We start from the raw sequence: 121,896 nt of genomic DNA on the forward strand, positions 1-121,896 counted from the left end.
TCTGCTCTGAAGCTTGGCCCTGGGGCGAAGGTCCTTGCTTCTCAGCCTTCAGCAGGGCCTCCTGCCCATCAGGCACTGCTCCTGTGATGCCTGCAACTGCTTGCTGAAGAAAACCTAAAATAAAGTCGAGGCTAAGTGGGGAGCCATCCTCGTACCTGCTCTTGGCTTCTACTGAGGGTCAAGTACAGTTAACGCTAGAAGGACCTTAGTTCTCTAATCTTACCCAAATCCGGCTGGCCCATTCTCACACAATGGCTGTTACTTGGGTCAAACATCTGATATCATTCCTTTTTCCCATCCGAAAGCCCTATTAGCTCTACCTACAAATTATACCCCAAATATAATGACTTCTTGCAAATGCCATTGCTGCCTTCCAGCTCAGGTCAAGCCACCATCGTGCTTGGGCTGTTGCAATGCCCGCCTCACTAGCCTCTCTGATGTTATGTTTGCCCACCACACCCCACAATCTATTTTCCAGCAGAAGCTCTCTGGTCTTCTTAACACAGAACCAGCTCAGGGTGCCTTCTGCTTAGAACTCTGCAATGACATTCAATTGTAATTAGATTAAAATCTACAATTCTTACCATGGTGGCCCCTGCCTCCCTCTCTGGTATCTCTAGCTCCCCATCTTCCAAACACATTTCCTCCTTTCTCTCCCTCAAATAGGCCAAGCTCATTACAAACTCGGGCACTTGGAGTTTTTTTGTCGTGCCAGCTAGCCTAGGGTAAATACTCAGGGAGGGTGTGATGGATGGACGGATGGCTGGATGGGTGATGGATATATGGATGAATAAGTGGATGAATGCACAGATAGACAGAAAATAAAGTGACCTTCTATGACCTCCATATTTTTTAAACAAATATCACTATCTATGGACTAAATCTTTGAGGCATTTGGCTCAGTAAAAGCAAAGGAAATCAGAGGTTTGGAGAATCCAGTTTTGTGATAGTGCCAAGAACAAGGGGCCATACATCAAGCAGCCCCTTGGTTGACCTGATAGTTAGGAAGGAGGTACTAAGACCTTGCCAAGCAGAAGCAGAGCCTGCCTTGGAGGAAAGAGATTGTTAAAGCCAAGGTACGTCAAGACAGGCTCAGGGACATGGACTTGCTCCCCAAACAGCACTCTGTTCCCGCTTAATAAACCATTAGATGGTAGCCCTGACAATGACAGAGCATCGGAGCCCCTAGGAAGCCATTAGTCACTTCCCAATGAAGTAAGTGGGAGGCACTGACCGCATTCTGAATTTGCAGTAAGCAGCTCAACATGAAAGATCATCTGGAGTTGGGCTTCTACCCTGTGTCCTCTCTTTCTCTTTCCTTATGTTGAACTTGTTTCAAATTGGAACTTTTGGTTGCCTTTTTGCAATGCCTTGACTCGGCTCATGGATTGGTGTGTATAGTCCAGGATCTTAGCAATGATTGGTTTCTGCAAAAGCTAGCTATGATTTCCTAAGCTGCTCCACCCCCAGGGCTTCTCCCTGCTCCTTCCCAAGTCCTAGGAGATGATGCTAGATCTCCAGGATTGAACTTGAGGGGAGTCCTTCAGGTGGCAAAGCACCAGAGCTCCAACTCCCTCCCTAGTGTTCCCACCACCAGCCGTGTGCTCTTGGGCAGGACGGGCTTCTGTTTGGGTCCTCAGTTTCTCCCTCTGCATCACAGGATACCAAGCTTCTTGGGAGCTCCGAGACCCCTTGGTTTATTGTCACCCATTCAGCCTCACCTTCTCCTCACTGCCTTCCCGTCTCCTCTCCCACGGACTCCCGCTTGTGAGTGAAGCTTGGGCTGAGTGACCCAGGGTTCATTCCTGACAAGACATCATGCCAAGCTAGCCTCAGGAGGAGAGGTGCTGCTGGCTCTGCCGCCTCCCTCTGTCTCCTCGCGCCATTCGGCAGCAGCTGCGGCCTTTGCAGGGGACATTTTTAGAATGAGCCCTGGGCAGGAGAGGATTGCGTAATCACTGCTTTAATGAAGGGGAGAGGAGGAAAGGAAGCAAAGGAGATCTTGGCCCAGATGCGGAGGTTTTTAATGACTTGTTGAAGGAAGAACTCCCAGTGTGGAGGCCGGAGGCAAGAGCCTGGGCTTGGCTAATTTCTCCTTTGCCAGGGCAGCATCGGTACCCAAACAAGATCGGTTCTTTGATTGAATCAATGACTCCTAAGTTAGATAGTTGGTCAATTCAGTTGATCCTTTACCTTTATGATATTTTTTTCAAAAAAATCCCAACTCATTTATCAATAGAGTAGCTGGTTATTTTCCTAAATGGACTGAGTAAGTAAATGTAGTATCCGCCAAGGGTCTGTGCAAAGGTCATTGCCACCCTGGTTCCCCCGGCCAGAAGTGATGTCCCCCTCTTTAAGTCCTGTAATGTTGTCTGGCCACCTCCCTGGTCACGTGTCATTTCTCTTTTGGAGTTTATCTCCCTTCACAGCAGGATCTGTGTCCAATGTGTATGCCCCCTCGACAGTCATGTGCTCCGATGCCCAGAACATGGCACACATTTAATAACTGCTTATGAGTGAGTGAATGGATCAAAAGTGCCAGAAATGGGTGAGTGCCTATTTGCTCATTCATTTATTCACCAATAAATCCTGAAGAATGACCGCGTGCCAGTTTCTCCTCCAGGTTCTGGGAATAAAGCAAGGAATCGGAGAGACAAGAGCCCTGGCAGTGGCGCTCACGTGGTGGGCAAATAATTATTTTTAAATCCCCCAAACCTCCGAATAGGAAGTCAGTGGGTCTCTGGAAAGAAAAGTCATGTGATGTCAGTTTATGATTCTGGCAAACACAGTGGCTCTCTCCAACCTTCTCGCGAACTGCAGAGGTAGTCCAAACTGGATTCCAAACCTCTTTCAGTGTCACGTGTGAGCCATTCACTTTTAACTCTGTTCAACTAACAATGCCCGCCATCAACTAGGTGCAGCTCCCTAAACTCGGATGGCAGTGTTCTGGCCTCTGTGTGTTAAAGCCCAGTTCTGCACCAAGCGCTGTGGCGGACAGTCTTCAGGTAGAATTTCATCTCATCTTCATGCCAACCACGGGAGCAGCAGGAAACTGAGGCTTGGCGAACTTACATAATTTGGTCTTGGACAGGCTTATAGATGAAGAAGTCAGGGTTTGAATGTCTTGGTTCAGAATGTTTTTTTCTGTTTCCTTTAATATATTTTTATTGGTTTCAGAGAGGAAAGGAGAGGGAGAGGGAGAGAAATATCAACGACAAGAGAGAACCATTGATAGACTCCCTCCTCCACACTTCAGTGGGACTGAGTCCACAACTCGAAAATGTGCTGACCGGGAATGGAACTGTGACCTCCTGGTCCATAGGTCGATGCTCAGCCACTGAGCAACACTGGCCGGGCTCAAAATGTTTTTTTGTGATTAAATGGCTAGATCATTATTGTGGTGCTTAGTAGACATTGAAGAATTTTTATTTTCCCATTTTTTGCTTTTTAAAATTATCTTTGAGGAGCGCATATGAACTTGGAAGTTTAAATATACACATTAAAGAGAGGTTTGGGTTATCCTGTAGTGATGCTTCCAGTGTGGCTCATACACTAACAGCAATTTCTCATGAAAAGTACTACAGATGTTGTAACAGTGCCATAGATAAAAAACAACAACAGAAAAACAACTTGACACTTATTTGGGAGTTTGTGGGTCCATGGGGGCTCAGATCATGAAGGTTATAATTTCTCAGAATGCCATAGATGTGGGAGTTAGAACTTGCCATGGGATACACCAACCCTTGGGATGTTGGACAAATGATGCCTGACAGATATGCCCTGTCTTTGACCATCCCTCTCACTGTTTTTAAAGTCTCACCTTGATTATTTCCCCCAGCTATGCCAAGGACAAGGAAAAGTGCTAGCCATTGGCTCTGAGTGACAGAAGACATGCAGAAACTGAGTGTAGGAAGGAAAAAAAATAAGATTGGACCTGATTTCTGGTTCAGTGTTCAGAACAAGTATGGTCCCTTTGGGAGAGCACAGATCTTGGCATCATGAACTGAACAGTCCTGGGGCTCAGTTATCTCATCTGTGTAATGGGAATAACTATACCCTATTTCTTAGGGTTCCAAAAAGTGCCTTGAGTGCCTGATACCACACCTGGCACATTTGGGGGAACTTCTGGTATTATTTTCCTCCTTGTCAGCATGGCCGCAGCAGCAGTCAAGAACAGACTCATGCCCAGCCTACGTCTCACGCCTTCCTTGATCTTCTGTGGACATTTCTATCTCCCACAGCCTCTGAAAATAAAGGAGGTGCTTTTTGAGAGAAAAAATGGCCTAGCACTGCTCTCACAACAGCAGAGAAACCTCATTCCTTAAAACAAAAGCGAAGTGAGGAGTCCTTTTTCTTCCAAGGCTAAAACACAAGTGCCCTCAATGTGACGCACCCAGCACTTCAGGCGTTGCAAAGTGGCTTTCGTGATGAATTTCTGGGAACAAAAATAAGGCCACTCTCTCCTTGGACCTTAGAAGATGAAACCTAACCGTGTCTTCCAGCTTCAAAGGATCCTATTTCTGCTCTGGCGTTTTGCCCATCTCTTTAGAAAACATAAGGGCCGGTGAAGAGTTTGAAGTAACACCTCTCTCCATCCTCTCTGTGACTTGCCATGAGATTCTTTAAAAGAACCAGGCTCTCCTGTACCAAGTGATGGGAGCCAGGGCTATAACAGCCACAGTGCTGGCAGGACAGCCAGGGAGACTAGTCCCTAACCAACAAGAACACTTTCCCCAAAGACCCACATTCTTGCTCCTGCCTCAGTGATGCCTGTGAGATATGCCCTGTCCTGGACCATCCTTCCTCCCAAACTTATTTTCTCTTTGCCCTTTGTATATTAAGAACCTCTCCCTTCACTCCCAAGTTCCTCCACATACCCCACGTTCAAGATGCTGGACATTACCCTAACCAGTCTGGCTCAGTGGATAGAGCGTCGGCTTGCAGACTGAAGGGTCCCAAGTTTGATTCTGGTCAAGGGCATGTACCTTGGTTGTGGGCACATCCCCAGTAAGGGTTGTGCAGGAGGCAACACAACTCTCTATCTCAATGTTTCTAACTCTCTATCCCTCTCCCTTCCTTTCTGTAAAAAAATCAATAAAATATATATATTTTTAAAGATGCTGGACATTTTGATATTCCCCAAACAAGGTGAACTGTTCTACACCACATTTCCACACCAGCCATCCCTCTGCCAAGAACGCTTCCTTTCCCTTCCTCGTAAACACCAGCTCATCTTCCAAGACCCACCTCATCCGTCATCTCTCCTGGGAAACTTTTCTGCAAACTGTCAAGTCAAATTAATTATCCCCACTCTGGGCTCCCACAACTGTTTGTTCTCTCAGTTGAATTCTCAGCCTCATTATGCACCATTCAGTTTAGAGAAGAGAAGATGAAGGGGGTTAAGTAAGTATTAAGCAAGGTTGCTATTGTGCAAAATCTTCTCGTTTCTTAAAACGTTCTTCGATATGCAAGATGATTCCTAAATGGCCTTGGCCTTCTGCCTCTGCTCCTCCCACCATGGTGGAGTGGTTGGAGGACAAGCTCCGTGTCTAAAGAGGCTGGGGGTAGTCTATCCAAGGCCATGAACATCAGTTCTTTAGTCTCTCCTTCCTTTTCCCCTTGGACCCGTGGGAAGTGGAGATTTGGGTGTCTCCTTTGAACATTCAAATTTCCCCTCAGATGGGCTCTTCCAGGAACTAGCTGGCTCATTTTGGCTCTCAACCTAAACAACACCTTCCAACCTAACCTTTATCATTAATTAAGGGATGTTCCATGCCTCCATATGCTGCCTACTCTCCAACCCACGTGGGGAAAGGGGAGCACCATGTTTTGGGCTACCTAAAAGAGCTCTAACAGTTCAGTAGATAATCCGAGTCTCTGTTTTGTTGACCTGGCTAGCATGTGCTCCATTGTGTTGTATCTGCTTGTGATAGGAAACACAGAAGCGGTGATGAGGAGTAAAGTGGATGAGCCCAGATTGCATGTAACAGGATGTGCGTGAGCAAGCAGCTCGTGAGCTCGGTTTGTGCTGTGGCGGGAGGAGACGTTGGTACCGAGGTGGTGGCTGAGGCCATGAGAGGTGGTGGCTGAGGCCATGAGTAGAAAATAGAACTCCTGGTACAAAAGGTGACAAAGGCCTTTCCTCCCGTCTGGCAGTTTGGCCTCACCAGGCAGGCTTCCTGGGGCATCTGCCGCTTTCCTGGGACGTGGCATGCAGTCCGACCTGGCTTCCAGAGGGCTGCAGGTGGTGAGCCTGCTTCTGTGTCCTCACCCGTACATGCATTTCCCCCGTGCTCCTTTCTCACCGAGTCCCATGACAGCCCCCTGATGAGATTCAAGGCCACACCCTGGACACCGTAGCTGACCTCTTCAGCAAGTTGCTGATTCATTTTCAAGGTCATGGCTGGCCTGTGCATGCAGCCACCATCTTCTCTTAATTGCTCTTCCCGAGCACAGACGTCCCTGTGTTCCTGCAGCAGGAATTGGCCAAAGGTCTGTAAGCCTCTGTGGGTAACAGTTGCCTGGCATAAGGACAATGGTTTAGGAGAAAGAACGTCAGGAAACAAAGGGAGAGAAAGAGAGGAATGTCAGGAAGGAAGAAAAATGGAAAGAATGCAGTTAGTGGGGAACAATCCAATCACATGAACTAAAACAGAGTGTCACCTCTGGGGGCCCAGAAGGTTGCCGACCTCGCTCCCGCCTCAAACACCTGCCCCAGCCTCACCCTGTAGTGTCGTCTCTTTCCCCTTTTTAGGGAGTCATAAACCTCAGCCCCACCCCTTATTCCCATAGAGAGACATCTCCCCCCTCCTCCAGCGAAGGAGAGGAAGCCCAAGACTCTCCCATATGTTCCACGCCTCCCCCCCTCCCCTGGAAGCAATGGCTCTTCTAACTGTTGAGAATCTAAGTCCCAGCCATGTCTCACTGAAGGATGTTCTGTGTTAGAGTTGTCCTTTCATCACGGCACAGCCTGCCTCTGCTGCTCTTCCACTGCCCGACTCAGGCTTGTAAGTAAGGTGCCCCCTCTACTCTCTCTCTCCTGGGGTGAGCCCAGCCGCTCAGGTCATCCTTCCTTGGACAGTGATGGCTTGCAATTTCCTGTGCTGCTGAGTGTGGAAGGCAGGCGGGCCATGCTGCCTGGGCCCCTGCTGGCTGGCGTCGCCTTCCCCTACACCTACAGGTAGGCTCCAAAGCCTGGATGCGGGCAGAAGTTCGCCTCCTCTGGCCTCAAGACCACATTCTCCACCACGGTCTGCCCTGAAGCCTGTGCTGTAGGGCTGACTAAGCATTTGCTTGGCTCTATCACAATGTTTCTTTGACCTTTACAGCTACCACGGGTTTATTTCTAGCTGACTGAGTTAAATCAAGCATCAGACCACCAGGAGGGCTGGTCACGACACCAACTGAGGGGCTCTACCCCCAGAGTGTCTGAGTCAGCAGGTCATGAGCAGGATCTGGGAATGTGCATTCCTATTAAGTTCTCAGGTGAGACTCTGGCTGGTCTGGAGACCACACTGTGAGAGCCATTGGATTCAACACAGGAAGGGGGAAAGGGTGAGCCATGCTCTTCATACTCCTTACTGCATTCGTGTTCCTTATTGAATGGTGTTTTCCCCAAATTCCAGGAGGACAGTGACCTGGTCTGTCTTGTTAACAGTTAGGTCCTCAGTGCCTAGCGCCATTGAGAAGTGCAATGATCATTTGTTGATGAGTTAGATTGAGCACCTGTCCTTGCTAATGGGGCTTCTCTGTCACACAAGGACATCTGGCCCTGCCACATGGCCGTGAGGTCTCATTACAGGGTGTATGCTACTGGGAGGAGCACAGGTTATGGATTAAACATCTTCAGAGAGCCTCCTCCCCAAGTCTGCTACCATGTTCATGGGCACTGTTACCCAGTGTGTTCATTTCCATTAAGACCCGCCCTTGATAGAAAAAGGTCTCCACTTGCTTAAACAGTCATGTAGGAGGGTCTGAGCAGTGCTTCTTGCTCCCAGCGCTCGGTGAATAGACAGAGCTGTGCACTCATTGTTCTTAAAGCCGAGGGCAGTACCATGCCTGATGAATGGTCCGCGGGGTTGCTAACAGCCAGGAATGCCCTGATTGCTCCTCGGCCTGCTCTGGGATCCTCGGGAATGCAGCTCCAGCTGTGATGAAGGAGCGATCACAGGAATAAATTAGATGGGTGCAGGAAGCCACATCTATATTTCATGGGCCCGCTTCGGCAGGAATGCCTCGGTAATTGGTTTAAAAATATCCATGACATCTGTTGATTCTTCTACTTTCAAGAGTGACTTTTTATCTTTGTCTTTTTTTTGCAGAAGATTCTGCTGCGAAGTGGACGCAGGGGAGAGGATGTTGCAGCCGCCATGTTTAAAAAGTCTTCATCTCTCTCAGAACTCAAGGCTGAGATCAATCTGTGGGGCAGTTTGCTCTCAGACAGGATCACAGCTCCCTCAGACCTCTGCGGGGATGTGCAGCCTGCAAATGCATACCAGGTACACATGCGTGTGAGCGCTCACTCAGTGTCTGTGTCAGTAGGTGGGTGTTGGGGTTTACTCATTGTTACATCCCAGCAATTATGCCTCCCCTCCCCCAGAAACACAACAAGCCACATCTCCATGTAGACTTAGCAGCTGGGAAGTCTTCCTGACAAGCTTGCCATTGCTCTCTGGCCTCCATTGAGCCAGATGCAAAAGAGAAATAATAACAGAACTGGCCCCACAAATTTAACTATGAGAATTAAGGGGGAAATGTGAAAAATATTAGATAGATAAATAAGGACTTTGTGCCAGTTCAGCGAGATTCCATTTCCCCTAGAAATTGACTGAATATCCAAAAACATTTTAGTTAATGGCTACATGTCTATTGCTTATCTTCCCCCTCCTTCCCTCCCACCGCCCGCCAAGTGAATGCAAATCACTTTCCCTGGACTTGCTCTTACTAGTTACCTGCTCTGGGAGGATCTGTGCAGGACCAGGAAAACTGTGCATTGCGAATATTTTTCTTCTTCTTCTTCTTTTTTTTTTTTTAATATATTTTATTGATTTTTTACAGAGAGGAAGAGAGAGGGATAGAGAGTTAGAAACATTGGTGAGAGAGAATCATCGATCAGCTGTCTCCTGCACCACCCTAATGGGGATGTGCCTGCAACCAAGGTACATGCCCTTGACCGGAATCGAACCCAGGACCTTTCAGTCCGCAAGCCGACGCTCTATCCACTGAGCCAAACCGGTTTTCAGCGTGAATATTTCTTACTTTGCTGCTGGCAGAATGCAAAGGGAACAGTCTGAGGCCTCCCTGAAGTAGCTTTGAGTCCTATTGTATGAGCCTACTCAAGCTGCTGTAACAAATACCATGTTCCAGTCCCAGCTGCAACCCAGAACCCAATGCACAACAGCATGCGTGTATTTATTAAATGTAAGAGGAAGTCATGAGGGGTCTATGAATTTGGGACTGGGTAATTTGATAAACTCACTGAGTTTCCTTGATAACAGCCTCCTTGCCCTGCTTTTATGGCGGTAAACACAGTTGTGCAGGGAAGGGATTAATTCGTCATTCAGACTGAGGGACAGCCTGTTGTGGGAGGAGGGCGTGTACTTTTAAGATAAATAGGTCTGGTTTTTCTTCCAAGTGCCCCACTGAAACAGCAGGTGACTTCACTGAGGTCACTTCACACCTCTGAGGTGTTATTTGTTACATAAAGTGGGAATATTAGTGCTTAACTCAATGAGCTAATGTCAAAATTAAAGGCTTAGCATCTCTGAGGTGTTATTTGTTACATAAAGTGGGAGTGTCAGTGCTGAATTCATTGGGCTAATGTCAAAATGAAAAGCAATACCTCGGACAGTGCCTGGTTCACAGATGTGCACGGGGAAACATTGCTCATTCCAGTAGAGGCAAGCCCAGCGGGTTTGCAGGCAGCCATCTTAGAAGGAAGCTCAGAAGTCTCCTGAGGTCCCGGTGGCTCAGCTTGGCTTTCTGCCTCAGTGGAAATATCCACCAGCATCCCAGTTGCCCCTATTTTCTGGCAATGTTCTGGCTGCATGAAGAAAATGAAAACAAGGCCTCATTGCCTCCATCAATCCACTGCACCCCAGGACCAGCGAGAGGCTCATATGCAGCACCAGTCACTGGATCAAACCCACAGTAATAAAAACGTGCTCTCACGCCTGCAGCAAGGGCTGCTCAGAAACAAAACTGCTACGTGTTTTCCTGAGCTGCGGGTGCTACTCTTTCCTCACTGATGTGACAAACAGAAAGGCTCTCACACAGAGGAAGAAAGGAATGTTTTGGGACTTCAAGATTTCCTCATGTGACCGCAAAGGACTCCTCAATCATGAAGTCATCTGAAAGCCCACTCCCGGTGCAGGTAGCTCTCTGGCCCATTTCTTGCTCTCGCTGCCTCCAGCTCTTCTGGTACATTCCCCTACAAGGGAAATCCTCGTGTTCAAGAACCCAGCGTCCACTTATAGATTTAATGTTGAACTCATGGTATTGCTTTTCTTTTATTTTTTTAAAAAATATTTTTATTGGCTTTCAGAGAGGAAGAGAGAGGGAGAGAGAGAGATAGAAACATCAATGATGAGAGAGAACTATCAATCGGCTGCCTCCTGCACACCCCCTCTGGGGATCAAACCCACAACCTGGGCATGTACCCTGATCGGGAATTGAACTATGACCTCCTGGTTCATACGTCAATGCTCAACCACTGAGCCATGCTGACCTGGCAATATTGCTTTTCTTTATGACATTCTGGATTGTGTTCACTGTACAAATTAAGCTGCATGCACCTGGAGAGGAGAGAGCCTACCAGGACTTACAGATGTGAAGGAGGGCTGGGAGGCCCACACTCCTATAGATGCCATCCTAATCCCTCTAGCAGGTGACCCAGCAGAGCAAGGTGCACAGTAACGGAAGGAGAATGGAGCAATGCCAAGGAAATAAACCAAAATGTGTAGCCACGTGACCTGGGAAGATGCAGAAATCTAAGCATCTCATTTCCAGTCTATGTGGCCCAACAGTATACATTGTTTCCTACCTACCTTTCACATCCATGAAAGGCCCGGTGCATGAATTCATGCATGGCCAGGGGTAGGGGACATGGATGGTTGGCTGGCCTGCCTGCTGGTCGAACTCCTGGTGGAGGGAAACAATTCGCATATTAGCCTTTTATTATATAGGACATACACTGAGTGGTCAAGTTATTATGTGTTCAGAGATCATACTAATCTGGCCACTCAGTGTAGTTCCCAGCAAAGAATCTGGACACGTGGGAGAACAGATAAAAGCAATCAGGCCGGGAAGGTGAAGACTCGGAAAGGAAAGAAGAGGGAAAGATGGGCTGGAACGGAAGAAAGGATGCCAGGACAAAAGGACTAGCAAGCCCATCTCCACCTCCCAGATCTCCCTCAAGTTCATGTGGACGGATGAGTCTATGTTACCTGCAGGGTCATCTGAAACCGGAGCTTTTCCGCTTCAGAGCCTCAGCAGGGGAGCGAGGCCTCCTAGTAGGAGGCAAGTAAAATGCCTCGGAGCCCAACACAGGAGACAATAAAATGTTACCCTCTCCTTCCCTTTATCCTTGTGTGTCCTCTCTTCCCTTGACTCCTGATTTCCATATTCGATCTTTTAAAATATACTGATTGAGCACCTTTTTCTGCCTGGAGCTGTTATGTACCAAAGATGCCAAGATAAATAGATTAGTGTTCACGCATCAGAGGAGTCTAGAGGGAGAAGCTGATACGTAATGTTAACAAATAAATCCCAGCCACTCCGCTCCAGTGATGATTGAGGTCTTGGGGTTTGGGACACACACCTTCTTGATTTAAAACCCAGTGTGCGGTGTGGATGTAGAATCTAAAATAATCAAACGCCTGGAAGCAGAGAGTAGACAGGAGGGTGCCTGGGGAGGGGAGACAGGAGGAGTGGGAAGGCGAAGGTTGAGGGGTACAAAGTTGCAGTCGATGCAAGATAAATGGGTTCTGAGATCTCTGCCATAAAGTGCATAGAGACAGCGATACTGAATTGCAGGCTTAAAATTTGCTGAGAGGATAGCTCTTGTGTTAACTGTTCCTACAATGATACGAAGATGATGATGATGATGATGATGATGATGATGATGATGATGAAGAGGAAGAGGAAAAGAGGGTGGGAGGAAACTTTGGGAAGTGATGCATGTTTATGGTGGTGATGGTTTCATGGGTATATACTTATCCCCAAGCTCATTACATTACATACATTAAATATGTAGGGCTTTTCACATGTCAGTTATAACTCAATAAAATTGGGTTTTGTCATTGTTAAAAACCAACTCTGTCTTTTGGTCCTTGGGCCAGTCATAAGACCTTCCAGACCTGAGTCGTATTTCTTGCCCACTGCCACAACAGGTGGCCACTCTCCCCACCATTATCAGCGCAGACTTTTGTCTTTTTGTTTCCATATCTTTATTGTTGAAAGTAATACGGATGTCCCCTTTTATGGCGTCTCTATTCCGACTCCTAATCCTATAAAGTGCAACAGGACTAGGCAATAATCTTAAACCGCACCACATGGCTTAGCGCGCACCACATAGAGCACATGCTCAGAGACACGTTTAGCTGTAAAACCAATCAAGGTAGGATTTAACCAAGGACCCCCCAACCTCCTGACCCGGAAGTGATTTAGTTAGCCCTCTACACTCAGGATGATGAAGGAACAGGCCACCTCCCTCCCTCGTCAGACAAGTCGGGAGGGCCGTGAGTGTCTATGGAACTGCTCCGGTGGGAGCTCAGCTATAGTTTCAGTTCCTCTAAAGACAAACACCCACCAAGCCCATCCCCCTGCCTCTCATGCTAACATATTAGGACACATAAACGCATTGGCACCTTTCATGGTGTGAGCACAGCGCTGGGTATGCAGTTCTGTAACGACAAAAAAACTAATCTCTTGATTCCATTTTCAGGTCAGCACACTGAGCCTTCGACAGGCCAAGGGCTTTGGGTGGCACGCAGCGACACAGAGCGACGGACAGAGGTACGTGCATTGATTGAGACGCGGGTTCACTCTTGGGGACAGGCTGTCTCATCCTTCCCCAGCCCCCACCGCCTATCAGGGCTTCCAGCAGGTGCTCTCTCCTTGTGTGCCCTGGTGAAATCTGGCACCTCTCTCCTGTAAAGACTGCCTTCACTTCACTTCCTTTAGGCAGAGCAGGGAAGGCACGGGTTTCATGTACATCGTCTCAAAGATGGACCGTTATTTGTTCTTCCTGCGGCACAATGCGGTAGCCATTCATCACGTGGGCCAGTGCAGTTATTAAGCAGCAGGCTCGAGGAGGGCGAGTTATTTCGGTGCCTGAGATTTATGGGGTGTGCTCACAAATGCGCACAGTGGAAGAAGGGCACCCCGTTAAACTGTTCTGAGGCTGATTCGGGGATGGAGAGGGCAGAGCTCAGGACTTGACAGAGCTCACTCCGAAAATTCAAGGCCACCTCCACATTCTTCCAGCAGCTAGGATGGATCCAGAGTGAGTGCCACACCTGGTTGAATGGAACCAAGGCACAATCCTTATCTAGGCAGCAGAACAGATGCTCAAACTTTGCACTGGGCAAATCTGAGTTTAAATCCCACCTCTGCTAGGCATCCTCAGGCAAGTCATTGGCCCAGTCTGAGCCTCAGTTTTTTCAGCCATAAAATGGGGATAATAATCCCATACCATAATGAAGATCAAGCTTGTCCCATTTACATTCGGTAAGTACTAGTTCATGTCCATCATTTAGCCCATAATAGCCTTTAAGGTTCTAGACCTACATTGCTTTTTGTCTCCATCAAGCATCTCACAGAATGGCAGTCACCTCTCTACAAGGTACACCCAATACCATGGATCTTCCCAGTCTCAGCCCCCGGAGGGCAGGACTCCTGCTGGCAGGGCCAGCATCAGGGGACGAGGCAGAAGAGTCGCTCTTACATAATCACCGAGGGGCAGCCCTCTTCTGCGGCAGCAGGACTCTCTTGTCTGACAAGCAATTTGAACTTGAAAGCGATCATTCGTCAATGACGTCAGCAGGCACCTATTTCAGTGCCTCCCCTGTAAGGGTTGCTTTCTGCTTCTCTGACAGGTAACCTTTAAGCCAAGGCCGTGCCGCCAAAGTGAGGGGGCTCCCTCCTCGCAGGGACAGTGAGGGAGGTGACAAAGCCCCCACCCTGTGTGCCAGCACAGACCCCGTCACGGCTGAGGGATAAACAGACATCCCTTTATATCATACATGTGACCTCGGCTTGTCAGGCAATTTTTCAGTTTGATTGTGTTTTCAATTAAGTTTTATTCAGGACAATATTTGGAAGCGATACCTGAGTCCCTATAAATGAAAAGCCAAATTGTTTTTGGTGGATTCAAATATTTCCTGTGCTGACAAAGTAAAAACTGAAAACAGAGGCAGCATTCATGTGCTGGGTGGCCGAGCCATTGTACCTTTGGGCAAAGACGTTTTGGTTTTTCCCACACTTTTCCAACCCTCTTACTTCCAATAGACACGGACACATGCAGACTTTCCGTGAACTTAAATCACCTTTTCTGATTGTGGCAAACAACTCTATAGTTGCTTTCTTTCTTTCTTGAAAACTTGCTCCAGTCCTTAGATTGAGAAAGGGGCCAGAGTAGACCAGTCCATCTCAAAGACAACATGTGGGCTTTTACTAGAAATATTAGAAAAAAGAGTAGCTTGGAGAGCTATTCTTCAACTCTCTTTATGCACTGCATCCTCCCGACCAACCCCCATAAAAGCATGACAGTTAATCACTTCACAAGAAGTACAGATTAAATGATTTATAATTTAATGAGCACTTACTATGTGCCACCATAGCACTAAATTATTTAAAATGCTTTCGCATTCGACTTTCACACATCTATGATGATAGTGCTATTGTTTGCCTCATTTTTCAAATAAGAAAACTGAAACTTAGCAACTTTCTCAAGGGATATAGGTGATGATTACACCTGTGGTGGACAGAGTAATAGGGTTCCAAAGGTAAGCACGTTTTAATCCTCCGAACGTGTAGTATGTTACTCGCAGGGCAAAGGGGACTTTGCAGATGAGATTAAGTTAAGGGCCTGCCCAGCTCTCTCCTCTCATGTCTAAATATTGGGGGGGAAAAGAAAAAAAAGAATAACCTCTAGACTTGCTTAAGGTGTTGGGTCTTGAAGGGTTTCCACTTGCTTTATCTAATTTTTAATTTTTTTAGAGTATCTTTATTTTTCCCTAAAAGACAATGCCATCTTCATCCCTCAGGTGCCCACCTACTGCCCCAGAACCCTCTCCCCATTAATAATATTTACTTGCTTACATTTTCTGCCTCCAGAGGGTAGAGGCCACAGTTTATTCAGTCACCAAACTGGCACCTGGCAGAATGCTTCTCTCCTCTCCCCTTACCATGAACCATTGAGTACCTACCATGTGCCAAGTCAAGTTCATACACTTTAACTCATCTGGTCTTCACAGCAACTATGTGGGTCCCCAGAAAGCTTTATCTGACCCGAGGCTGGGTTCATTCTTACAATCATGTGACACTGGGTTGAACACAAAAGAGGTGTCCCCACGTGGGGGTTCCCTCAGCACTACCTGATGCCCTGTTATATGAAGCAGTTACCGTACTGTGATATAATGGTGTACGGACTGGTCTGTCTCTTCTACCAGACTGTGAGCAGCTTGAGATCAGATAATCTATTTTATTAAGCCACTAGAGGTTTAGTGCACGAAATTCATGCGTGGATAAGGTTCCCTAGGCCTGGCAGATAATCAGGGCCAATCTGTGGAGTGACCAGTGGGGTGATCGGGTTCCCCAACCCCCGTTGGCACCCACCTTGGCTGGCTTGGGGCCTATAGGCTGGAAGCAGCTCCTGTGTTGAGCGTCTGCCCCCTGGAGGTCAGTGCACATCATAGTGACTAGTTGTTCCACCGGTCATTCTGTGGTTCAGTATATTTGCATATTTGGCTTTTATTATATAGGATGGCATTGCATGTCATGGCAGCTCCTGCATTGAGTATCTGCTCCCTAGTAATCAGTGCGCATCATAGCTACCAGTCGAACAGACAGACACTTAGCCTTTTATATATATATGCCTTTCTAGAACATTATCTGGCACATAGTAGGTATTCATTAAATGTTAGCTGAAATGACGAATGAATGAGGAAGTGAATTAAAAAACAAATAACAGTCAAGTATGCAATCTACCAAAAACAACATGGAGGTGCACAGCTAACACCAGGATTGACTAAAGTGGGAGAAGGACAGGAGCAGAGCCAGACATGCTGTCTCCTCGTCTCAGGACTCCAGATTTGAATGTGTGTGAGGTGTGGAGGGGCCGTTTGACTTTCTTTGGATTACTTTGAAGATGCACATAAGCCTGAGTTTCAATGTAATGCAGTTTTCAATCCGTGGTGTGGAGCAAAGGACTAAAGTAGCAGGGGAGAGATTATGTTTGTAAATCTGAACTTTAAAAAAAAACAAACAAAAAAAAAACACGAATAAAGAACATGATGTAACAGAAAAATAAGGAGCCCTACTGTTGAGGAAGGCTGAATGAGGCTCAAATCTTTTGCTCTACCATTTATGATTTGTGTGATTTTGAAAAATTACTTATCTCTCTGCAGCTCAACTCCCTTATTTGCAAAAAGGGGACAATGATGGAACCTACCAGAGAAGTTTGGCATGGAGATTAAATGAGATCATGCAGGATAGGGCTCGGCTTGGTTTCTGGCTCCCAGTAAGTCCCCAGTAGATGGCGGCTGCAATGGTGATGATAAAAATTAAGATGGAAAGGGAAGAATGAGGAGAGAGGACAGAAAAAAAATAAGGAAGGGAGGAATAAGAATGGAGTGGGAGGAGGGTCATAGTTATTGTTCTGACTGCAGAAGGTTCTGTGTTTCAATGTGTCTAGCACATGCCTGGCACATAAAAGCACCTGAATATCTGTTAGGCACCGTTTCCTTCCTTCCTCCTTCAATAGGTTACAAAACATCCCTCCTGAGACTGAGATCCCCAGAGCAAAGAATAAACAAATTTGACAAATGGTTCAACCAAGAAAGTACTGAGACACAGACAACAGCGCCACCTACTGCATGGAGGGGGCACTTCCTCTGCTCCTCCTAGGGCCATTTCTGAACAAATCTTGTCTCCTTTATCCATTTGGCACAATTTACCCCCTCTTAACCCAGGAGGCTCAAGGGTGGGAGTGGGGTTGCAGATGGGAAGAAGTCACACAAAATATCACCAGCAGATGTTCTGTCATTTCTCGGTCTCCCTATCTCTCCTCTCTCCTAAAACATAAGTGAAACTGCTCTGCAAATTCAATTCTCTCCACAGAACCCCACTTTCCAGGGCCATTTCTGCCGGGGCGGGGGGGGGGGGGGGGGGGGAGGGGGGAAAGGAGGGACACCATGCCCAAAGGATCCTGAGCTGGGTTCTCAGTTCTGTCTCCTTGTTAATAACCCACGGTCAGTCTAACCACATACAGCATCTGGCTTTTAGGGGTGGCTGGGCTGTTCTCTTTTCCAGAAACCCCCCCTCACTGCCTTCCCCCATCTTTACATGTTGAAATTCTATTCATCTTTCCAGCCCTCATTGGCTCCCCTTTGCTTTGAAGACAAGGAGTGCCTCAGTGTCCTACTATAATCCAGGAGGCCCTTGGAGAACTTGGTTTTGATGCTTTCTGAGCCCCTTCTTTTCCTCACTGACTGGCCCACTCACTCCCACTCACTTTGCGGGGGTTCATTGTAGATGTCACAGCCGAAAAGCCTTTCCTGGACCACCCCCCTTTGACAGGTTTAGTAGCTCTCCTCCCACAATCAATCACCATGTTTTGGAGTTGTTTCTGCTTACTCCCGCCCATTAGACTATGAGCCTGAGCTGTGTGTCATGGGTCCTCGCTCCCTCCCTTGTCTACGCCACACAGAGTATAGAGGCCCTTCAGTTTATAGTCATTGAAAGAGCAGAATGTATCTACCAATCCGTGCGTCAGTAGAATACCCTTTCTAGTGACATCTCTGGCACTGACCAGTGCCTGACTTTTGACCAGTCTCTTCATACCTCTTGCCTGAGTTTTCTCATCTGTGATATGGACAATCAGAGATACAGCAATAAACAAAGCGAAGTTCCTGCCCCCAAGAGCGTACACCCTAGGACACTGGGGAGGGACAGAAAATTAACAAGCCATTTCAGTACAAGATATAGCTTTCAAGCCCATGGGAGGGGTTTGTAGACTTCTCTGAGATTAGGAAGAACTTTCCAGAAGACATGACAAGGAATTATATAGAACGACAGTGAATGCAGAAAACAGAGCAGGACCAGAGGCCTGGTGACTGCCCGTGGGAAGGCTGTCATGCCATGAAATCCACTCTAAGTTTCACACCCCTGTCAGGAGGCGTCTGGTTGGCTCAGCTTTGGTTTGTCTCTTTCCCTGAACCAATCGGCCGTGGCCCAGGACAGTAGGTTGGGGAGGGAAAGGTTAAGGAGCCACCCACTGTTGACCGAGACAAGACTGTGGGTGCAGATGAAATGACAGAAAGCTGTTTGCTCACTCCCTGACACATATTAGCACTTAATAAATTATCATTGCAGGACAATGTTTCCCAGAGGTGCAAAATGGAGCTCAGTTTTCTGTGCGCCTATTCTGTCGTCTCCACAGAGGAGAGAGAAGTACATGAGATGGCTGCCTTCAGGGATCTTACAGACTGGATGAGAAACATGTCCACATGGAATCAAGGGCTTGATTTTATGACAAGGATTGCAAGTGTCAGAAGAGAAAGGGAGCTTTAGCCAGTTTGGGCTCAATAGAGAGATTGTGGGCCCCGGAACTAAAGGATCCTGGATTTGATTCCAGTCAAGGGCATGTACCGGTTGTGGCTGCATGTGGGAAGCAACGAATCTATGTGTCTCTCTCACATCGATGCTTCTCTCCATCTCTCCCCATCCTTTCCACTCTCTCTAAAAATCAACAGAAAAATATCCTTAGGTGAGGATTAACAGAACAAAGACAGGGAGAGAGAGAGAAAAAGGGAAATGCCTTAAAAGGGAGAGGCAGGGGTGCTGGTAAATGAAAGACAATTCCAAGAGAGCCAAATAAAGGTTTTGTAAGGAAAATAATTTGGGGGAAATTGATTTTGAGGCTAGACTGGAAAGTGATTTTCTGTTCCATTCCCTGAGCAGCCTCATGCCTGTAACAATACGAGACTTATTTATAAAACCATTGATTGCCTTGCGTATAGGGCTGAGAACATAAAACAGGAAGGGGTGTGTTCCATTTTGACAAATAATAAGGAAAACGTACTAATCATTCCTCCACCGCTCCCTCCGGATCGCCTGTGTTCTCTCTGCCTCGCTGCCTCGCCAGGCGATTTGGTTTTATTTATCCCCACGAAGGAAGCAATTTGAATGATTTAAGCCTGGCTTTGTGTGTGTTTTACTGAGCAATGTCCTGGACCTCCACCATCAATTACTTTGAACAATATCATGAGGATATTTAAAAATACATTGTGGAAAAATGTATCACACACACACACAAACACACACACACACAAACACACACCCCTCCACAGTCAGACTGTAGCACCAGGAGATAAATGAACGTTCCCACTAACCTAATTTAGGCTCTTCGCCTGTTTATGGAAGGTAATAGAAACATCTCCTGGCTTGATGAAAGGGCTGCACTCACATTGAGCACCAGCTTGTCGGTTTTCGCTAGAGCTCTGCCTCTCACCTCCACTTTATTTTATGTATTTATTTATTGATTGTTTATTAATCCTCACCTGAAGGTATTTTCCCATTGAATTTTTAAGGGAGAGTGGAAGAGAGAGGAAAAAGACTGAGAGAAACATTGACGTGAGAGAAACACATCGATTGGTTGCCTCCTGCACAAGCCCAGGCTAGGGAGGAGCCTGCAACTAAGGTATGTGCCCTTGACTGGAATCGAACCTGGGACCCTTTGGTCTGAAGGTCGACACTCTGTCCATTGAGCCACACTGGCTAGGGCTCACCTCCGCTTTAGGTTCTTTCTCGTGGAGGCATTTCAATATCGCCACATCCCGATTTCTCGCAGTGAGAGGCAATTTCCTATCAAATGCCGTGCAGTGCAGAGAGACCAAGGATAGCTTAGACTGGACCGCATCCAAGGGGTGGCTGGTCTATGGCTCAGGAGGCTGGAGGGGTGTGTGTGTGTGTGTGTGTGTGTGTGTGTGTGTGTGAGTGTGACACTGAGGCTGATTGAATGCTCTTCACTCAAAGAGCTAGTTGGTCCATGGAGAATAATTCTGACCCTGGCTTTCCTTTATTCTACCAAAAGAAAAAAATAGGCAACATTCCTTCTAGCAAAATTAAACAAAACAACCAAAAATATGAATTGAACAAATAAAATTTGTTTATTAAAGAAACTTAGAAAATATAAGGAAAGGGAGAAAATGCAATTCACCCCAAATTCCTATTAATATGTTGAGGCCTATGTTACCAGACCTTTTTTTTCTAAACCCTTGCCATTTAAAATGTGATTTCTTGAAATGCAGACGTGGCTCTAAATATAGGAATATTCTGCAGAGTGATGGGCTGGAAATTTACATCTTTTCACTGCAGCACACCAGCAACGGAACCATTAATTCTGTCTGAAGCACTGTATTAGTTATTAACAGTGCACAACCACACAAGTCAAGACCCGCCCTTGCAAGATGCTCACCTTCTAGCACAGGAGACCAAGGAAACAGAGCCTAATAAATGTGCGCTTACAATAAAGGCTGTGGTGACAATAAGCACAGTTAGGCTTATTCGGGCTGCTAAAATAAAAATGACCTTGCCGACTTGGCTCCATGGATAGAGTGTCAGCCTGTGAACTCAAGGGTCCTTGGTTTGATTCCAGTCAAGGGTACATACCTGAGTTGTAGGCTTGATTCCCAGTTGAGGGCAAGCAGGAGGCAGCCAATCAATGTTCTCATCATTGATGTTTCTCTCTTTCTCTCTCCTTCTCCCTTCTCTGAAATCAATAAGAAAATATATTTTTTTAAAAATGACAATGATCATATAAATAATGGTCATCATCAGTAACCAACAGCATTCAGATTTTTACATTTACTTAAGCTGATTTCAACCTTAAAACAACCTTGGGAATTGGGAAGGATTTTTATTTTTAGCTTCATTTGATAAAGGAAACAGAGCAACGTACTGGGAAGACTGTGGGCTTTTGAGCCAACTAGACTTACCTTCAGTCTAGACCTGGCTCTGAGAGCACTGCTGCCCTAAGCTGGCCACTTAATGGATTCAATTCCTTTCAGGGTTGGTCTCAGGTTTACAACTAATATCTATAATGTGCCTGGTGCATGGTGAGTACCCCCTAAAATGCAGTTTTTATTACCAACCAAAGCTCAGAATAAGTCAGAGACTTGCCCAAGGTCATGTAATTAGTGAACAGACTCCACAGTCTCTGATGCCAATCCTGTCTTCCTCTGAGCCATGCCAATTAGGCAGTCATCTATTGTGGCAATGGACCAGTGAGCAGTGCCAACAATAGAACAGCTATATCTACCTAGATATAGATGCAATCTACATGTTTTCTTTGTGTTTCTTTCTCTTTAAGTGTCCATGGGAGAGAAGGGGGTTAAAGTAAATTTGTCTGAGATTTTTCCCAGTCAAACTCTGCTACCCAAATCCCCAGTCCATGATGTCAACACTAGAGCCTACAATTAGGAGAAGGAATTCAAGGGTAACATAAACCTTTAGAGAAATCCATCCTAAACTATACAAAATCACGCTGGTCCTAGGACACGGCCATTTACCTTCCAAGCAGTGACTCCATCCTCCTGTGGACCATACTGAAGAGCCCTCCTGAGACCTCTAAGACACTAGCTTAGCCTCCCTTTCAGTCTGATGGGCAATGAGTCCCTTCTGCAGAAGATGCTCACCTTCCTTGGCCCATTTTAAAACACAAAACAGAGCTGATAAAGAAGACAAAGGGCTGTGGTGAAGAGGAAGCTCTCAGCCACCGGGGAACTGCCTGCTGACATGAGTTAGCAGGGTAACCGTGTTGTGTGAGGTGCAGGCAAAATGCTGAAATGAGCCCAAACATCTGAGAATAGCCACAGAATCTGGAGCTACATGAGGCTTTGGAGCAGTCTTCTCCAAAAAAAAAAAAAAAAGAGAGAGAGAGAGAGAGAAAGAGAGAGAGAGAGAGAGAGAGAGAGAGAGAGAGAGAGAGAGAGAGAGAGAGAAAAGCACGTGTGTGGGAGAGAAACGATTAGAAATACATTCTACATTAGGCTGTCAATAAATATCTGCAACTAAATGAATAAATAAATGAATTCGTGGATGGATAAAGGTAGTCACCATCATGATAATATTTTCCTTCTGCGTTATCCTCTGTTAAGGAAAACTGGATCTATTGACTTTATAGTATTTAATTGATATATATTGTACAATATATTACTGGCTTCATGTCAGCTGTGAACCCATATGTACTGTTTAAAGTTACACTTCTAGACTTAACTGATTTAGCATCGGCCTACGGACTCAAGGGTCCCAGGTTTGATTTCGGTCAAGGGCATGTACCTTGGTTGCTGGTACATCCCCAGTAGCGGGTATGCAAGAGGCAGCTGATTGATGTTTCTCTTTCATCCATGTTTCTAATTCTCCCTTCCTCTCTATAAAAAATCAATAAAATATATTTTAAAAATAAATAAATAAAATGAAGTTATACCTCCAATGCACAGCATAGTGGTGACATAATAGGTGCAAATAGATAGTGGCTGAATAAATGAGTAGTCAAAGAAGAATTGAAGGTAATTCCCTTTACCTGTTTCACTGAATTCATTTATTCAACCATTATTTATTGAGCTCTGCTATGTCCTGGCTCTGTCCTAGGTTGGTGTGTGGGTTTTTTAATTTATTTTTTCCTTCTCACCCTCCATCGCATCCCTTTCCCATCCCCCAAGAGTAGGTTTTGCATGTTAACACAAAATTTTATGCCACTCTCAGTTTTTCCACAAATGGGAAAAAATCAATAAAGCAAACCCCAGCAGCAAAGTACAGCCCTGCTTGCTGAACACTGACAAGTAGCATGCATTTTTATAGACAGAAATATTATGTGGAGATAATTATACTGAAGGAGCTGAGGCAGGAAATGCAAGAATGGCTGCCGAACATGTCAATACACAAAACCAGAGCATTCCCCTGAGCTCCAGGCAGCAAAGGTGACTTCGACCCCCCAGGGGATGAAATGAGTGTTGTCAGTTGATGGAGGAAGCGGTTACTACTGAAGGTTTTTGCTACCTCTTTTGTGTTTTTGTTTTTGTTTTAAGTCCCGTTGCCCTAATGGAAGAGACATTTAGAGAATAATCAGTTCTCAGATTTCCCGTCTTGGAGATTCTATCTTCCCCAGGAAATATGAACCTTGGATTTATTAACCCTTGGATGCCTGCAGATGTAAATCCATAAATCCTCAGAGGTTTATATAAGATTATTTCTCAGGTCTCTGTTTTCCTATGGATATCTGTGATCAGATTTATAATTGCCCTGAAATAGTTAGCGACCGCTTAACCACTGCTCTAGAGCCCTGTAATTATATAAAAACATTACTGTTTTTGGCTACTTATTACATACCAAAAATTGTTATAAATATTTGTATAAATATTTTCTTTTTTAATTGCAGAAATAGCCCTGCGAGGTAGGTGCTTTTGTTGACCCCATCTTCTAGGCGAGAGAGCTGATGCATAAGGAGAATATTGGACTTGACTGAGTATGGAGGGCAAATTCCAGTCTTAGCAGTTCTAACTCCCACATCCGCTCTTCATCACAGCCCAATGGTACCACGGTTGACATGGGGAATTCCACCCCAATGGCTCTCTGTATGGCCTTGGGCAAGTTATCTTTCTCCTCTGGTCACCTAGAAAACAGAGTTAATAACCATCTCATCAGGTTACCATGAGAATTATATATATATAAGCCTCACACAGTGTGTGACACATATAAAACAGGCAAGATATAGTCATTACAATGATATAATCTCAGTACTTTTTTTTTTCCCTATGACTTTATACATATAGAAACCAAAGTCCAAAGAGAGCATGTGACTTCCCCAAGTTCATAAGGCTAAATGATGACCATTCAAGGATAATATCTCAAGTCTTTTACCTAATAATAATTAGGGGTGATTTCTGCCCCATGTCATCTCATCTAATAGCAGGGAGAGATCCCTAGACTCAACCATGAGAGGGGCCATGGAGTAATAAGTAGATCCCATGGTGACAGGAAAAGGTGATCCTTAGCCCAAACATCAATACAGGCATTTAAGAATCTTTTAGAGTGTCAATGAGCAGCTACATCCCTGTTGTTGTTTTTTTAATTCATTCACTGAATGTTGATTCGAGTGAGAGCAGGCGAAGTTGTTAAAGACCAGAGTGAATTGGTGTTCAGTTGCTTTATCAGGAAAATGCCAACAAACTCACTTCTTAAGGCATTCTCTCAGCAGAATAGCATGAAAGGATCAAGCAGCCCCAGGCTTTGACACTGAACAAATGCTAGCTTCCCAACCGAGCAAGGTGTGTGACCTTGAGCAAGTGTTTTAGCTTCGCTGACTCTCGCTGCACTCAAGTGGAAAATGAGGTGAAAGGCCCGCCTGACAGTGTTTGCGGGAGAGTCAGATGAGATCATGAGACATTTTGAAAACAGGTAAAGATGGGCTCTGGAGTTCAACAGGCATGAGTTCCAATCCTGACTCTACCACTTATTAGCTTTGTGACTGAGCAAGGTACTTCGCCTCTGCAAACCTCATAATCCTCATCTCTGAAATAGAAATAATATTAGGATCTACATCGCAGAGTTGTTATGAGGATGAATTGTGCTAATATGCATGTACAGAACTTGATAAATTGCCTGGCAGAAGTGTAGGTGTTCAATAAATGCTAACTAATCAGTATAATCAATTACTGTCCTTCATGATTTTTTACTGAGCCGAGACTACTGCTGTCTACCTCTGAATTGATCTGCACATTCATTCATCAAACATATATTGAGTAACTACTCTGTGCCAGGTTTTGTGCAAGATTGTACACACCACTTTTAAAAGATTGAAACTAATGCTTGAAAAAGAAAACAATACAGAAGTTATAGGGACATAGAAAGTATCTTAAATATTTGAAGAAATGGCCATAGCTGGTTTGACTCAGTGGATAGAGTGTCAGCCTGTGAACTGAGCGGTCCCAGGTTTGATTCCGGTCAAGGGCATGTACCTTGGTTGTGGGCACATCCCCAGTAGGGGGTATGCAGGAGGCAGCTGGTCGATGTTTCTCTCTCATTAATGTTTCTAGCTCTCTATCCCTCTCCCTTTCTCTTTATAAAAAAAAAAGAAATGACATATAAAAATAACTTGTTTTTCATCTTAACATCTCCAGAGAGGAAAATGAGGGCCAAGTCAAGAAAAATTGAAAAGTGGGGCATTTTCATTTTGCATAAGAAAGATTTTTCTCCTGATTGGATCCATTTAACAATGAGAGTTAATCTTGAAAATGCATTTCCCATTGTTAGAGACAATATAGTTTCGTTGCCTTCTCTTCCCTGCCCATGGATCTATTGGGTTTCCGAGTATGCTATGCATTTCAGGTCTCTGTGGCTTGTAAATGCTGTTCCCACTCCCTAGAATGACCTTCCCCCACCACGTGTACTCATGGTCATTTCCTTGTTAAGGTTAGAAGTTCTCAGGATCCTTCCCCCAAATTGATCCCATTTCTCTATGATTCTGTAAAAAGTTTTTCATCCTCTATGACAGCACTTCCTTGTTTTAAATGGTATAATATTATATACTAGAGGCCCAGTGCATGAATTCATGCATGGGTGGGGTCCGCCGGCCTGGCCCCAATTGAGGTGGATCTGGGTCAGGCCTGTCAGAAGGAGGAGACAGCGGGAGGTTGGCTGGCCAGCCCCACCCCCAATCGGGCCGTTTCGCTGGCCCCAGTGGGTGAGATAGCAACTGATCGTTTTGGCATACCGTTCGCTGGCTGTCCTCCTTTAATTACTTTGGGAGCCAGATTGTGTCTCTTTCTATCTTGTGTTCTTTGGGGGCCAACATTCTGCCTGCATGTACAATCCTCAGTCAGTAAGTGCTAAATGATAATCAGTAATTGCTTTATCCTGAGAATATCAGGGAAGAAATACTCGTAATCATATTAAATCCTTTCATTTATGGTCTGTCCCAGTCAGGTAGACTAGTCCTCTGCTGAGGAACATACAGTTCACAATCTTGGGTGTCAAACCCTCTGAGTTTATTTCTCGCTCTTCCAGAGTGATCTATAGGCCGGCATCTCTCCTGAGCACCTGTGCTCTACGCTGTGACTCAGGGACCAGGGATGCTTCATGCTGTGACTTCGCCATCCCAAATCAAGGCTTCCATGACGTCCATGGCAGCAAAAGAAAGATTGGACAATCTCAATGATGCTTTTCTCTCCTCCTTCCTCCCCCTCATTTAGAAGCAACACGCTTCACTTTCACTCACGTTTATGGCCAAAACTGGCTCCGGGGCCTCCTCTAACCTCAAGGGGGAACCGGTTTGGATCATTCGAAACCATTTTAGATCAGTGGATAGAGCATCAGCCTGTGGACTGAAGGGTCCCAGGTTCGATTCTGGTCAAGGGCATGTACCTTGGTTGCAGGCACATCCCCAGTAGGGGGTGTGCAGGAGGCAGCTGATCGATGTTTCTCTCTCATCGATCTTTCTAGCTCTCTATTCCTCTCCTTCCTCTCTGTAAAAAAAATCAGTAAAATATATATATTTTTTAAAATAGAGTCCCCATAGGTCCAGATGGGAGGAATAAGGAACAGGATTTGTCTTAAGTATTATCTCTGCCAATGGTCACTGGGAGAGAGTACAAAATATTTTTAGAGTGCTGTTAATGTTGGCCACTCCTCATAAATAATGTCTCTGAGTCTTTTAAAGTGTGTACTACATTTTATCCAAATTGTATATCGATATCCCTAAATATTATGTAGCAATTAATAGTTATATTAGAGGAAAGGTCTATAAAATATTAATACAAAAGTCTTATAAACTAATATATCCAGCATGCCTTCAGTTTTGTCAGAGTAACAAATGTGTACAAATACATAAAAAATACTGCAAGGATAGACACCAATGAGGTCAGCCTGGTTGTCTCCAGAAGGAAGTATCATATAGGTTTCCATTTTCTTCCTTGTTGTTGTTGTTATTAAATAATTTTTTTTTATTGATTTGAGAGAGAGAGGAAAGCAGAGGGATAAGGAGATAAAAACATCCATCGATGAGAGAGAGAAATATTGATTGGCTGCCTCCCTCACACCCACTACTGGGGATCGAGCCCACAACCCAGTGACCTCTTGATTCGTGGGTCAACACTCAACCACTGAACCACACTGGCCGGGCTTCCTCATTTTGTTGTTGTTTGTATTTTTTTTTTAATGAGAAAGAATGATTGGTTTTGTTATAATAATAAAAAAAGAAGTTTTTCATCATAACTTACCAAAATAATGTACCTGCTGAGCCAAGAAACTATTAAATCACTCAAGAGTGGAATTATCCTTCCATTGTTTTCATCTGGATGCTCCTGGAGATCTATGAAACCCGCCCAGAGGGAGCTGTGCGTTTGCCTCCTCCTAGCGTGATGGTTCTGAAAATAACGCCCTGCAGAGTTCAGACCTCACCTGTGAGAAATGCCAAGCCTAAGCGTCAGAAGCAGAGCCGCCCGTTATGAAAATGGCGCCAGCACAGGCTGGACGAGGGGCTGGGGGAGGGGGAGGGACCCAGAAGAGACCCCGAAATCCAGGAGGGCCTGTTGAGAGCCCTGGAGGTCAGGAGCGCGGGGGCACTTCAGACAAGGGAGCAGAATACGGGAGGAGGTGGAAGAGAAAGTAGGCAAAGAGGAGGGAGGAACTAGGAATGAATAGGAGAGAGAATAAAGTGAGTGACAGAACATGGCACCGGGATGAGGGGAGGGGAGCCAAGAGCGAGGGATACTAAGGAGAAGGGCAGCTAACAGGCAGGGTTATTCAAATCAGCTCCACCTCAATTCAGACCTTGTCCTGCCTCTGTAATTGTGACCTTCATTTTAACATTGAACCTCACTGCTCCTCCTGTTTATTTGATCCACTTGTTTTTATTTTTTTTAAATATATTTTATTGATTTTTTTACAGAGAGGAAGGGAGAGGGATAAAGAGTTAGAAACATCGATGAGAGAGAAACATCAATCAGCTGCCTCCTCCACACCTCCTACTGGGGATGTGCCCACAACCAAGGTACATGCCCTTGACCGGAATCGAACCTGGGACCTTTCAGTCCGCAGGCCGATGCTTTATCCACTGAGCCAAACCAGTTTCAGTTTGATCCGCTTGTTTTTAATCCAAGTAATGCCTGGACATAAAATGTCGAAGAGTTCCACACAGCTAACACCCGTACAGCTTCTCCAGGCTGTGCCCAAAGTTCTGGACCTTTGAGGTCAGACGTCCAGATTCCATTTCCACTATTTTCTGGCCACGGCTGGATTCCGTGAGCTCCTGGAGCTTCGGTTTTCTTACCTGCACAATGAGGAGATTAAACCCATCTCCTAGCACCAGCCGGTGTAGAGTAAATCTTCCATGAAGAGTGGAGAGGATGAACTCAAGTTCAGTGAACCCTCCCCCGGAGACAGGCTGTGTCTGTCCTCCATGGATGGCTCTTTAGAACCCAGGGAGGGAGGTGGCTCGCCGTTCATCGGGTGCAGCTCCCTCCAAACGCAGGTGCAAAAGTGCAGACGCCAGAGGTGACTTAACGCACAGCCACACCGCCTGTTAGCTCCCAGCCACAGCTAACAATCTCCGTTTCTTGGCTCCCGTTGGCTGTTTGCTCTTTTGTGCGTGTTTTCCTGTCACAGTTTACGACTTTAAATGCCAGTCAAAAGTTAGATAGCCTCTTCCTTATCCAGACTGTCGCCAGTCACTGTGTGACATAAGACAAGACAGCCCATGAATTAAAACACTCGCCCTACTGCCTTGGATTTGATGATACAATGGACCAGAAAGTACTGCTAAAAGTTGAAAGAGATAAAAAGAGAGAGAGAGGCCAGGAGGGAGGGAGGAAAGGTGGGAGGAAGAGAGGGGAAAAAAGAGGGAGGAAGGGAAGGAAGGAAGGAACGGAAGGATGGAAAAGGAGGAGAGAGAGCACAGGTTATTATTACCACAAATATACCTATGTTCCTTTTTCATTAGCTTAATGCCAGTCTGGTCAGGGGATGATGGAGCCTGAAATGACCAGATCAACAGCACTGTGGCCAGGAGATGCTGATACACCAGAGGCCAATGTACAGAATTCTGCAAAATGGTGAGTTGCTGCTTAATTGAAACGCTTCTTCACTGTTCCAGACTTGGATCCTCATAACTTCTCGCCATCCCTGTGGCACTGAGCCGTGCCGCACCTCTCAGTGCTGGAAGCAAAGGCTGGCGGGCCATGTGCACTCCCCCTTCATGGGTGTGGTTGCCCTGCTCACGCTCCTCAGGGGCCGTGGTGAAGGTCACATTCCTTCGCTGGAGCTCCGCTAAATGAGGGTCAGAAAGGAGAGTAGTGGTTCTTCCTGGGCATCGTTTTGACAGATACTTAGGGTTGTGTAACTCTTAGGAGTTATTTTCTATTTATGGTTTCTCTTCTGAATTCCAGCCTCAAATAGTGTTCCATGAACTCTCTCTCTAATTTAATTTCCATGTGCGTGCTCCATCCCATCTGTCCTTGGCAGGCAGGAGACATGGAGGCTCATGTGATGTAGGTTTAAATGGAGTTCTTGCAGAAGGTACGAGAAAGAAGGGAGGGAAAAGGAGGGAGAGAGCAATGCAATAAAGGCCCGCACATCTGCCTTCCGAGCAGGCAGTGCAGCGGACAGTCCTATTAGGGCCAGCGTGCTTTTTCTCTGGAACAAAAAAGTAAATCCCTGACCGCCAGCCCCGGGAAGTCTTATTACTTTCATAAAATATTTTTTCTTTATTTCCAATGCTTGGTAAAGATTAAAAACAGGAGACAAATGGCACTTCATCGCTTGTTTTTTATGTGTGTGAACCAAGAAATTCTATAAAAATTCAATTTAAAAAATCAATGAAGTTTCTGAAAGTGCTATGTAATCCAAAGTTCCCCCATCTAGAATCGGAATGGGGGTGGGGGTGGGGGAAGATACACAGAAGGCCTGCAGGGTTGCTAATTAAAGAAATCGGCTAAAATGAAATCATATTTCCCTGAAATGGTTTTGAATCATCAAGTCTGGGGACTGGAGAAGGGACACAAGAGATCAGTTTGTTATCTCTCAGCTCAAACACTAAACTAAACCGGATAAATCCTGTCTGTTCTTTTCCATGAGCCTCCAGAAAAGAAACGAATTTTCACTCTCCCTCGATATGGCCTCCAGTTGCTGAGTCACTGAGTCAATAGGCACAGGGCATTTTGTTGTTTTTGTTGTTGTTTAGCTCCCAGTTCAATATTAATTGGAAAGAATAAAATTATTCTTGGCATAAGGTGGGCAGGTGGGAGAGATGAGGCATTCTGGGACTTCAGCCTAGTAGGTTCTCAAGCCTTAGTCCTTATTATTCTCATATGGAATCATTGTATTAGCCTCCCATCCTTCATCAGAAAAATGGGAATAGCCAAAACCGGTTTGGCTCAGTGGTAGAGCGTTGGTCTGTGGACTGAAAGGTCCCAGGTTCGATTCCGGTCAGGGGCATGTACATTGGTTGCGGGCACATCCCCAGTAGGGGGTGTGCAAGAGGCAGCTGGTCGATGTTTCTCTCTCATCGACGTTTCTAGCTCTCTATCTCTCTCTCCTTTCCTCTCTGTAAAAAATCAATAAAAAAATATTTTTAAAAAAAGAAAAGAAAAGAAAAATGGGGATAAAATGTTGCCTACCTTACATGATTGATGAAAGGATTACTAGAAAGAACATGGTCTTTGAAGTCAGCCTTGACCAGGATTGAGATCCTAGCTTTGCTCTTTTGCTATCAGGGTGATATGCTCAAGGCTTTTCATAGATCTCAGCTCAGTTTCCTCATCTGGAAGATTAACGAGGAAAAATACCAGGTGGGGCTGCTGTGAAAATCAAAGATAATTCACACAATGTAATGGGCACACATCTAATGAATGAGTGACCGTTGTTGTTGAAAGCATTTCATTGACTGTGATGTATAATAACAACTGTATGTTTGTGGTCTCATCTCTGGCACAAAGACCCTAAAACCCTTGGAATTTCCTAAGGGCTGAAATCCATGTTAATGAGGTGACTCTTGGAAGGCACCTCAACATGGGAGTGGTTGCCAGGAGAACCAACCACGTGATTAGAGGGGTTGCCTGTCCATAGATTTGGAAGACATTTTATTATTTTTTAAAATATATTTTTGTTGATTGCAGAGAGGAAGAGAGAGGGAGAGAGAGAAACATGGATGATGAGAGTGAATCATTGATTGGCTGCCTCTTGCATGCTCCCTACTGGAGATCTGCCGGGAATCCAACTGTGGCATCCTGGTTCATAGGTCAACGCTCAACCATTGAGCCGTGCTGGCTGGGCAATTCTAGATGACATTCTAAATTGTTCTGTTTCTGATACTTTTGTTGCATGGTCAGCTCAATCTAATTCAATATGAACTTACTGAGCCCGTCCAATATGTGAAGCATTTGCCAGCCCTAGGGGGTGCAGAGATAAACAAAAGGCAACCCTATACTCCAGGATTCTTAGCCTACTGGTGAGGCATAAATCAATATTTACCAGGCAGACTGATAATTTTTGAGGTAAGGATGAAGTACTGTGCCATGAGAGCACCAAGGAGAAGAGCTTTTATTAGCTCAGGGGTCAGAGGAGACTTTCTGAAGGGGATAATGCCCTTCAGTGCTGAAGGACCCATAAGTACCACCTGTGTCAGGATGGAGGCTGTGGGGGTGGGGAGTACATCCTGAACCAAGACTTGGGGCAGGCAGCCCATTTTTTCATGGTATTCTTGGGAAAGCTCCAAGTAACTGGGTATGGCTGAATCATAGGTGAAGGATTAGGGAGAGCTGGTGGTGGGAGGTTGTATCTATTTGTGGCTGCTAAGTCTTATGACCGTATCTTTAAATTTAGTTTCGTCCCCAGCTTTTGCATCTTCTCCAGGGGGTTTGCTGAAGAAAAAAATAACAATCCTAACCACCTGTCACTTAGACAAAAGAAGAGGTATTTCTTTCTACCAGGAAAACACTTATAACCAACGAAAACGAAACATTTGGCAAAGATAGCTTCTGCTATCACTGGTGACTCACCTGTGCTACTTCTGAAGGCCTTTGCTGGTTGAGCACCTATGTAGCCAAGAACTCAAAGGCTGGTACCGTCTTTGGTGAGGTGACATGTCAATCTCCCATCTTTGACCCATGTGACTCCGATAGCTTTCATGTTTGGTCAGATTTTTCATGTGTTTAAATTGGAAGCTGGGTAGCTCATCTGGTTAGACCATCACCCCCATACACCAAGGTTGCAGGTTCAATCTTCAGTCAGGGCACATATAGGAGTCAACCAATGGCTGATGCATCAATAAGTGGAACAATAAACTTCTCTCTCTCTCTCTCTCTCTCTCTCTCTCTCTCTCTCTCTCTCTCAAAATCAATTTTAATTTTTAGAAAGACTAGCATTGGAGGGACCACTTACTAATTTGTTAATCCAAATGTATAATACAATGTTCCTCCAAACAATTCAAACAAGAGGAGTGGAAACACTAAATATTTTAGGGTTGACCAGACATGATAACAAACAGCAAGTCAGTGGATTAATACAATAATTATGTTTGCTTGCTCGCTTCATAGTCCAATACAGTAGGCAGAGAGCTTTGTTCCATGCAGTCATTTATGCATCCATCTTGTGGCACAACCATCTTCAACAATCAGTCTTTAAAATTTTCATGGAAGAGAAAGCAAGCATAGAAGTTTCCATGCACAGGGAGGTATTTGGTTAGGTATGGCACGCTTTTGCACACATTGCCCTGTGCAAACTCAGTCACGTTGCTTTCATCTAATTGTCAGGGAATCTTGGAAATACGTATGCCCAAGAAGAAAACGAAATGGGTTAGGCTGACAACATAGCATTTTTTTCAGACACATTAAGGAAGAAGGAAAGCTAGAGTTGACCCCTGCCGTTTGTAGAATTGATTACTGACACAAAGAGAAAATAGGGAGCCATTACTCCATTATACCTCTGTATTGAACTCTTCCGTGTTCACATGAAAGCCACTTTTATGTGATAAATTCAGGATGGACATACATGGAGAATGGCAGGCGGCAAACTTCTATACTTTTGTGCCCAGATATTTATGTGTGTGAGCTGGACATTGGTACCAGGCCTTGAAAACTGGAGAATGAGTAGAACTTTTCTAAGCTCTAAGAGTCTATGAGTTAACTAACAAATCCTCTACCTAGTCTGAGAAATGGCCTTTAATATTTTCCCTCAGGGGCTATACTTCTCAGATTGTTGGCAATTTTTTTTCATGTAACAAGATGTCACAAGAACATTTGGCAACATTCATCCCCAAAGACCGTTCCCCATTGGCCAAAGTGGCAGTAGAATGAAATTAAATTTGGGAAGGAAAAATGTACCGTTTTCTCATCCAGGAGCAAATATCTACCTAATGATAGAGCCCTTATAACATTTACACATAGATCTAAAATATTAACATCTTGGGGAAAATGATTGAAAATGAAAAAGGACATTTTGGTTCATTGCATCAGATTCTTGCAAAGCTTCACAGAATTTTGAGCTAATCCTACATTCTTTATGTTTACCATTTCACTGCCTAGCTATAAAAAGAAAAGAAATACTTTTTTAAAGGACCCATTAAAATAGCAAAGCATCTTAGTATGAAACATCAGGTATTATACGATTATATAAAGCAATGGAATAGTTTGGGGCCATAAATTATATCTCAAGAAATACCTTTTTAATGCTGGTTTGGGAGTGGTTTTAAAACTCACCTTACAGCCCTAGCCAGTTTGGCTCAGTGGATAGAGCGTTGGCCTGTGGATTTGAGGGTTCTGGGTTTGATTCTCATCAAGGGCACATTCCTCAGTTGCAGGATACCCATTGGCCCCCTCGCCGGGTCTGGGCCCTGGTCAGGGTGCATGCAGGAGGCAACCAATCAATATGTCTCTCTCACATTGATATGTCTCTCTGTCTTCCCCTCTCTCTAAAAATCAATGGAAAAATGTCCTCGGGTGAGGATTAATAAGAGGAAAAAAAACAAAACAACTCAACTTATGGTCCTCACTTTGTGTAGGATTTTTGGGTGTCAACATACTTTCTTTTTCTGTCCCCCTTCCACCATTTGACAATTATAATCATTAATGTCTTCATTTTGACAAAAAGATAATACAAGTCATTTTCTTTAAGTGTGGTATAGGGATCGAATGAGATAACATATACATAATTGTTTTAAAATCATAAAATGCTCCAGCTGTTCTATCCCTTGGGCTTGTGCCAGCAGAAGTGTCCTGCTCTCCACTGCCCTGTGTGCTTTCCTCCATGACAGTTTTATCCCCTGTCATTGTCTACCAAGTAGTCAGGCCTCTGCAATAGAAATGGATCTGTTGTAGATTACTGTAATGACACAGAGTAACACAGTACACATGCATGATAGATGGGCCAGGCACAAGTATGGCAGCAGGACCAACCCATACCCCTGAAGATACAGAGGGTGCTCTCAGACAGGAACACATTGACTACCTCTCAGCCCACTTTCCTACCCAGGTCCACAGGCTGCCAAGGGACTGCCACTCTGTCCCAGCTCCAGAATGCATCTGGTCTGGTCTGTGTCTACCTTTCACCCATAGGAAGTCATGAGATTGGGAAGAGCATGATAAATTTTGCATCATAGCTGCCTGCCGATTCTCTAACTTTTTCTTTCGCCCTCTTTGTTCTTTGTTTTGCCTAAAATTGGTTCGTGAGACAAACTTAACTATTTTTTTTATAGTTAAGTTTGTCTCCTGCACGCCCCCTACTGGGGATCCATTCTGCAACCTGTGCATGTGCCCTGACCTGGAATCGAACAGTGACCTCCGGGTTCCTAGATTGACACTCAACCACTGACCCATGCCAGTGGGGCTGCATCTCTTTCTTGTGTGAGACCATAGATGGACTTTCCATGATCCAGTCCAAAGCAAATTCTCCCTTGTATGCTCTAGACATCATCCCTCTTACCTGCTCAACAACACTGATCCAATCTCTCTCCTTCACTTTTTCCCTCTGTCCTAGACCACTCCCGTCAGTGAATATAAGGACTGACTCTCTCCTATCTTCATTTAATAAGCCTCCTCTAGCCCCTGAGAGCCAGTGCAGTATCTCCTTGCTCTCTTTTATATCAAATCTCTTGTTCTCTCTACTTGCTGGGTCTCAGTGTTCTCATCTGTTTAAAAAAAAAAAAACGCACATTTTAAAATAAAAATATGTTACAGAAGAAAGAATTTTCTCTACTCACCTCCACTCCATCATCTCTGTGGACCCCGTGCTTTTCCCTCCAATCAGCCTCTGACGATCTAGTTTCCCTCTGTACTTGCTTTGTGTTGTTATTACAAACTAGAGACCCAGTGCATGAAATCTGTGCATGGGGTTGGGTGTGAGCAAGTCCCTCAGCCTGGCCTGAACCCTCTCGCAATTTGGGACCCATTGGGGTATCCGGCTCACAATTCAGGACTGCTGGCTCCTAACTGCTGGCCTGCCTGCCTGTCTGATCATCCCTAACTGCACGCCTGCCTGCCTGCCTGATCACCCCTAACTGCCTCTGCCTGCCTGCTTGATCACCCCTAACTACTCTGCCTGCCTACCTGATTTTTCCTAACTGCCACAGCCTTGTCCAGAAGGTTGTCCAGAAGGATGTCCGGCTGTGTGGTCTAATTATTAATAGCATATTATGCTTTTATTATTAAAGATAATCACTGAGGTCCATAAATGAGCTTTGGAAAAGGACAGAGTGTAAAGACTGACAGAGACACTCCTGGAAGACTAATGGGGGTGAGGGAAGAAAGCTAGAAAAAACATCAATAAGCATTGGGGCTCCTTGACAAAATTAAGAGAATTCACAGGAAGGAAGGAAACTGGAGAAGGAAGTAAAGAGAGCAAGTTGGTAGGTGAGTGCAGCCCCAACCTTCATGGAATTAGAAAATTGTCGGCATGGATTTGGTGGCTTTTTTAGGGCAAGGACTATATGTACTGAGGATAGCTGAACGCTCCATGAACATCACTTCTCCATAGAAAGGATTCGGGGGCCATAGGGCCATCACTCATTACCTCAAGGGCACCAGAGGGGGTGCCTCTATGCCAGCCATTGTCTTGCATCCCAGTAGAAGTATCTGCATTTAGAGGCCAACAAAATAGGCATGGCTTTGGAGGTGGGTCTGAGGACTGAGCAGTGTTGAAGCAGAGGGACACCCCACATGGTCACCGATGTGGCTGAAGAGAAACAGTGCCACCCAGTGTCCTGAAACCAGCACCTGTCTGGCTGTTAGCATTTTCCACCGCTGAAAGAATATGAGACTCTCTCTCAGCTCAAACACATTTTGATTCATTACCAAGTTAAATGATGCAGTCATTCATTATATGTGTTGAAAGAGAGAGGGTGGATTCTGAAAAAAATAAGGAAGAGGGTAAGAGAGTGTTAAGGGTTCCTCCTCTGCCGTGTCAGGATCCAGCCCTGCAGAGACCATAAAGAGGCAATCAACAGAGGGCAGGTCCCAAGGGATCCTAATGCTGAGGAGGGCCATCACTGATGTGGACAAGGATCAGCAGAAGGTATGTGCTAAGCTAGCAGTTTTACTAAGGCATAGGGGGCCAGGGGATTTATGAAACAATACCCCCCCCCATAAAAGTCAAGGTCTGTGGGAACACAGAAGGAGCAATGAACTTGACATGTTCAATGTATCAATGATCTCAATACCAAAATAAGGTGCCAGCCAACCAGGGACCTAGTGGCAGCTCTAACATTTCCTCACTGTGCGTTCTAAGACATGCACCCTTAGACCTGAGTCTGTTTCTTCTGTGAAAAAGGCCACATCGTGTTGCAAGGATTATATAACTTCTCTGTGAAAGAGCTGAGTGCAAGGCCTAACATCTGCAATATTCACCGGGGCCTATTTCCTACCACAGGAGCAAGGCGGGGAAGGCTGCATTGGAAAGGTGACTTGAGAGCTAGATCCCTAAAAATAAGGGTCCCACTTTCTTGGCTGAAGAGTTTCCTCCTTAATTGAAGGACTAGCTCAAGATGGATGTGCATGGGGCAGTGAGGACCTGAGGCCGCTCCCCCTCCAGCCAGCCAGATAAATGGCTCTTTGCAAGAGGTCAGTGGGCAATGGCTGTCACAGGCAGATCACCCAGACACCCCGAAGAAGGTGCAGGTCACCCCCAGGTGGAGACAGCGAGCTCCCTCTTCTCAAACAGAGGATCGGAGCCTCCTGCAGAGGCTGTTTACCCTAGCCTGTTTCCTGGGCTTGTGGCTGGAAAACTGGGGATCAGGGGGTATTTGTTACAGGCAGCAAGAAAGGCTACTCTTGTACTTTACGAGGGTGACCTGTGCTTCTCACAGGACGCAGGAGGCACTGTTCCTGGGGATTAGGCTCATGCCATTCCCAGGATACTGCTTCTCCATAGCACCTGCTTTCCTCGCTGGTGAACAACACAGAACCTGCGGATCCTCCCAAGTCCCGATCAACAATCACAGCAACGCCTCCGGTGAGCGGAACTAGCTATTTGTTGTGAAAACAGAAAGGCCTCTTTCCCTACACTGCTGGATAACCAGTCTGCACATCTTTCTGCCTCCCCTACAGCGCCATCTACCGTTAGGATTTGCTCAAATAGCAAGTTTTTAGCAAGGCCTTTCCTGATTGCCCAGTTAAAAATGAAAATGCTCTCTCTCTAACGTCCCCTATCCCCTGGCCCTTCTTTCTCTTCTCCATGGAGAGTATCCCCGTCTGACACACTGCACGTTTTCATTATTTCTTTTGCTTATTGTCTGGCTTTGACCCCACCACCATCACTGGGATGGGAAAGAGATTGTAATAAGTTAATTAGCTAATTAAGTAACTAGCTATTCCATTGGTGGGCCACTGATTCACCTGGTCAGAGTCCCAGGTCTCCTGTAATGGATGCCTTTGGCTCTGCCATGCCATTGGCCCAGCAAAGCACTAACCCTTGAAGCTAAGCCTAACTGGGAGCTGGGCCCACACCTGCCATTCACTATCCACGTGCGAACAATCTGTCAGCCCTCTGAGCCTCAGGGTTCCCATCTGTAAGGAGGTTCAGGTTCCATACCTCGGGGTTCTCTCCGGGATGAGCTGCAAGAATGCACATGAAGGGCCTCGCACAGGCCTGGTGCTTCGCGATAACGTGTGATGCATGGTCCCTGCCTTATACAGGTGGTGGTGGTGGGCAGTAGCAGCAGGGGTTTCCGTGGTCAGGGGCCGCTGTCCACAGTCTGCTGTGAGTAAGGATGTGATGAGGATGGCATTCTTATGCAGGTGGGCAATGGCCATTTGGCAGCATCTTGATGAATCTGTATCTTGCCAGAAAAAAATGGAATTGCACAAATTTGATATTTTGCGCACTCTTTGCTAAAGTTGTGTGTGTGTGTGTGTGTGTTTATTCTTGTATATGTCCAAGTTTACATACATTACCTCACTGAAGTGCAAAGTGAAATCCTCATTTTATAAAGGATACAATGTTACAGTGTGGGAAATGCACTCCTCTCTCTCTCTCTCTCTCTCTCTCTCTCTCTCTCTCTCCCTCTCCCTCTCTCCCCCTGCTCTAGCACTCATCAGTATCTGAAAATGTCCTATTCCCTTTCATGCTTCATTAGTACCTTTCTCTCACACTAGACTGTGATCTCCCTGAGGGTAGGGAGCACATGATTTTCGCTCCTGCATTTCCAGAACCTAGAACATAATTGGTGTTTCATAAACACTTGTCAAAAGGATATTGCATATTTTGAAAAGATTTAACCAGCCTGAATCATAGGGAGCCATCATGAGGCCCCAGTAATATGCTTCTTTGGAAAATGATTAAATTATGGGACATCTATTAAAATCCTGAATATACGCTTTTCTGGAAAATTATTCGACTACTGAGAATATAGTAAATTGATGGGGACAACTTTCTTCCATTCATTTCACCCCCATCACCAGGTCTCCCTCTAGAGAACAGAAAGAAACATTCTTAAAAGCACCCCCGAACCCCGATATACTCAGCAAATTCTCTTCTAAAGTCTTAGAGATTTCCTTTGTCAAAGCACTGTCACATTGCATTTCTGTGGTGTATGGTTCAATAATACCGGAACTAAATCTATGAATGTGCAGATAAATCTATGAATACACACACCTTCGTACATGGTTCTGAGTGGCACCTTCAGGAGCATCCTTGCGGGCAGCCTTAAGAGGGAAAATGCCGTGGGGCTGTGCTCTCTCTGCGGTGGTTTTATTCCTTATTCTCATCAGCAAAAAGAACAGACTGATGGCAAAGCTGTCCTTAGGCTTCTCTGCTTTGACAAAGATGTTCCCCTTGAGTTCAAGAGCTCTCGGTGAATCATTACAAGACATTTTGCTGTTTAACTTCCTGCAAGCAAGCCAGGGCAATAAAGGATTTTGAACATCTTTTTAACATTCTAACCGTCTCTCCCCACACATGCCAGCTGCATTTTAAGAAATGCAGAAAGAAATATCTCTGCGATGTACAAAAAAAATTAAAATTAAAAAAAATAAGAAGAAAAGCATAGTCAATGCAGGAGGAGATACAAATTGCTGAAGACGCCCTATAAAGTTTTCATCAGACGCCCTTTTGTTGAGAAGGCATAATGAGCTTCTATTGTGAGAGGTTATGATAACCCGAATCCTGCTGCCACGGATTTACCGCAAAGCGCCAGGAAGGCATGGCCTCTGGTGGAGGCATGGGAGAGCAGCCAGTGACCATCTCGATGGAAAAGGGATTCGTGCTTGACTAATACACGAAATCTTTGCATGGAGAGCTCATGATCATCCAGGTTATTGAGAGACTCAGACGCAGGTTATTGCTTATTTCCCCCACATTCTTTGGTCTTTCAAAAAAAATCTGCTCATTGATGCAGTGGGGGAGACTCTCAGAGGACATGCCAACCATATCCTTCCTCCAACCAATGCGGATATTGAGGCAAAGAAGGTGTTTTTTTTTTCAAGTTCAATAAACAGGATGGACCCACAAGATGGCAAGGAGCTTCCTTTATTGTAATTGTTAAGATAATAGAATAAATTAGCAAATTGTAAAAAAAAAAAAAAAAAAGACAATTTAAAAAATAAAATTCTGTCCCCCTCATCGGTAGTTTCCTCCATACAAGCATAAAGATTTTTGCAAATAGCATGAGAGGAAAGGTTCTTTTCAATAGAATTGATATGAGATTGGATGTGGGGGGCAGAGGGGACAAAGGAAGATTGAAGTTGCAGACTTCCTGGACTCTGAGTCAGTGACCACTTTACGAATTCCATCAGGCCAAGAGAAGAGGCAGGAGCCTCCGCTGCAGGTAGACTCGGTCAGTCACACACCCTGTGCTCCACCAATCAGATGTGCCTGCACACGATGTCCACTCCAGTGAGCGTGGGATTTGTTTTCTCAGAGAGATTTGGAAGTGAAGTGGCAGAAGTTCAGGCTCACGGAGGCTCACACCCTACATCTGTGCCCAGGCCTGACTTCCTCTGTTCATTGAACACGACGAGACGGCAGATGACCTCTGACGGTGACTGTCCTGTGAGCCTCCCCTCCTGGTGGTGCCCGCTCCCCTCCCCGCCTTGAATCTGGGCCAGCCGTGCGACTTGCTCACGACAGAATGTGAAAGAGTGACTCTGTGCGCCTTCCAACGCTAAGTCATACGGATCCTGGCAGCTTCTGCCCGCGCCTCGGGGAAGGCTGGCTCTTGGGAAGCTGCCTGCGTGGAACCCAGCTGCCATCCTGCGAGAAGCTCCAGCCTCGTGGAGAGGCTGAGCCGTGTGAGGACAAATTTGATCAAAAGGAAGAGACCTTGCGTTGCGTGCTCGCCACCCAAAGTCGCATGTCCTCCCCTCCCCACACACGTGTCCCCTCCACCCTCCCTCCTCTCCCACCGCCTTGTCCTCTCTGAAACCACCCTACTGTGTCTGTGTCTATGAGTGTTTTGTTTGTGGTTTGTCTTGTTTGTTCATTGGTTGCTTTCAGTTTTATGTCCCACATAGGAATGAAGCCATATGGTACAGGTGACTATAGAAAACTTGTAAGTTCCTCTCTTTGAAATGTATAGAAGCCCTTTTGAAAACTAGGTAGGTCTCTTGTCAGCTTTATGATCCAGGGATGTCTTCCTCAAGGAGCCATTTCTTTAAAAATATAAACATCCTCTCCCCCTCTCTCTCTCTCTCTCTCTCTCTCTCTCTCTCTCTCTCTCTCTCTCTCTCTCATATAAACACACACTCACAGTTTCTCTGAGAGGGTAGAAGCCTAGCCTGAGTGGGTGCCTTGGTCCACATTGAGAAGCCATCTTGTCACAAAGATAATAAGTGTGTCATGTAGAGGAATAAAGCCAATTAGCGGACCCAGATGGCTGGCGGGTAAAGTTAGAACGAACTACACGTGACAAATGGTGCCATCAAGTCCCCTCAGCTGAGGACTGGCCATCGCTTGTCTTGGGAGCATGTCGGCAATAGGCTGCCTCTGCTTGGCTAGAGAACAGGGTGAGATTTCCTTCTCTGCGATCTCCTAGCAGATTGCCCTGGCATGCGTTGCATTCTGGTTGGGTGTTCATGCCATAATAAAACTGCTTTCTTTCTCCGGTCTTTGGGGACAGGGTTTTTTGGGTTGGGAGTAGATTTCATTTTTAATTTTTCTTCCCAGGAGTAGGCACTCTGGTTGTAGCCCAGCTGAGGTCGCTGTTGACGGACAGCACCAACTGCCAGGCATGAGAGTGGGTCATCCGGGATATCTAGCCCACTGAGCCCTCAGCTGACCACGGCCACGGCCACTGACTGGTCACACCGTGTGAGGGACTCCAAGCCAGAGCCTCCTGGCTGAGTCCATGCAAGCACAGAATCACGACAGCCAATGAGTGATTGTTCTTTTTTAAAAATATATGTTTATTGATTTCAGAGGGGAAGGGAGAGGGTGAAAGAGAAACATCAATGATGAGAGAGAATTATCGATCCGCTGCCTCCTGCACACTCTACACTGGGGATGGAGCCCGCAACGTGGGCATAGACCCTGACTGGGAATCAAACAGTGACCTCCTGGTTCACAGGTCATCACTCAACCACTGAGCCATGCCAGCCAGGCTGAATTATTGTTCTAAGCCACTAAGTTTTGGGGTCGTTTGCCAAACACCAAGAGAAAAACAAAACAAGTGACTTTTGTTCTTGCACCTAAGATTTTGATGGATGCATGTAACCTCTCCCCTTCTGCGTGCTGAGTATCTCGGAGAGGGGCGTCCGCACCATCTCTGAACCCCTCTCTTGAAGCTGGTGCTCTTCTTTCGCACAAAGTAGTTCCGAATACGTTTTCCTGCTCCAATTGCTTTGTGGACAGATTGGCGTTTAAGGAAAATAAAAACAACAAATTGGATGCAATTCACATCAGCCGAACGGAGTTGAATATTTTTCTGGAACAACTGCTTCTGAAAAGCCTTCGCTTCTGTTTGTTTGCACACTCCACAGATCATTTCCCTCCCGGCTACAGCCAGTGCGCGCACAATTGTGTTTGGGGAGCACCCAGGCTGTCCTCCTTCCCCCACCGTGTCTAAGCTCTGCCCGCGGTTCACTGGGCACTTCCATTGATGTCTACTTCAGGTGACATCCTGTGGGGTCTGTGACTGCGTCGCCCCACCCCCATTTTAATGGTGTGATTAAACGCTCTCTATTAACAGAGCACAGGGACCTCTTTCACAAACATCACAGACTATTGTCAAGACTTTAAACCAAATGATGAGGCACAAAAACTGCTCTCCGCAGGGACCCACCGCTCCATCCCTCAGGGGCGCCAGCCTGCGCAGCAGTGATTGCATTGTGTTCTGCAGAGACACAGTCTCTTGTGATTTGACTTCCTCCTTCTCCTGACAGATCACTGACTCACAGGTTTCAAGACAAAAGAGATCCAGACTGTGTCTTCCTGCGTTCTCCAGGACCGGCAAATGCCTTTCAGTTGCAATAGGAATGGAACCTAGAAATGTCAAGACACTTCCCTCAGTTGACCTGAATCCTTGGGAGGGATGAGTTTTCCAAGGAGAAGCTCCGGACGCGTGGGCTGGCAGCACCAGCGTCCGGTTGTTCCCCTCCCATGTCTGAAAGCCTCACACGGGAGGGTCCGCAGGCCGCACATGTACAGAAAGGAAAGATAGTCGTAAAGGAGATGTCATGCGTGGAAACCAGACAACAAAGTCTGCTCCAGGCAATCCCTGCGTGTCAGGGCAGGGCGTGCTGGAATCCCCATCTTCCTCTGTTTTCTATGGATCCAGGGTAAAGAACTGATGAGGAAGAGTGAAAGTACTGGAGCAATTTGGAAGAGTGCCAGGAGAGGGGAAGGTCAGGGAGGCCTCACTCACAGTCTCAGCACCTTCAACTATAAAAAGACAAAATAGCCCAGCCGGTGTGGTTCAGTGGTTGAACGTTGACCTATGAACTAAGAGGTTGTGGTTCAATTCCCAGTCAGGAAATTGATCGTGACCTCCTGGTTCATAGGTTGATGCTCAACCACTGAGCCACACTAGCCGGGCAGCTCAGTCTTTCTTGATTATCCTGTGAGTTACCCAATTATCTTAAACCAGACAGATGGTTTCTATTGATTCAGACTTTGAACCCTGACTGGTACATGTCATTCATTCAATGAATACTAATTGGAGTCTTATTATGTAAAAAAAACAGTGAACTAGTGCTGTTAGACACCATCCACACAGCAGGGAGCAAATGCAGATATGGCTCCTGCCAGGTGGAGCTTACAGTTTATAGAGAGGAAGGTGTTAATAAAAATAATGGAAACATGTTTGATAGTGACTCAGTTGCCCTTTCCCCATGTATAGTTCCCTGAAGTCCCTGACATGATTTTTTTTCTCCAGATACTGAAGCAAAATGTTGTTTCAGAGCAAGAGAATACCATACCTGGTATATTCTTCAGATTCTCTCTAATTGGCATGTATGGCTTTTAAGAACATGCATTTTCCACTGGACAATTGTATTTTATTCTTCAACTGGAATCATTGGAATCTGCAAAGATCTTTTGTTAATGTGATAAAAAAAAAAATAATATACCAGTATTTTCCATTATTCTGCATCATTATACCAGCCTTTGGAAACTGTATTTGGTTTATGTGAGGTTGCACCAAATTTATTAACATAATATGTCTTCATCTGCTTGGGAAGATGGGCCTTATTTTAGTCTCAGTGCAGTTACAAAACAAGAAAAGCAGGGCACGTTACGTTAATAACCATTTTATTTAATATCGGAAGAAATGGCAATGGGCGGAAGTTTACCTTAAAAGTTTTTCAATTAAATTAGGCAGCTTTACAATTGGCTTATTAAATGCCTTCCTCTGGCACCTGCCTAATTACGTAAAATGATATTACTTTACGTCGATGGTGAATGAGCAGTCATATCAACAGAAACCGGTGACATTTTCTCTCTCTCCTTTCCCCCCACAGCTCATTCTCCTGCTGTGTTTGTTTATCTGAGTCATCTGACAGTCCCTTATGTTCAGAATTCAACATCCCACCAACCTTGCTTTTCTGGTACCATTTCAAAGGGTGCACACTTCACTGTGGTTTTGGACAATTCGTTTGAAACTAAGTTTAATAGCTAAGTGGGGGATTCTGATCGCCATATTTCATGAATCACTGGGGTTTCCATTGGCCAACCAATCCCTTCTTTGGGAGACTAGATTCCCCTTCATTTTGCTGCCAAGCATCTATTTCTGTATCCTTCTTTCCTCCCCAGTTTCTTCTTCATTGCTGCATAGACCACGTACTCTGTTAAAGATGCTCTCTTCGCTGCTCCTGGTTATCCTTTGTCACCAAACTCAAGGACCTGTCCCTGTCCCCATTGAAGACTTCTGTAACCTAGTCAGATCACCTTCTTCCTTAAAAAGCCAAATTCCAAATCCTCTGAGGTTGACAACTGGAGGGGAAAAGTTCCCAGGGAGAGGGAGGGGGAAGCCCCCGCCTTTGACCTCCCTGAAGTTCACTGTCCTCTTTAACGGGCTCTTGTTCAGGACTCCTTGTCAGGAACAGCACAGAGCTGGCAGAGTTGAGGGTCCAATAACAGTGCGGGGGCGTTACTCAGCTCTAAGCTTTCATATGTCATCCTTTCCTTTCCCTCCCATCACCCCTCACATAGGCTGCTCATTTCTGCTCTAACTCTTGGCTTTCTTTGTGTCTCCAGCCCAAATGCTGAAGAGGCGCACTGACCTGGGATAGGGTGTCCCAGTGGGACACCTTTTTAGAGGTGTTGGAGTGCCCACAGGGAGACTGCTGTGCGTTGACAATCTGGGCTAGTCTCAGCTGGGTTCCATGCTGGTCTTGGCTAGACTGACTTGTGAATACCTGCAGAGTGAGTCAGCTGGGGCCGGCCGGGCTATGGTGAGATCATCAGGATGGCTGGGACCTATATTAGAATGCCACTGTATCTAAAAGAGTTTTACCTTTACCAGCTGGTGTTGCTCAGTGGTTGAGCATCAACCCAGAAACCAGTAAGTCACAATTCGATTCTCAGTCAGGGCACATGCCCAGGTTTTTTCAGTCTCGATCCCCAGTAGGGGGTGTGCAGGAGGCAGCTGATCAATGATTCTCTCTCATCACTGATGTTTCTGTTCCTCTCCCTCTCCCTTCCTCTCTCTGAAATGAAATCAATAACCATATTTTTTTTTTTTAAAAAAAGAGCTCATCCTCCTCCTTTGAGCAGTGTTGCTATATACCCTGTGCTAAATGCTAAAGCTAGCTAGCGCTCTAGTAAATGAGAGATAACATGTTCCCCTAATTGTTTAAAATGACAGTGTTTCTAAAGATAGCTGTTTTGTCTGATTTAATCAAGAACTCATAGCCTGATTATCTCAGGATCTTGGTCCCTATCCGTGAGCAATTCTCTTTATAAAGCACAGGTGCCTGTGACATTGGCTCCTGGGAAGATGAGGAACGTGTGCCTTGTACAGTATCCTAGTTGGCACAGAAAGGGCTGGGTACTGACCTTTTGAATTAGAAGCTTAGCCTTCTAATTTTTTTTTTTTCTAAATAAATGTTTCCAACTCCTTTGGCTGGCTTGTGAGTGGAAGTGATTATTCTCATTTAGAGTGCAGTACTGTCAAAACACATGAGCTCAACTGGCAACAGAAATGACCTCAGGAGACCCTGAACTAGAGCCTCCTCTTCCTTCAGTTCTTCTCTAAAGCCATGAAGTAGACTTTGGCTACACACAGACACACCTGACAGGCTTTGAAATCAAGTCCAAGCCCAGGCCATGCTGCAACCAATCACTCCAGGATCTTCGGAATGGGGGTCCCGGTGTTTTGTTGTTGTTGTTTTTTAAGCTTCCCTGGTAACTTCAAAGGCCGGTCTTGTTTGATAACTACTGCCTTGCACAGACTCAGAGAACATCACTTAGAGAACAGCACTCAGAGAACATCGCAAGGGGATGGCTCTTGGCTTTGAAATTGAGGAGAATTAAGTGCAGAGAGGTCAAAGATGGTCAAAAGGCCAGGTAAGGGGGGAAGCAGGATTCAAACCCAGGTTTTCTACGTTCAAAGTCTGTTTTTTATGCCTCATGAGAACTGGAAAGCCCCGAGTCCCTAGTAAGCAATGGCAGAAATAAAACGGACGAAAATGAAACAAAAAGGGCATATCACTGATATATTTAGGGAGAAAGAAAACTAAGCAACCAGAGCATCAAATTGCATCATTATGTCCTCTGGGGAATGCACTTTGGGGAGAAGTGATTATTCTTAGTTATTTCCTATCAACTGTACATCTGCTGGCAGTTACCTTTGAACAGTAAATTTTGTGCTAATTAAAAGTGAGCCATCTCAGTGTCTGATGTATAAATTGGAACATATACTGGACCAAATGGGAAGCAGAGCTATTTGGGGCAATTTGGGCTAAAAGCTAATGCTTTAATAGGATGTTGACAAGGATCTAATGTCGTTTTAATGGATATTTTCAGGCAGGCAGCCTTTCTAGAGAAGGAATCGGGTGTCCCATCACTGTGTGGCCACACACACTATGCAAGGACAAGGGCTGGGCAGTGTGAGGACGGAGGGAGATGGAGAAAGCCCTGTTCCTGCCAGTTCCAGGTAAGCCTCAAATGAGGAGCACTGGCCCAGAGCAGATGTGTTTGCAAGAGCAGAAGTGGTCCAGGAGAGGCGAACTCTCGAGGATCAGGCACTAACCAAGGTGCTGAAACAGTCCTCTCAGAAGCTGGCGGGGTCGGGCAGACCCACAGGCAGAACTTGATCCGGGGGATTTGGATCAAGGCGGTCTGCATGGTCACAGTGTTACCAGTAGCCTATGTGTCCAGACTAGAAAAACACTTACGTGAGGTATGGATGACCCAACAATCATGGTGTTATCCTTCCTGCTTTTCAGCAGTCCTTCCTCACCGTCGTCAGCTGCTGGTGTTTATTTCTGGCAACAATACGAAGGCAAGAGGCCAAGGGGATGAAAAAAATAAGAAGAACCAAATCCATTCTGGGCAGGACTGTATTATGGCCTCTGGGATTTGTGTCTTCTCTGACTAATGCCATATCCTCCTTTGGCTTCCGGGCACCGTGCCCTCTGGATCTCCTCTGTTTCTGACCGTCTCTTTAGCTCCATACCCTTCCTCCCTCCCTCCTTGGCTTTCTCTGACTCCTGGCTTCAGACTCTGTCCCTGAGCCCAAGACTCCCAAATCTCCCACCTTGAGGTTTCTCTGTCTGCCTTCAGAATTGTATGCCCAGCTCTGGTCACTGGAATGTCTAACCTTAATGCCATCTCAAGCTTAACTCTCATCCTCTCTTCACGCCCCCTTCCGAAAGCAAGGTTCCTCCCAACCTGTCTGTGGTTCTCCTAGGTTTCCTTATCCCAACCCTGGAGTTATACAACCAACAGATGCCTCGCTTTTGCTCCCAAGTAGCAGCCAGCAAATCCCAGGGATTCTTTTGCAGTAAAATGCAGCTCTTCCCTTTTCTATAGCCACCACCAAGACTAGGCACCTAACGCTCCCCTCTGTGTAAATATTGAGGCCTTCCCTCCACGCTGACCACTCTGTGGAGCCCTGCCTCTGGTGATGTAATGCTAGATTCACAACTGTCCGCATACAGAACCTAGAATGACCTCTTCAAGGACAAATTCCAAGCTTGTTTGTAAAATCATTAACTATTTCTATTTTACCTGTTTTGTTTTTTTGTTTCCCTATTCATTGAGTGAATATGTACTTATATTTATATAGTTATTAAATTAACACATTGTGAACCAGTAGTTTTATTGTTAGCTTTACCTAGTGGCCAGATAAGTTTCTATTGAACAAGTACAACAAACGTTTTACATAAATATTAAAGGCACGCTTTAAAACTAAATACCCATTGCATTTTGAAATTATTTATTACATGTTCTTACAAGCTAATATCTTTTTAAAGTGTGATACTTTGTAAAACACTGTGTACTACGAAGCGAGAATTCTCCTGACCATGTGATAATATGTGTCAGCCCCTTACTGTGGGCCAGGAAGAAATACATAAATATGAACAGAAAATGGGTTTTTGCCATTTTCTGAAAAGGGTATAGTCCAGTGGTAGAATGCCAACCCTTAGGACAGTTTAGTTAGGATTCAAATGGAAAATTGCTCCAGTGGAGGCAAATGGAGGTCCTGAGAAAGTCCTGGGGAGAGACTGGGAGCGGTAAGGACTTGAGAGATAATGAAAACATGCAGGTGTGTTGGCCAAGTACTTTGTAGTTTGGCCTTTACCTTCAGCAAAACACTCCCCTCTGACCAGCTTCGATGACTCACTCTAACTTCCTCCACCCTCCTCCAGCCTCTGGAAGGACTTGCCAGGTCCTTGCTAATTCAAATTCTGCTTCTCAAGAAATTCAAAGTGAATCTCCCCCAAGCTCCTGGTGCTTTCTTTTTTAATTTTTTATTTATTTATTGGTGAGACAGTGAGAGAGAGAGAGAGAGAGAGAGAGAGAGAGAGAGAGAGAGAGAGAGAGAGAGACTTGTTGTTGCACTTATGCACTCATTTGTTGATTCTTGTACGTGTTCCTCACGTGGGATCAACCCACAATCTTGACTTATCAGGGAGTTATCTCCTCTTCTTTCAATGCTGCACAGGATCATTTCTTGACCAGAAGGTGGGCACTGCCTCCTAGGACAAAGGCTCTTAGATTTACATGTGCATTTGAATCATCCTCCAGTGGGATTCAGCAGGTATAGCTCTGACTTAGAGATCTGGTTCAAACAGGTTCCCAGGTGATTCGTGCACACAAAGGATCCCGAAGCACTGAGAGAGTTTCAGACTTCTGTGGCCTCCTTCTCCTTCTCCCCGCAGGCTGCCCACAGCCCTCAGTGCCTAGCACAGTGCGGGGCATTGCTGAAGGCTCGGGCTCCCAGGGCCGAATCAGTTACCAATGACAGACACTTGGCGTGCCAAGAAAACCGGCTCAGGCTCAGCCGAGTGGAGTGCAGGAACTCCTGAGGCATGAAAACCTCTCTGCCAGTCCCCAGCAGGGCAGGAGGAAATGACCTTTTCTGTGCTCTGCAAAAAGGCGCGGCCACCACCCTACATGACCTCTCAAAAGAAAAATGCCATCAGAGACTGCAGAAGGCCTGGCAAACTCAACAGCTCATAAAAGAAAAAACCGACAGGTAGGTATATAGGTAGGTAGGTAGGGATTCGTGCACCGAAAGCAACCATGCTTTTCCTCCCAAACATCTTAAACTGCAAGAAACAATATTGCTAATGCCCCTCGAATAAGGAGGATCCGTGAAAACGAATATCACCCAAACCCGCTAGGGTTTGACAACACACGAAGCTTCGCGAGGCTGCTCTGGGCGCTCCCCTCCCCACGTGCCGCCTCCCCCAGGCCCAGAGGCAATCGCTCGCGTGGGCGGGGCTCGGCCGAGCGGCGGGGGCGGGGCCTGGGCGTCGGCGGCGACGTGCTGACGTCAGCGCGTGCGGACGCCCAACGCGTCGTCCGGCGTGGAGCTGGGCCGGCCCAGGCAGCCGCGGCCGGCATCGCTGCGTGAGCTGCGGGTCGGCGTCCGTTGCCCCCGCCCTCCGGCCTCCGCCCCGGCCCGGCCCGGCCCCCGCGGCGCGGCGTCGGCGCGTCATGGTGCCAACGGCGTGACCTGCGCGGCCCCGCGGAGCCTGGGAGCGAGCGCCGCCAGCGAGCGCGGCTCGGGTCACCATGCCTACCCGTGAGTGGCCCGCCGGGGCCGGGCCGGGGCCGGGGCCGGGGCCGGACCGGGGCCGGACCGGGGTCGGACCGGGGTCGGCGGGGGCCGAAAGGCTGCGGCCTGCGGGGGGCGCCCTCCGCGGGGCCCGGGCAGCGGGGCGGGGCGGGGCGGGGCGGGGCTGGGAGAGCCAGGAAGTGCCCCTGCCACCTGCCCAGTTAGTTTCGCTTCGGTTTCGGCTTCCGGGGGCGGCGCGAGCCAGTTGCACAGATGGGGAAACTGAGGCCGGGCGTTAAGGACGCAGGGCTGCTAAGATAAGGTGATCAGACGTCTCGCTTTTGGCGGGACAGTTCCGCTTTTGAACAATGTTGTCCCGCGTCCCTTTAAAAAAAAAAAAAGTCCCGATTTTTGAAATCGGGACTTTTTTTTTTTTTTAAAAAGGGACGCGGGACAACATTGTTCAAAATCGGGACGTCTGGTCACCTTCTACCAAGAGGCAGGACGCGTGGTCACCTAGTCCTAGACCTCCGGACGTCCAAGGCTAAGCCCTGGCCCCAGCCCTCTCCACAGCCGAGTGGAACTGGGTGGACAAATGGGAGGGACCGCCGCCCCATCGCCTCCCCACTTCCTGGGGGTCCAGGCGCCGCCTGGTGCTGGGATGCTTCGCCCCAGGTGGTCCGGGCGGGGCCCAGGGTTCTGCCCCGTGGCACCCCAAGTCTTCGCCACACGTTGGGGTGGTTGATGTAGGTGTTCTTTGGGGGAACCTGTTAGGGTCAGGTGTCCCACATTGTGGCAGCGGGTCCACCTGATTGGATTCACCTGGCAGGTCATTAAAAACACTGTTGGGCCGAAACCGGTGTGGCTCAGTGGATAGAGCGTCGGCCTGCGGACTGAAGGGTCCCAGGTTTGATTCCGGTCAAGGGCATGTACCTTGGTTGCAGGCACAGCCCCGGTAGGGGGTGTGCAGGAGGCAGCTGGTCAATGTATCTCCTCGATGTTTCTAGCTCTCTATCCCTCTTCCTTCCTCTCTGTGAAAAATCAATAAAATATATTAAAAACAAACAAACAAACAAACAAAAAACAAAAAAACACCGTTGGTTGTAGGGGCTCCTCACCTGCCACTTGGAATAATGAGATTCCAGAGTTTGGGCCCCGGAATCGCAAAGTCTGAAAATCACCGAATGGCGGACGCATTTTGGACGGTACTACCCGTGACCCATTTGAAAACGACCCCGTGGCCCAGTGTGGTCTGGGATGGAGAGGAAGCAGGGTTAGAACTGGAGTCTTTTCGAGTAGGGCTCCTTGGAGTGAGAGTTCTGCTCTGCAGAACCTTCCAGATGCTTGTCGGCTCATGCTCCTTGGCATTTGTAACCCCCACCCGTCCTTATTTGGGTGGACATATGGGATACCGGGTTTCCACGCCGACTTCCGATGCGTGGTTTGTCTAGTGGTGGGTAAGGAGGAGTTATTGTTCCCTGACACGAGAAAGGTCTGTGTGATTCTGTGGCAAACCTTTAAATAATGTTGGTGTAAACTTTACATCAAAGGCTGCTGCAACTCCTCACAGGTGTGTGGGGAAGGTGGGTTTTGTTTTCGTAATACAGTGCTGTGTGGCCTTCACTCTTGTTCTTGGGTTTTATGTGTTTATTCCCCTGGATTGGAGGGTTATCGTCATCATTGTTGTCACTTTGTTATTTCTGAGTTCATGTCACTCAGTGTGAGAAAGGTCGAGTTCATGTCACTCAGTGTGAGAAAGGCCAGCTGTGCTGATCTTTCGCTTTCGGAGGAAGCAAAAGGAAGAGGGTGAACGCCTGTGCTCTGACAGAGGCTGCCGGTGGGATTCAGTGGTACACACTGTGAGAACCCTGTGAGATGAAGCACAGTGCTGCTAATTATGTCCTAAGGTTATGTAGCTTCATAGAGTGGATATGGAAAACACGCTTCTCTTATTTTTATTTTTTTAAATATATTTTATTGATTTTTTTACAGAGAGGAAGGGAGAGGGATAGAGAGTCAGAAACATCTATGAGAGAGAAACATGGATCAGCTGCCTCCTGCACACCCCCTACTGGGGATGTGCCCGCAACCAAGGTACATGCCCTTGACCGGAATCGAACCTGGGACCCTTCAGTCTGATGCTCTATTCACTGAGCCTAACCAGTTAGGGCAACATGTTTCTTTTAAAAGCATGCAGAATGACACACAGTTAAAACGCAGACTCCATGATCTGACTGGAAGACACGTAAAATGTTTATCATTGTTCTTATTAATATGTATTATGGTACAGTTTCTATAATTGCGCAAGAATGTGGTACCAAGTGCCGGTACCCCTATGAAGTCAATAGTGTTCATCTTTTTCTTTCTGTGGCCAGCACCTCCCAAATTTCTGGGGTAGTGCAGTGGACAGGAGTGTGGTAAGGAATTCCGTGTAGAATACATTTCCAGCATGTTAAGTGCGTAAGCAGAGGTAGTGAAATGATTACTTCTTTAGGGATGCCTTTAGGAAGAAAACGCTCTCCAAATAAGCTAACTTTTGCCAAAAGGAGTTAGGAGCCTCTTTTACAAACCTAACCAGCTCATCCTCAAGGGTTTCGTGAAATAAAGGCGATCTTTTATGTCGAGTGCAGGTGTTGGAGATGATTAGTATGGTCTCCCAGACTGTAATTCTGAAGGTGACATCTGCTCCATGTCAGAGGATTATTCTGCTCTCGCTCTTCGGTTACTTGTGTGGAATATGGATGCTCTCAGTGATGAGTAGAATCCAAAGGAGCACGGAATAATGCCCTTGAAGGCTGAGCACTTGCATATCTCATGAGTGTTCACAGGAGCGCGATTGCAGGTAGTTGGAGAGCTGTAGACCAGCGGTTGCCAACCGGTGGTCCGCGGACCACTGGGGTCCCTGAGGTCTGAAAGGTTGGCGACCGCTGCTCTAGACTCTCCTTCAGAAAGCACTCCCTGCGAGGATGTCTGACAGAAGCTGCTGTGCACAAGAGCATTAACAGTCACTGAGCACAGATTTCAAGACTGTTCCATGAGCCATTTTCTCAGACCTTAATTTGACACGTCATTTCTCTAAAACCTTTTATTTCATCCTCCCCGCTTCAGAGGATCATTAGGAAACATTTTGATCTTTAAGATTTTCAAAGCTTGACTCAGAATTTGAGTGGGAGAAAGGTTAAAGCTTATTAACTCATCCGTTTTATTTTTATTTTGCTTATCAGGGCACTGAGCCTCAGTAAGTTTCAGTAACCTGACTGAGGTCACAGGTGCAGGAGAAGCAGGACTTGAGCACAAATCTGGGCCCTGTAATTCATAACCACAAGGAGCACATATTACTGGTGTGGAACCTTCTGTGTGTGTTCATCGCCTCTCCCTCTCTCCACCCTTCCTACCCACTATCTGTGTGTGCTGCCAGAGTTATGTTTCGCACAGTGACCTTGGCTTAACACTACTGTGGTTACTGTCAGATTTCATCTCAATCTGCCCCCGCTTACGGGGACCATTTCTGATGATGTGGATGGTGGGAGATAAGTCTGGAGATGGAGATGGGAGCCAGAATTTGAAGGACTTTATATGCATGCAATGAATTTGACTAATGTTGGGTTTATGTTGTCACAATCACAGTTAAAGGATCTGTTTTTGTTCATCAGTTTATATTCATTACATTCCCAAATGAGTGAGAGCATGTGATATTTATCTTTCCCTGACTGGCTTATTTCGAGTAGCATAATGTTCTCCAGTTCCATCCATGCTGTTGCAAATGGTAAGAATTCCTCCTTTTTTACCGCAGCGTAGTATTCCTTGTGTAGATGTACCACAGTTTTTTAATCCACTCATCTGCTGATGGGCACTTAGGCTCTTTCCAAATCTGATCTATGATAAATTGTGCTGCTATGAACATAGGGGTGTATATATCCTTTCTGATGGGTGTTTCTTGTTTCTTGGGATACATTCCTAGGAGTAGGATCACTGGATTAATGGGAGTTCCATTTTTTGAGAAGAGGCCAAGGCAGGAGAGATGGCAGAAGGTTAAGTTGGCACAACCATTTTGGGTGTCACTTGGCAGTATTTTATCCAGTGCTCTGATGATGCTTCTACCCATCCCATTGCCCAGTCATTTCAATTTGGACTCTTATCTTTTAGAAATGATTAAAAACATAGACTACACCAGGTTTCTGCACTGAGTCGTCTAGCACTGTAATATTTATAAACTAGCAAAACCCCAGAAAATTCAGTATCCAATAATGGGGATGTGCTGCACATTGACAATAGACCATCCTTACAATAAAATATCATGTAACCATTAAAAATTATACTGTGAAGGTGCTGGGATAAGGAGTTATTTTAGTTCCTCTTCCGTAATTTGTGTTTTCCAGATTGTCTACAGTTAGCATTTATTCTACAACCAGGTGCTTAAGATTTTTTTACAACTTTAACATAATTTTTGCAAAATTTTTATAATCCTTTCAAAAAACCGAAGTGAAACATTAAACTCTTACCTTGATCTGGCTCTTCGTTTAGCCCATAGAAAAGAATTTTGGGACTGATCAAACAGTGTGGACTGATTGTGTGGCTTAGGACAGGAGCAGTGAACGTCCAGCCTGCGGGCCATAAAGGCCTGTAAAATCATTTAGTCTGACTCTGCCAAGGCATTCGGGGTGGGTTAATTACATGGTTGACCAAATGTAACAGGCTAATTTTTAAGTTATAATTTTGTATGGCCCATGAATGATGTTATAAATATCCAAATGGCCCTTGGCAGGAAAAAGGTTCCCCACCCCTGGCTTAGGAGAACAGTGCATTTGCTGTCTTGCCAGAAATTGCAAAATTCTTTGAATGACTTTAAGCAATGGTTGGTGAATTGTGTTGTTCCTGGATAGAAAGTAAAATAATGAGGCTTTTTTCTTATCATTGGTATTTTATTCTGAAAGGAGAAAGATTATTTCTGATTATTATTTTACTAGAGGCCCAGTGTATGATATTCATGCACTCTCTAACAGTTTGGAGCCCTTGGGGGATGTCCAACTAGTGGCTTAGGCCCACTCCCCGCCAGCGGTGAGCCTGGCTCAGGGCTTCTGGCTGAGTGGCGCTCCTCCTGTGGGAGTGCACTGACCACCAGGGGGCAGCTCCTGCGTTGAGCGTCTGCCCCCTCATGGTCAGTGCACATCATAGCAACTGGTCATTCTGCCGTTAGGTCAATTTGCATATTAGCCTTTTATTATGTAGGATGAAACCTAGAATAGTGGTCTGCAAACTCATTAGTCAACAGAGCCAAATTTTTTTTAAACTTAAACTTCTTCTATTGCCATTTCTTCAAAATAGACTCACCCAGGCTGTGGTATTTTGTGGAAGAGCCATACCCAAGGGGCCAAAGAGCCACATGTAGCTCTTGAGCCACAGTTTGCCGACCACGGCCTTAGAAGGTTGAAATAATCATTATTTTAGTGAGGAGTTCGTAGGGTTCTCTTTCTTTTTGTGGAGTGATTGTGTGCTGTGGAATGAACACAATTCTGAGGAAGCACCATCACAGAGTGAATGTTAATATTCCCTCCTATGATTAATATGTCAGACTTGTCAAAACTCTTATCATTCGTGCTTGCCAGCTTCATTCAGTTCTTGCAACGAGCCCACTCCCACTTCTGCTCTGAAACACACCGGCACTGCTGTTACGTTTCCTCTTTCCACGTAGGCTGTCTTATCCTCTCTTTTGCATATTTATTAACTGCTTGCTAGTTCTAAGTATTATTAGGTAGCAGCATTCTAATTTTTATTAAAGAAGGCATCACAATTCAGGTTTTTTTCATTGTACCCCTGAATTGCTGTATTTTAAAATAAGGCATTAAACCTTCTGCTCTGCAGTCTTTGACAGGACCTCTGCCCTCCTAAATGCCATTAGTTTTTGTTGTTGTTCTTAGTTGGTGAGTTATTCACTGTACCTTTTCCTTTCATTACCTGAACTGCAGCAGTTTTCCTGGATCGTGCTAACTGCTCTTCAGACCCCTGCTATTTAATTGGCTTTTTCATGTCTTGGCAATTTGCTGCAAAGTTCTCCATGCTGTGGTTGCAGTTAACTTTAAATGGTTTTAAGTGGGTCTCACTCCTTCTGGGCAGAGAAAATGAGATATGAAGTGTGCATGTTTGCCATTGTCAGTGACCTGGGGCCACACAGACTTTGCAGGAGGAACTGGGCCCGCTCAGTTCTGGCCTGGAAGCGGGAAGGAGTGGCTCATTGGTGACATCTGACTTCCGCTGACTTACGGACTTAGTTAGAAGTAAGTTTACTAGCTGTTGGAGCCATTAAATGAAAAGCATTGCTGCTCTCTTTGTTGCCATCTTGATAGGTTAAAGGCTGAACAACTTTAAAACTCTGTCCAGGGCTTCCAGGAACATTAGGGAGGGGTGAGCAGAGTTTTTGCAATTTTAGATTAAATTTTAATCTAAAATTTTAATCTACAATTGCACTGCTAACAATTTGAGAATTTGCTAACAGTGAAATACTTTCTAAAATCAATCCTTTAAAATTTTTAAGAATAAATACGTTTTTTTAAATTGCAGTAATAAAATGAAGGCTGCAACCGTGCGCAAAGTCCCAGGTCCGTTGTGTGTAATGCTGCGGAGAGTTGCTGTGTTTTTTCTTCCGTGAATTGGTAGTGTAAGTCTTGGCATTGAAATTGAGGAAAGTTTAGTAATACATTGAAATCTTAATGGTAGCATCACATTTTGGTTTATGATTCATTTAAGAACATTGACTAGAAAAGATTGGATTGCCTAACAAAAAACTCAATTACTAACTGACCATGGTGTGTGTGTGTGAGTGTGTGTGTGTGTGTGTGTGTTTTAAAAGAATACTTGAAAATTTCAAGATGTATTAGGCTTTTGACTTTGTGTTACCTACGTCTTGAGTTAGGAATGAATACAAAATGTTTCTGACCTTTAGTTAGAAGTTTGAGGAGACTGTATATCCAGCATTGAGCCTGGAAGGTTTAAATTAGTAATTTAATATTTTTAAATTAAAGCTTTTACTTAGCTTGGCTTACTCAGTAAGTGCTAGGTTATATTTGCTATCTTCAAACTTTGGATAGAGAAATAACTTAAAAATACACATTCTGTTCAGAAACATAGAGTGCTACCTATCTTTTTCTTTACTGTTTGAGCAGAAAACTTAATCTTCTCAACTCAAATGAGAGTCTTTAACATATGGCATAGAAACTGTGGGTGTTGTGGAATCTATAAGAAGGATCAATGCTGTTGGTATTTTAAATGTATTTGTTCTAAAAATAATTTTGGGAGTCGTAAACACCCCCACAAATTTAACACTTTTGTTACTCTCTGACTAATTAGAAAATAAATTTTTTTTTTAAATTTAAGTATTTGAGGAATTTTATAGGTGTTTTTAATTTTTCCTGAAATAACTCATACCCATCTTGTGAAATATTCAGGTGATTTTAAAATTTTATTTATTTTTAATTTTGAAATAATTATCGGTTAACAGGAAGTTACGAAAAAGAGTATCTAGGTAGTAATATCTTGTGTAACTGTAGTACAGTATCAGAGCAGAAAATTGACATCGGTACTGTCCACAGAGCTTACACAGATTTTATCAGTTTTATGTTGCTCACATACTTTAAAACACACACAGTTACATAAGGAAAAAATGTGGTTCCATTTGCAATTCTCAGTAGTGCTACTGACATCATTATAAATGACATTTAGTTAATATTTTATCTATTAAATAAGCAAGGGAGTCATATACTATTTCAGTTTTCAGTTCTGTCTCATCGAATCACTTACCTCTGGAGCCTGGGACACAGGAACGCTGTCCTCCCTCCAGGACGGCACCTGCCACATCTGAAGAGGACGGCACCAGGCCCGGGACATGGTCCTGGGAGTACCGGGAGCCACGTGCTCCGTCCTAACATTGGTGGGGCCAGGGTAGGAGCATGTCTCTGTCCTGGTTGCAGCTCTGGTTTCTGTGTCATCCACTGGCTGGTTTCTTCCTTGTTTTGTGAACTAAGCCAACATCAGATGAAATGAATAGAGAATTATATTTTCTTAGTTTGATATTTGCAGTAATTTTTTTCTTATGATCCCAGAAGGCTTTTTACATGTGATCTTTCAGAATATATTTCCTTGGCCAGATGATTCTACATTTTGTTGCTCTTGTCCTTGTGTTCTCCAAGTAATACTTACTTTTTTTCAGTTAAGTATGATGTACACAGTAAAGTCAAATTTAAGTCTGAGATCTATAAATTGATTTTGTAAGGAGGAGACTATCTAATACATACTGTTGTATTAAAAAATGTAAGAGTGGGGAAGAAATATGTGGACTACAGACCAGACACTAGGTGACGGAAGGAAGTGTTTCTCCTATAGACAGTAACTCAGAGTAGTTTCCAACAGTTGTGGTTAGCCAGGAATTACAATCCAGTGGGAAGGCCATCCTTTCAGACAGAACTGGAGCTTCTATTCCCTTTATTCGTTGTCATCCTCTTTTCCATAAAGGGTATAAAGAGGATGGGTATAAAGATCCAGCAGTGAAACTGAGAATGAATGGAGGGAGGGATAGAATTACATGTGGAAAGAATCGGGTAATAGAACACTTCTCTAATGGATTACAGTCCCTTTAAAAGGAACTCTTTCCTGAAGATAAGACTATTTTGTTCCTGTGTCTTTGACCCCCTATCTAATTAGTTACCAAACCCTTTCGATGCTAAATTTGTGCCACCTCCCATGTTCCTTCCTTTCTAAGCTCTGGGTCATTAGAAAATGCATCTTGGCTTTTTTACATGCCAACTTAGTGATGCTTGGTTGTTCCATCTGACCATAATTCTCTGTCCCCAGCTTCTCCTTATGTTCAGTCTACTCATTCTCCAGGGGCCTCCGGCCCGTGTCCTCCCTAAAACCTCTCCGCACTCGAGCTGCAGGTGCTTTCTCTCCTCCGAACTGTGGCCTTCCGCCTGGTGGTCCACTTGGCATTGGACATCTCTTCTCCTCCTCTCTGAACTGTGGCGCTTATGGCTTGTGGTCCATTTGATGTTGGACATCCCTTGTCTTCAAACATTGTCAAAATGTTATTGTAAAATCCAATTATTAAACTTTAGCCTTTTCAAATAGATAGTTCCTTTTAACCCCCCCATAGTCTTAACACAATGTCCTGTACACATGTGTTAAAGTCCAGGAATAACACCATACTACAGGCTTTATATATGTATATGGTATGTATACATAATTTATATCTTCAGTATTTGATACTTGAGAGGGCTGTGTGAGTGGGACTGTAATATGCTAAATCCTTTTAATTGTATGAAACGAATGTGTTATTCTGGTACTATATGAGTAATTTGACTTTTAATTTTTAATCTTGAAGGGAATATATGTGATGCAGACTCTTAAAGGGTTTTGGACACCACAAGCTAGAGTCTTGAAGTGATGCATTTTTAAAAATCTAATAGAAAAAAAAACCCAGCCCGTCTCTCTTCACCTCGATTATTGATTACTGCCAGGCCTAAAAATAAACCATTAATTGTTTAAACTGATTCATTTGACATTGTCATCTACACATCAGAGAAACCATATTGTTCTGGCATTTATTTAGTGGACAGTATACTTTTTGTCATTATTTTGATTCTTACAGCACAAATTAGAGCAGATGTTAAATTCATCTTGTCTATCGGTGAACTTTGGGTCTGCATTCATTTAGCAAAGCAACATTTTTTTAATTAAGTGTCTGGATATTTCAGACATGTACAACATGAATAAGATATGGGGTTTATGTTGGAGTATCTTATGTTCTAGTGGTAAAGTCAGACATGTATATAAATAAGTATAATAAGTTGTTACAAATGCTATAGTAGAACTATGCATAAAGGACTAAAATCCAGTAATCACAGCTATTCCTGTTTAAAAGTATGAAATTTAATGAGCCCTAAAAATGTCAATGAATTCCTAATACATTACAATTTAGAATTAATTAAGGTGACATAATTACTATGTAGAAGTATAGATACTATTATTTTATGCTCTTAAAGATCAACCTGATCCAAAGTCGTACAGTTGATTCCCATGCTGGGATCTAAGCATTCTTCAACTCCAGTGACAATGTTAGCAAGTTATTTTTAATTTCGAGGATAATTTTATACAAGTACCCAGTGCCATGGTGGTATTTAATAACAGGCATTAATAGATTAATAACAGTTTAATAGTGCAGACATTAATATTTCAGTTAAATTTAAATTATCACTGAATAATATAGTTATTCAAAGTATAAGTAGTTTATTTTAAAAAGGGTCTTTATTAATTACCCAAATCCCCAAACTTACAGAATTGCATAGGAAAGCAAATGTCATCACAGACTAGAAGTACATACTGATGGACCAGCCACTTAGGGTGACGCAGAATTCTTCCAGAACCTTTGGGTGCCCAGGTGCCTGATCCATACCAGGAGGATTTCCGCGCCATTCCTCGAATCCTCTGTGGCTGGCTATGTTAGGACAGGTTAGAAATTCTAAACCTTCCCATCAAGGGGAGGGTGTTGAGGCGAGGGCTAGGGGACATTGGTGAGCCCACATGGAAGTGGTATTAGGGGAGCTAGGAGGAAACTTGTCTTGGGGGGTTTAAAAAAGAAATGGTTAAAAAAATGAATTGGTTAACAGGAATATGCAAATTTTACTAAAAAAAATATTAACCCATTTTAAGTGAATTCTACATTCTAGGAAATTTTAATTTTAATTTAGAACTCATAACCCTGAGCAGCAGGTAGAAGGCTTTTTCTGTTTATTGAACAGCTTGCCCCATAAGCCTGCACTTTGGGGGGGATCATAATTTTTCTCTTTCCAACCCTGGCCCGGTTGCATTTTCTCCCAGCTTCCTTATTCCACTTGGCACTTGGTGATTCTCCTCCCGAGTGCACCGTTAGCCGGGCTCTGACGGCCACGTGCTCCGGAGTGCGGTGGCGCCTTCTGTCCGGCGGATTAGAGGTGAAGGGAGAATTCCTGTTGCTCGGACTTGCCAGTTGCTTCGGGCTTTCGGTGATGTGCGTAGCCCATTTTGTTCCTGGGAAAGGAGAGTATTGGGAAGAGGTCAGAAGTAGGAAGAGGGGGGTTAAAGGAATGCTTTAAGGAAAACAGGCTTAAGAACTTGTATTTTCTTACTTGAACTTTATGAAAATGTGCTTTTCTTCAACTAGCAGCACAAACACCTGAATGCGGTCCTGCTGACGCCGTTTGGCCCTGCTGGTGGAATCCGATAAAGATATTATCAAGTTCTCGATAGCTTTACCTTGATGTCAGTCACCAGCGGGGAAGTTCCATTACGCTGGTGCCTCTGCTAATCGATTCCAGTAAAGTGAGCCGGCGCCTCCTGCCTGCAGTGGGCAGAGGACGGACGGAGCAGGGAGATCGCGAGTCTCCGCCAGCATGAGAGACTACGTCCCGGTCCCCGCGGCCGACCTCGAGAAGCCCTACGAGCTGCCTCCCACCCGGGAGTCCCCCGCGCTCCTGTGCCTGCGTAGGTCCAGCGGTCCCTGTCGTTCTTCTTGTGATGCTTGTGTGTTCAGTATCCTCTTCTTTCAAGTAGCCGGTAGTTACTTCTTTTGTGATTATTGTCATAGTCCTTTAAACCTTATCTTCAGTACGGTCTCATTTTATAGAAACCCGAGTGAATTGGATATTTCAAACCCGGTTTTATATCTCTACCGTTGGAAGTTCTTCAGTCATGCTCAGTGGTCAGGGGGTGTTTTGTTTTGTGTGTGTGGAGTCTTGTGGAGAAACTTGATGTGATCTTTATTGTCTTGCACAGAAGTGCATTCCTCATCTGTTAGACACATTCCTGCGTGTGTGTGTTCATTGGTCGTGGTATGTGGAGTGCTCTGATGTCTAAGGAATTTAGAAGTTGTTCAGCACTTGCATGTAGTGGGCAGTGAGCCTCTGGAGGCATCAGAGATGTTGTTGGAATCTCAGCTCCTCTCCTTGCCAACTGTGTTGGGACCAGTGGTGCCCTGAGCCTCGCCCCTCATTTGCCGGAGGATAGTGACCAGCTCAGCGAGCGTGAGCAAAGCCAATGAAGAAGCTGGTATGTGCGCGGCCAGCCCTGCACCCATGTCCAGGGCGGCAGGTCCCGGGTGCGGAAGTTACGGAAGCTTTGTGAGTCCCCTGTGAGCTGGTTGGGAGCTTTAGGTGGTTGCTATACAGCAAAGGTTTGCCATTGTAGGAAATACTCTTTCAAGGATCTCAAACACCTGTTGTGCTTCTCTCACTGCACTGCCAGGAATAGCGAGCATTTTATTGACTGCTTACTGTACGTTACACCCTTCATAAGAACGTCACGTGTAATTGTATTTATTTCCCAGTAGAGGGGAAAAATGCATGGTTATACCTGTGTAACTATTGTGGAAGTGAAAGAGAAGGGAAAGTGACCTGCCCACCCCAGGTCTGTCTGTCTGTCTCAGGGCCCATGCCCGTTAACCCCATGCTGCCAATTTGGCATTGTGCCTTTTTATTCAGCCGCCTCCCTCAGTAGAGCTAAGATTTCTGAAAGTAGGAACTGGATAATGTGTGTATCCCAAGTTCAGACTTTTTGATGCCTCTTTAAGCTAAAAGCAATTTATAATATCAGAGAGTGTCGTAACTGACACTTCATAGCGTATTAAGAATCCTTAACTGCTGAGCATAATGGAACTTATCATCCTGATGGGAAATGGGAAGCCCCGAGGCTTGTTTTTAGCCCCTTTGCTATGACAGCGATCTGAATTTACTGTTTGGCCTCAGATCAGTGTTAGCAAAGTGTCTATTTTCTTACCAGACTGTCATCTCCTTTCAGTGTAGCAGTGCCTCGGCTAGGGCTTAGTGCCCTGTGATAAGCTTGGTTTTAAGTTATTTCAGTGCCTTAACATTTATCTGAAGTATATTTGTGTTATGTATAGTGAACACAGAAATCTGACTTTTGCTTATTTGGCTGTTATCCTTGATTTTCTTTGTAATAATCAGACCTGTGTTTTGATTTTGAACTCTAAAAAGAATGCAGGTGTTTTTGGTGTTAGTTAATATGAAAAAAAAAAAAAATCCCCTAATGCACTCTGGCATTTATTTTTCCTTCGATAAAAGTAAAAAGCATCCTACACAATGAGTAACATTTTATATTATTAGCCTAAGTACACTCTGCTAAGTTATTCACTGGTTGTTGTTTTTTTGTGTTTTTTTTGTTTGTTTTTTAATGGCAGTTTATAAACTCCTCAGGGACAAGGAGCTGTGTCTTTCATGCTTTCTTGTATCTTTGTCATCTAGCATGATACCACATAGTGGGTGCAAATGAAATATGTGGCAGTTGATTGATTTGTGGAGAGAGCCTGGGCTTGTAGAGTTAGACATTGGGTTCTCACCAGCCACTGCTGTTGAGCGAGTTACGTGATCAGTTCCGCTGAAATTACAATACCTCACTAGTTTGTGAGTATGTTAAATAACGTATGCATTATTTATGTGTATAAGTTTGTGCATGCATGTTTTAAGATTTCTGAAGATGCCATATGAATCTTAACTGTCCTGCTTTCACATTACTTTTCACGGCTTCACTCTGCTGCACATTGGACCTTGTCTGGCCCTGTGCTGGGCACTCGGCTGACGGGTATAACTGCATGCGGGAACGATGCAGACTTCGAGAGCAGAGGGAGATCTGGACAAGTCTCTTTCATAACGTTACTTGATAAGAGAGTAGCAGATGTCTGCTTAGATACGAGTTCTTTTAACTTGTTGCTCAAGTGTTCGTCATCCCATACTTTGGTTTTTAAATACATACAAATGCCCACTTATACAGCGATACATATATCCCAGTTTCATCAGTTATTAGAATAAATTTATAATGATTCAAGACCAATATTGCTATTAAGTCATTGGTTTGCAGAACAAGAAAACTGATCCTTCCCACTTACATAGTTCTTCCAGAGAGCAGATTGCCTTCCCCGGGGCCATGTAGGAGCTTGAGTTAAAGAATTGGAATGAGCCCAGGGCTTCTGGATCCAGACCCCTTGGCTCCTTCTAAGACACCAACAACTGAGACTTGTACAGCAGCCATGAGGGCTTTTAAAAATTCCTGGACTTACCTTTGAGCTTGTTTTCCCATCTATTGTAGTTCCTTATATGATCATTATGTAGATACAATATTCACTACTTTCACCAGCTGCTCTAGGAGTGAACTGTCATTTTAAGACCACTGTGGCCAGAGCTGAGTGAATTGGTCAGCAGGGGGGTTGGGGGGAGGTCTTAGAGTGTAAGGAATGTGAAGAGTAATATGAGATGAGATCTGAGAAGAGGTAGAGGAGGTACAAATTATGTAATTGCTTTATAGGATGAAGTTGGCAGGTGTTGTGTGTATATGTGTGTTCATTTACACACATGCTCCTAAACAATTTGGTCTGGAACTTTGGAATAACTCATTAGTATATTCATCTTGACCTGGTGTCTTTGGAGAGGGGAGAAGAATTTAATTTTTTCATTTCTTAATCAGTAATTGAATTTGCATACCTTATTTTTTGTTTGTGGCATTTTGAACTTTCCCCTTTATTTTAAATAACCCATTAAAATGCAGAAGCTTAGTTTCTGAGTCCATTTACAATATCAATAACCCGGTACTCTGTGCTTTTATTCTCTTTTGAACAGGAGTGTGTTGCTGCTGTTCTGCTTTGCGTCCTCGCTACAAACGCCTGGTGGACAACATATTCCCTGAAGACCCAAAGGTAATTTGATCGACATCTACTGTCCTTCTCTTTGCTGCCATCCTTACCCTGCTGACCTTCCTAAGGGGTCCCTAATTTCATTTTTCTACTTTTACTCCTGAATCTCACCATGTACACTACTATTTTATACTTCTCCTTTTTCTTTAAAATGCCTGCTTGTCGAATTTTAAGATCCTTCTCATAGATTAGGCATGACTTTGGAATGGTGGATAGGTGATATTCTTTGTCTCCATAGCTCCTGAATTTAAGTAATACTCATCAAAATGTTAAAACTGGTGCCAGGTTATTTGTATGAAATGCTAGGACTATATCTGGGAACACAGACATGGCTCTGCTCTCCCCACACTCCTAGACAAGTAAATTAGCAGTTACAGTATGGCATGAAAGCGACAGGAAGCACAGGGGGTGCTGCTGGAGTGGGTTGGAATGGCCTCTGATTTGGGTTTGGGAAAAGAAAGGCTGAAGGAAATGAAGCAAGAATAAATGAAGCAAAGACCCAAAGAATCAGTAGGGTTGGCCACACAGTTTTGAGAAGAGAGTTGAGATGTAAAGTAAGAACCCTCTGGGCGAGTTTGTCCTCCTTGTACTGAAATTCTTGTAAATTTTTTATAAAAGTCACTTTACTGTGGAAGATTACTGGTTTTAAGCAACTGGGTTTAGTTAAATTTTCCAAGACTTTTTTAGTCTTGTGTTAATGGACATGAATAAAAATTGTTAACATGTGTCTGATTTCCAGAATTTGTTTTATTTTAAAATGTAGCCAACTATAGAAACCTTTTGGCTAACTTGACATTAATTTACATATCTCAAGCTATATCTCATTTTTAGTCAAATCTAATTTAAACATTCAGCTATTGAGAGGAGGCTAATCAGTTAATGTCAGTGGCAGCCAGATACTCTGCATAATATGTGGCATATAAAACCCTCAGATGTGGTTCCTGCCTGTAAGGAGCTTTCTATCCATTGATTTAGAGCAAAACAGACTAAACAGTAAGTCCCGGTGCATTATTCAGAAAGTGGAGAAGTTATGTGAAGCAGGTGGTATTTTTCCCTATAAAGCAGGGGAGGCATCACTGGGTTGGCAATCTCTGGGAAGCTTTCTCAGAGAAATGAGACTTTGGAGCTCTGCAGGATGTACACCATCTGGAGAAGTCGAGGTTAGTCTCTTTGTTGCAAGTGATGGGCCCTGTGAGAGAAAAGGCATGGGAAAACAAGAGAGAGGTACATTTGGTATTAAAAGCCTTCGAGTTGTAGAGTGTTGGGTGGTAATTATGTTTTGCACAGTTTCTGATTGGAAATTCCAGTAATGTTATTCAATGGGCTGAATATTCAGATCATTTCTCTCAGTCGTCTGAGACAAATGGTTACTAAAGATGAGGTGGAGGCCAGATACAGAGGAATGGGATTGACAGGCAGGCTGTCTGCTTTATGCACTTTCACGTGTGGGTGGGGAGGGAGCTTTGAAAACTTGACCATGAGAATGATGACAGGTAACTTAGAGAGTGATTACAGAAATAATATTTACCAAGTATTTAGATAATGTTTATCTAATTAGCAATTTGTAGAGGAAAATTAAAAAAGATTTACATGAACCTTGCCTGCATAGGTAACCTGGATAATTGGAGTAACTACGTTCCCATATTATTCCACCTTTCTTAATTTTTACTTATTAAACAAAACAAATCTTCTCTATCCAAAATGGATCAGATAGTAGGTGCCCAGGCACAGAGGGCTTCAGTCACAGTGTCCCTGCCTTTAGAGAGCTCTGTAGTGAGGGGACAGATAACCAACCCATTTTTTAAAATTAGTAGCAATATGATCAGGGCCTCATTGTGAAGTAGAAGTTATAAATAGTACTGATTTCATAAGGATCTCATGGGGATTAAGTGAATTAACACAGTTCTTTGCTCACGTTGATTCCTGGTGTCCATCACAAGTTAGCACCTGATTAGCATTTGTTTAAGATTGAAAAACTGATGTGACGAAGCATGATAGTAGAGATGAGTGTAAGGGTAAGTGCCATGAGCTACAAGAACATGTGGGAGGAACATACATGTTGATTCTTGGCGAGGAAAGCAGGGCAGTGGTCTCCGGAGAGGGAAGGTCATGAAGCATCTTTTTGCAAATGATGGGAATAGCCTGTATCTTGTTTGTTCCTGGGGGTTCTGAGGATGTATATAGCTGCCATATTTCAAATTGTATATACACGGGTGCAGTTTATTGTATATAAACTATTCCTCATTAAAATTGGTAAGGGGTAAAAAAAAAAAAGTGGATGAGATGCAGCCATGTTAAATGATGATGTGTTAGAGTAATTCATTGCTTATGAAGGTATATTTCAGTGCTTTGTCTAAATGGGGCATTTCTTTAACTTTTTAAAATTCTGTGTATCTCGAATGGTGAATATTAGCATTAAGAAAGCTATGTCCAGAAAGGTTCAGCATAAATATGGTTTAGTCACCAATCCAGAAAGGGGAAATATGCAGCAAGCAATACTTAGAAATAAAAAAAAATAAGCATGAAAACATAGTTAACCTGTTTAACTTGTTACATTTTCAGGATGGCCTTGTTAAAGCTGATATGGAAAAACTGACATTTTATGCAGTGTCTGCTCCAGAGAAACTGGATCGAATTGGTTCTTACCTGGCAGAAAGGCTGAGCAGGGATGTTGTCAGACATCGTTCTGGGTAAGGAAAGTCATCGCTGCTAACACTGTATCTTGGAAAATTCTCCGCAGGTTAATTAAATTCATCCTTTAATTATTTTGCCATCTAGTCAGGCAAAAGTGATGGGTAGAGGATAAGACACTGTACTACCACACTAGGAAATGTGTCATGCCATATAGACGCTGCAGCTTTTCTTTCTTTCCTGGTGCGCAGATTTTAAGAATAGACCCATGTTAGTTAACGGAGTTGCCTTTAGCTGAAGCATCATTAATTTCTGAGACTTCTTAATGGTAATAGTAGAAATTGACTCCCTTTCTCTGTTAGTCTGACACAGTAATTTAAAAACCAATGTCTAAATTGAAAACAAAGAGAACGATGCTGTTAACTGATTTGTGGAACACAGTCAGTTTTACCTGTGGGAAGAGTAATGAGAGAACTGTGGTGGGCTTGGACACTAAGGTTCAGAAGCTGTAAGCATGCTGATTTGAAATGGTGCGTGGTGTACAACTATAATACCTATAAGTAAGTTCTACCTGATCCATTCTCTGGGCGTGAACAGTTATAACCTGGATAATTGGAGTGACTACGTTCCCATATTATTCTGTGATCCTGGTTTTTAGGGTACTCTGTTCCCAAGTGATTATTGCATTTCTCCCAATTGTTACCACGTAGAACATTTTTTGGGTGTCTTGATACAAATGGTATTATAGTTGATTGTTGAAGCAAAGCTTACTAAAGTCTGAATTTGAATTTGAATTTTTAGTTCAAGCTTTAAAATTCAGTGAATTGTAAGGTAACATTTATGGGACATTTCTTTATCTGTTGTTGCTGGTAATGTTTTATATATTCACATTTACAAATATAGATTATGTTAGAAATCTAGGCACATTGCTTATGATATTTATGGTTACAAAGAAATATGGCTAAAAATCTGGAAAACAAAATGTCCTGTTTGCAGAGACAAATGTACGCAAAGGTCAGTTAAAGAAGCTGAGGCAGAGCTCTGGCAGGAGGAGAAATGCAGGAGTGCCGGCTGGCGCTCCTGTCTCAGCATGAGGGCTGTTTCATAACCTAAGCCATCACTGCTGTGAGCAGGAGACTTCACCCAGAAACTACTGCATTCGCCCTGCTGTGTTTTGTCATTTGAATCAACTTATTTTAATTTTTCCAGTGACAAGCACTTAGATTTAAGACAGCTAGAAGGCTTTGACAGTGTTTCTCTCTGATGCGTAGGTACGTCTTAATCGCTATGGAGGCATTGGACCAACTTCTCATGGCTTGCCATTCTCAAAGCATCAAGCCATTTGTAGAAAGCTTTCTTCATATGGTAGCAAAGCTGCTGGAATCAGGGGAACCAAAGCTTCAAGTTCTTGGAACAAACTCTGTGAGTAAAACTATTCGCTTAACGGATTTTAAGTTTAATTAGCATTTTCAGAGTTAATCTCTGAGAACATCTTCAGCTGGGACAGGCACACGCTGTGGTCGGGCCTTTGGCACCTGTACCGATGGAGGCGATGCGGTCCCTTTGTCGCCGGCTTTGCTGGTGCTCCTTGCGAAATCTGGCTCCTGGGAAATGCAGGCGAGCGTCAGAGCAAGACCTTTCCTTCTAGACGTGCAGGGTGGGAACCTTTTCTCCGCCCACGGCCATTGGGATGTTTATAACGTCATCCGAGGGCCATACAGAATTATGAGCTTAAAAAGTAGCCTGCTGCCAAAGCCGGTTTGGCTCAGTGGATAGAGCGTCGGCCTGCGGACTGAAGGGTCCTGGGTTTGATTCCGATCAGGGGCATGTACCTTGGTTGCGGGCACATTCCCAGTGGGGAGGAGGGCGTGCAGGAGGCAGCTGGTCGATGATTCTCTCTCATCGATGTTTCTAACTCTCTATCCCTCTCTCTTCCTCTCTGTAAAAAATCAATAAAATATATTAAATAAATAAATAAATACATAAATAAATAAAAATAAAAAGAAGCCTGCTGCATTGGGTCAGACATTTCACTAACTCACCCCTGATGCCTTGGCAGGGCCAGGCCACATGATTTTGTGGGCCTTATGTAGCCCAGGGGCCGGACCTTCCCCACCCCTGTTCTAGAGAGGCAGCTCATTCACTCAACAGGAGCTGGATTAGCCAGTTTTATTAATATATATAATGCTGCAGCCTTGATTTTCTAACGTACTTTGTTCAAAATTCTTTTTGTATCTGTATGTGGTATTTATGATAATTGCTTCTTAATTGGACATTGTTTGTTAATGTGACAAGTAATGAATGAAAGTAAATGTGTTTGGTTCACTTTCAAAAGGTGGTAACATGTTTATATTTATTTTCTTTAGTTTGTCAAATTTGCAAATATCGAAGAAGACACGCCATCCTATCACAGACGTTATGACTTCTTTGTATCTCGCTTCAGTGCCATGTGTCATTCCTGCCATAGTGATCCAGATGTACGAACGGAGTATGTATTGGTTAACTTTATAATTTAAAGGCATAGCGCGATTTATTAATGAGTACCGTGCTTATATATTACATAAGGATTACTAAAGGAAACGTGAAAATGCATGCTTTGTTCCTGAAGTACAACTTCCTATTGCTGTTAGAAGAACTGACTGAAGTAGCAAAATTGAGCATGGTTTCTTAACTCTTCGAAAATAAAGTTCAGTCTTTACTGTAACTCAGAGTGCGCCCCCCCCCCCCCCCCCCCCCACCTGTGTCAGAGCCTGTCATCCTAGCTTTCTTCCTCCCATACTCTAGCCAGCCGCTTCTGGAACACACCAGCACACTGTTCCCAGAGCCTCTGACTGAGTGGTCTCTGTAGGATACTTCCCGGGCACCCTTCTTACCTTAGTTCACATTTCTGCAAATGTCGCCTCATCATGAGAGTCCTGTCCTGGCCACCTTTCTTTGTCAAATATTAACCCTCCCGTCCCATCTCAGTTACTCTGTCTTCTGCTCTCTGTGGACTCTGAACTCCAGGAGGGCAGCAGCCTTATTTTGAGAGCTGCTGTCTCACTGACACTTGGAATTGTACTGGGCACATAGTAGGCTGTCAGTAAGTGCCTTTTGAATGAATGCATAGAGTGAATGGTATATTACTAGTCACTGTCAATCTCAGGTTCTTATAACTAATTGGAGCATTTTTAAACATTTTTTCTAAATACAACCTAATAATAATCTGGAATCAAATACTTATCTGCAAACACAGTCTACATATAGGCTGAAAGTTAAGAATTAAAAATAAAAATTACCCTGGTAAATAAAGGAATTTGAGCTTTTCCATAATACACTAGAAAGAAAAACTAACCTGAATTCATAGTTATGTCGGGCCAGTTTAGCAAGATTTAGCATGCTTTATAATTTTTACTGTTCCTTTTAAAATAAATAAGGAAATGTGCAAAAAAAACACTAACTAGCTTTTAGTGTATAACCTACAGTGTTGGTTTACACAAGCAAAAGCAAGTGTAAAAGTTAACTTGGGAGAAAGAAAGCTGAGAGATTTCAATAGATTTGTTTCTGTCTGGGATGCTGTTATATAATTTTTCCTCAAGGCCATTTAGACTTTATTATGAGGGTAAAGCCTTAGAAATGTAAAGGTAACTATCTTATAATAATTAATTTCCTATGTCTCCCAGTCTCCACTAAAATATCTCTTTTTATCCCTAAAGGACATTAAAAATGTTTTATAAAATTGTTCTCTGTTTTCAGGGGCTGACATTAAAAAGTTAATGGGGCAAAAAGTATAAAAATTAGCTAAAGAAAATGGCAGTTTTTTAAAGATTATAACAATTTTACTTTCTTTTAAAATACAGAAATTATTCAGAACGTATAGTGTTGTGTTCGTTTTTTTTTTCAGTTTAGTATTATAAGGATTAATAAACTGCACATAGACATTTCTTAAATTTTGATTAAGATGAGTTTCACAAATAAACCAGTGTAGGTGAAAAGTGTTGATGAGATCCATAAAATTAATGAAGGGATGCGTTTTAGAAATTCCAAATTTTATTACATTATCTTATTTTTAAGTATGTGGCGCCCCCTACTGAAAGATCTTTTCTTGAACATTTTCATGTAACAGTTTTCATTAATGTTTACAAAAAGAAGTTTGACATTTTCTATACACAAATGAGAGAGCCTTGTAGTACTTTTTTCTGATTGTAGGTTTTTCTAGTATTTTGTGGTAATTGAAATTCCAAATGACAACATTTCATTTGCAGTGCCTGTAAAACAAGTGAGTAAACTAAAATGCTTTACCATACTTCCCGGGCTAGATTTTTTCCTGCCCTGCCTAAGTCAAAGCTCTTTTGTTTTCTTCAGGGATATTTGTATTCCTCTTTAGGTTTTAGCTGAGAAACTTATTATCAATCCCTTTAATTTTAGCAAACCCTATCAGATAGAACTCGGCCTGTGCAGTAGGAAATGGGGAATGGGTCTGATAACTGTTAAGATTTTCTTAAAATATTTGTCTTGCAGGAGCAGTTCCCACACGTAAAGTCAGGTATCACAGTCTTAAACTCTAAATTCCTGAGCAACCTCAGCTGTGGTAGAAATAATCATTATCATCATCATCATCATCATCATCACAGTGCTTACCTAACACTTACTGGGTGCTTACTCTGGGCAATTTGATTAACCCTTTATTGACTAAGCACTTTACATGAATTAATTCATTTAAACCTTAATTCATTCAAACATTTCTATGCTTTCGGTAAGACAGTTGGTCTAGTTTACTGATAAGGAAATTATAAAATTTCTTTGAAGTCATGACTAGAATATATTGGTTAGACCAGATACTAGTCCTGAATGGATGCCAGCTGTGCAGCTGTGGTAGCTATAGGTAGTCCCACCTCCTCCAGACAGGGGCAGCTCGCTCTGCTGTACTCTTTTAGGCTCCTGTGTCACGAGGCACCAGCCACCATTCTTGTGTCATCTTGTTTGCTCCACCCTGTCATCACCCAGGGAGTAGCAGCAGGTGCATAAAGCAGCCACCTTGTAGTAACGTCAGGCCTGCCCACTGTGATAGCCGTAGAGTCTCCCTTTATGCTTAGGGAGCAGCACGAATAGACACAACTTGAAAACAGGCAAACTTGGTCTCCCGTCTCCCAGTTCACTTTCTCACCTGCTCAGTGTTGTATCACTGCAGCTCCCGTTCTCCATCTGCTCCCCGGGAGGCCTGTGTCATTTCCCCAGGGGTACCACCCTCTTCCCCGTAGCCGCCATTCTCTAACCCTACTTGTAGGTGTTGGAAGACAGTGCTGGATGACTTGAATAAACCTTCAGTGGTGAATGTTTTTGGTTGTAGTGAAAAAGAAAGGCACCAGATTTGGCCAGAGGAAACATGCTTTAGGGCCAATAGGCTACCATGCTATATTCTGGTCACTTTTTATTCTAGAAGAACCTGTAGATCTTTTTATATAAGGAAGAGTGAGGAAGAGCTTGAGGAAGTTGGGGCTGTGGATCTGGATTGAAGGGTGGGCTGCATTGTCTCCCTGAGGGATAAATATTAAGTCACAGAAGCACACGATAATGTAAATGTCAATGCACACGGATATATAGGGACACACACACACACACACACACACACACACACACACACACACATATATATATATATATATATATATATATATATATATATATATATATATGGCTGAGGTTATCTGCACCCCCTGTGGTAGTTCTTATTCGTCAGACCTTTAAAGGAACCAGCTTGGTCTTGCAGTCCTCCATCTAGAAGGGCTCCGGGCGGGAAGGGCCTCGGGCGGCAGCAGGGAGAGAAGTCTGAAAGAGTGAAATCGTGTTTTGCACAGCTTCCGAGCCGTCTAGGCGAGAAATGGAGAGAATCTAGCTCATTGCTTCAATTATCATCATCCTCTTAGGAAAACTAATGCTTTTGATTGGATTCTCTTATTGAAATTATATGTAGACCATGACGGTCCTTCTAGACTTTAAACGCTGACTTTTAAAGGATAGCACTGAAAGGAAGCCTCTTTCGGAGCTCCTCATCTCTTTGTCCATCTTAGATTGCTGAGATTTTAACTTCTTAGACTTGTGTTGTTTTCATTTTATTGACTTGAGATAACAATATTTATTTGGGACTCATTCTCTTAGCTAAACAAGCAGACTTGTTTATAACTTTTTTTCATGATTCCATTTTCTCTTTTATAGAATTCGAATTGCTGGAATCAGGGGTATTCAAGGTGTGGTTCGCAAAACAGTTAATGATGAACTTCGGGCTACCATTTGGGAACCCCAGCACATGGATAAAATTGTTCCATCCTTGCTGTTCAACATGCAGAAGATAGAGGAGGTGGACAGGTACTGAATAAGGGCACCAGGGTTGGGCTGCGTTGCCTTTGTGTAAGATGTGTGCTTGTTCACGAGGCTAAGAAAGTTTTGTCTTGAGCATCATGTAAAGGTGGTCTGTAAACTTGAGTTTACCGGTAAATATGTGCCCTTTCTGAAAGATTGTTCGTCTTTTGTGATCACACTAGGCTTAGTAAACCACAGATTTGCACTCATACACTTCAAGTTTTATTTGCTTTAGAATAATTTTATACTTTATTTGTAATTTATTATTGATCATCCAAATAGTTATTTGAATTAGTATTACTTAAAGTTACAAGTCTAAGAAATAGAAATTATAGCTAAACTTTTGTTATTCTTTAGAGATCCAGCATTCTTTTCATGAAGTTAGAAATAACCAAAACAATAATGATAACAATAGTAGCAGCTATTTACTTTATAATTTTCTCAATAAAAAGGTTAAACTGCCAAGACCGGTTTGGCTCAGTGGATAGAGCATCGGCCTGCGGACTGGAAGGTCCCAGGTTCGATTCCGGTCAGGGCATGTACCTTGGTTGCAGGCACATCCCCAGTGTGGGGTGTGCAGGAGGTAGCTGATCGATGTTTCTCTCTCATCTATGTTTCTGACTCTCTCTCCCTCTCTCTTCCTCTCTGTAAAAAATCAATAAAATATAATAAATAAATAAATAAATAAATAAATAGGTTAAACTGTGTTTATTCCTTGCTCATTCTTTAAGATATTTGGGGAGAAAAGGAAAGTGCCATTTTGCCGTTTCTGAGAGGTAAAATCTGCTCTAACTTTGGCACCAGTGTTAGGAGTCTCACATTTGTGTTTATTATTCCTCTTTCCTTGCAGTCGCATAGGCCCTCCTTCCTCTCCCTCCGCAGCTGACAAAGAGGAGAATCCTGCCGTGCTGGCTGAGAACTGTCTCAGAGAGCTGCTGGGCCGAGCGACGTTTGGGAACATGAATAATGCTGTGAGGCCGGTTTTTGCGTAAGTGGTTGGTCTTTTCCTGGTTGTGACTGTGCCGTTTCTGTGTTAACTCACTCACAGACAGTGCCATTTCTTGTATGAGGGAGTTACTAATGGAACAGAGCATTGTGGGAAGAGTGCAGGGTTGAGTCACATACCACACATTTGAGTTGGTCCAACCGCTTCCCCAGCTTTCTTCCCCTAAAAGTGAAGCGCAGCCACATGCTTGATGCCAGGTGCATCACTTATCCTAAGTTTCTGCCCACAGACCTTGAAATGCATGCCCACGTAAACTATTAAACCAACGGCGGCCATGCAGCAGGTGTCCGTTTTACTAACCTCTGAGGTCGAGGCCTCCTGTTGGCTGGCTTGTTGCCTGGCCTGCTTTCTGCAGTGGCCGGGCTGCCCTGGGCACATCCTGTGCTCTGAGTAAATGTCTTGTTAGCAGTGACTGAGTCAGAGCAGGAGCAGTAGCTCTGATTGGTGCTTGTGTTCTCCCTCTGGCAAAACAGGTTTGTGAGCTGTGAGGCTCTCCGCGCACACACCATCTTTCCAGCCTTGTCAAGGCGTTGGCTTCACAGTCTTCAGATGACAGAGCTACACTAATATTCCGTGTAATTGCTGCACGTTTTTGCAAGACTTTCTTTTGTTAATCACTTGCCTTGTTCTTTTCCCTTCCTGATTATAAGAATGTGTTTATAGAATATATAAAGCAGTCTGAATATAACATCTAGAAGTCTTTGTTTGGGGGAAATACTTAGGTTCAAAGTTGAACTTAAGTTATAAAAATATGTAAACCACAAAATTTTATTAAAAATCAGAGAATCATTAGATTTTCAAAAGGATTTGTGATTTTTACCACCTAAACCCCCCCCCCCGCAAAAAAAAAAAAAAATTACAATTTAAGGACTCTGAGTCTATAAAAAATATACTAAGAAATAATCAAAATGATGTCAATTATAACTAAAGGCAGATTTACTTTTTAATGACCAGACATGCTGATTTAAGAATTCAAGTTTTTATCTTAATATTTTTATTAAGTTTTTTTTTTTTTTTTTTTTTTTACCAAAAAGTACAGTGTAAAGCACATGTGTCAAACACAAGGCCCGCGGGCCAAATCCAGCCCGCCAGGCCTTGCAATGTGGCCCGCACCGCGCTGTCATCACTGCACTCCGCTGTCAGTTTATGACTGTTCAGTAAACCATTCGGCCCGCGATTTAGGCTGGATTTTAGATTTTGGCCCCTTCTCTGATTGAGTTCGACACCCCTAGTGTAAAGCCTTAAAAATCTAAAGAGCTAGCCTGGAAGGTAGAAATTACCCAACTATACTGCACTTAAATAACATGGAAGTGGCCAAAACCAGTTTGGCTCAGTGGTAGAGCGTCGGTCTGCGGACTGAAAGGTCCCGGGTTCGATTCCGGTCAAGGGCATGTACGTTGGCTGCGGGCACATCCCCGGTGGGGGATGTGCAAGAGGCGGCTGGTCGATGTTTCTCTCTCATCGACATTTCTGGCTCTCTATCTCTCTCCCTTCCTCTCTGTGAAAAATCAATAAAATATTTTTTAAAAAAAGTAACATGGAAGTGGGCTATATTCCATGTAGAGTTTGATGGACTTAAAACCCAATTCTGTGATGGTTAATTAATTAATGTTAATGAAATAGTTAATTATGTATTAGCTGTTTAGATAATTAAATATTAAACATCCTCTGCAAGTAAGGTATCAGGTATTTTGGGGAATATATGCCTGAATAAAACTGTCCTGGTCCTTAACAAACTTGATGGCTAATGGACATGCACTTATAATGAAATACAATATATAAGTTATGAGAAAAGGCCAAAAAGTGCTATAGCAGGTTAAAGCACAGAATTCAAGTTGAATTTGGGATATGGGGGTGGTTTCTTTGGAGGTAGGCTTAGCTAGAGCAGTAGGTCTTAGCAGGTTGAGGTGCGTGAACAGAGCAGAAAACGGTGGCTTCAGTGCATACTCAACTGTCCAGATTCTCGCCTTTTTGTGGAGTTGGAATGAGCTACTTTTCTTTCTTGCCAGCTCATCTGGGTATTTAAAAGTCTTATACATATTCTAGCCTTTTATTGTTGGTGTTTTATGAAAGAATTTGGCATTTGGGGGAAATATATATCATATCTGGAATTAGAACATTGACTTTCTTTTAAATAATTTTTTGATTGCAAAGATTTGCATGTTGTCAAGGATTCTAAAGGAAAATAAGTTTAATAAAAAATTATTAATTTTCTTACTGTTAATTACAGGCATTTAGATCATCACAAACTGTGGGATCCCAATGAATTTGCCGTTCACTGTTTTAAAATTATAATGTATTCCATTCAGGTAAGTAATTTTGGTTCTGTGCTGATAATTATTTCATCAGAGATATAGAACACTGTAGGACAGTGATTTTCAACCAGTGTACCACCGCACACGGTTCCACAGCGTTGTTAAAACAGGCAGTACCTGACTATTTAGTCAGGGGCACCCACCTCTTTTCCCTTAGATTGCCAGATTTTAAACAATGACAGCAGGCAGCACAACAATAGCCTTTCAGTGTGAATAAATCAAAATGATACCTTTTTTTTTTTTTTTTAGTCAGAGTGATAAAAAATACATTTGTTGGTGCGCCACAGAATTTTAGTAATTAATTTATGTGTGCCATGAGATGAAAAAGGTTGAACGTTGCTGCTATAAGATATAAAACATGTTCTTAATTTAGTTGTCTTATTTATTTTTATTTACTACTTAATTGTTTTTATTTGCCAGTAGGTAATATAAAGAATGAAATGATTGTATAATAGTGCTGTTATTGTGCATTTATTAAATACAATTGTGTACTTATATTTCACTGATAAACTAGAAATGGAATTGATATTTGTGACATTGCATGTAGCTGATAACAACGACCATTCATTGAGTATCTACTCTGCAGTGGTGCCTGTGTTAACCCTGGTCTCTGTAAGCTGTGCTGGGACACTCCTGGCTACTGCAGGGACCCTTTGTCTTCCCTCCAAACAAGAACAGACCAGTTAGCTCTCAGTATTAGTGGGATTTTACCAAAAAGTCATTAATTCAAAGGAGATAAGTTTGTAAGAAACACAACTTTTACTGTCAGTCATACCAGGATTTATATCCTAGGTGTGCTATTTACAAGACTTAACGTTTTTTTAGACTTGCATCCCAATGTCATTTACAGTTATTGATCAAATTTATGTGTATTGGTAAAATGTCTGTTGTAAATTGCAAGTTTTATATCTTCTTGATTTCAATTTCATCAGGTACACATTGATAAGATTTTCATTTTGATAATGGCTCATGATTAGATTAAAGCTGTGTTTAGCATTGTTTGTATTCACAATAAAAAGTAGTATTTATCTAGTTTGGGTAGGAGAGAGGTACTATAAATGTCATGTCTGTTTTTTAACAACATTTTGTTCTGAGAGTATATATGTGTTTTTTATGAAATTTCAGAAAAATATAAAGAGAATAAAAATTTCTCATGAATTCTGCCAGAAATGGCCAGTTTAATATTTGAGTATATATAATCTAGTCTTTTATACTCTTAAAAATCAAGATTGAATTTTATTAAACATAATATTTTGCAACTTACTTTTTTCACTCAGGGTATCAGATATTTTCCAGTATCCATATTTATTCTTTAAGAGGATGATTTTTAATGGCTACATGTTGTTCTGTAACATAAGTACTGGCTCCTGTTCTTAGACGTCTAAGTGTCACGTGGTCTTGTTATGAATTCTGCTGGGATGCATATAACTTTCATATGTCTTTGGGCTGTTTTTATTTTTTTTTTTCTTTCAGGCTCAGTATTCTCACCATGTGATCCAGGAGATTCTAGGGCACCTCGATGCTCGTAAAAAAGATTCTCCACGGGTTCGAGCAGGTATTATTCAGGTTCTCTTAGAGGCTGTCGCCATTGCTGCCAAAGGTTCCATAGGTGAGTGCCTGCAAAAAAACAGAAACAGAGCAACCACTGCTGCCTTAATCTTTTCAGAATGTTTTCTGTCGATAGCACAGTATATGCAAAACCCTCTGAAAATATTTCTAATTTTTTTAAATGTGCTATAATTTTTTTTTGTTGAAATTTTGGGTTCACATGATTATTCTCAGACTTACTCAGTGTACAATTAATTAAGCATTTTCCCCTCAAGTCAATCTCTCCTTCTCTTCTTCCTTTTTTTCCTAATAAAGATTTTTGGATGCCAGTGATATGCTAAAGATTTGGGAGGACACAGATAAAAGAAACATTGCTTACTTAGATTTAAAAAGCTCTACCTAGTACTGTAATGAAAGGCAGAATTGGATCACCTATAAGAAAGTCAGGATCAGAGAAGTGAGGGAAAATGGGTTGGCAAGAGCAAATACCATGCAGCCGGTTCGGCTACAAGATGTGGTGGCCGTGCAGAGGATGTCAGAGAAGGGGCTTTCATGTTCAGGCTGTGGCCAGCTCACAGAGGCAGCTCTGTCTGCGTTGATTGATACTCATTAAAAAGTCACCATAATCTTGGTCAGAGATATGTTGTAGGATAATTCATCTGGCTGCAGAATGCAGGACATTAGAAATAGTGGGTTGTCATCATGGTAGGCATGAGGGAAGGGACTAACGTCAATGGCAGTGATAGAAATGTCAAGTCAACAGGATTTCATAGCTGACTGTACGGATAAAGAAAAAGGACAGGACAGATCGTGATTTTTTTTTACCTACACGAGATTAGAAGAATGGAAGAGCCTTGAACAAAATTAGTGGCATTAGGAGGAAAATCTGGTTATATTTTTTTGGTTCAAAAAGTGGAAATATTCTACTTAAACATTCTCTCATTCATTCACTGTCAAATAAGAATAGGCCTTTTGATATGACTTCTCACTGCTTATCTTGTAACTTGCCTCAAAGAGATGGCGGTACGCTATATCATGGGAAATTATGTGTGAGCCATGTTCTGGGCTCTGTACATCCCAGAAAGTGTTAGAATGTGGTTGGCTTGCCGAAACCGGTTTGGCTCAGTGGATAGAGCGTCGGTCTGCGGACTGAAGGGTCCCGGGTTCTATTCCAGTCAAGGGCATGCACATTGGTTGAGGGCACATCCCCGTTAGGGGGTGTGCAGGAGGCAGCTGGTCAATGTATCTCTCTCATCGATGTTTCTAACTCTCTATCCCTCTCCCCTCATCTCTGTGAAAAATCAATAAAATATATTTTTTTAAAAAGAAGAAAAAAGAGAATGTTGCTGGCTGGCTGGTAATTGAGGCAAAGTCTTCCTTCTTCAGCTGCAACAGATGCAAAATAACTTTCCTGTGCTACAGCGAGCTATAATATCATAATTCCATGGATTCTGGCACAACAGTCAAGTTAAATGTCCCCATACACAAGATTAGACAGGTAGACAGTTTTGAGAAATCTTTATAAGTGTGCACATTTTGTGTGGCTTAGACAGTGATTCAAACAGTGAGCTGCTTAGAGATGCCAGTAAATGTTTGTTGGAGCAACTGGGGCTTTAGTTAGATAAGTCTCACTTACTTTCTTAATAAACAGGTTAGTGCATAAGTGAGTGAGTATTTCCAGTTATCTAGAACATATCCAGCGATCGCGGGAGGAATGTGGGAGTGGCCTGGAGTGCGCATTGGGAAGTGTGTGCTCACCTCCGTGACCCCTCCAGGCCCCACGGTGCTGGAGGTCTTCAACACGCTGCTCAAGCACCTGCGCCTCAGCGTGGAGTTCGAAGCCAACGACGGCCAGGGCGGATCCATGGGCAGCATCAGCTTAAACTCCGCCTCCAAAGACAACGACGAGAAGATCGTGCAGAACGCCATCATCCAGACAATAGGTGAGTCCCTGGCCCTTTCCACACACACGTGAAGCAGCGTTTTGTTAAGAAGTTTTTGCTTAAACAGTTTTTGCTTAAACAGTATCAGTGTGTAGTAAACTCTGCTTTAATTGTGACTCCTAAATTGATTCACATTGTTTATGGATTTGTAGTGATATTTTAAGATGGTATATCAAATCAGCTCATCTTGTTTTCACAAAGTTAATATAAATTGCTTTTGCAGCTTCTAGTTAATTCGGTGTTACTGTTTTACTTTAGAATGTTTAATTTATTGTTTCTCAAGTATTTCATTATAAATGGATATACAGCAGATTTGAGCAATATTTCTGTGACACAACACATTCAGAAATAAAATGTGAAAATTAAAACCTGACAGAGAATCAATGCTGTGCCGCACAGAAAGGAAGATCCCCGCGTAGACCGCACTTTGGTTTCCTTGTTGGAGTTCTCGGCGCCCTGGCAGGGAGCAGGGGAGGTGCATGTTCCTGGCTGTGGCATGGGACACGCTGCTGTGGCTTCAGCACTGCAAGTTCGGAGGCTGCTGGCCAAGTTCTTTCCCTTCAAATTACCAAAACCTAGCTCCCTGCTGTGTCTCTGGGGGGTCCTTAGCATTTTTATCCAGCAGTTCCAGTACAGCGGTGGGTACAGAGGCGGAGTTAATTCCAGGACTCTCCTCACAGGGAGGCATGCCGGAGACTGTCCTGGTGGTAACGACAGACTCCCTCGGCACAGAAAGTCAGTGTCCAGTTTTGTAGGGAGATTAGAAACATTTCTAATTGGGTTCTTGGAGAGTTAAAAGTACCTTATAAGGAGGAAGGAGAGAGTGATAAAGGCATAGGCCTCGTCTCAGGCCTTAGTATTAGCTGTGTAGTTTCTTATGTGAGTTCTTAACCTCTCTTGTCCTCATGTCCACTAGACAAAACCGAGGTTAATAATAGTAACTAGTCTCATAAGGTTGTTGTGAGGTCCAAATACAAAGGAGTTTATTTCCCCTGAAATATGTGTTCCTTAAGTGTTAGCTAGAATAATACTTTTTATGCAGATTTAATAATATTAGATCATGCGATTTTTTATTGCTAAGTATGTGATAATGGGAAATGATTTTTAACTCATATCCAATTAAAATCATGAGTAGGACAACTTGAGTTTGTATATGTAGATTATTATTAACTCCAACTAGGGGCCCAGTGCACGAATTTGTGCATCCTGAAAGGAATTGTGGGCTGTGAGGCTGCTGTGGGCTCAGGTGCCGGTCTCGGCGCATCTTATGCATCCCTGCCCAGCCCCTCCCACTGTGGCCACCCTCCACCCCATCCCCTGTCTGCTGGCAGCCACACTCCCACCGCCACCGCTCCACATGCTGACAGTACCAGCCCCACTCGCACCTACTGATGGTGTGGAGCAGCAGGTGCAAGAGGCAACTCAGGATCGGGGAGGTAGAGAAACCCTGAGGAACAATTGGGGCCTGTAGCCGCCGCTCTCACCTGCTGATGGTGCTGAATGATCGGGGCTGATTACAAATCAGAAGGGCTCTGTAAAGATTGTGCTGTACATTTTAAGATCTGAACAAAAATAGCAGTGATTGGATATCTGTTCTGATCTTTCAAAGAAACAACAAAGTTTGAAGTTTGAGTACGTGTTAATTAAATTTTGTAAATATTTTATGACCAGAAAGTAAGCCTTCAAAGCCTATAGCAGGTAAGCTTAAAATATCCACAAAACCCAAGAGCACATGAGAAAAATGACAAGGAAACAAATTACTGTTTTTTAACGTCACTGAATTATGTGTTTTGAATTAACTCACAGAGTGGCCCATTATGACATTCTAAAAGATTTAACAATCCTAGGAAAACCAAGGTAGTGACCTAATTATTGACCTCTTTACCTAAGTGTGTCCTCATGATTGACTTCCTTATTGGAATAAAGAAGTAGGCTCACAGTATATGAACAAGAGTTCATTAGAAATACTAACAAAAGGTGTTTTTTTCTTTTTCTGAAACTCCAACTCAAATTGATGATGATTTGCCATTATTAACTATATGCAAAAGACTTATTAGTCAATTATATAAATCTTATATTATCTATGATTAAATGATTTTGATTAAGTGAAATTTTAATTTCATTAGTGTTTGAAGACATTGTTTACCACATACTGAAAGATTTGATTTAAAATACAGTTTTTTACTATATGGAGAAATTTCATTTGTAAAATGTATCTTATTATTTTTTTAGGGTTCTTTGGAAGTAACCTACCAGATTACCAGCGGTCAGAAATCATGATGTTCATTATGGGGAAGGTACCAGTTTTTGGAACATCCACTCATACTTTGGACGTCAGTCAGCTAGGGTATGCATATGTAGTTTTCCAGCCATAGATCTCAACTTAATCTTGATTTAATTTCATTTTAAAGAAATCTAGAAAGTGTTCTATTGTTTCTTTAATCACTAGTACTAAACGTCCTGTGGAAAGTAGTGTGTTTATGGTGCTAGATTGCTAAGCAATGGAATCAGCATTGTGTGCTTGTAAAATCAGTTTTCAGCATATCATAAATTCTCTTAATTTTCTGTGTCTTTTATGGACCACGTGGAAGGTTTATTTAGCTTGGGTATTGTCTCTATACATGGGTATTTTGGGTAAAGCCTCAAGTGTTGTGTAAAAATTGAATAATTAAAATCAGGATAGCAGGAATGTTGATTTATTCCTACAATTCTAAAACTGAAAGTGATTTTAAAAATCATATGTCTTGGTCACCTCATTTTATAGATTTGATTTGATTTTACAACATGCTAAAGCTTTAGTTTGTGAATATTTTTGTGTGTTTTGCTACTTTAGTAAGGAAATAATAGTCTTATTTGATTTACATTTCTTAGTTAATTAGATAACCCGTTTTCCATTTGTTGAATCATCTGGTTTTTATCTCTTAAAATATTAGTCACATATTTGCAGTAAATATATTTCCCAACTTATAGTATCTTTTTATGTTGTTTGTTATATATTCACATGCTTTAATTTTCATATCATTACATGCATAGATCTGTTTCCTTTGAGAGCCAATAACTTTAATATTTTTGTTTGAATTTTATTTTTTTACATGTAGCTCTTTAATTCATATTAAATTTAGAGTATAAAAGGAGCCATGACTTAGCTATTATTAAAATCTACTTAGATAATATGAGTAGAGTTTTAAAATCAGTAAATAATAAGTAAATTAAGTAATGTGAATGTTAATTACTATTAATAAGATAATGCTAGTATGCTGTATCTTTTAGGGACTTGGGAACCAGGCGGATTCAGATAATGTTGCTGAGATCCTTGCTTATGGTAAGACATTTACGAATGTGAAGAGCACTCCTCCTGACATTATTGAGGAGGTGAAAGCATCTTCACATTATGAGCCTCTTTTCTCTGTGGTTTATATAATTAAATATTATGCTTTCATTTTCTTATATATTATTATGCTCTTATTATTTATTTCTTCTCATGTCGTCTCATTTGGCATTCATGGGCTTGAAATCCAGTGCAGGTCTACGTATCGTGCTCTTCTTTCATGTACTGACCAAATAATGGCTTCTTATTTGGGAAATAATTCAGCCTTAAGTAGCTGGGAAGGAAAAGCATGTCTAACGGGAGGCCCTGTGCTCATGTCAGAGTAATCATATTCATCTTTGCCTCAGCGACCCCTCACCTAATGCTGGTCGGGGCTTACTGTTTGGAATGTCTCCTTTCCCTGGCAGTACTGCCAACAGTTAATCTGCACATCTTCATTGTCCATGGTTTCACCTTGTAAAAAGAGTATTTCAAAACCAGGGAGAGGTACAGAAACATCTGTGATTTTCATGTTACTCCTGTTCATGGTACTTAAAATTTTAAATTCTAATATAGCCAAATTTATCATTCATTCCTGTGTTTTGTTTTTTTTGTGTCTTCACTCCTTGCCTCTTCTGATATAAGCACATTTGTTTATATTTTCTTACAAAAGTTTTTAAAATTTGGCTTTCTACATCTAAAACTTTGCTCTGAAGATTATTTTTATATGTGGTGTGGGACAGGGATAGATTTTTAATTTTTAGGGGGGGGTGGCAGTTGTCCCACCCATATCTTTGCTTGCTTATAAGATCACCTCCATCCTATAATACACGTTCCAAATATGTTTGCAAATATAAATATACATTTAAATTACCGCCTCAAATTGTATCTGGTCCTATTTTTCATTAAAACAAACTCCCTAGTAGATCATCTTGACCTAATCCTACTTGTACCACATAGTTAGCTGAATGAAGGTCTGTGTGATATAGTTAAAATGTTTAACAGCATTTAAGATATGCTGAAGATATGAAAAGCTTACAATTTAGAATATAGGGATTCACTCAGAAATGTCCATTCAAGTGCGTAATAAAAGTATCGCTTTCCAAACTGAAAATGTATTCCTATTAACTGCTTAATAAAAAAGAACCATTTAGACATTCTCAGCTCTTACTGGAACCATTTGCTAGCTAATCTTATATTCATTTAGTACTGATTACCTATCCCATATATTCTTAACCTCTCTGACCCTCAGTTTCTCGGATAAAGTGGGGCTGCACGCATGCCCACCTCACAGGGCTGTGGGGAGGATGCAGCTGGTGCAGGTGGCGCTTAGAGCCCTGCCTGGCATGTGGGAAATGTGAGCTGTCACATGGTTACTCTCTTTACGAATGCTGTTTTTGTAAATTCAGTAAAATCCTCATTACCTTACAAAACTTTTTATTTTATTTTATTCAGGCTGATGTTCATACTTGTTCCCCTTAGTTTGTGGCTCTCATAAAATGGTTTTGAGAATTTTACCAAACAAGGACTTACGACAAAGGCATTTTGTTTTTCTTTGATCTTCCTCCCTGTGATCAGGTCACCTCTGGGTACAAAGCCAAGACCATTGTTACTGCGCTACCTGGGTCTTTTCTGGATCCTCTGTTGTCACCATCCCTCATGGAGGACTATGAATTGAGGCAGTTAGTCTTGGAAGTGATGCATAACCTCATGGATCGCCATGACAACAGGGCAAAGCTTCGAGGGATCAGGTAGTGTGCCAGCTTGAAATAGGCTTAATGGTGATGTTTTTTAGTTTCTACATTCACATATTTTAAGTGTTGTGATATTTTTAAATCTAGGACTTTTGGGTTTTATTAATCAGAGTTTTAAAACTTTAATTGGTATCAAGAGTATTTAATATCAGTATTGTTTAAGATAGCAAATGTTTAGAGGTCTTTCAGAGATCTCAACTACTAGTGGTCACTAGTTACATGAGTTATAATTTTACTTTAAACTTAGAAGTGGCATTAGGAGTCAAGATTACTTTATGAAATTCTTAATTAAACTTCCTAAGTCAGCGATATGATTACATAATAGACTTACTTAACATGCTCATTGAAATGAGTGTTACATAGTTCAGACTCCGAAGTATAGCTATTGATTTGCCACATAACCTGTGATATTATAACTAAATGTGCTGTTTATTAAAAATTCTATCTGGATTATCTCTAGAATAATACCTGATGTAGCTGACCTAAAGATCAAAAGAGAAAAAATCTGTAGACAAGACGCAAGTTTCATGAAAAAGGTAAGATTATCTTTTAAAAAATAATGCATGATAGAAGTGACATATGGCCTTGAAATGAAGCCATACTTTATTAACAGGTGGAGGTTGGGTTGGTTTGGGGGAACCTCTGTGCAGTCCCTGAGAATTTCTGTCAGCTCTCCCCTCTGGGTCAGCCTTAGACATGCCTTTGGGGATTTCACATCTGCGCATAGCGGAACCTGCCAGGCTCTCCCTGGACAAGTGCTAACCGCTTCTCAGGAGACTCCTCTCTCAGACCAGGCAGTCTTGGCACCTCTGCCCTCCGCCAGGTTTCCTGTCATTACCAAGGCTCCCTAATCCTGCCATCCGTTTTAGCTTTTGCTTATATCAATCTGCAATTTGTTTTTGTCTTTTCAAATATCACTGAAAATATTTTCATGGTTGACACTGAACTATTTCCTACTTGCTGTTTTTACTTAAGGCTTCTTCTTCAACTCTTCTGTTAGTTTGTAGTTATACGCTGGTATATTTGTTGATGTTAATGATGGGAATACAAATTGACCATCTGATTATCAGTTTATCTTCCACGGTATATTGTGTAAGAAGATAGCTACTTTATAAGAGTTATATGCATGTGAAATCTGCCTTTACTGCATTTTAAGAAAACATCTTTATCCTCTGTCATGACCCTTTTCAGAATGGGCAGCAGCTATATCGGCACATATATCTGGGCTGTAAAGAGGAAGACAATGTTCAGAAAAACTATGAGTTACTTTATACTTCTCTTGCTCTTATGACAATTGAATTGGCGAATGAAGAAGTGGTTATTGATCTCATTCGCTTAGCCATTGCTTTACAGGTATGTTTTCGTAGCCTTTCATTGAGGAAAACATTTTTACATGAAACAGATACCATCTTTAAGGTGTTGTTGCATTTATACAAGGACATGAGTTTTTAAAAGAGAGTGTCTGGTTTTAAATCTAAAATACTCAAGACAATGACCATAGGCGGTTGTTTTGTTAACAAATGTTGAAAGAGCATTTGTTTGACTGTGTGCTAGACATTGTTCGAGTCCCCAGGAAAATCCTGTAATGAAGAGACAGCATGGTCCCTGAGCTCATGCTTGGAGCTCAGTGGGGAAGATAGTCATTAAATACTATGTTTATAGTTTGGTTAGGGGTTAAGGGTTATGTAATAAAAGGACAGTAAGCAACGAGAGTATGTGTATATGTTATATTAGTATATCAGAGAAAGAGAGATGTTTATATATTTACTATATATGTACTATTTTTTCTTAGGAAAAGCTAATTGAGAGATTTTACTCTTCTATAGATTGGCATTTATTCTCCTTTCGGGATTTTTAAACAATACATTCTTATAAGGCGACATTTTGGTTAGCATCCCAAACCACCCCAGCTTTCAGTGGCGCCAGAGAGGACGCTGGGAGCCTAAGCCTGTGCTGTGCTTTCTGTTCAAGGACAGCGCCATCCTCAACGAGGACAGCCTGCCCATGTTCCACCGCTGCGGCATCATGGCGCTGGTGGCCGCCTACCTCAACTTCGTCAGCCAGATGATCGCCGTCCCCGCCTTCTGCCAGCACGTCACCAAGGTCAGCACTGCGGGACGCTCCACAGCGTGGTTTCTGTACAGACGTGGCTAGTTTTCTTTTGGTGGCGATTAATTCCAATTTTGATGGTTGTGTATCAAATTCAGATAATTCTATAGAATTATGCAGTGACTGGATCTTTTCTGGATCTTTTATTGTAAATGGAAACTACATTCAACAATTATGAGTCTTAGTATCTAAATTTTCTAAAATTTTACTATTTTTATTGTTATTGTTTTAAACCAATCTACTTGAGCCAGATCTCAAAAGTTGAATAATTTTGTTCTCAGAGATTTGTTCTCCATTTGACTATATTTGGCTTTTTCAGCAACTCATTAAATAATGACTTGAATGATTTAAAAACATTTTAGGGGAACCTCATTTTATGGAATTGGGAGTACATCTCTTAGTTGGATTTTAGTGCTTTCTAAGAAATAAAACTCATTCATTCACTAAACAAGTGAATATTTAATGCTGTGAAAGCAGAGTTTCCCCCTTCGGTTGCTCACAGCTGATGGAGGAGCCAGACTTCCGGGCACTGGGACCTCTCGCGGGGGCTGCCAAAGGAGCGCGGGGGAGGGTGTGCCCAGGGCCCAGGCCTGTGCTTTGGGAAGGGATTGCCAAAGCAGAGGCATCTGAGAAAATACGGGTTCCATCCTGTGAGTGCGTTTAATCAGGTGTAGCGGGTCATTGTGTTTTTACCACATGCATTACTTTATTGTCAGGATTTTGTTACCTGATGAATCTTGAAGACAATGTAAAAACAAAATGAACTCTGCCTTTGGGCTGTAAGCATAGTTTACATTTAAAAATAAAGTGATGGTACTTCTTATATACGTTTAGTTTTTGTTTGTTGTTATTTTAGCTTTCCACGTTTTCATAGCAAGGTCCTGAGAAGAGAGGTTTTTTATTTTTATTTTGTTTCTGGGTATTTTTCAGGTTATTGAAACTCGGACGATGGAAGCCCCTTATTTTCTGCCAGAGCACGTGTTCAGAGATAAGTGCACGTATGTAAATCTCCACATTGTAAGGCGGGATATTGACTTGAGAGACCAGTTAGTGATTATAAAGGAATCAGCTGATGAGAATAATTTTCTGGTGTTTTTTAATAAGCATGTTTTATGTTTCTGGCATTTAATTCATCTCACTTCTTTCTCTTGTTATAGAAGTTCTTACACGTGTTAAATATAGGCTTGTGCAAACAAAGATCAGTCTTTGATTAAAAAATATTTATCTTTTTAGTATGGAGCTACATCTCCTAAATAGCGTGTTCTCATATAAATGAACACTCATTTAAAGAAATACAATATCCTGTTCAAGATTTTCCATAATAGATAACAATACTCATAAAATCCTGGGAGAAAGACTATTAAGGAAAATTAATCATTTATACGCTGCATTCTTCCTTGCCATTCAAACAAATATGTGAACAATGTGTTCCTCACACTTGTGGGCTCTATTGAAAGCATCAGCATGAGATAAAATCGGGTCGTTGGATCGGAAAGAGAAACGTCATGTGCTTGGGCCAGTGCTTCCTGTCCCTTGCTGGCCCATACGGTTTTTCATTAACTGTCAGAGACTGTGTGTTTATGTTCTTCTCTCAGTAGATTTTAATCACCTTGCCAGGTAAAGCTGAATTTAGTCCCCTTTATCATTTAATGTGTGAATACCAACCGAACAATGTAAGCCGGACCTCACCCTTGGAACTCTCTAGGGGAATGAGTCACAGCAGAACGGTTCATAGAGGGACCCCGTGCCCGGTGCTGTCAAGAGTTCAAATGAGCCCTCTAAATTATACTGTGCCTATTGCTAATTACAGATCACTGGCAATATTTCGGCTCTGCCCTGGAATGTTTGAATGATAACTTATTTTTGCTCGATAATTTAAGTAACACTGAATTACTTTTGTTTGATCAATCTGACAGGCTCCCAAAATCTTTGGAGAAGCATGACAAAAATCTGTACTTTTTGACCAACAAGATTGCGGAGTCCCTGGGTGGCAGTGGCTATAGCGTTGAGAGGTTGTCAGTGCCATACGTACCACAGGTCACAGGTGAGCAGAGGCTGACTGGAACTCTCACTCTATTGATATGTGTCAGTAACTTCCATTCTCAGTTAGCAGTGAATCTAGTTTGTATGCTTACTGTACCCCAGCTTTCCAAATGCTCAAGGATGGTTACTTGTATTTTTCAATTTTCCTCTTAAAAACTTAGTAAGTCTCTAAAGGTATATACAGGGATGAGCAAAAGTAAGTTTACGGTTGTAAGTATGCTAAACTGTTATTTTATTTATTAATAATTGCATTATCATTATTAACCTACTTTTGCCCACTCCTGTATATGATTTTATCATGAACAGATTTAATCTTCAAGTGATTATTACAGTTGCACTAAATAATAATATACTTTAAACAAAGAAGGAGCGTAAGATCTTTCCTCATTCACCAGTGTTGTGTTTAACTTATGGAAATGGTGAAAATTGTTTAATTGGTTACCAGTATAATTGTGTTTATTGAGCTTAATGAATTAGGCAGCTTTTGTCACGTGAAAGAGTACAGATTATTTGCTGTGCAAAGAAGTCTCAGATGTTGTGAGTTATATATATATGCTTTCTTCCCTACACTATCTATATATTTCCTCTGTTCTTGGCATTGACCACAGTCATTCTGCAGTGCTTCAAGGCAAAACTGCATGGTGTCTTACAGTCCATTTTTACTTTAGATACTAAAATCAAACAGTATCTTCCGCCTTCATTTTCACTTGGTGATTGTATAAATATTACATTTGGTAGAACTAGTTCTTCCTTTGGGGAAACTAGGTGGTTTTATGGAATAATCACTAAAAGCAGCACAATCTTTATAAATACTTATATTTTTGTATAATGTGGATCCAAAATACATACATTTATTACAAAGATAGTTGTTCATAGCATCTGAGATGTTAGTGAATTCTTTTGCATTTTATTTTATATCCTATGCTATATAAGATTTTATTCTGCATGAATTCCTTGGGGAAATAAAAACGTTAAGAATAAAACATTAGTAGAGCATTGTAATTTAAACGACTTTAAAAATATTTCATTCTTATTGTGTGGCTTTAGCTCTCTTTCCTTCAGGCAAAAACCCTCCTAAGCCCAGGCACAAGTGCGAAGGTAAACCCAGCGTCGTCTGGCTGCCCGCCCCCCCATCCTGTCCTCTGGGAGAGTAGCTTAGTCAGACATGCCTTTAGAACGGCCGGAGCCTGCGGACCTTCTGCACCTGGAGGCTCCGTTAGGGTTTTGCTCTGCCTCCCGTAGCCGTAGTTAATTTGCACTGCTATTTCCTTCTAACCTGACCCTTCCACTCTTCACAATTTTAGTGAGCTTTCTGGTGCTTTTTTTTAACAGGTGGCTTGTTCTTTTCCATTTCTTCCCACCCCTGAAAAAGATGTATTCCTTTCTTAATGCCTCTTTATCTCTGATGGGAAGAATTCTGAACATTTCATACTTGGTTATATAGTGCAGCAGTCAGAGTGCGAGTTCCCTGGTTTGTAAAGACGGGTGGTGTCGAGCAGTCCATGGTGCATGGGCCCTGCCTCAGTGCAGAAGGAGGCGGGACACATGACTCTTTGTGGGACAGTCAGCTGGGCAGTGTGTTTTTCTTTGGCTGTATAACCATCACGTGACATTTTTTAAAATTAAGGGATTTAAGAACATCTTACTGAAAAAAAAAAAAAAAGCAAAACACATTTCGTTTGTTGTGTGACAGATGTGTGTGTGTGTGTGTGTGTGTGTGTGTACATGTTGGAGGCAGATATAGAAATATAGATATATACACCATCATCATCAAGATAGCACTGCCATTTATTAGGCACCCGCTGTGTGCTAGGCACTGTGATGTGTACTTCATGGTCACTTATTCATTAAACCTTTAAAATAGTTCAGTGAGGAACGTAGCATTATCTTTGTTTACAAATGAGGATAGGAAGGCTGAAATGAAATAACTTGGTTATCATTTTTTACCCCATGATTTTTGGTTGGGTTTTAGTCTATAAATACAGAGGTTGCCGAAATAGGTTTACAGTTGTGAGTATACAAAACACAATTTATTCTTACATTATAGTTTATTAATCACTAATTTATATTTATTTATTTGTATTTTAACTATAAACCTACTTTTGCCCAACCCTGTATGCATTAATTCTGTGGAATTTTGTGCTTTTCTGTAGGACCAAAAAAGTATGCCTTTGTAAGTAATATCAGCATTAAACTATGGCATTTTGAATTTGTGAAGATAAATTATTCGTGACATTTCATTTGCCCCAGTTAGCTCTTTAATAGAATCTGAGTAGTAGTGTAGCCCAAGTCACATTTATGATTTAGTGTGTACAATGAAGACGGTGTCTATCTGACTGTTAAATAGCCACAGAAAGTTCCATGGTATGTAGTTCTGTGCCACTTGCATTCAGACTCCTTTCTTTCTTAGCTGGCTGTGTGCATTACACGTAGGCACGCCAGGTGGCAGCAGAGCAGCACGGAGTACTGGTTCAACTCCTGCTCCATTCAAACCTGAAGCTACAGGAAGGAGGAGAGGGAAGTGGGGAGTGGAAAGGACACAGTCAGCAGTATCCGGGACTTCCCAGCCCCCTTTGGGGAAGGAAGCAAACGTCTCCCCAGGCTGTATGCTCAGACTCTGAGCTGGCGACAGGGCATTCTCTGGAGCCAGAGGGCAGGGCGGTCCACGGAGGGGCGAGGCTGCATCTCCGCAGGCTTGGCAGCCAGCTCAGGAACAGCCGGAGCGACCCCTGGGACGGGCATCGTTTCCCAGACGCTCTGCTTTGGAACCGAATGTTTGTGCGGAGGTCCAGGTGCGGCTATGTACCTGGGCTTTGCTGCAGTCACCTGTGAGCAGGTGACTATACAGGTCAAATGCTCGAGGACATGTGTTACGGTTTCCCATTAAAATTTATTTCCTTCCTTTTAGAATGGAATCTTTTTATATCTCCTCAGTACTTCCCTTCTGTTCTCACTGATTTTGCCCCCACTGATCCCTTTCCTGCCCCGTCCCTCTCTTTCCCTCTGTCTTAGGTTTCAGTTTGACTCTCTTCTGCAACCCCCCAGCCATCGTATGTCAAGCGAGGCATTCTTCTCTCGTGTTCTCTGTGAAGTAGGCTGTTTACCGCTCAGTTTGCGTTCTAGTGAGGCCTTGGACGTTGGCCTGCTTGGAGGGCACAAACAAGTTGGCATGATGGCCACGTGCTGTTTTGTAGCTCTTCTGTTATGTTTGCTGATTTATATCAGAGCATATGATCCTGGAGGAAACACAGAAAGAATGTAGTGTCTTAGGTGAGCTCACTACTAGCCGGCGGTAAAACAGTGACCTGCAAACTAGCAGAACTCGGTGTGGGAGCCGTTGTCACATGAAGCATGTGCTGGTTCTGTCCCTCGGCCTTCATAGAGCAGAACCGAGTGACTCATGTGTCACAGACGCAAACCCGTGGTCACTGCATTTCTGCTGAGGGTGGAGGTGAGACACTAACTTCCGTGTCTGCAGTACAGGGCCTGGTAGGGGATGGAAGGTGACAATGACTGAAGGGAAGATCAGTCATAACAGAGTACATTTTCGTAGCTAGAAGAAAGAGATGTATGTGAAGTTAAGATTTTTAAGGGAGTGATATATTTGATTAGACCTGAAAGAGACTAATCTTTAGAGCAGGGAGGACCAGGGCAGGAATGAAGTTTCCAGGAGGGTCCCTGTCTGTAGGAAGGTGTGGAAGGCAGGTGTGCTAACGCAACTCAGGCTGTGGGAAAGGCATGCGGACTTGAACACTAGATCAGTCAGGAGCAGCGGAAATTAGTATATAAGATCTTACTAGAGAGAGAGAGGCCCAGAGTGCCTTTTTAATTCATCGGGAAGGAGTAGAATTGCTTGGAGAGCAGTGTGGTCAGTGCTTTATACAGCTTGTAGCGTGATGGAGGCATATAGAGACAGCTGCACAAAGGTCTGACTATCCTGCAGTGCACTGACAGGTCCTACACGGTTACCTGGCCAAAAATGCCAGCAGTGCCACGGCAAAGAACGCTGCCCAGGGTAGGCTGTGATGGCACAATCGCAGCTCCTTGCTGGTTTGAAACAGGAAAAAATTCCCTTGGTGCTCAAACCAACCGCGTATGTTCCATAACTGGAGTCCAGGCTGATGGAGCAGCCACCTTCAGGAGCATCACTCTTACTCTATCGGCCAGAGCTAATTAGGTGCCCCTCCTGCACAGACAGGCTGGGAATTGCAGTCCTACTGTGTGCCCAGAAACAGAGTCAGCTACCAAATCTGATTACCTTGGAAGGCAACCCCGGGGTAAGAGAGAAGCTGGTTCACTCTCCTCGCCGCCTCTAGCCCTTCATTCTCCCCCTGGTAATAAAACCACGGACACTCAGGTGGGGCCAGGAAGCTCGAGTGGTGCAGGCTGTCAGGTGGCTGCATCACGCAATGTGTGAGCCTGAAAACACAGTGCCTATGTATTCAGAAAGAGCAAAAGGACAGGCTGTCTTAATTGTCCCAAGCGTTTTGAAACCGGAAGCATGTCGTTTATAAATGACACACCATTTCTTGCTGGCATATAACGGGGGCTCTTTATTTTAGATGAGGATCGGCTTTCTAGAAGAAAGAGTATCGTGGACACCGTATCCATTCAGGTGGATATTCTGCCCGGCGGCCTCCCTTCGGACGACGTGGTGAGTTGCTGAAAGTTTGTGCTCAGTGCTGTCTTGAGATAGACATCAATTTGAAAGAATTGTTTGTCCTCCATGCTTTCAAATAGGAGCAAATGTAACTCCGAGTTATCCCCAAATCAGCAGTTTTTATTGTAGTAGACATTAATCTGATTCAGCCTGGAACTTAACTTGAAATTTATTTTGCTAAACTCACTTCGGCTGTCTATAAAAATACATAATGTAACATGTATGATATCATTAGATTTTACAATGTAATCTAGTGTAATAACAAGAAAAAAACAGAACCAAGTCAGATTTTTTTTTATAAGAAAGAAATGTCACTTAAGGCCTATCATTAAATTAGGAGGCCTCTAGATCCTGTTTTTAAAGACTTAATGAAACCTAAGTTATGAGAATAAATGGAAATAGGTACCTCAGATGCTCACAACTTGTAAAACTTTCAAAACTTCTGTGATGGACATTTTTTTATCACTTTAGATAGTAAATGTAATGAGCATAACGTCGGCGAGGCTGTCTCGCTGACCTGTCTTTAGGGCTGGGCTCACTGCGCCTCTGAGGTGTAACGCTCTCCTCCTGTCTCACTAGCGCACGAGAGTGTGACCTCCCGAGTTGTAGGACGAAGCGCAGCCGCACTCTCTGGACTTACCACACAGTCACCAGAGAATGTTTTGATAGTCGAGTAAAAGTGCCGCAACCCAGCATGCCAAGTCAGCCTCCTCCTTGGTCTATCCATTGTTTGCCTTCCTGGGTATTTCATTGTTTCTCCTTTGTACAGTATAAATCATTAAAAGAATATCCACCTAAGAAAAGGGGAAGGAAGTCGTCTGAATTCATGCTTTCTCAGCCTCCTCTCTCGTCCCCACTCCCGGCCCCGCCAATTTATTTGTCCTCAGGGATTCAGACAGTTTGGGGGCCAGGGTACAGTCAGCTAACATAGCTCTTCTGTTGGGTAGAACTAACCCATTTTATTAAGAACTTGTCTGCAGAGCATCAAGGCACAGTCAGTGCTCATTGTGGGGCTGAGATTGGTTGAAAGGTTCTTGCTAATTTAAGGCTCCAGAAAAACCATCGTCCTCAAATTCTTCTGAGCCATGTTAATTTCTGGATCCTTGCTGGTGAGGGGGTATCTTGCTCGCTATGTCTTGTAGTGGTTTTTAATTTGGTGCTATTACATTTTGAGGGAAGGAAATCATCTTAAGTCTTTGTTTATACACTTTATTTTGTCAAGAGTATAATTTATTTTATTGACTGGTATTATTCCATGTTCCTCTTGTTAACTGCCTTTCTTTTAAAAATACATATAAAGCACTTCAAACTGTTACAAACAGTCCTTTTTTGAGAAAATGTACTGAAAAGACATTTGCATAAAGACTTAATGTCGGAGGAAGATTCCTGAACGTGAACTTTACATTAAAAGCCCATTAATACATTTATTAACTTGTTAAAGAGCCTTCTTCTTTGTTGTAAGTCCAAAGTCAAACATGCCTCCCACTGAGCATTTGAAAAGTTAAGTAAACGGTTTACGAAAAGATGTCTTTGAGCTGGTTGGAGTTTCAAACCCATTAACCGTTATGGAATATGATTTTGCATATTAGGAATGATTGTTCAAATACCAGGAGACAAAAGAAATCACCTTCTCATATTAGGAATGATTGTTCAAATACCAGGAGACAAAAGAAATCACCTTCTAGGCTGAACTAATTTCATGGTGAGGACAGGAGAGATTTGCGTCAGTTAGGTATGCACCAGCTAATGGTATAGCAAAATATCTAACTATGAACAAGTATGTTAGCTAATAGTGGATCAGTTAAGAAAATTGCTCATTTAAAAATAGTACTCTAATATTTGATCAAAATTATTTGAAATTTTACATACATAATCCCAGTTAGTCTTCAGATCTGATATCTGCTTTTAGGTTTATAACTTAAAAACAAAGTCAGAAGATTGTTTAGATGAAGATTATAGCAAGTTTGTGTTTTCTGTAGATACAACTCAAATTGTCACTAGAGTCTGAGATATCTGGTCCACTTGAGGTATGTCAGTCCCAACATTTGCTGTTCAAACCTTAGCTTACTGTGATCACTTTTCTCAAAATTGCCTTATATATCAGTATATACATACTATATTTTTTTCTAAAACTTTTTAATCCAAATGGCTAAAGTGTCATGGAGGCATGTCTGCCTCCTGAGATAAAATTACCAGTTGAGTAATAGACTCAAGTGCTATAGGCATGACCTTTGACCTCTAGTGTTCTCTCTGAGCACTGGGCATGATTTCAGTGCATAATGGATGTAAGTAATCTCAGTCTTAAAAGGTGTGGCGTAGTCACTGCTTAATTATTTGGGGGAATGGATGAGAGGGTATGTATACTCAGTTTTTCTTTGGGAATGGTTGGCTGAACAGAATTGTATGTCCTAGGACAAATACACATCTGTTTTATATACGCATACTCTTGCCTTTTTCCCAATTATAACTGAAGATTCCTGCATGCGTGCTAACAATGATCCTGAGGTCCGCACCAGTGGTCAGGCCTGCTGTGCCGGTGCCACACAATTACTAAAGCGCCCGTGGAAATGGCCTAGACCTTATGGAAAAGAGATGAATCGCAGATTTTATGCAGGCCCAGGGGGGCTGTACAGTCAAGGTCAGAGCTCTAGGTCAAACCTAAGGCCAGAGTCATACGCAGGAGGAGCTGGAAGCTTTGGGACGGTGCCTGGGCCCTGTTTTCTGTGACTCCAGTGCGCCAGTTAGAGTTGGAGCAGATTCTGGTTAAGCTGAGCACCAAATGGAGTAGCTGGCTTGTTTTTAGCAGCTCCATTGTATGAAACACATGAATCATTAAACACTATTAAGAGCAATTTAAAAAAATACAGGATTCATAAAAGGGAAACAAGATTGAAGAGAAATCATAGAAGGTTTGTATTACCAGCCTTGGGGCTTGGCTTGCGACTGGGCAGGAAGCAGGGAAACACTGAAATCCAATAGCCATTTCAGAGCTGTGCTTCACGCAGGGACTGAGAAGCGTGCCTGGACGGGGAGATCCTTGTAATCGCCGGGGCGGAGCTCTGAGGACCTGGAGCGGCCAGGCTGGGGATGAAGAGAAGGGACTGGGGCAGGAGGACCCTGTTCAGAAGGCAGAGTGACTGACTGAGAGCAAGTTAGAGAAAGGAGGTTACCAAAGGGACAGGGGCAGGGGACTTAGTTTAGATGCTGAGAGACTGAGTCATCATGACCGGAATTAAGGACAATAACAAACGGAAGAAGAGTTGTGCAGTAAAGCACGCTGGCTTCTCACCTGTCCAGGGGGAACAGGTAATAAGTAAAGTCCCCAGTGTTCTTTCTCCTGGGCTGTGATGATTGGTCAGAAGTCTGAAGCCCTTAACCAGTTGCAAGAGCAACCGTTTTGTTTTTTTTCATAGAGGTACTAGATTGCTTCTAGATATAAATAATTGACCAGCCAGAGCCTAATCTTATATATCTGCTCCAAACATCTAGAACAAAGCCACCGAAGACTCCCAAGTTTAATGTGACCTCACCTAGAACTCCGAGCCTCGGTAGGAAACCGAGGCAGTGGAGCTGTGCTGCTTGGTTTCCGCTCAAGCCTTTGTATTGCAGCCGCGCAGGTGCAGAGCGAGCAGGCTTCCGCTCTCCTTAGACTTAGCGAAGGAAGCTCATGAGCTAAAATTAGGGATGACCAGAGCCCAGGCAAGTACTTGCATTCCATTTCTTCACTTTTATTCAGAGATAACGTAGTCGCTGGATATATTATCCCTCCTGAAAAGGATCCTTCCTGAAATGTGCTGGCACCCCCGGGTGTTACTGACTTCGATCAGAAAGCACTGACTTCACACCTTTCGCACCTCTCAGAGCACGAGGGCGACGTGAGAGCCCAAGTCAGAGGGTGTTTCCGGAGAATAAGACTTGGTGGTGGGCCGTGGCAGATCCAGAACACGGTCATTTTAAGCTGTCGGTGAACTGTTCTCCCTGAACACTTCCCAAAGTAGTGATTCTTGCTTTTAAACTATTTACCATTTTAGATTATTTTATTTTTCGCTTTGTAAACAGTATGAGGTGCCAAAACTTACAGAGACTATATGGTACTTCATTTTTCACTTGTTACATGGCTGAGACTATTAACGCATGACCTCTGCCTGCGGTATTTGCAAGCACTGTCCCTGTGTAGCCGCTCAGTCAGGCTCAGGGCTCAGGGCTCCTCGCACTTCCCCCGCTGCAGGTTGGTTCTCCTCAGCGCTGCTTGGGGGCCAGGATGCACATCCGGCCAGCCCAGTGACAGCGGTAGACTGTTTGGGAACCCCTAAAGCACACCATTAGCACATTTGTGGAGTATAATTACAAATCATGACAACATAGAGAAGAAAAATCTTGTCAAAGCTCTTACATGACTTGTAACTGCATGAAAGTATTATTTATATCAACCTTTCTAACTATTTTACTTAAATCACTTTTCTCCAGGTTAGTAACACTGAAGAAATTACCTTTGAAGCATTAAAGAAAGCAATTGGTAAGATTTTTTTATACTCATTAACTCTCCCAGTATTTTGATAGTTTATCTTTATCTAGTTCTAGTACATGTCTATATGCTGATTTCTATATAAATATAATAGATTACTTTAACTATGTTCTTTAGGTTTTTACAATTGTAAAAAGTCAGAGTAATACTTTATACCAAGATAAGTGAAGGCCACAGCGTCAGTCCAACGTGGCGTGAGATTTGGCTGCAGCATTTCTAGCTGTGCGATCTCGGAGAAGGTTCATTTCCTGCCTGGTGTCTGCACTGGTGACACAGCAGGGACTAACATGACACTGTCGTGCCTGCTGACACTCTCACCCATTGCAAACTCACTTCTCATTATATTACTGTGTGCCTGTTACAAACCACTCAGTTTACTTTTCCTACTATTTCTCAGTTTCCATCCTACTTCTCATAAGTTCGTGCAGCTTGCATACTGGCCACCAAATACGGGTGGCACTAGAATGCACTGTAATGTGCTTGCACAATTCTAGAAAAGTCTGTCTGTACAAAGGAAAATAATTATCTGTGACAAGGTAGACATTTACTGTTTTACTGTTTCACAAACTTTGGCTAGACCACACATCATCTTCAGATAAAAACTCGCGTTCAGATTGTGATAGATAAATGGGAAGGCTAAGCCAGAGTGGTTCTGTGTGATGCTGCTCGGTAGCCAGTTGAGCAGATTCCTGCAGCGCCTCACCTGTGCAAGCGTGTGGCTGTGAGAGAAGATTCCCCTTCGGGAAGGAAGCAAGCATGCTCTGGGCTCTGTGCAGTTTGAACTCTTGAGATTTAAAAATTTTTTGTGTAAGTGCGTTTTCTAGTTTTCATTAAGACATTTCAAAGCACGTTACACCTTCTGCTTTTTTTCCTTATAAAAATAATCTTATAAATTGTTTCTCTTTGGTTTGAGATCATTTACTCTTATAGTCATTGGAAGGGTCTCCGAAATGCTGTGTTGCTTTAATGTGTCTCTGCCAACATGTACACAGATACCAATGGAATGGAGGAACAGGAAAAGGAGAAGAGGCGTCTGGTGATAGAGAGGTTCCAGAAAGCACCTTTTGAAGAAATAGCAGCACAGTGTGAATCCAAAGTGAGTGGATAAATGCTGAAGGGGCAGGGGTGGGGTGTGATTTGGGGGAAACTTTCTTGGTAACTGGTTGGTAGGCTTCATGTTTAGACAGCTCAGCAGAAGGCAAGGTGATGGGTCATATAGGGACTGAGACCTCAATGCATAGACAGCTGTGAAGCTCAACAGTGTCTTAGTGTCCTGGAAGCTGGTGGAAATGAGAGATCCCAAGCTGCCCGTTAATGATTGATGTGGCTTTGATACTATTTTTGCAGTGGTTTTCAATGCTTTTGCAGTGGGTAATTTTGTGTATCTATTGGTTTGTTTTTACCAGTGAGACTAGGAAAGGAATAAAAGAAAAACTATTATTATATGAGACAAACAAAACCAAAATGTTACAGCATTCTGTACCATCAGCTTCATAGTTACAGTTACGCTGTCTTTTAAATTGTCTTTGTATTATTACATATGGGTATTTGGAAAACAGGAAATGCATCCTTAACATTTTTTTTTCTTTTATAGGCTAATTTGCTTCATGATAGACTTGCTCAAATACTGGAACTCACCATACGGTAAGGGTTGTTACTACAACAGCAATACAACAACAGAATAGGAACTGTTGGCCCCTGTGAATTCGTAGCTGATTGTGTTTAAGTAATTACGTTTTTCATTTAGGATAAACAAGAGGTCATTCAGATACTTTTGTCTTAGCAGTCATTGTGTTCGCTAGCCAGTCTGTGGCCATTTCTTGTCCAGGTGCCCTCTGGCTTTTCTAGTTGTCCTTTAGAGTTTTCTAGTTGTCCTAAAAGGACAGCCGTGCTTTGGAAGACTTGACTCTAATGATACGTTGAAGCAGGAACATTTCTCCTCCATTTCTCACCTGCGGGGCGATGGCGGCCAGGATGCTCTGTTGACAATGCCCTTCTTCTCTTCCAGTCCTCCGCCCAGCCCGTCGGGAACACTGACCATTACTTCTGGGCATGCCCAGTACCAGTCTGTCCCCGTCTATGAGATGAAGTTTCCTGACCTATGTGTATACTGAGTGGCTCAGGAAGACCTCAGCATAGAATGTCAAAGCCTGGGAATTCAGGCCGGGCTCTTTACTTTATGTCTGTTAACACACTTCTTGAAAACAACAGTGGAACTTAACATTTGACCAAATGCTTGTTATACCATGCTAGAAAATTTGAAACTATATGTGATCTCAAGTACTTTTGGAGATAGATTTATGCCATATTGATTTCTTTTGAGGTTCCCATTGGCTTTAAAGTGGAGCATGTATTGGTCTCAACATTATTTCATTGTTAAACAGTATATTTTAAACTTTTCTCAAATGTTATTTTTTTTTTTTTTAATTAGGCCTTCGAGGGTTGAAAGTTGTATGAAGTGTCTCTTGTATTTCTTAAACATATACACAACTGTTTAAGTAGGATTTTTTGCTTTAGCTTTGGTTATCTGAAAAAGCAAAAACATGCGCGTATATCTAGTCCTGGGCTGCTGGTTGCCCTGTGGCTTTGTCCCTGTGTTTCAGATGTTGCGATGGGTGTCCCTTCATTCAGTTACCATGATACGTGCGACAGGCGTTCCTCCGCTTGTTTATAGTGTTGTTTGTTGAATAATATTCCTAGACTTTGGCCCTAAAATCAGTCGCTGTTCTTTAAAGTGTCTGGTTCTTGTAATACTGTATTTTCTGCCGGGAGTTTGATCATTCTATATGAGAGACTTAGAACTTGCTCTCCAGATACCGAACTGTGCAATATTTTTTACATCATAAGATGTATTAGTTTACAGACTGTGCTTTGAAATTATAGTTGTATTTTGCTGTGGTTCGATTAATTAAATGAGATATATATATATATATTTAGTATAAAAAGTCATTTAAAACAGCTACTAGTTCACCTGTGAAGAGCACACATTTTGATTTTTATTAAGAGCACATTAATTTACATTTTTATATTGTTCATTGTTTTTAATCATCATAGTCAGAAAATTACCAAAATAGACTTTAATTTGTAGGATTCAAACTGTAGCTTATATGCATTCGTGTTTGGGGTTTGTTATATTCCATTTGTGTTTAGGGTTTGTTATATTCCATTTAAAGGGTGCCTATGGTTTTAGCAATCAAGTGTGCTAAGGATTGTCAGTGTAAGCTTATGTCGGTTTAAGCCGCCAAGATGACGTGTACTCACACTCACCTATCGACCAACCACATTTAAAGCCGCATTTCAGTGAGTCCACTACACGGCAAAATGAACAATTGTCTTTGCAAGTCTTACAACATCCTCCTAGGACGTTTTTATAACATAACCTGTTTATAGTTCTGCCTTTTTTTAATTTCTTTTTACATAAAAATATACCTATTAAAAATTGGAGCTGAAAAATCAGTTTTGGCTTTTTGTAAAATTGTAGTGAAGAGCTGCATGCTACACCTTTGGTTTATGATTATCTGGGCACAAGTAGTAGAGACAGAAAAAGTAAAGAAGATGCTCAAGTTGTTTTCAGTATATGAACCAAAGTACGTTGTCTTAAAGCACCTTGCGAGAGAGAGAGAAGGCATTGACCCTCTACGACACTCGCTGTCCTGGCCGCTGTAGGGCGTGTCCTGAAGAAGCCCTGGCTTTTGCGTAGCAGTGCGGTCACCTGGTCACCTAGGGGGTCGTGACCGATAGCAGCTGTCACTGTATTTGCCTCTTGATCAGCTAAAATGTGTCACCATTTAAGAAGCCAAATTGTGTGTCTTTTTAATTTTCTTTTTTTCTTCTGTATTTTTAAAGCAGGGTATTCATTGTTGACAGTGCGTTTGAAAGTCAGAGCAGGGGGACATGCAGAAGCAGCCCCCAGCCACTCAGGTGTCACTTCATAGATGAGCACTGTGTGCTTCTGTGTGGAGGCGTGTCGTGTGAGTGTCTAGGAAAGGAGGACATGTACTCCTTTGCTCTCCTGCTCCAAAGATTCCAGGTCTCGGCGTGGTCGGGGCGTGTTGCATGGACAGGACAGCCACTTCGCTCATGCTTATTGCCTCCTGCTGGTCTGTCAGCGGTGCGCTGGGCTCTGTGGGGGCTTTGCTTGGTTTGTAATCACAGTAGACTCTGTGTACCCTCGGTAGTGAGCTGGTCTTGTTGCCGAGGATGCCCAGAAGCGGCCTGCCCTTGGCCTGTGCCTTCCAGGAGCGCCTGCAGGGAGTGGGGCCTGCCGTCTGTAGCTGGGTGTGGCTGCGAGCGGCATTGGTGGAGGGCACTGTGTGGCTATATTTTTGTAGATACTGAAATTTCTTATAAGCTGTTATCACTTTCTTTTTTGCTATAGACAGTTGCTTATGTCTTATTTCCTTGACATTGAATAGTTAACATTTAAATGTTCCTCCTATGCTTGTATTGTCTTTGATTGCTCAGAGTTGGTTTCATTGAAGTTAGCCAGAACACACGTGCTTGCACGTGCACACACACACAGGCACACACACAGGCACACACACAGAGGCACATACACTGGCACACACAGGCAGGCACAGACACATGCACACATACACACCCACACACCCTTAATACTTCTGGCTCTGTTCTCTTTACAGTAATGCCATACTTTTACCAGCGGTTACTCCCCTCCTCAGAATAGCCCTTCTCTTCCTGTCTGAAAATGGAACTCGTTTGTCTGATTCATGGCAATGTATGTCATAAATGTAACGAAGTGAGCTTTTTGAAATGTAAAAATCCACTCTGCAATTCATATGTAAGCAATAAAACAAAATCAAAATATTTGTGCCTAAGTACATTTTTATAATAGCTATTTTTACATTTACTAAATACATTTATTCAATATCTTGCTGTAGTTGAAATGAGAATTTTTAGTGAAAATCAGGTTGCCGAGTGGATTCCTCCTCACACCCATGGGAGTCTCAGACCCTGAGTGAAGGCTGGGTGTGGGGAGGCTGGCCAAGGTGAAGGTCACCTGTGAGTGTGTGAGCTGCTGCTCTGCCAGGTCTTCGGGTTCCTTTTCAGCCCCGCCTCCTTCCGCATGAATTCCTGGGTGCCTGCCTGCAAGCCAGCAGCTCCTCTGGGACCTCCCCACCCTGCTGGCCTCAGAGACTGACCAGGCGGCAGGGAGGCGGGCTCCGGGCTGGAAGCCGCCCTACCACTGCCGCCTAAGGGCTTCAGGCCAGTTTCTGCACTTGGGGCTTTGAGTCCTCGCCTGGGACATGACGGGGAGTAAGTCCCACCCTCAGGGTATCTGTGAGGAGGAGGGAACCACTCAGCGAGGGCATGTGTGTCCATTGCTGCTCCTCCTCCAGCTGGCAGACCGCCTGCGCCCCTGGTGGCTGCCCCCGCGGACTTAGGCCAGTCACCCCCCTAACTCAACCCCCCCCCCCAAATCGGAGCCTGTTCTTTAGATGTGAGATGGGCAGTCAGTATGGTTTGCTGTCTCATGTGCTTTCTTTCCAGCTTTAACTTGTTGGATCCTGTTACTAGTCTGACGTCTGATAAATTACTAATCTCAAGTACCAAGTTCACATGAATGAAAAGCAGGAAAGCGAGCACCAAAGTCGGCTTCTTGTTTTCTGTTTGCCTTTGACTTGCACTTGGAGTCAGAGGCGGACCGTAGGGGCCCTGTCCTAACCTGGGGGTCTCCTACAGCAGAGCCGAAGCCGGGCTCAGGGGCAGGGGTTTCTCCGGCATGATCCCAGGAACCTCTGGCCTGGGGAAGGGGCTGGTGAAGAGGATCGTCGGTGACTTGGCCGTCACTGGGTGACGGCAGAGCCAGCCTCCGCGACAGTCTGAGGCGTCTCAGCAGGCGGCAGGGAAGTGTGCAGCCTTTGGCTTCCACTCAGGGTCAAGGCCCCATTGGCGTGAACTCCCCCGCATTCTGATTGTGTGTGCCCGACGCCTCATCAGAGAAGTCCCGGGCCAGCAGGTAGGAGGTGTGGCGGGCCGTGTCAGACCCCACCGCCCAGTGTGGCAGGTCAGAGCCTTGGGACCGGGGTGTCACCGCAGTGTCTGGAACAAGAGGTGGGCCAGATGGTGTGGAGCTGGCAAAAGTCCAGTGTGGCACCACCTCGATACCTAAGGACGGGACTAAATGTGGAAGCAGGAGGCTATCATTTCCAATAACCCCGTCTTGCTTAATGGGTCAGTGAAGGGTTTTTAAAGATGGGATGCCTTTTGCCTGGTACAGAATAAATCTCAACTAGTCGGTGGGTAGGTGGGTGGGTGGGTGGGTCTAGTTCAGCTTTCTACAGAATCTGCGTGTGTCAGGAGTGGCATTTCATTCCTGACCTTCTAGCCGCTGGGATGAACCCTCATTTGTGAAAGCAAGTCCAGGACCAAGCCGGGGTGAGTGGCGAGTCTTCTTCGTGGGGCGGAGGGTGGCGTGCCCGCTCCTAGAAGGCAGGTGTGTGTGCAGGGCCGGACCAAAGCGCTGTCTGTCACCTCAGCCCTTGGCTGAGGACACCATCGGTGAGTTATTGATGACTCATAGGTGATCTCATAAGACTGGCTGACTACATACACTCCCTTCTGTTTTTTAATAGAAGGAAATTAGCTTCCAATGATGAGAGAACAGATCCCCCCCCCCCCCATTGTCTATCCTCTCACCTTTGCAATCTACTAGTGTTCATGCACCAACATCTACTTTTCTTAAAAACACAAACCAAGGGGAGCAGAAGCTCTGATTGGGTATTTATTGCATCTCCATCTGTGTCGCAGGAAGTGTGGTGCCCCCTGCGCTGCCTCCTGCAGGGGGCGCTCCCAGTTGAGCGGCAGGCACCAGGCCTCTCCCCAGCCTCTGCTCAGAGGACAACCGAGAGGCGGCTCAGGCCCACGGCGCCCGGAGCAGGTGTGCTGTCATTTCTCTGGGGCTCTGTCTGGGGCCAGGGTGTGGCTGGCCCCCACGGGACCAGGTGACCTCCCCAGAAACCTCCTGGTTCTCCCGTGTGCGGCGGGGGGCAGCACCTCCTCGCTGTTCTCCTCGGAGCTGGAGCCCAGGGAGGGCGCAGAGAGCACTCCCTGTCCACCGTCCTCGCAGGGGTGTGGGGGGCCCTGGCACTCCGGGCTGCCCGGCGACGCGAGGCTCTGGTTGAAGAAGGCCGACGCCATGCACTCGGCCGCCGTCTGCTCACAGGCACAGAGCAGCTGCTCGCACAGGCTCCGGCCCACACCTGCGAAGGCGGGAGCAGCCTGAGCCATGGGCCCCGGAGCTGGAGCCCCCGTGGCCTCCGCCCCCTCTTGAGCCTCTGGGCAACCAGCCAGCATATCATGACAATAGGACTCTGATCTGTCCCCTGTGGGCTCTGGTCCACTTCAGGCCAGAATGTCAGTGTTTCGGTCTGCGTTCCTGATCTGGTACCTGTTATCCCCCTGCCTCACCTTCCCCCTCAGCTGACCCCACCCTCTCTCTCTGCTGGCCAGACAGAGCCATATGTCGACCCTACGCTGCCAGGAGCCCCCGGAATGCCTCGGTTTCCTTTCCCTTTTCCTGGAACATCCACACCAGCACGGCCTTCGGAAGCCTGAGCTCTCACCTCACTGCTCTCCTGCCTTCTCCATCCTCCCTGCCAGACCCTGCAGGCCCGCCTCCTGTCAGCAGTGTGACGTGAGGGGAGGGATCACTGACTTGTCTCTCTTCCCCCCAGGCTCTGAGGGACTTGAGGCAGGGGTCCTGCATGCTCTCTGGGTCCCAGTTCCCGAGGAAGGGTTGCTGGGTGAGTAGAAAATTGAAGGGAGGGAGCTCCTGGGAAGGGAGAGGCACGCGTGATCCTACAAGGAGGTGCGTGCAGAGGAAGGAGGGGCGGGGACTTGGGGCCCCCGGAGGCTTCCCCAGGAAAATGCAGGCGAGAGCTCTCGTGCAATGCAAGAGGAGCCGTTCCTTTTCAGCTGCAAAGCACCTGGGAAACGCATCCACTCAGGTGGATGAGGAAACGGAGCCAGAGAGCGCCCACAGGCCAGTGCTGACGCCTCGCTCTGCTCTAAGAGTGATGCTGGGGGCGGGGTGGGGGGGTGGCAGTTCGCAGCCATCCCACCTGAGGCCCTGACCGCCACAGAGGCGCTCCCAGCCTCCAGGAGAGAGAGGAGCTGCAGCCCGCCCGGCCCTTGAGCCACGGACACCATCCTGCCGGGGCCCCGGAGGGTGTCACCGGAAAGGCTCTGCTGCTGAGAGAGGAGGCCGCTGCCTGGTGGAGACAGCTGGAGGTCTGAGGCAGTGGGGTCCTACGTCCCAATGCAGCCCAGCACTGCCTGCCTGTGTGACCTTGGACCTCGGCCCCACCTCTGACCTGGGGAGCCAGCCTCCCGGTGCTCTGGCCTGGACGGCTGTGAGGATGAACTCGCGCACACAGCAGGAGCTGGGAGCGGGTGGCACACGGTGAGCATGCAATGCGCATGCTTTGTAACTGTCCCATGTGCACCCACCAGCCCCATGCCCTAGGCGCCCACGTGGCCTCTGACCTGGAGTCTTCTCAGTGGACTAAGGGTCTAGCATGTGCCTGGCAGTGAAGACGTGTTAGGCCCGTGATGGATGAAGTGCTGGGAGAGCGTCTACACCGAGTGTGGACATGATGCTGTGCTGGGTGGAAGGATGACCCCCGGAGAGGCCCACACACTCACACTTGGGGGCGCCATCCGCGCACACCACCGGCGGCCGAGGCAGCCTCCCGCGCCGGCAGCCCAGCCTCCGCACCTGCTGCAGGCAGCACCGGTGGGACCAGCAGCACCTGCGACCAAGGAGAAGCCTTCACTGCTGGCTCCCAGCCGCCCCGGAACCCCCCAGGGCCTCCTTCCCGTGTGCACGGCTGGTTTCTGCACGCCAAGTGCATCACATGTGCTGGCTCCGGCTGACCCCGCACAGGAACCTAATGTGAAAATCCAGTCCCCAGAAGGTAAACACTGAGGAGCTGATTTCAGCGTGGCCTCTGGCCCAGCACATCAATGAGACCCACCCTGTCGCTCATCACAAATGTCCTGCAGCGTGACCTCCTCAGGTGGCTGGTCTGTCAGGCTCTGCCCCTTCGTGGGCAGATGACCTCCGATGAGGCCGAGCCTCAGCCGCTCACCCGGAAAATGGGCCCGTGACGTACGAGCCACCCAAGTGAGGCAAGGCAGGCAGCGAGCTCTCTGTGGACCGAGTGACGGCCCAGGAGGAGGGGGCTCTCGCCTCCCCCTGCAGGCAGTGTCGATGCCATTGCCAGCCATCGTGGAGCACCTACCTGTCCAGCGCATCCCTGGGTTCACCGCGTCCTTCTTGCCCACAGTAGCAGCCGTAAGAGTCAAACTCCTCGGGGCACCGGGCGGTCAGGCAGAGGAGCATCTGCCCCAGCTGCGGCGTCACCCGGGTGTCCTCCCCCGCGCCCAGGGGCAGGCCGGCGGACCTGGCACAGGCTGGGAGAGAGGAGGACTTGGGCAGCCAGAGTGCCAGCGCGGCCTTCCCAGGAGAGCTCCCCGTGGCCGCAGCTGTGCCAGGAGCCTGCGTCCTCCGCCCCTCCCCTCTCCTGGAGACTGTCCTGTGCCCAGGCCCTGTCTGGGATGGTCGTCTCAGAAGTCTTTCTCATCGGCTCTGCTCGCCCAGGCTCCCCGCTACCCTCCCTCCCCCCCCCCCCCTCGGTGCGGGGGCTCATCAGGACTGCAGATGCTCTTGGGCCAATTTACTACCGAGCGGGACCCAGCAGCCCGGGCACCCGGCCATCCTCAGAGGCCGGCTGGCTTCGCAGATCAGCACGCCTGTGGGCTTTTCTCTCACACCTTGGTTTTCTGCCTCTATTTCTGCATCTCTCCCCACCCTGCTCCCCCTCCTTCATGGTCCGGGCGGGAAGCACTAAGAAGGCCCATTCCGCTCTCCCCACATGCAGCTGCTGGCCCAGCCCGCATGGCGCACTGGAAGGCAGTGCCAGCGCCGCCTCTGGGTCCTGCTGCCCGGGGCTCGCGCAGGTGCAGGGCCTTCCGGATGCACCTGAGGACGGAGAGCCCAGGTGGAGGACTACTACGGCCCAAGTGTTTCCTTCTTTCCAAGAAACGGTGGCATGGACGGTGCTGGTGAGCGCTGGCCCGGGCCTGCCATTTTCAGCCCTGCCCCCAGCCCTGGGTGCCTGCAGGCCAGCCAGCACACCCTCTCCCAGTCTCGTCTGCACCTTCCCGTCACAGCGACATGCCGAGGTCAGTGTGGCAAGGGGCCTTGTTAACCGCCTAGCCAGAGGCGCTCAGGCCGGGCGGGGACAGGCTCCTGTCTGCCTGCGGCTCACCTTTCCCAGTCGTCCGCTCAGGACGGCTTCTGGCGGATGGCCCGGCCAGCCCCAAAGATGTCATGCCGCCAGGGACCACGGTCACGCCTCCAGCTGTGGCAGCAATCTCTGCGGACCCTGAAAATGCACAACTTGACCGTGTCCAAGAGGGTCCGAGGAGAGATTTGCGGACGGGAACCAGATCAGGGCCGAAGGCAGACATATTTGGGAACGAAGCACCAGACTGGGCTTGTGTCAGAACTGTGTCTCGGGGACCCGGGAATGCTGCATGGACCCCCTGAGTCCAGTGATAACCTTGAACCTGACAGGGTCCTGGCTAGGACCCTCTGGATGACACCTGATGGGTGAGAACTGCCACCCTCAGCCTACCTTTGTGTCATGTCCACGCCCATGCGCCGGCCCAGTGAAGTCCCATCACAGTGCCCACAAGTGAAGGAGCAAGAATGATGGGGAGATTGACCCGATGCCAGTCACAATCACATGGGCAAGCAACACCGTTCAAACCCTTAGCACGCTGCCACAGCTTCCGGCCACGCTCGGAGTTAGGTGTGCGTCTGCGCCGGGCCAGCACGGCCCGCTCCCTCACAGGCTCCCTGGCACCGTCTGTCCCCTGCCTCAGGCTCAGTCAGCACCACCTGCCCTCTCAGCTGGAGGCAGCCGGGGCTCCATCCCACAGGCCACGCCTCCAGCCCAGTCTGATCCAGACAAAGGAGCAGCAGTGGCTGGTCCCCACCGTCTGCTGCCCAGCTCCGTGCCCAGCACTGGGTGAGGCCTGGGCATCGTCATAGGTACGCTTGGGGAGACGGCAAGAAAGCATCTTCAGATATAAAAGTGCTCCCTCTGCAATGTGAGGTGGCAGCTGGTGTGCATGGAAATGAGATGGAGCTCTCTCTTTTTTGCACGGCATCTTATAGGTAAGTTTCCCTTTCTTTCCATGAGTGGATCAGCCTCTTACTTTCATTTGTCTGCTCTGTAGGGCTCCACAAGTAAACTGGCTCCCTGACTTCTTCCCCTTGGAGTTTGGTATCCTTTCTCCGGCTCTCTGGGACACAGCTGATCTAAGGGTGTGTGGGGGCAGCAACTGCTCACAGGCGGGGGCAGCCGAGCGTGCTTACCTGCAGGAGTTGTCCTCACGGCTTCCGTGCCCTCCTGGTCTGGGAGTGATTCTGCTCCTGAGAGAGAGACAGGTAAGTGTCAGTCCCAGCCTGCCCACCTGCTCCCACAGGCAGCTCCCCGCACCGGGCACCGGAGGCCATGTGGTCTTGGCTCTGCCCCTGGCCACCTCCCCGGACAGCTGGTGTAGGTGGGGGTCACTGCTGAGCCAAAAAGAGACCCCAGCTGCACCATCCTCTCCCTCACACACACACACACCAGGCTTGCTGGGAAACTCAACTGCAGTGAGTCTGTTATAATGATTTCCTCTGGGCTCTATCAAAAAGTGGCCACGGGCCTGAGCACGAGTATTTATTTGGGTGGCATTTCTCCAGTTGATTCTATTCTGTCCTCTGAAGGCCCCTCTGCTTACTTGTCCTGGAGAGAGTGGTCAGCTGACTCGTCCTGGGGGGTGTGGTCAGCTGGTCAGCTCTGGTATCAGCAGACACTGTGAAGAGAGAGAGACCAACCAATTATCAGCTGTTCCCCTTCAGTGGAAGAGGGACCAGATTGGAGTCAGTCCTGTGTTCAGGCCAAGGAACCAGCGAAAGGGAGAAAGAGCCGGTATTGGCCCTGATGGATCAGTCCTTGAGGAAAGACCCACTGGAGGCCTCTCGAATCCCAGCCCTCCCACTCAGCTCTGTGTCCTGGCCGCCTTCCTTCTCCATCTCAATTTACCATTGTAACGTGACGGTTACAGCAGTGACTTCATAAAGCTGTGTGAGCACTAAGAAGATTAAACATTTCAAGCAAGCCGTCTAGTGTCCTGTTGTTTGATGGTATGTGCTGATTTTTAAAGTTCCACTAGAATTTCTAGAAGATGGCAGCCCAGAATCTTCCCACCCTGTCATGTGATCCTCTGTCACCAATGAAGTTGGGTATAATCATCCCTTTTCAGGGGTTGGCAAACTAGGAGCTGGCCCTTGACCTGTTTTTGTAAATAAAGTTTTATTGGCACACAGGCACAGCCATGCAGTGATGGGTTGTCTACGGCTGCTTTCCTGCTACAGTGGCAGAGTTGAGTCGCTGTAGCAGAGATCCTGTATGGAAAACATTTAGTATCTGGCTCTTCCCCGAAAGTTTGCCGAACCCTGCTCTGTGCAAAGGTGCAGAGGTTGCACCACGCTCCCAGAGTCACACAGCTGAAAGCAGAGAGGCAGGATTCCATCCCACATCCACCCAACTCCAACACCATCGCTTCATCGTGGGAGGGAGCCCACACTTCCTCCCCCGCTGTCCCACCTGTTCCCTTCCCGTTCTGAGGGGAGGGCATTGAGGCAGGTAGTCCAAGGCTGCAATGGAAACGAGGGCGTTGGGGCCGCACGGCTGGCCTCTGACTCACCTTCCCCCGAGAGGGCCCCCAGGCTGGCGTCTGTGGGCTCCGCAGGTTCCGCTGGAAAAGAGCCCAAGCGGCAATGAGTGACGGACACCTTGTCCACACCACCTCCCAGGATCTCAGCCCACAACGGGCGGGGCGGGGACTGCGGGGCCCAGGGAGGAGGGGCTGCTTCTCTGCCTGAGGGTCCCGCCTCCACCTCCCAGAACACAGGGTGCCAACCAGGCCCCAGCTCAGAGGGACTCCGGAGGCTCTGGGTTCTGGAGAGGGTGACACTGGAGCACAGGCCGTGACCGTGAAAGGGCTGCCGAGCCCGAAGGCCTGGCTGTGGAGCGTGGTGTCCTGACCCGCTGTTCTAAGTGGAGGCAGGTGCAGAGGAAAAAGACCGCTGGGCTTGGGAGACCTGGAGATGCAACCCACACCCCACACACATGCCCCTGCCCACATGCATGCACACACCACATCACGTGTGTACACCCAGAAATCCACCACCCACACCAGCTCCCTCTAAGCCCTGCAGGACTGTGTCTGGGAGACCCCACAGAGGGATGCTCAGTGGAAGGGCACTTGAACTTCCCACCCGCGGGCACCCATGCTGGTGGGGCTGGGAGAGCGTAGGAACGTTGGCGAACATATAACAGGTGCCTCCATCGGCTCCATTAGTCGTCCGGCCCCTCAGGTCCGAGGAGCAGCCGCCTCCCTCGGAGGCCTGACCTCTGGGCAGGAGGCTCGGGCTGTCTCTGCAGAGGAGCCCTCCAGAGCAGCGGGTGTGGGATGTGAGGTGCTGGACTTGGCACCTGAAGACACGGGCACCCCCGCCAGCCCACCACGGCACAGGGCCAGGTGCTCCTACCCGCAGGCGGCGCCAGGCAGAAGGCGGTGTCCAGCAGGCTCAGGGAGGAGTTGATGGTGGACTGGGCCAGGCACTCGATGGCAGCCTTGTCGCAGGTGCACAGCAGGTGCTCGCAAGGGTCCCTGGACTCTGCACGGACCGAGGGCAGAGCCCCTTGGAGTCCCACGAGGACATGCAGACGCCACAGCTGAGCTCCCGACCTGCCAGCCAAACCCCGCGCCCCTGCAAGCGTCCTGCACCTCCTCGGGGTGTGGGTCCCTCTGGCCCACATGCCCTCCTGCGCTCACACCCCAGCCATCGGGCCGTCTGATGGGCTCTGCTCTCCACAAAACTCTAGATTCAGCCACGTCTCCCCCTCTCCGCCTCGCTGTCCTGGGCCGCCCCTTCCCTCTCCCATGGGCTGCATGGGTGGCCTGCTGACCCCCTCCCTGCCTCTGCCCGGCTGGGCATCTACAATCCTTTGAAAACTCAGGTCACACCATCACCACGTCTGTGCTTGTGCTCGGACCCTCCCAACTCAAAGTCAAAGCCACGCACCCACTCCCTCTCCGACCTCCTCTCCTGCCTCACCCCAGTTCTGACCCACTGGCCTCCTTTCCTCAAGCGCCAGGCCCCTCGAGCCTCAGGGCCCAGGTGCTGTTACGTCCACACACGTGGCTCTTCTCCCGGATGCGCCTCGCCAAATGGCCCTCTCCACCCAGCCCCCGGGCCCCAGGCGACGCTCACCACACGTGATCTTCTTGCTGACGCAGTTGACATCCGTGCTGACCTTGGTGGCGTCTTGGATACAGTCCATCTCGGCAGCCTCCTCGTGGCACCTGCGGTGCTGGAAGCAGCAGCTGGGGGTGGGGGAGGGTCAGGTGAGAGTGTGGGGGGAGGGTCAGGAGGGAGGCAGGCAGCCTGCCATCACCCCGTGCCTCCTGCTGGTCCCAGTGGGGTCTGACTCAGACATTGGGGCGCTCGCTCTCTCTCTCTCTCTCTCACACACACACACACAAATATCAGAAGTATGTTGCCTGTGCAGCAGGTGCTGCTCTCATCAGGAACCTTTGCGTTTGTGCGGACTGAGATGTGGGCTCTGTAACTTGCCAAGGTCAAGGCCGACCACAGCCTGGCTGAGACTGTGTGGCCAGGTGGCACTGGCACACAGGACATCAGTGGAAAAAAGGAAAACTATACAGGCAGCGGGTGATCTTGGGCCAGTTACCAAGTCCCTGACACAACATAAGGATTTGGGGAATTCGAGAAGCATCCATAGGGATCCCACCATGCGTCAGGCCCTCCGTAAGCGGTAGCAGTTATTTCTGCAACATGCCCTCCAGAAGCCCGGAACCCCGTCCCCATCAGCTGAATGGTGTAGGTAATTGGAGCTGAGCGTGACCCAGAATTCTGCCGGTTCCTCGCCCTCCTGCTTGGATCATCCTTTCTGGGCCGGAAACTGATGAATTACCGCTTCATTTCCTTGACTTCCCGGTTTGCAGGGTGTTAATCACTGAAGCGCCACAGGAGGGCCCGAAAGGAACGTGTTCCCGAAACGGCCCTGGCACCGCGCCGGGCAGAACCAGCCTCCCCTCCTGAAAGTCGGGGGCAGCTCCCAGGGCCGGCCTGCTCCTGGTCCCAGAACGGGAAACTGCACCCTCGCTTGGAGATTTGAAGCTGGAACAGTCTGTGTTTTAATTCCAAAGCCATTCGTCCTTGTTGATCAAGGACACAGCGCTTTCTAATCAATGCATTTCTCATCACTGAAAAGCAAGGGGAAGCTGACCACCTCATCATCGGTCAATTTATGAGCCCCACATGCCAGGGGCTGCGGGTACAGATAACCGTGCCTGAGCAGACCCTCCCTCTCACGGGCACTTCTACTCCCTCCCATCCCCACCAGGCTGACCCCTTTCCAAGGTGGGGGCGGGGTTGGGGGTGAGTGGGGGGTGGGTGTCTGTCTATGTTAAGCACAGAGGTCACGTAGGGGTGGTGGTTGCCACATGTCTGTGAAACTGGACAGAAGCCTTCATCATCTTCACCCCTGGCGGCCAGAACACTCCTGAATTAAAGGATTGTCACGTTCTATGCAGAAGAGCCCTGGGCGGCTGGTTAAACCCAGCTCCGGGTTCTAGCTCGGGGTGCCCTGTGGGCAGGGCGGGTGGCCGCTGGGCTCTGCCTGTGAGCAGGCAGCCAGGTGGCCCTGGAGCCGGGGACCCACACGATGAGAACCAAAAGAAAAGGTTTGCCTACAGGCCTGACACAGGCTCTCGGTAAGGCCCTCGGATGCCAGCGGAACACAGATGAACCGCGACGTGAAGAGGAGGAAGCAGTCTCCCCGCGGTGAGGCCCAGAACCAGACACCGCCCGGCCCGTCCAGGGAGCTGCCTGGGTGTGCGCTCGGCCCAGTCCCAGCCGGGCCGCCCGGCTCCGGCTCCCGCTCACCGGTCAGACTCGTCCACGGGCAGCCCTTCCATCTCAAAGCGGCAGGCGCAGCCGTAGTCCTCCAGGTCCCGGGGGCAGAGGCCGGCCACGCAGCGCAGGCCGCTCACGAACTGCAGCAGCGCCGGGAAGTTGGTGAAGACGGCCTGCAGCCAGGTGAAGTGGGAGCCCAGGCAGTCTGCGGGGGGAGGGCAGGGCGGGCTGGAGCAGCGTCCAGGAGGAGCAGCCGGGACCGCCTGCGGCTGGCACCCCCGGTGTCTCCTCAACCTGCGAGCACCTGTGAGGACTCGGCACTGTGGTCGGCTTTAAAGTGAAGCAGGCTAGCCGAAACCGGTTTGGCTCTGGATAGAGCAACGGCCTACGGACTCAAAAGGTCCCCCCAGGTTGGATTCTAGTCAAGGGCATGTACCTTGGTTGTGGGCACATCCCCAGTGGGGAATGTGCAAGAGGCAGCTGATGTATATTTCTAACTCTCTAGCCCTCTCTCTTCCTCTCTGTAAAAAAACAATAAAATATATATTTTTAAAATAATAAAGTGAAGCAGGCTGATAAGCCGGGGCCCTGTTGCTGCCCACCTCGAAGCCTCTATCCCTTCTTCCTCTCCAGCGGAACAGCCTTCTCCCTGGTCCCTGCAAGGTCACATGATCACTCTCCGCTGGCCGTGGGCACCCCAGGCTTCCAAGGTGGGCTGGGGCTGAGCGTGGAGCCCCGATTTGGCCCAAACAACGTCAGGGGAGCCTCTTAGAGGCGTGGGCTGTGGGCTCCATCCCAAGGGGGGGCGTGCAGGAGGCAGCTCGCTGATCAATGACTCTCTCATCACTGCTATGATTGTTTCTATCCCTCTTCCTCTCGGAAATCAATAAGAACGAATATTTTAAAAAATGCTTTTGCAAACAAAATTGGCAAGAAAAACGGTGTCCAGTGCTTTGGCTCTAAACCGCATGCCCACCCCCTCTCCAGTGGCATTCTGACCGCAGGACCGTTAAGGGCTAAGCGGGTGACCCCACCACACTGAAGTGCAGGGGTTACACCAGGGAGCGGGGACGGGGGCGGGGATCTAGAGTTCCCATAAGGACCAGTTCCACCCAACTGTTCCACTGCCTCCTACCTCACTGAGTCGCCCTCCCGTGTTTCATTTCCACCCGCCCTCATTATAGACAGGAAGACATAGAACACCCTCCACTATGAAGACACATTGAAAAGAGCATGAAGAAATGATTCTGTGCTGATGGAAAAGCCACTCTAAGATTGTGTGGCCCAGCTGGTGTGGCTCAGTGGTTGAGCATCGACCCAGGAACCAGGATGTCCGTCGCAGGTTCCATTCCCGGTGGTCAGGGCACGTGTCTGGGTTTCGGGCTTGATACTGAGTAGGGGGCATGCAGGAAGCAGCCAATCAATGATTCTCTCTCCTCATTGCTGTCTCTCTCTCTCTCTCCCCCTCCCTTTTTCTCTAAAAATAAATAAAAACATGAGAAAAGAAAAAAGGTGTGTGTGTGTCCACATGAACTTATTTGACAGCCGACAGGGCGCCTGTGCTCGGTCACATGCTCCGGCAGGCGCAGCCTCATGCCCAGCGCCAGCCCAGCAGCTCTCAGCACCTCCGCCGTGTCCACCACGGGGTCATCTGAAGTTTAGTAGTTTTAGTGATCAGTGAGCGGAACCACTACGATGATTGACAGCTGCCTGACAGCTGTGTTGCTGATAAATGGAACACTAGACTGACTGGGGAGGAGGGGACTCAGCTCTGGACTGAGAAGGACGCCCAGCCGTGTGGCCTTGGTCAAGTCACTGAACTTCCTTAGACTCAGTTTCCTCTCCTGTAAAACGGGTCCCCCCTTCACCTCCTGGCCAGGCTGGGTCAGGACCGACCTCTGAGGCTCAGCACCTGGTCCCACCGCGGGGTGCTCCTAGGAGCCCCGGGAGCCCCAAGGGCGGAGACCAAGGTCATGTCCTTCGATTCCCACACACACGTGTGCTCTGACACCTGGGGCGGGGCGGGGAGGGAGGGGCAACACGCCATTTCAGATGGGACTTACCGAAGATCTCGGTCGCACTCTCCACGTTTTTGAACATCCCATCGAAGAAGGTGGCATCTGAGTGGAAGGAAGAGAAACATGAGGATGGGGCCGTGGTTTCTCCCCGTCCCTGTCCGGGCCCTGGGTGAAGAGCAGCTAAAACCCTTTCTTTCTCTAAAGATTTGACCTGGGGCTAACTTCTAGGAACACGGGTTGTCATGGAGACCTGATGGGATGAAACGGGACCTCTGTTACTAGGCAACATTGCTCAATGATTTAACAACAGCAGCAAAAGGCCCCTGGATGGGAGGGGGGACCCGGACTGGCGGGAGCGATGGATGGACTGTAAGCAGCCGGGGCCTGGCTCCTGCCACAGGCCTGTCCCTCGGGGCACCTAGAAGTGGATGCCAGGCGGCTGGCACGGGAGGCACAGACTCCTATGGAGAGTGAGCTTCTAGGCACCCAGCCCCCACCCCAGGCCGACCCCGGGCTCCTGGACTTGCTGTCACTGCTGGCTCACCACTTCCCGGCCGCGACCCTCCTGAGGGCCAGGGTGGCCTGGGAATGTGACGGTCTACCTCACCCCTCCCGGTGGGCACAGCACCGCCCATGGGGACCATGCCGTGCGGAGGGAGGCCATTGTCATGGGCTCTGGGTGGGACTCATCATTTTGATTGTAGGGGATCACACACACACACACACACACACACACACACACACACACACACACACGGTGGGAGGGAGCCTCCTGTCCAGCCAGCATCAGCCAGCTCTCTGCCCTCCTCCTCAGCGAGGGCCACAGGAGCACCTCCTGAGACGTCGTCACCTAGGAAACAGACATGTGTGGGTCCTCCCCCGGGAACGTATGGACCCTATGGTCCCGTGAGGCATCGTCTCCCGATGGTTCTGCCTCCGGGAGACCCCAGCTCGATGGGAAGCTGAAACAGTCACCCTATAACCCTCTGGCCAGACCACCGGCCTCCTGTGGTCTGGAGGCCGGTGGTCTGGCCAGAGGGTTATAGGGTGACTGTTTCTCCTGTTCGCCCTCGGGAGACAGTTGTCTCTGATGGGAACCTGCTAGAGCTTCGTCTCTAAGGAGAGACGATGGCGGGTCAGACTCGGGGCTGCTGCTGAGGGGGAGGCTTTCGATTTCACTGAACCCCTTTGCCTGGTGGCCTCAGGCGTGCTCCTCAGGGTCACGTCCTCTGCCAAGCCCCAGGCAGCTTCCTGCCCGCCATGCTCCCGGGGGAGTTCAGGAGTACTCACTGAGGTTTTTGGAGAGGCCTGGGGGCAGCTCGTGGGGACGGTGAGGGGTGTCCAGAGGGTGGCTCCCTGTGAGGAGGAGAGGGGAGTGGTATGAACGTGCCACAGCCCGCCGGCTGGAGAAGGCCGGGATAGCAGCCGGAACAGCAGCCGGGATGCACGCAAACCCAATCCGGAGCGTATTTCCCCAGCGCCTGCCGGGGGCTGGGGGTCTGTCATGGCGCCTGAAGGAAATAACCAGAGTTCCCAGCAGGAGGGGCTGGGACTTCGGTTCCATGTGAGATCCCATCCCAGAGCCCACCGCCTCAGAGACCATTAGAGAGCGTTAGCCGCCAACAGCAGGAATGATACAGGAACTGTGAGCACTGCCGGCTCGCCCCCGTGGCTCAGTGATCGAGCCTCGACCTATGCGCCAGGAGGTCACGGGTTTGATTCCCAGTCAGGGCACATGCTCAGGTTGTGGGCTCCATCCCCAGTAGGGAACATGCAGGAGGCAGCCAATTAATGATTCTCTCTCATCATGGATGTTTCAATCTCTCTCCCTCTCCCTTTCTCTCTGAAATCAATAAAAATATATTTAAAACAAATATTGCCGGCACCTTGACAATTCCCTCGCCGGCATTCCCTTGTGCAGCTGGTCACGAGGACCCTGTCACCGACATGTGCTAACGGGATGCTGCCTCCCCCCCCCCCCCCCCCCCCACCATGCACGCTCCTGCCTGCGTTCAGGGTATCGGCGCCCACACATCTGCATCAGCAACCTGGAGAGTCACCCCGGGTTTCAAACTGCTTCTCTCAGGGCTGGGCTGGCACACGCACTCAGTGCAGACCCCCTGCCTCTCTCACCACCGGAGAGGGAGGAGGCCTCAGGCACATGAGGAGGAAGTTCACAGAATGACGCTCCATAGTCGGTAAACAGTGGCCCTGAGCCACATGTGTCAAACACACGGCCCGCGGGCCAAATCCAGCCCGCCAGGCCTTGCAATGTGGCCCGCACCGCGCTGTCATCACTGCACTCCGCTGACAGTTTATGACATTGTCAGTTTATGACTGTTCAGTAAACCATTCGGCCCACGATTTAGGCTGGATTTTAGATTTTGGCCCCTTCTCTGATTGAGTTCGACACCCCTAGGGCCTGAGCGATGGTGACTCGCATTCGGACGGTCCCTGGCTTCCTTCTGCTCACATCACCCCGCTGCCCTCTGGAGGCAGGGATTATCAGCAGCAGGATTTTGTAGACAGCTAGAGGCCCTGTGCATGAACGTTGTGCAGGGGTGGAGGTGTCTCTCAGCCCGGCCTGCGCCCTCTCACGATCCTGGACCCCTCGGTAGGGTCCCTAGGCCTGGCCGGTGATCAGGGCCTATTAGGGCTTTCCTTCCCCCAGCTGCCAGCAGCTGGCCCCACCCTCACCCCCACCGCTGCCACTGCCTGCCATCCGTGTGCGCTGTCCTCCCCTCCCCTCCACCGGTCACCTCTCTGTGGGTGACAGGCATGGGGTGCGATCGCTTGGCTGGCCTGGGCCTCCCTCTGTGGGGAGATTGCTGGCCAGCCCCGCACACCCGCTACAGCATCACTGGCGCATGGCCTGGGCCTCCCTCTGTGGGGTGATGATGGGGCGATGGTGGGATGCCCCCGACCAATCACGTCGCACCCGCCTTGGCTGGCCTGGCGCCACTGTGTGTGTCATAGTGTGCTCATCCGAAAAGTCGTCTGGACGGTCCTTCTGCTGTTCGGTCGTTCGGTCGATTTGCATATCACGCTTTTATTATTACAGATTATTGCAGATGAGACTGAGACCCATGGACCACAGGCTTTCCTTGACCTGACCCCTGCTTTGCTCCACCCAACCATCTCCTACTTGAACCAGCAACTTCTCTGGGCGGTTGGTCCTCTCCGCCCCAGAAAGGAGGGCTGGGGAGGAGTGCGGGAGGGTGTGGGCCTGAGGGCAGACTTGGGGCCTTATGTAGAGGTTATGCTGTGGTTTCAACTGACAAGCTTCTGGGTAGCAAGCAAACCTCTTGTTCTGTCCACTAACGTGGGTCATGGCCAAGATCAATGGTCAGTGATGTTTGTGGACCCCTGCCTCACTCTCACTGCTTCCATGGAGGGGAGGGTGTGTTAGTCTGAGTTTTCCTGAAGGTGGGACGGACAGAGAAGAAGGCCAGGTAAAGACTGACCTCAGTTACGACCGTGCCCAACCCACTGGGGGAGGAGAGTGGGCTGGGGTACGAGAGCTGCACACACGTGCGGACGAGAAAGAACGTTGGCCGCCACCCAAGACGCAGATTCAAAACCAAAACTCCAAGCGGAGCTGCCGCTAACCCCGCTGCCAAAAAGTGAACTGCGGCGACCAGTTTGGTGGCACAGGACCCCAGTTTAGAACGGGGGGAGGGGGATTGCAAGTTTCTACCTTTTATACTGGCCACACCTACAAGAGTGGGGAGGACGGGGCAAGGCCACTCCCAGGACAGCAGCAAAACAGGACAGCGGGCCCTGAGCACAGGGGCGAGGGGGAGGGGTGCTGCCGGTGGAGGGACCACCCACCGGCCCCCTTGCCTGTGCCGCCCGCCACTCCCCCCCCCCCCCCGCCCCCATCACCTGCCATGCGCTGGCAGCAAGCTCTGGGAGAGGAGCCGCACCCAGCCTACAGCTCCTGGCTCATGTTTGCTCTCCGTCGCTCATTAGACGAGGAGATGGCGCAGGAGCAGATCAGAGGCAGTTCGGGGACCCCTCCCGGGGATCAGGTGAAGTAATCGTACCCCAAGCAGGAAGGCGGCATAAGACGCCACACTCACCTGCACCCGGGGCCATCAGCAAGCCGAGGAGGAGAAGCGCGGCCATCATGGGGAGCTGGGCGGCCTGAGGCAGGACAGGAGCAGCCTCCTGGGAGAGAGGGCAGCGGGTGTGAGAGTCTCCTTCCCGAAACCCGGAGTAAGAACCCACAGGGGCCCTTGTGCAGAGGCAGAGAGGGCGAAGGAGAAAGCCTGAAAGTCTGGCCCCACGAAGCTTTGCCCCTAACACACACTCTGCCAACAGCCCCTTCCTCTCCCTGGTCCTCTTCCTGAGGGTGCTCCCCCAGCATCCCCAGGGGCCAGCTGGGCACTGACATGGCCTCACTTCTGGGCAGGGACCGAGGCTCCCTGCGGGGCCCACGACGCCCCGGACACAGGATGCACACTGAGGCCAGCCCGTGCTCGTGACTCCCCCAAACGGCCCCACCGAGCACCAAATCCAAAATATCCAGCCCGGTCCTGAGGCACCGGACACATCGCCATTTGTGACTCCTGCTGCAGGCCC

General features: G+C 45.7%; 2 protein-coding genes across 2 annotated transcripts; one reads left to right on the plus strand and one right to left on the minus strand.

Moving 5' to 3' along the window:
- Positions 1 to 50,138: 50,138 nt before the first annotated feature.
- Positions 50,139 to 104,089, plus strand: EFR3A (EFR3 homolog A). The gene is made up of 23 exons (XM_084864704.1): positions 50,139 to 50,389; positions 65,014 to 65,090; positions 67,650 to 67,777; positions 68,990 to 69,140; positions 70,085 to 70,206; positions 73,914 to 74,063; positions 74,908 to 75,045; positions 77,294 to 77,372; positions 78,852 to 78,987; positions 80,702 to 80,869; positions 83,102 to 83,216; positions 84,140 to 84,191; positions 85,755 to 85,927; positions 86,391 to 86,466; positions 87,122 to 87,283; positions 87,902 to 88,033; positions 88,970 to 89,037; positions 89,956 to 90,083; positions 94,645 to 94,736; positions 99,210 to 99,258; positions 100,260 to 100,363; positions 100,862 to 100,911; positions 101,276 to 104,089. Exons 1-23 carry the CDS (start codon positions 50,380 to 50,382, stop codon positions 101,379 to 101,381), a joined length of 2,466 nt encoding a protein of 821 aa, XP_084720830.1. The 5' UTR covers positions 50,139 to 50,379; the 3' UTR covers positions 101,382 to 104,089.
- A 1,476-nt stretch (positions 104,090 to 105,565) lies between these two features.
- Positions 105,566 to 121,521, minus strand: OC90 (otoconin 90). Its single transcript, XM_084864291.1, has 13 exons — positions 121,395 to 121,521; positions 118,603 to 118,668; positions 117,358 to 117,414; positions 115,325 to 115,499; positions 113,627 to 113,739; positions 112,901 to 113,029; positions 112,054 to 112,104; positions 111,085 to 111,159; positions 110,675 to 110,731; positions 109,509 to 109,676; positions 108,531 to 108,867; positions 107,932 to 108,038; positions 105,566 to 106,487 (listed from the first exon to the last, which is right to left on the minus strand). Exons 1-13 carry the CDS (start codon positions 121,441 to 121,443, stop codon positions 106,174 to 106,176), a joined length of 1,698 nt encoding a protein of 565 aa, XP_084720417.1. The 5' UTR covers positions 121,444 to 121,521; the 3' UTR covers positions 105,566 to 106,173.
- Positions 121,522 to 121,896: the final 375 nt, after the last annotated feature.

The sequence above is a fragment of the Pipistrellus hanaki genome, assembly GCF_964339955.1.
Source record: "Pipistrellus hanaki genome assembly, chromosome: 17".
In the NCBI taxonomy this organism is placed as follows: domain Eukaryota; kingdom Metazoa; phylum Chordata; class Mammalia; order Chiroptera; family Vespertilionidae; genus Pipistrellus; species Pipistrellus hanaki.

What these genes read in the sequence shown, in the direction of transcription:
- EFR3A (XM_084864704.1), top strand. An exon ending in TTGGACGTCAGTCAGCTAGG is followed by an intron (nt 83,217 to 84,139) that starts GTATGCATATGT and finishes TGTATCTTTTAG; the next exon opens with GGACTTGGGAACCAGGCGGA. An exon ending in ACGCAAGTTTCATGAAAAAG is followed by an intron (nt 86,467 to 87,121) that starts GTAAGATTATCT and finishes GACCCTTTTCAG; the next exon opens with AATGGGCAGCAGCTATATCG.
- OC90 (XM_084864291.1), bottom strand. Translation starts at nt 121,443, where the DNA reads ATGATGGCCGCGCTTCTCCTCCTCGGCTTGCTGATGGCCCCGGGTGCA. An exon ending in CAGCAAGAAGATCACGTGTG is followed by an intron (nt 113,030 to 113,626) that starts GTGAGCGTCGCC and finishes CGGTCCGTGCAG; the next exon opens with AGTCCAGGGACCCTTGCGAG. An exon ending in GCCCGGCCTGAGCGCCTCTG is followed by an intron (nt 108,868 to 109,508) that starts GCTAGGCGGTTA and finishes AGAGCCGATGAG; the next exon opens with AAAGACTTCTGAGACGACCA.